We start from the raw sequence: 113,558 nt of genomic DNA, 5'->3' as shown, positions 1-113,558 counted from the left end.
CTTGTTCAGTGACTAAACACAGCCAACAGCTGTCAAATCAGCAGTGCTTTTTAAGATTAGTATGATTTGTAGAGGCTTCAATAGAGATCAGTCCCCAAAGGAAGGAGATTGCAATCTACATAGACAAAGGGAGGGGAAACAGGCACATAGAGGTGAAGTGATTTGCCACAGGTTACACTGTAGCAGAAACTGGATTAGAACTCATCTCTCCTAAATCCCAGGCTCACCCTATTTTATGGATTACACTCCCTCTCAAACACTTCCTAACGAAAAAATTATCAAACTTTTACGCTGTAAAGCCAAGTAGTCAAAGATCAGGGCAGACAGGGCAGTTTTTCTGATATTTTATTTTGAAATGAATATATTTGTGATTTGGAATTTAATGTAGATTTTAGGGGAGGGGAGACTCCTCACAAACTTTTCCGCTCACTTATGAGGCAAAAGTGTCAGCAAGAGGGTGAGTTTCAGGTCGAAACAATGATGGTTTTAGTGGCTCAGTAGATACCATACAGTGACTAAGCGCCAAGAGGAGTTGCTTTCCTGATCGCACCTATTGTACCCGGGTTTTGAACCGGTATTTCCTGTTCCACTCTCTCCAGCCAGAGCCAGGAGCGGGGGCGGCCAGAGGGAGAAGCTGCCAGTAAATGGCAGGAAGAGAAGGCACCGAGTCTGGGGTAAGTGAGCGGATCGGCTGAGGCTCTGTTTTGGTGTAGGATCAGCTGAGAGCCGAGCGCGTGCTGGAAAGTTTGTGAGAGTTTCCAGGCAGGATCCCTGCACTTCAGGGGCGATTTGCTCAGCCGGGGGAAGGCCAGGAGCTGGGCTAATCAAACGCAGGCGGAGCGTGAACGCCCAGTGCGGTGGCGTGCGCAGGACTGGGGCACAAACCTCCGGTGGGCAGCGCTTCCGTGCACGGGAGCTCCCAGCTCCACCTCCCTTCCCGCTCGCTGGGCGACAAGCGAGGGCCTGGCCGGGCGCGGGAGGTGAGACTCGAGCGGCAGGTGCCTGCTGGGCTTTCCCTGGATCGCTCCAAAGGGCTGGGCCCGCTCCCATCCCGGGCCCCGAGCGGCGCGCTCACCTGCCCTGCTGGAGACGGCGAACGCCGCGGCCCTGGATTAAACACCTCCCCCTGCCCTCCCTCCTTTTCCCTCTGCCTCCAACAGGAAATAGCCTGACTCAGAGACACACTGCAGCCGCACCGCCTTCCCCAGACGTGCCAGGCTGCAAGGGGGCCGGCGAGCGCTCAGCTCCATAAGGTGCGCGGGCTGCTGCAGGGTCTGTCTGCTGCGGGCGCCTTTCCAGCCGGCTCAGCGCCAGGTATGTCACTTACCTGGGCGAGCGGGAGAGGGGCTGAGCCTTTGGGCTCCCATTTGAAGCGGCTTCTTTGCTTAACTTTTGCTTCCAACACCCTCTCCCCCCCCCCCCCCCCAGTTTAGTCCTTAGGGGAAACAATGGGGGAGTGTGTGCGCGGGGCTATTGCGGGACAGGGAAGCGAAGGATGTAATTCCCACTCACCCACGTGTGCGCCAGGCGCTTCGCTTGTTTGTTAGCTGGGACTCTTCCAGCGTAGGTGACGCTGGCAGCAGGAGGGGGAAGGAATTGTTCCCGTTTGTTTGTTTCTGTTCCCGTCCAACCCCTGTTTAGAATAGCTCCTTGTGCAGAGGTGCGCAAAGCAACCTCCTGATTTTTGGGGAGGGTTGGAACTGAACATCCGGCTGCTGGCGCTGTGCAATGGGGCTGAACAAAACCTCTGTTCACCAGCCGGTGGCAAAGTTCTGCTCCGGAGCCCGGCTTCCCTAAACGTTGGGCATATCTCTGATCTGGATCGGGAATCTGCGTCTCACCCCCATCTCTGCTTTCCTGCCCTTTTGTGGGCGTGCGCCGTGGTTGAGAGAAGCCTTGATTGGGTGTGTGTGGCTGGCTGCACATTGCTCTCTGTTTAGCCTCATGTTAAATAGGCAGGCTGCCTGCCCCTGGCGACAGGAGGGAGGGGCTCGTCTTCCTGGCTCATACTACCAACCTCTCCTCTAGGGAGTGTGAATAGCGAGAATCTGATTTACAGATGATCTTTACTTTAACAGGATTATGGGCCTATATGTTTCTGTTTGCACATTAAGTACTTTCAGGGAGACTATGATACTAGGTGGGAAGAGCTGTCACTGAGGAGTCAGATAGGCTTTGTTAGTTTTCTTTCTTGGAGGGCGGAGGAGAAGCGCACACCAAAATAATAGGGATTTAGAATGTCTTTACAATACAAGTTTCAGAGTAGCAGCCATGTTAGTCTGTATTCGCAAAAAGAAAAGGAGTACTTGTGGCACCTTAGAGACTAAACAATTTATTTGAGCATAAGCTTTCGTGAGCTACAGCTCACTTCATTGGATGCATTCAGTGGAAAATACAGTGAGGAGATTTATATACACCCAGAACATGAAAAATGGGTGTTTATCATGCACACTGTAAGGAGAGTGATCACTTAATATGAGCTATTACCAGCAGGAGGGGGCGGAGAAAACCTTTTGTAGTGATAATTAAGGTGGGCCATTTCCAGCAGTTAACAAGAACGTAGGGGCGGGGAGGAGAGAGAATAAACAAGGGGAAATAGTTTTACTTTGTGTAGTGACTCAACCACTCCCAGTCTCTATTCAAGCCTAAGTTAATTGTATCCAATTTGCAAATTAATTCCAATTCAGCAGTCTCTCCTTGGAGTCTGTTTCTGAAGTTTTTTTTGGTTGAAGAATAGCCACTTTTAGGTCAGAAATCGAGTGACCAGAGAGATTGAAGTGTTCTCCGACTGCTTTATGAATGTTAAAATTCTTGACATCTGATTTGTGTCCATTTATTCTTTTACGTAGAGACTGTCTAGTTTGCCCAATGTACATGGCAGAGGGGCACTGCTGGCACATGATGGCATATATCACATTGGTAGATGTGCAGGTGAACAAGCCTCTGATAGTGTGGCTGATGTGATTAGGCCCTATGATGGTGTCCCCCGAATAGATATGTGGACACAGTTGGCAACCGGCTTTGTTGCAAGGATAGGTTCCTGGGTTAGTGGTTCTGTTGTGTGGTGTGTGGTTGCTGGTGAGTATTTGCTTCAGGTTGGGGGCTGTCTGTAGGCAAGGACTGGCCTGTCTCCCAAGATTTGTGAGAGCGATGGGTCATCCTTCAGGATAGGTTGTAGATCCTTGATGATGAGTTGGAGAGGTTTTAGTTGGGGGCTGAAGGTGACGGCTAGTGGCGTTCTGTTATTTTCTTTGTTGGGCCTGTCCTGTAGTAGGTGACTTCTGGGTACTCTTCTGGCTCTGTCAATCTGTTTCTTCACTTCAGCAGGTGGGTATTGTAGTTGTAAGAATGCTTGATAGAGATCTTGTAGGCGTTTGTCTCTGTCTGAGGGGTTGGAGTAAATGGCGGTTGTATCATAGAGCTTGGCTGTAGACAATGAATCATGTGGTGTGGTCTGGGTGAAAGCTGGAGGCATGTAGGTAGGAATAGCGGTCAGTAGGTTTCCGGTATAGGGTGGCGTTTGTGTGACCATCGCTTATTAGCATCGTAGTGTCCAGGATCTCTTGTGTGGACTGATCCAGGCTGAGGTTGATGGTGGGATGGAAATTGTTGAAATCATGGTGGAATTCCTCAAGGGCTTCTTTTCCATGGGTCCAGATGATGAAGATGTCATCAATATAGTGCAAGTAGAGTAGGGGCTTTAGGGAACAAGAGCTGAGGAAGCGTTCTAAATCAGCCATAAAAATGTTGGCATACTGTGGGGCCATGCAGGTACCCATTGCAGTGCCACTGATTTTAAGGTATACATTGTCCCCAAATGTAAAATAGTTATGGGTAAGGACAAAGTCACAAAGTTCAGCCACCAGGATAGCCATAACATTATTGGGGATAGTGTTCTTGACGGCTTGTAGTCCATCTTTGTGTGGAATGTTGGTGTAGAGGGCTTCTACATCCATAGTGGCCAGGATGGTGTTTTCAGGAAGATCACCGATGGATTGTAGTTTCCTCAGGAAGTCAGTGGTGTCTCGAAGGTAGCTGGGAGTGCTGGTAGCATAGGGCCTGAGGAGGAAGTCTACATAGCCAGACAATCCTGCTGTCAGGGTGCCAATGCCTGAGATGATGGGGCATCCAGGATTTCCAGGTTTATGGATCTTGGGTAGCAGATAGAATACCCCAGGTCGGGGCTCCAGGGGTGTGTCTGTGCAGATTTGTGTTTGTGCTTTTTCAGGGAGTTTCTTGAGCAAATGCTGTAGTTTCTTTTGGTAACCCTCAGTGGGATCAGAGGGTAATGGCTTGTAGAAACTGGTGTTGGAGAGCTGCCAAGCAGCCTCTTGTTCATATTCCGACCTATTCATGATGACAACAGCACCTCCTTTGTCAGCCTTTTTGATTATGATGTCAGAGTTGTTATTACACAGTACTAATATTGGTAACAACAGTAGTTGGAATTAAACAGATGAAGTTTCAGACAAGATTTAAAAACTGAGATTGTGACATAGGAAACAAGGGCTAAGGTAGTATTTGAAACCTCTAAACCCCAAGGTTGGGCCCCCATAGAGGCAACCACAAATCTACTTTGATTAAACTCTGGATGTGACTGAGCAGGGGTACAAGGAGCCCATTGAGATTAACTAGAATCACAGAATATCAGGGTTGGAAGGGACCTCAGGAAGTTATCTAGTCCAACCCCCTGCTCAAAGCAGGACCAATCCCCAACTAAATTATCCCAGCCAGGGCTTTGTCAAGCCTGACCTTAAAAACCTCAAAGGAAGGAGATTCCACCACTACCCTAGGTAACGCATTCCAATGCTTCACCACCCTCGTAATGAAAAAGTTTTTCCTAATATCCAACCTAAACCTCCCCTACTGCAAAGTGAGACCATTACTCCTCGTTCTATCATCTGCTACCACTGAGAACAGTCTAGATCCATCCTCTTTGGAACCCCCTTTCAGGTAGCTGAAAGCAGCTATCAAATCCCCCCTCACTCTTCTCTTCTGCAGACTTAAACAATCCCAGTTCCCTCAGCCTCTCCTCATAAGTTATGTGTTCCAGTCCCCTAATCATTTTTGTTGCCCTCTGCTGGACGCTTTCCAGTTTTTCCACATCCTCCTTGTAGTGTGGGGCCCAAAAGTGGACACGCTACTCCAGATGAGGCCTAAACAATGTCGAATAGAGGGGAAAGATCACGTCCCTCGACCTGCTGGCAATGCCCCTACTTATACAGCCTAAAATACCATTAGCCTTCTTGGCAACAAGGGCACACTGTTGACTCATATCCAGCTTTTCGTCCACTGTAACCCCTAGGTCCTTGTCTGTAGAACTGCTGACTAGCCATTCAGTCCCTAGTCTGTAGCAATGCATGGGATTCTTCCATCCTAAGTGCAGAACTCTGCACTTGTCCTTGTTGAACCTCATCAGATTTCCTTTGGCCCAATCCTCTAATTTGTCTAGGTCCCTTTGTATCCTATTCCTACCCTCCAGCATATCTACCACTCCTCCCAGTTTAGTGTCATCTGCAAACTTGCAGAGGGTGCAATCCACACCATCCTCCAGATCATTTATGAAGATACTGAACAAAACCAGCCCCAGGACCGACCCTTGGAGCACTCCGCTTGATACTGGCTGCCAACTAGATATGGAGCCATTGATCACTACCCGTTGAGCCCAATGATCTAGCCAGCTTTCTGTCTACCTTATAGTCCATTCATCCAGCCCATACTTCTTTAACTTGCTGGCAAGAATACTGTGGGAGACCGTATCAAAACCTTTGCTAAAGTCAAGGACTAAAATGTCCACTGCTTTCCCCTCATCCACAGAGCCAGTTATCTCATCATAGAAGGCAATTAGATTAGTCAGGCATGACTTGCCCTTGGTGAATCCATGCTGACTGTTCCTGATCACTTTCCTCTCCTCTACGTGCTTCAGAATTGATTCCTTGAGGACCTGCTCCGTGATTTTTCCAGGGACTGAGGTGAGGCTGACTGGCCTGTGGTTCCCCGGATTCTCCTTCTTCCCTTTTTGTAAAGATGGGCACTACATTAGCCTTTTTCCAGTCATCTGGGACCTCCCCCAATCACCATGAGTTTTCAAAGATAATGGCCAATGGCTCTGCAGTCACATTCGCCAACTCTTTTAGCACCCTCGGATGCAGTGCATCTGGTCCCATGGACTTGTGCTCGTCCAGCTTTTCTAAATAGTCCCGAACCACTTCTTTCTCCACAGAGAGCTGGTCACCTCCTCCCCATGCTGTGCTGCCCAGTGCAGTAGTCTGGGAGCTGACCTTGTTCGTGAAGACAGAGGCAAAAAAAGCATTCAGTACATTAGCTTTTCCCAAATCCTCTGTCACTCTCCCTCATTCAGTAAGGGGCCCACACTTTTCTTGACTTTCTTCTTGTTGCTAACATACCTGAAGAAACCCTTCTTGTTACTCTTAACATCTCTTGCTAGCTGCAACTCCAGGTGTGATTTGGCCTTCCTGATTCCACTCCTGCATGCCCAAGCAATATTTTTATACTCATCCCTGGTCATTTGTCCAATCTTCCACTTCTTGTAAGCTTCTTTTTTGTGTTTAAGATCAGCAAGGATTTCACTGTTAAGCCAAGCTGGTCACCTGCCATATTTACTATTCTTTCTACACATCGGGATGGTTTGTTCCTGTAACCTCAATAAGGATTCTTTAAAATACAGCCAGCTCTCCTGGACTCCTTTCGCCTTCATATTATTCTCCCAGGGGATCCTACCCATTAGTTCCCTGAGGGAGTCAGTCTGCTTTTCTGAAGTCCAGGGTCCATATTCTGCTGCTCTCCTTTCTTCCTTGTGTCAGGATCCTGAACTCGACCATCTCGTGGTCGCTGCATCCCAGGTTCCCATCCACTTTTGCTTCCCCTACTAATTCTTCCCGGTTTGTGAGCAGCAGGTCAAGAAGAGCTCTGCCCCTAGTTGGTTCCTCCAGCACTTGCACCAGGAAATTGTCCCCTACACTTTCCAAAAACTTCCTGGATTGTCTGTGCACCGCTGTATTGCTCTCCCAGCAGATATCAGGGTGATTGAAGTCTCCCAGGAGAACCAGGGCCTGCGATCTAGTAACTTCCGTTAGTTGCCGGAAGAAAGCCTCATCCCCCTGGTCTGGTGGTCTATAGCAGACTCCCACCACAGGATCACCCTTGTTGCTCACACTTCTAAACTTAATCCAGAGACTTTCAGGTTTTTCTGCAGTTTCATTCTGGAGCTCTGAGCAATCCTACTGCTCTCTTACATACAATGCAACTGCCCCACCTTTTCTGCCCTGCCTGTCCTTCCTGAACAGTTTATATCCATCCATGATAGTACTCCAGTCATGTGAGTTATCCCACCAAGTCTCTGTTATTCCAATGACCTCGTAATTCCTTGACTGTGCCAGGACTTCCAGTTCTCCCTGCTTGTTTCCCAGGCTTCGTGCATTTATGTATAGGCACTTAAGAATGTATTGGTGCAATGCCTTCTACAGTTGAATTTCATTTTAATGAGTCACTTACGGTTAGAGAGACGAGGTGAATGAGGTAATATCGTTTATTGAATCAGCTTCTGTTGGTGAGAGAGACAAGCTACACTACACAATTAAGTCAACCTAAATTATGTCGACTATGCCATGGCAGTAATTGAATCGTTTTTTACACATCCACACTATGCTCCTTGCATTGGCGGTGGGCATCTTCACCGGGAGTCCTTGCACCAATTTAATTGCCAGCGTGAGACATTGTGGGATTGTTTCTGAAAGGCAGCAACACAGTGTCTACACTGACGCTGCGTCGACCTAACTACATTGACTTCAGCGTTGTGCCTGTCACAGAGGTGGAGTATTTAAGGGCTTGTCTACACTACAAAATTAAGTCAACTTAAGTTAATTCAATGTACAGCCACCACAGTAATTGAAGTAGTGGTTCGTGTTCACGCTTGCTCCTTTTGGTGGTGGTGCATATCCTTACCAGGAGTGCTTCCGCCAACCAAAGTGGGGCATGGTAGGACACTGAAGCTGGAGCCCAGCAGCCCTGGGGCTGACTGCCTCAGCTGTAGGCAGGGGGCTCACACCTGCCCCCCAAGCTGTCAGGCAGGTGCTGGCTCACAGCTAGGGGCCCGACAGCCTAAGCTGCCAGCCTGATGTGAGGTTCACAGCTAGAGCCCCCCATCTCTGGGGTTGACAGCCAAGAGCCGGAGCCAAAATGTGAAATAATAGCAGCATTGAAAATGACAATGTTAATTTCACTGCAGGTAGGCTCCCTGCTGTGAAATTGAACCTTGCAGCAGGCTCACAGCTGGGGCTGTCAGCCCTGAAGCGGTGCTGGAGGGGACTCCCGCTGTTAGCCCTGCTGCCAGGACTTACAGCTGTGCCTCCTGGTGAGGGATTGGAGGGCGGGAAGAGAGCCCTAGCCCAGGCAGCAGGCGGGCTCTGTAGTGTAGATCAAGCCTTACTCAGTGTAGTGAGCAAGTTACGTTGGTGGGAGCTACATTTTAGTGTAGGCACTTACAGAGATAGGTCGCCTTAACTTTATAGTGTAGACCAGGTTACACAGAGCTCTTCTTCAGATCACTTATGGTTGTCATTTGCCTATGGATCAAAAATAACTATTCAAAAGCCATTTTTAATTGGTGCTTATAGTTATTTAGTGTTGGGCCTGACACACAAATAATAACCATGTCTAGCTCTTATGTAGTGCTTTTCATTAATACACTTTAGTTCCTTTTCTGAAGAGTTTACAGTCCAAAGCCCCAATCTGCAATAGCTTACAATATTGGGGTGACAAGAGACAAAGACAAAATACACTGTTGCAGAGGTGGGGATGATTTAATAGCCTTTCCTGTTTTGTTTAAGTTTAACAAATTTGCTCTAATGTGGCCTGCAGTCATAAGGATGAGAGGGGAAGTAATTATTTTCAAAAATGGGAAGGAATTTTATACCTTTTGGTATTTGTGATTGCAGATAAAGAATGCTACAGTCTGGTTGCTGGTCAGAGCTAATTATAAACCTGAGTCACCTGTCTCTACCTTAAAATGCTTGTTAAAATTGGTCACATCCTTGTAAGGAGATTTTTCTTCTATGTATGTATCTGATTTTAGTAAGCTCACTGCCTGAGTGACTTGGATATAATTATCTAAGGGGGGCCTTAACAAACTGCCTATTGTAACATGATGTCACTGTACAGGACACAATTCCGCCTGTTTGACAGCCTGGATAGCCCTACTAATCCAAGAACTGTTAAATCTAGAATTTGTGTTTAGTGCAGGTGCAAAATTAGAAGGCTGTGTTTGTAATATATTTTCAGAATCTAGTATGGGTGAAAACTGACCATAATATTGTGCACAAAATGCAATCTCTACACAGAGCTCCTTCACAGAGGCTTTAAAATAAGCCATCACAGTAATTGAGTGTCCCGTATCTTTGCTTAATCTCCCTCTTCTCTAGTTCAGTGTCTCATAAGGACAAGCAGGAGATATTTCTTTGTGATTTTAAAATGTCATATAGCTGCTGACACGGTTCCTAGAGTTGGACTGGGTTTTTTTGTTTGTTTGTTTTAAAGTGTACATGTTAAACAACATCAGAAAAAGAATTGGACAATATCCATCCTGAATGATGAGAAATTGAATAATATCCAAATCTTCATTTAGTTCTATTTTAAATTCAAAATTGGCAAAATGTTTGGCACCAGTAGCTTTCGTTAACAGCCCGACAGCTCTAAAAGCGCAAGACAGAAAAATTTCTATCCAAATATAGAAAGATTATTCTTTGGGGAAGGGGGAGTCACTTTTGAACCATTTATATAAAATAGAATAAATATTCTGTTACAAATGTGAATTTTTCCCATTTGTGTGGAGTTGTCTTGTGTTTTGTTCTGGAGTGAATAGAAGTGAGATGATCTCTAATATAGTATTTTTAAGTCTTTTTTTGATCACTTAAGCAGCAGAACTCAGCATTTCCATTCTATGCACCATAACCAATTCAATTTTTAGTAGCCTCTATCTACATCCAATTAATCCCTTTTTAACCATTTGTGAGTATTATCAGTCATTCCAATTTAAAAAAAGGTGCACAATTATGGAGAAACAGCTACAGTGTACTGGGCTTGGAATATATATTTTTTCCTGACACATTCATGTTATTTCAAACAGGCAGGAAAGTATCAAGTTTAGTTGAGGCAGAGTATCATAGAATATCAGGGTTGGAAGGGACCTCCTCTTATGTGCCTCAGGAGGTCATCTAGTCCAACCCCCTGCTCAAAGCAGGACCAATCCCCAATTTTTGCCCCAGATCCCTAAATGGCCCCCTCAAGGATTGAACTCACAACCCTGGGTTTAGCAGGCCAATGCTCAAACCATTCTGACACAGCTATCTTTCATATCAGGTAATTAATTGCATAAAGTCTGTGAGTCTTAATCCCAACATGCACTGGACTTCAGTGAGCCTTTGATGGCTTTTCCAAGACAGTCCAACCAAGCTGCCAGTAAAAACAAATGTACACAACAGCAGGCATACAAAGGCATGTTTCAGCGTGGGGTGGGGTGAATTTGGCCTTGTCTACAGTAACAGAACTAGCATCCATGCAACTACTGAATTGATCTCCCCCAGTATAACCGCTGCTTCACATGGCAACACCACAGCTACATTAGGGTTGCATTGGCGTAACTACATCAACGTAGGGACTTTCTGTGCATGTTTTTTTAATGTTGCCAGGTCGTTAGACTCACAACTAGCGATGGACAAATATTAACAAGTGTTTGAGAATCCACCAGGTTCAGAGTTTTATCCAAAAAATATTGGACCTGCCCTTCCCGAAACAGAACTGTCCAGCCCCAGGCCACTCCCTATCCCTCAACTAACCTAGCCTCTTCCTCAAACAGAACAACTCTAGGACCGATCCCTTGAGTCCAGCCAACTTTACAATATCCTTACTTGTTAACCCTGATGTCTTTAGAGCTTGTTACTGCCCTTTTAAGGCCAAATTTACTTTTTATATGCTCTTTATATTTGCAGACCACGTTTGCGGATCGGATGTGGATACAGATTTTGTATCTACACAGGGCTTTACTCATAATGGTGGTCTGCTTTGGAATGTACATGAGTCCTTAACAGTACCAATGTGCTGGGGCCTTGGACTCTGTGTTGTCTTCTTATTAAGGCCTGGAGAGCTTGCATCTTACACTTACATTATTTTTATTTAAACTGTACATAGCTAACACAACAGCAACCAGAGCTTAGTGTTGACTGCAGCTCAAGAACTGGCCTATCAAAATGGAGGATGAGTCTTGACCTTGGCCTCTGCAGCCCTCCCTAACATCTTTTACACATCAGTGACAGCTATCCCATACATCTTTCCCTATTTACTTAAAATAAATTTATTTGACACTCCTTTTTGGAAAGGCATCAGAGTGGGTAGTTCAGATACATTTGATAAGAATCCAAATCTTGTGGTTACTCCAAACCTTTCCAGATAGCTTTGGAGGGTTCTGTTCAAATCTGAATATGCCTTGTTCTGAAAACATTCTAAAATAGAACTGTATTATAATGGGGTAGGGGTCTGGGGAGCTCCTGACACGATTCCGGCTGTCACGTTGATGAGCACCCTTAGTGTGAGCTGAGATCTTGTAGAGTTCTTTCACAACTGTGCACATTATAGCTGCATGTTTTGCTTTTAGGAAGCATGAGAAATCGTAAGATGCTTAGATTTAGGTTAACTGTGGCAAGAAGGCACAGCCTTGTCTTGCGAGTCATAGGTCCTCATACTTCTTAATTGGAGTTATGCAGAAAAATGAACAAACCAGTATTTTTTAAACCAGATTTCTAACACAGTATAGTTTTCATTTAGCTACAGGGGAGTGCAGACTTTTCAGGGCTGGTTTGGAATTTTTCCCATACTAATTCACACATGCCTACTCATAGCTCTCCTAATATGAGTTACTCATCTATATTCTTCACCCACCACACTAAACAAACTAATTCCACAAAGTATTTAGGCCATGTTGTCTTAAAAACTAAGTCTGAACTCCAGTAATGTGAGCATTCCTCTAACAAAGGTTCCACATGCTTATGCTGCACGGCTTACATTTGCTCTGCCTGTTTCCTGTAGTCACGTTGAAAAGAAAAGTGCTTGCTACTCCTTGAGGTCTGACTGGAGAAACCACCCAAGAAATCTCCCTCCCATGTCGCCATTATCAGTGATTCTGTGCACAAACAGTGGCTGTTTTCTCTCTCTTCCTTCTAGCATCTGCTTCATCAGCTATCTCTGCTTAATAGCCAGCAGATTTGACTTGCTGTGCCATGGTGTGTCTAGCCTCCTTACTGCAACTATGTATAAGCTGATTCTGAGAATCTCTGGGACCATATGGGCTATTCAGGCTAGGGACATTCTCTAAGAGGTCAAAAGCATTTCCAATAAATGAAATAATTCAAAGAAGTTTTCTGGCCCTCATCTTCTGTTCCAGTGCCTTCCCCGATTCTCGATATGCCCTTTCCCCCCCCCATTTAAGACATTATTTCAATAGGTCTAGCTAAATATGATCAGCACAGGGCATATCTTTATGGGAGAGCACTCATGTTGATTTGCAAATCAAAAAACCAAAGAGTTAAAAAGATTCCCAAACTTTCTTTTTTAATCATTATTTGTCTAATACTGAAACAAGTGTGCAGGTGGGCTTGATGTCTTGTTTCTTTGTCACTTCCGTGATTAGTTTCTATAATCCGTACATGCTCAAAGTAAAAGCTGTTAATTTTGGGTATGTGAGGAAGTGAATCTTGTCTTGTATCCAAGACACTTTCTGTACTAGGGAAAATAACCTGTGGCTAATGTTATCAGTTAGTTATCTCCCTGCCATCCAGTTCAACTGATACTAAAATGATTAGGCTGTGACTATGGTTAATGAAGACAGAGTCAAATTGCTTTTGTCACCCTTTATGTTAAGTGTGTTTGACTCATAGTAGTGTGAGGGATCTAACACATTTTCTATAACAGGTGTTGAATATGGTTTATCCCTATCTATGGACTAGATCATGTCTAGCCTCTGCACATGAGCTGTTCCTTGCCATAATGCTGTATGGGCTACAAGGTGCTCCAAAGGCGATGGGGAGGAGAAAAGGCCATGGCCTCTGCAGCTGCATTCTTACCCAGGGGTCCACCAAGCAGGGCTGGTGTTAGACTTCCTGGGGCTCAGAGCTGAAGCTCTGGAGCCTCGCAGCAACTGGAGCCCAAAGCCCCACTACCCTGCTGTGGGAGCTGAAGCCTGAGTAACTGAGCTTTGTGGGGCCTATGGCAATTGCCTTGCTTGCTACCTCCTAACACCAGCTCTGGCATCTATATGCAAAAAGACAGTTGTGGTACAGGCAGGCTGTGGAGTTTTTATAGCATGTTGTGGGGGAGGGGCCAAAAGATTGAGAACCTCTACTCTACGGCACCTTTGAGGGGTGTAACCATGGTCATGCTTCTCTTATGTGCCTGGAGCTCTGGGAAGCACAATGCCTCCCTGTGCTCCTGCTGGGGTTGATACCTCTTTGCAGTTTCTCTAATCTGGACTATAGCTGAAAGTCACATGAGAGCTCTCTATTTGTCAAACTATTTTCAATCCGGGTTGAACCACAGATAGTTGTCCCAATGTAGACATTGCTCAGACAATCTTCTTTGGCCTTCTCCTTTCCTTCCATGTTGCATTTCTTCCTGCCTTGTTCTAGTTTCTCTCTCTGTTCCTCAACCCAAAGTTGGAGTGCAGCTACACTAGGAGATCTTTCCTGGAGCAGGGTCAGTTGACATGGTGCCCCAACACTAGTGCAATAGCCTTCATTAGAATTTACACCATTGGCTGTACCAGGACAGCACTGCTACTGCTGGCAAATGAGAGTGACATTTCTAGCACAGTCAAGGTCTTGGAGTTTCCTCTTTCGTAGAAATTATACATTGTATTGTTTGCAGGTGCCTGCAAACAGGTACTGAACTGGGAATCAACTTTTATTCTGAGGCATAAAATTCACGAGCCATGAGAGTGCTAAACCTGTAGTTTTCTGGGGTTGAGCAAACCCTTTGAGTACTCACTGGGAGGGGTTTATTAGACGCGTCCAGGTGAAAGACTGGAAAATCCATTCATTTTCTACCTTGGATCTGTTAAACAGAGGTGGACAAATACTGGATGAAATTTCTTTGCAGGTATGTTTGAATTTTGAAATGAATTTGCTTAAGTCATGTTCTGACCCTTCTCGTGTTTGCATAAATGTTTGCAAGCAGCAATCAAGTTTCACAAATGTGAATAATCCTGGAAGGTAGATTTTTAAGATTACGCCATCAGATACTCAGGAAAACAAATTAAACATTTTCCTGATTACGAGATCTCTTAGGGAACAGAAATGCTACTGTGTGATTTACTTGACCAAGCCCAACTACGCAGCACAGCACTGGCAAGTCACAGAATAAAGCAAATAAGGGGCGGGGTGGGGAAATGTCATCAAATAATTTAAAATAACAAATACATTTGGGGAAATTATTAACTGTGCATATGCTCCACAGAAAGAAAGAAGTGAAATTAACCTATAGCGGTGTCAGTTTGGTGGAAATGTACAGAGTGGATTTTTTTGTAAACTGACTTGTGATTAATTTTGGGCATCTCTGCTTAAGTTTTCTACAGGAGTATAAATATGTGGCTAAACCAGTAAAGATTTTTCTTTAACTACATTTGAAGGCTGTTTTTTTTTTTTTTTTTTCTCTCATTGTTTTAGATGATACAGTACAAGCTGTAATCATGTGTCATAATCATAATCAAACGGCCACAGAGCTTCTATCATAACAGTTTAATTCTTAGACCGTGCTTGTTCTTTTCAAGGGACTACAAAATACTTTTCCAGTTAGTAAAGCTAATCCCTTGATCTTTCTATTATACCTCCAATATTTTTATCCTAAAAAAAGCAACTCTGAGAGGGAAGGGCATAGTATTTTAATCAGGAAACACTGAATGTGGCTGTATCTCAAACTATGTTATAGAAGGGATTGTTTCTGCAGAGCAAATAAGGAATGTAATAGTTGTTTTAGATGCCTATGTCTTTTGCTGTTTTTGCCCATAGCTGAAGAATACTTAGTAACATCTGAGTTTGTCTTCTTTATCTGAAATGTTTCAGAGTAACAGCCGTGTTAGTCTGTATTCGCAAAAAGAAAAGGAGTACTTGTGGCACCTTAGAGACTAACCAATTTATTTGAGCATGAGCTTTCGTGAGCTACAGCTTTATCTGAAATGAGCGTTGCTTACTCATAGGACCTGATACTTAGCTATGAGTAAGAATTTAGACTTCAATATTTTTTTACACTTTGCTTAGGACTTTGGTTTTTGAAGATTGCTTCTTGGGAAATGTTTGTAATGAAACTTGTTATCCAGAGCATTCCTTAAGTAAAAGGACACTTTCCAGTTAAAGCTCCATGAATGAAGTCCAAGTCCCAATGTCAAAACTCCCATTCACTTCAAATGGGGCCAGGATTTCACCCCATATACTACTTGAAAATCAGTTCCCCCACTTGAGTACATTTTAATATTACTGTAGACTATACAAACGGAGAGGAGTTATACAGTTTTGTTTACTTTTCACCATTTATGCTGTTCACTACTTGTATTTCAGTCATTAGGTGTGGCAGTGAAAATAGACCAGTCAGTTTTGCTTTCTGGTTCAGTCCTAGTTCAATCCTGCCAAAGGCACTAGAACTGCCAAAGTTATTAGAAGTCTAGGATGCATGCAAACAGCATGGCATTAGCTGTTCTCACAGACTCTAGAAATAGTTCACTTTCCTAATCTTCTTCTTAATATTTTGTATACAGATGTTTAAAGTTGTAGTTAAGTGCTTTTTTGGCTATCAGGCATGGAATTCAATTGCCACAGAATCTGTTTGAGTCTAGACAAATATACCCATCTACAGACTTACATTTTTTGAGGCTTTTGATTTTTAAAATGAAACAGAGCAGCAGAAGGTCTTTATATAGAAAAAACATTGTTGCAATGTCAATTTCATTTCCACCTTGCCATTTTAATGTTACAAGAAACTTGATTAAAATATTAGGGATAGCTCAGTGGTTTGAGCTTTGGGCTGCTAAACCCAGGGTTGTGAGTTCAATCCCTGAGGAGGCAAAAACTGGGGATTGGTTCTGCTTTGAGCAGGGGGTTGGACTAGATGACCTCCTGAGGTCCCTTCCAACCCTGATATTCTATGATTACACATTTTCACACTACATATTCTCTACATGGGAATGCATTCAGATGCAATTATAGTGTGGTTAGCCATTTATATAGCTAGTTAAGGAAGAAATAATATTGCTTCCACCTGCCCATTATCTTTAGTAGCCTCTTGCTGAACCTGTGGATGTTGAATTTTGTCTTGTTTGTGGGAGACCGATCCAATGAATTGCTATCTAATAACGCACCTGGGACTGTGTGCTCCCTTAAAACTTGCCTTCAGTATTCAGTTTCTTTGTGTATCTTGTGGTGCTATGAATAAGGCTACCGGATAAAGTCAACATAGCATGACTTGTCTACACGGGGGTGTCATGCACATTATGGAGGTGTGATTTCTAAGCGCACAAATGGGTCCGTGTAGTCGCTACAAGTACGCACTAGAAGATCCCTAGTGCATATTAACACAGTGCACTACATGAATGCACGCTAAGGAACTTCTAATATACACCCGCAGGGTCTTCATGGACTAGTTGGTGCGATTTCTAAAGCGCACTCTTGTAGTGCATATAACCCTGCTCTGTAGACATGCCAATAATGCTGGAAATTACTATAATAAGTAGTAAAGTGACTATTCAAGGATTTATTATTTAAGATTGAAGGTAGGAGTGGCTGTACAATAAATAATATGATGTATAAATGTAAGAGAATGCTCTCCATCCTGAAATATCCTGAAGTGCCTTGCAGACCATATAAATCCAACACCATTGAAATAGAAGCATCTTAAGGACAGAGGGTATTAGACATGGCACACTGCATAACAGTGAAAGGAAGGAAGATTTTGGCCCAGGACTTCAGGTCAAACATTTCCCCTCCTCCTATCCCCTTTTTAAAATAAAGATCTAATCACTCTCATGCATACACTCACACTCAAACACTCTGTGTGTGCGTATGTATGTATGTATTTATGTATGTCTCCACACAGAGTGTTAGAGCCTTAATAAGTCTTTTTGGACTCAAACGTGATTCTTTGATCTCCCCTGAATAATTTTACCTCTAGGCTTGGGCACTACCCCGATCTAACATGAAACAGTGCCATCATGCCCATTCCACTCACTCTCTACCCTGATAACATACCTGAAGGTATTGGTATCTGCAGGAATTTGCCTGGGTTGGAATAATTTCAACAAATGGAAAATGGTTTCCATAGTTGTGTGAGGTGGCATTTGTACTATATAGGGTATAAAAGGAGGCATTATAATGGAGTCTCTAGCTTGCTTAATTCTGTATAAGTAACCACCACTTAAGTGAACATTTCTAACATTTCTCCCTTGCCTTCCAACTTTGTGCTGAATAGACCATACACAAGATGAATAGAGCCCTCATATATTGTGGGTTTTGTGTGTGTGTGTGAGAGAGAGAGAGAGTAGGTACTTCTATTCTGAAGTAACTGAAACAATATCAGGTTTCAGAGTGGCAGCCGTGTTAGTCTGTATTCGCAAAAAGAAAAGGAGTACTTGTGGCACCTTAGAGACTAACAAATTTATTTGAGCATAAGCTTTCGTGAGCTACAGCTCGCTTCATCGGATGCATCGATGACAATATCAACTTCTGTGAATACATCTTTACTAACCCTTGAGTTGATCTGAGAGAGAAATCACCAATACTCTGTTAGTACTTGGAAGATTATAAACCTCAGAGATTTAGCTCAGGATTAGCAAATTGGAGAGTGTACATTATAAGGCAAGGCTTAGAACCATGATTGTCTCTGAATCGTTTTCATTAGTGCTTTATTCAAAGATCGTTTGAATTATGTAACAATGACGTTTCAGGGGAATCTGTCAGGAGTTTATTTTAGTCTCATCTCCTCCCCCTCCCCCCCCCCACAAAAAAGTTATTTTTATTACTCAAGTTTATAATGTGCAGCAGGTTTAGAAAGGCAGAAGCTTGGATCTCTGAGGAGAGATGACTTCAGATGTTGCATCTGAACACTGATTGTAACTTAGCTTGGTGGTGTGTTGAAAGAGGCAGAATGAGGTACAAGAAATATATAACCATTCTAGAAGCTGCAATTGGCATTACCCCCCTTAATAAGAGAGAACTGCTTCCTGAGGGCAGACATGCAAACCTTTGGCAACATCCAGGGTAAGTGAATAGTAGGTCAATGAGTAATTGCAAAAGACAAACATTTACCTTAAAGCTGCACACGGACCTAGAAAGTTGTGTTATCTGCAGTGAGGAGGAATCCTTCATAAAACAAATAATCTTTTTTAAGAATACAGTGTTATGAAGTAAAAGATGCAGAATGTTGTTTCCCTAGGGAAATGTGTATGCTGTCCTTGACTGGCATGGCCATTTTCAGGTATTTTTGGAAGAGTCCTCAGTAGTGACGCTTAATACTCCTGTGAAAACTTCTGATTTAAGAACTGAATAGATAAGCTGGAGCATACTCCTCTCTACAATAGCAAACGAAATGGGTATTTTGCAGCCTGATCATTCCTTGATTACTTTTCTCCTTCTTAAATATTTAAAACACATTTCTTAAGATCTGCGTTGGAAATCTCACAGCTCCTGAAAATGAAAAAGAAAAGCATTAATTTCTTTAGGGAACTTCATTCAGTATTGCTTTGTCTGCTGAACATCAAAGTTCTCTTACATTTAAGGCAAATTGATTTCCAGGATTGAATTTATTTTTGTTAAATGAACAGTAAAGTAAAATCCTTTAAGTTGTAATGAAAAAATATGATTAAAAATGGTTGCCTATGTAAAGTCTTTGAGATCTTTGGACATCAAGGTACTGAACCCCCGGATATGTCGATTTGGCACTGACTGATTAAATGCTACATTTTTAAAAGATGTGTATTACTAATAACACTTGCTAAAGGGCTAAAGCTAAAAGCGTTTAAAAATCTAAGGTCTCCCTGTTCTTGGTATTTGTTTGATTTTTGCATTTTACTCCATTTCAAGGATGTAAATAGACCAGATAGTTTCAGTTTAGTTTTGTAGTCTGTTTCTAGTCAGTTATTTTCATGTTCTCCTACACCAGGATGCTGCAATGTTTTTGTTGGAAACACTGTCAGGGAATGTTAACTTGTTTTATACATTTTTTTTTTTTTTTTAAAAGAGAGAAAGAAAAAGCTTCTGTTAAAGACCAACTTATGGAAACATTCCTGTGGGTCTTAGATATTTTAAAATTTTGCTGATACAAAACCTAAACCTGAAACCAGATTTGACAAGGCAGTCCCTTTTGTCTGTGTCTACACTGAGCTGCTTTTTTTTTTTCCCCCTACAATTGCCACTCCACTGATGGTACCAGTGGTGGGAGCATTAGAACAGACAAGGCACCCTGTGCACTTTCCATCATGTCGTCTAACCCTACTCAGAGCATGTTTAGGCAACACAGTAATGCTAGCGGATTTCAGAACCTCATCTATGCTAGAGGCTCCCCCATTGGAGCTGCAGTTGTGGTATTGCAACAATGGGAAATTCTTATGCTGCAGTTAACTGTGGACAAGGCCTTAAAATGGAAACTTAAGATACAAGTTACCTATTGGAAGAGTTCCTGAGTGCAAATTTCACTCTATTTCAGAACAGTTCCACCTCATTATTCACATTGCACAAACTATAACTTTTCTGTAGTTTCATGGCTGCACCTATATGCTAATCTGTTTGCAGCCTCTCCTTACTTGCTGATAAACAGATTGTGTGGTTTCTTTGAATACCTTGTGGAGCTGTGTTGGAAAGCAATGACACATTCTTTCTGTATTTCTCTGTCCTCTGAATGTGTGTGTTGTCCAGTGGAACAAACTTGGTTTTACACAAACTTTGGTTGAAAGAAAATCAGGCAAATTTAAAAAAACACTTGTACAACTGATAATTTTAACGTCTTTGAAAATTTTTCTCTATCAACTTCAACTAGTATCAAACTACAGATGACAGTGTCCCATCAATCCACTTATTTGCTTTTCTTTCCAGCAGCATTGATCATACATCTTGGCTCTTCTGCCGAGATATTGAGGATGATGATGTATTATATTTTAAGGGGTTTAGAATTTAAAGTGCATGTTCAGATAACAGAAGTGAGTTTACAACATTGTCATTGGTCTTTTTAATAAAAAGCAAAGGACATCTTAATGAGGTTTTAATGTACCTTAGAGTAAAAGGTCAAAAATAACTTGTACTACAGTCAGGAGTATGATTAAGAGGCAGGTGGGTTCTGTTTCCAGCGGCATAGGTCTTCATGTGGTTAAGAACATAAGAATGGCCATACCATTTATGTTTGTCATTGTAGAACAATGATGAGATTTACATGGCGGTTGAGTATCTATAACTGTTGACCTCTCTATAAGGAGCCAAAATTATGGCCATGATGGTGTGTTAATTTTTAGCCCAATGTATAACTTTCCTGCTGCTTTCTGGAAAATCAATATTGTGTGTGCGGCCTGTAACAATAAAATTGACATTAATGTTCATAATGTATCTTTCACTGTTCAAAAAACACGCTGCAGTGTCCTTTTGTCCTGCAGCTGCAAAATCGTGCCATGACTAAAACAATCCTACCCCACGCCCTGGGACTCTTCTTGAGCTGGGAGAGACAGCAGGAGAAAAACCACACACCATCAATCAGTTTTCACACCTTGAACTTGGGTTTGGAAATTGCTTGTTTTAAGAAATAGAAACAAGTCCAAATAGATTGTTGTTATAGACTATTTAACTTCTTAAAAAATCTGCTATCTTGACATAGCTATGCTCAAACAGAGTGGGGTGAGAAACTAAAAAGATAAATAAAATATGGTTTAGAAATTCTTTAGGTAATAAATAATTCAAGAATTTCTTCTCTTGATTATTTCACCATCTGTTTCTTGCTGCTATCTTGTTAACCAGAGGTGGCTGTGGATTATTAAGCAGAAGGATGTACAAATGATGAGTCCGTGTACAGTTGGGTCCACCTCTGCCAAATGACTGTAGGACCATACCTTTCGACTGAGATTGAGCATATCCCTTGCATAAGCTGTTTTGGAAAGGAGGCTGGCCTTATTGTCAAGGCATAGGACAGGACTTGGAAAACCTGGCTTGCATTTTCAGTTCTGCTGCAGGCTTCCTATGTGACCGTGGCAAGTCACGTTGTCGGTATGTGCTGCGTCAGGATGGGGATGATAATGCTTCCTTTTTACCTGTCTATCTTGCTTGCTTAGGGTGTGTCTACACTACGGAATAAGGTCGAATTTATAGAAGTCGTTTTTTTTAGAAATCGGTTTTATATATTCGAGTGTGTGTGTCCCCACAGAAAATGCTCTAAGTGCATTAAGTGCATTAACTCGGCGGAGTGCTTCCACAGTACCGAGGCTAGAAGTCGACTTCCGGAGCGTTGCACTGTGGGTAGCTATCCCACAGTTCCCACAGTCTCTGCTGCCCATTGGAATTCTGGGTTGAGATCCCAATGCCTGATGGGGCTAAAACATTGTCACGGGTGGTTCTGGGTACATATCGTCAGGCCCCCGTTCCCTCCCTCCCTCCGTGAAAGCAAGGGCAGACAATCATTTCGCGCCTTTTTTCCTGAGTTACCTGTGCAGACGCCATACCATGGCAAGCATGGAGCCCGCTCAGGTAACCATCACCGTATGTTTCCTGGGTGCTGGCAGACGCGGTACGGCATTGCTACACAGTAGCAGCAACCCATTGCCTTCTGGCAGCAGACGGTGCAGTACGACTGGTAGTTGTCATCGTCATGTCCGAGGTACTCCTGGCCACGTCGGCCAGGAGCGCCTGGGCAGACATGGGCGCAGGGACTAAATTTGGAGTGACTTGACCAGGTCATTCTCTTTAGTCCTGCAGTCAGTCCTATTGAACCGTCTTATGGTGAGCAGGCAGGCGATACGGATTGCTACCAGTCCTATTGCATCATCTTCTGCCGGGCAGCCATGAGATGTGGATGGCATGCAGTCCTTCTGCACTGTCTACTGCTAGCCAAAGATGTAAAAGATAGATGGAGTGGATCAAAACAAGAAATAGACCAGATTTGTTTTGTACTCCATTTGCTTCCCCCCCCCCCCCCGCCCCCGTCTAGGGGACTCATTCCTCTAGGTCACACTGCAGTCACTCACAGAGAAGGTGCAGCGAGGTAAATCTAGCCATGTATCAATCAGAGGCCAGACTAACCTCCTTGTTCCAATAAGAACAATAACTTAGGTGCACCATTTCTTATTGGAACCCTCCGTGAAGTCCTGCCTGAAATACTCCTTGATGTAAAGCCACCCCCTTTATTGATTTTTAGCTCCCTGAAGCCAACCCTGTAAGCCATGTCGTCAGTCGCCCCTCCCTCTGTCAGAGCAACGGCAGACAATCGTTCCGCGCCTTTTTTCTGTGCGGACGCCATACCAAGGCAAGCATGGAGGCCGCTCAGCTCACTTTGGCAATTAGGAGCACATTAAAAACCACACGCATTATCCAGCAGTATATGCAGCACCAGAACCTGGCAGAGCGATATTGGGCGAGGAGGCGACGTCAGCGCAGTCAGGTGAGTGATCAGGACATGGACACAGATTTCTCGGAAAGCATGGGCCCTGCCAATGCATGCATCATGGTGCTAATGGGGCAGGTTCATGCTGTGGAATGCCCATTCTGGGCTCGGGAAACAAGCACAGACTGGTGGGACCGCATAGTGTTGCAGGTCTGGGACGATTCCCAGTGGCTGCGAAACTTTCGCATGCGTAAGGGCACTTTCATGGAACTTTGTGACTTGCTTTCCCCTGCCCTGAAGCGCATGAATACCAAGATGAGAGCAGCCCTCACAGTTGAGAAGTGAGTGGCGATAGCCCTGTGGAAGCTTGCAACGCCAGACAGCTACCGGTCAGTTGGGAATCAATTTGGAGTGGGCAAGTCTACTGTTGGGGCTGCTGTGATGCAAGTAGCCCATGCAATCAAAGATCTGCTGATATCAAGGGTAGTGACCCTGGGAAATGTGCAGGTCATAGTGGATGGCTTTGCTGCAATGGGATTCCCTAACTGTGGTGGGGCCATAGACAGAACCCATATCCCTATCTTGGCACCAGAGCAACAAGCTGGCGAGTACATAAACCGCAAGGGGTCCTTTTCAATAGTGCTGCAAGTCCTGGTGGATCACAAGGAATGTTTCACCAACATCAACGTGGGATGGCCGGGAAAGGTACATGACGCTCGCATCTTCAGGAACTCTGGTCTGTTTCAAAAGCTGCAGGAAGGGACTTTATTCCCAGATCAGAAAATAACTGTTGGGGACGTTGAAATGCCTATTTGTATCCGTGGGGACCCAGCCTACCCCTTAATGCCGTGGCTCATGAAGCCGTACACAGGCAGCCTGGACAGTAGTCAGGGGCTGTTCAACTACAGGCTGAGCAAGTGCAGAATGGTGGTAGAATGTGCATTTGACATTTAAAGGCGCGCTGGCGCAGTTTACTGACTCGCTTAGACCTCAGCGAAACCAATATTCCCACTGTTATTACTGCTTGCTGTGTGCTCCACAATATCTGTGAGAGTAAGGGGGAAACGTTTATGGCGGGGGTTTATGGAGGTTGAGGCAAATTGCCTGGCTTCTGGTTACGCGCAGCCAGACACCAGGGCGGTTAGAAGAGCACAGGAGGGCGCGGCACGCATCAGAGAAGCTTTGAAAACCAGTTTCATGACTGGTCAGGCTACGGTGTGAAAGTTCTCTTTGTTTCTCCTTGATGAAACCCCCCGCTCCTTGGTTCACTCTATTTCCCTGCAAGCTAACGATCCTCCCCTCCTCCCTTTAATCATTGCTTGCAAAGGCAATAAAGTCATTGTTGCTTCACATTCATGCATTCTTTATTCATTCATCACACAAATAGGGGGATGACTACCAAGATAGCCCAGGAGGGGTGATGGAGGAGGGAAGGAAAATGCCACACAGCACTTTAAAAGTTTACAACTTTAAAATTTATTGAATGCCAGCCTTCTTTTTTTTGGGCAATCCTCTGTGGTGGAGTGGCTGGTTGGCCGGTGGCCCCCCCCACCGCGTTCTTGGGCGTCTGGGTGTGGAGGCTATGGAACTTGGGGAGGAGGGCGGTTGGTTACACAGGGGCTGTAGTGGCAGTCTGTGCTCCAGCTGCCTTTGCTGCAGCTCAACCATACACTGGAGCATACTGGTTTGGTCCTCCAGCAGCCTCAGCATTGAATCCTGCCTCCTCTCATCACGCTGCCTCCACCTTTCAGCTTCAGCCCTGTCTTCAGCCCGCCACTTACTCTCTTCAGCCCACCACCTCTCCTCCCGGTCATTTTGTGCTTTCCTGCACTCTGACATTATTTGCCTCCACGCATTCATCTGTGCTCTGTCAGTGTGGGAGGACAGCATGAGCTCAGAGAACATTTCATCACGAGTGCGTTTTTTTTTTTTTCTTTCTAATCTTCACTAGCCTCTGGGAAGGAGACGATCCTGTGATCATTGAAACACGTGCAGCTGGTGGAGAAAAAAAAAGGGACAGCGGTATTTAAAAAGACACATTTTATAAAACAGTGGCTACAGTCTTTCAGGGTAAACCTTGCTGTTAACATTACATACATAGCACATGTGCTTTTGTTACAAGGTCGCATTTTGCCTCCCCCCACCGTGTGGCTACCCCCTCAACCCTCCCCTTTCCCCGTGGCTAACAGCGGGGAACATTTCTGTTTAGCCACAGGCAAACAGCTCAGCAGGAACGGGCTCCTCTGAATGTCCCCTGAAGAAAAGCACCCTATTTCAACCAGGTGACCATGAATGATATCTCACTCTCCTGAGGATAACACAGAGAGATAAAGAACGGATGTTGTTTGAACGCCAGCAAACATACACTGCAATGCTTTGTTGTACAATGATTCCCAAGTACGTGTTACTGGCCTGGAGTGGTAAAGTGTCCTACCATGAAGGACGCAATAAGGCTGCCCTCCCCAGAAACCTTTTGCAAAGGCTTTGGGAGTACATCCAGGAGAGCCGCGAATGCCAGGGCAAAGTAATCCTTTCACATGCTTGCTTTTAAACCATGTATAGTATTTTAAAAGGTACACTCACCGGAGGTCCCTTCTCTGCCTGCTGGGTCCAGGAGGCAGCCTTGGGTGGGGTCGGGGGGTACTGGCTCCAGGTCCAGAAACAGTTCCTGGCTGTCGGGAAAAGCGGTTTCTCCGCTTGCTTGCTGTGAGCTATCTACAACCTCATCATCATAATCTTCTTCTTCTTCTTCTTCGTCCCCAAAACCTGCTTCCGTGTTGCCTCTATCTCCATTGAAGGAGTCAAACAACACGGCTGGGGTAGTGGTGGCTGAACCCCCTAAAATGGCATGCAGCTCATCATAGAAGTGGCATGTTTTGGGCTCTGACCCGGAGCGGCCGTTCGCCCCTCTGGTTTTCTGGTAGGCTTGCCTCAGCTCCTTAAGTTTCACGCAGCACTGCTTCGGATCCCTGTTATGGCCTCTGTCCTTCATGCCCTGGGAGATTTTGACAAAGGTTTTGGCATTTCGAAAACTGGAATGGAGTTCTGATAGCACGGATTCCTCTCCCCATACAGCGATCAGATCCCGTACCTCCCGTTCAGTCCATGCTGGAGCTCTTTTGCGATTCTGGGACTCCATCATGGTCACCTCTGCTGATGAGCTCTGCATGGTCACCTGTAGCTTGCCATGCTGGCCAAACAGGAAATGAGATTCAAAAGTTCGCAGTTCTTTTCCTGTCTACCTGGCCAGTGCGTCTGAGTTGAGAGTGCTGTCCAGAGCGGTCATAATGGAGCACTCTGGGATAGCTCCCGGAGGCCAATACCGTTGAATTGTGTCCATAGTACCCCAAATTCGACCCGGCAAGGCCGATTTAAACACTAATCCACTTGTCAGGGGTGGAGTACGGAAATCAATTTTAAGACCCCTTTAAGTCGAACTAAAGGGCTTCATCGTGTGGATGGGTGCAGGTTTACATCGATTTAACGCTGCTAAATTCGACCTAAAGTCCTAGTGTAGACCAGGGCTTAGATTGTAAGCTGTTTAGGGCAGTTACGTCTCTCATTGTGTTTGTACAGCACTTAGCACAATGGGGCTGCGAACTTGGTTAGACACTACCATAGCAAATAATAGTAATGCTGAAGATTCCCCTTTGGCAGGCAACATTTCCACTTTACTGCCAGGGACAGTTCAAGCAGACAAGCTAGCTTAGAAGGAATTGCTTTAATTTCCTTTTCTTATGGATGTCCGTACTCCAGGCTTCATGATCACTCTTCTGTGGTGCTCACAGGCCAGGTGCCAGCTCATTCCAAGGTCCCCTTGTCTCCATTGAACACTGACAAATACACAGCTGGAACCAGTCTGGCTCACCTGTGTGTTTAGTAGTGTTAAAATAGGCATTAGAATTATAAGGGTGTGCTTAGTGTTTAGGCTTTATGGAATGCCTGTGAGTTGCTGCCTGCATTAATCTCAGTTATAATATCGGTATCCATATTGTAAGGTAACATTTGAGCGTTTCTTTTGTAAGCCTCTGTAATTGTGTAAATCACCAGACTAGTGTGAAACGCTGGTCTCCAACAGAGGTTTTATGTCTTGCCAATCAAGGAAGGCTTCCCTATACTTGATGGACTAGTGTGGAATGTTAAAGAGGACTAAAGACTTTGTTGTTTACTCTTCCCCCTCAACCCCTCCATTAAGATGAGTGATGCAAGAGATTTCCTCCCATCAGCTGAGTCTGCAGCTCAAAGCAGAGTGGGGAAAGGGAATAAAAACTCCTAATAAGGAACTATATCTTTATGTGGCTTGGACCCTGGGGGGCGTAAGCAAAAGATCTCAGTGCTTAGACAGGGTTAGCCCTAAAAGACCTATAGAGCTTGCTTATTATTGGAGCTTCTATTACTTTTTGAATCTTAAGATTGGAACTCACTTGAGGTTATATATAAATTGTAAATAATTGTCATTTGCTTTTCGTATATAATAAATCTTTAGATAGTTTATTATAGGATTGGCTACAAGTGTTGTCTTTGGTGTGAGATCTGAAGTGCCGTTGGCATGGGGTAAATTACTGTTCTTTGGGACTGAAGTAACCAGAATATTGCTGTGATACTTGGTGTAAGGGACCATCTGTCACAAAAGTAGGCTCACCTGGGTGGCAAGACGAGTTGGTGTACCCAAGGAGACTGTTTGTGATTTCATGTTAAGACAGTTATAGTGCCTAAGGAGTTTACACTTGATAATTGGTTGGTGAAATCTAAGTATTGAGCTCACAACCATTTGGGGTTTGTGCCCTGGTTCTTAACAATCTGCCCTGCCATTGGTGCTCATGCCTTGAGTCAGTGCAGGACAGCTTGACGCATTCATTGTGATTATACTTGACTTAAATGCAACTTTATTTTTCAGGAAACAGACTACTACCCTGCCATCCCCTTGTGAGAGGAACTGGGTGAACAGCTGTACCTCAAGCCCAAAACACTTGACCAGAAATAGACAGTGTGTGTCGAAAAGCAGCATTCCTCACCAGGTACTAGTTAACAGATCCATAAGGTCAGTTAGGAAAAAGTCGTCAGCCTGAAATCTGTAAAATGTTGTAGCTAATGCTTTATGATACGTGACAAATTATCATTATTTCCTTCAGCTGTGGTTTTTAATTGATTTATCAGGCTGTATTCTTCAGGTGGTCATGCAGTGATCCGATGTAATTCTATTGGAATTCCCTTATAACTTAGGAGCAATATATACATGCATACTCTAAAGTTTGGTAGTGCATAACATAGGTTCTTTGAAGTACAGACCTTGTCTGCAAAACATCAAATATGTTGGTGCCAAGTAAATAATGATACACTGGGTTGGATTAGTTCAGGGATCAGCAGCCTTTGGCAGGCGGCCCATCAGGGAAAGCCGCTGGTGGGCCAGGCTGGTTTGTTCACCTGCAGCGTTCACAGGTTCAGCCAATCGCAGCTCCCATTGGCTGCAGTTCGCCGTTCCAGGCCCACGCTGGCTGTGGTAAGAGGTGGCCCGGCCCGCACCGCTTCCTGCAGCACCCATTGGCCTGGAACGGTGAATCGGAGCCAGTGGGAACTGCGATCGGCTGAACCTGCGGACGCTGCAGGTAAACAAACTGTCCCGGCCCACCAGCGGCTTTCCCTGACGGGCCGCGTGCCAAAGGTTGCCAATCCCTGGATTAGTTCATCTGTTAGCTAATGTTTTGCTCCTAAAATATCATATAAGTACTTGTTTAATTTCATTTGTGTTAATGTCTTCAACCAACATAAATATTTGGTATGGGTGTGTGTCGAGAAAATCAATTACTTTAAACGAGGCACACAGGGCAAAATGATTGTGAGTTACTCAGTGACTGAGTCATGGATAGCACAGAATACCCAGAGAGAGCACAGTGTTATGCCACATATATTTTCTCATAGTACATCATTAAGGTAAATGTATCTTTTAGGCATCTTAGAAAATGTTGCATTTGAAACCCTGTCTCAGGTGCTTTTGATGAGAATGTCAAACAGATGCTCAGCTTGGTTTCATGTGGAATAAACAGAAGGTAACTTTTTAAAGGAGCATAGGGGTCATCGTATCCTACTACATGAGCATGATACAAGTTAATCTTGGCCTTGAGACACCTAAGATGTTGCTCAGGTTCTGTGGTGATGGGTGTCTGTTACTTGTGATAGGCTGCAAGAACTTGTTGGATAGTGTATCTGACACACTAGCAGCTTTGATTAATCTAATTTAATAATCTAGAAGCAAGAATAGATGGTGCTAAGTAAGAGTCTCTGCCTCAACACTACAAATAGGAAAATGGGGTTTGAGATCCCCATGGTTTTGGTAATTAAATATTCATGGTAAATAAGCCCAATGGCCTGTGATGGGATATTAGATGGGGTGGGATCTGAGTTACCCAGGAAAGAATTTTCTGTAGTATCTGGCTGGTGAGTCTTGCCCACATGCTCAGGGTTTAGCTGATCGCCATATTTGGGGTCGGGAAGGAATTTTCCTCCAGGGTAGATTGGAAGAGGCCCTGGAGGTTTTTCGCCTTCCTCTGTAGCATGGGGCATGGTCACTTGCTGGAGGATTCTCTGCTCCTTGAAATCTTTAAACCACGATTTGAGGACTTCAATAGCTCAGACATAGGAGAGAGGTTTTTCTCAGGAGTGGTGGGTGAAATTCTGTGGCCTGCATTGTGCAGGAGGTCAGACTAGATGATCACAATGGTCCCTTCTGACCTAAATATCTATGAATCCCTTTCTAGCAGGACTTTTCTTACAAAAAACATATTTGCTTTGCCTACGCTGGGGAAACTGACATAAGGATTACCATCAGTTCTAAAAATGGTTCAGCTGAACTGTTATTAGAACTGGTGGGACTTTTGTTTTGTCAATGTGCCCGGTATGGCCATGGCTATTGAGAACCTGGAAACTTGTGCTGCCTTCAAATCTTGAGTTTTACCTGAACAAGTAAAGGACTTTGATCCAGTTGTGTTGAGCTATCGCTGCCTCCTGCTCTATTTTTGTTGAAGAGGGTAGAGTTAGGAACAAAAACCTCTGATCTCTTAGCCATTTAGCCATATGAATTTAGAACCTAAGTTTTGTTAAGATGGCTTATGGAGTCCAAGGAAGAAGCACACTGATGGTGGAGAGGTAATCGGCAGGAAAGCCCTCCTTGCACTTTCCAACAGATGAGTGGAGAGCATAATCCTTAAAACACCTGTGGGAAGGAAAGGCATTGTACACTGGACATCAGGAACAAGACCCTGTTCTGTTTTAACCTGCACCCACACAGGCAGGCAAAAAGGCAGACTGCTTTCTGCTGTTAAGTTCTGTCTACAGTATGGAGTTTAACCTATTGAAAATCCCGTTCAGCTGAACTGGTGGGAGTCCACTGTAGAAATGGCTCCAGTGACCAGACCCATTTTGTGTGCTAGCACACTGGTGAAAATGCATCCAGCCACCGGAGCCTGATGTACGTTTGGGCTCCCAGAAGTTCAGATGAACTGGTGAACATAAGGGAAGGGTAGTTTATGTTTAATTCCCTAGTGAGGATGTAAACAAAGTCAGAGGTCTAGGGATGACAAGGCTGAAAAATACCCCCGCTGCTGCAGAGGAGACAGTTTTATGCTGGGAGAGTATTAACTCCAAGAGGAAGGCAGGCAATATTTCCTTGCCCCCCTGTTTTGGGGGTTCTTCAGGGATAGGTGCAGCTGTAACTTTCACACTGTTTTGGAGAGGATAGCAACGGGATGTGCTGAATTAGCAGGGGTGATGCGATGAGACACAGCAGATAAGGGGAGAAAGAGAGTTGTGAAGGTGGATTTATGCTGTCAAGGAACGACTTGGTTGAAGAGCTGCTAAAGCCTGTTGGAGCTTATTTTTTTCCTTAACTGATATTCTTTACAAGCAAAGTTTTTTATTTATTGTATGTCAGATGCTTTCTGTATTTCTCTCCACTTACCCTTGATAAATATGGTAATCTCCGTGAAAGCAGGATCTTTCTTTCCCTGTGGTGTGTCTGCTTGTTCTGCTCGTGACCTAAACGTTGATTATTGTGGAAAAGATTTTTAATACTAGTGGAACTTGCCTTCATCAACTCCCATTGCCATTTCTCTCACTTGAACTCACTATTGTCTCACAGATGTGATTAATAATCAAGACCTGTGGAAGAGAAGTGAAGAATACAGGAGATGGACAATGGAAACAAAATAATTTTTAAACAGAATGTTTTTGTCCTCTATTCTAAAATAGTCTAGGGGAGTTTTGCTGTGAAATGAGCGCTGAGTGGGTCCTCTTTTTAATGTGGTTCTGCAGAGAGAAGAGCATATATTAATTATGGCATTAAAATTGCTCCTCTTTTTGTTCCAAATTTTTAGTAGTACAGTGCATTTAATAATAATAATAATAACAACAATAATAATATAATAATACCGGGCTCTTAGCTTAATCACTAGATATCAAAGCATTATACAAAAGAGGTCAGTATCATTAACCCCATTTTAAGATGGGGGAAACTGAGGCACAGAATGGTGATCTAGAAGGCCAGTGGCAGGGTCAGGAATAGATCCCAGGTCTCAGTACCAGTTCAGTGCTCTATCCAGGAGACCAGGGGTCGTCAATTTTTTTTTTGTCAAGGTCTGGACTTCAGAGAAAATAATTAAAAAATAAGAACAATAATGATAATAAGTAAATAAAAAGATTTCGGGGGCTGTTCAAAAGCATCTGGTGGTCCGGACTTGGTCCATGTTCTGCCTATTGTACAATAGACTGTACTGCCTCTCCCATTTGCTATGGTTCAGGATGCTGTTGCGTGTATTTCAACATTATACAGTCGGTGAAAATCTATTCAGAGTAAACCATTGCTTGGTACTATGTGCTCATGATGTTTTGGATTGTATTTTAGCAAAAGAAAATTCTGGGCTCACTGCTAAAAATCTTATGTAAACAAAGTGGCCAAGGAGCTCTAAACTAGCACTATAAACAAATAGATAGGTTTGGTATCTTGGTCTTTAAAGTATAATGTTGTTCTTAACGTAGTGATCTCTCTGCAGTGGGTTTTTAATCTAGTCTGTCACAGTGGCTGAAAAAATTTTTCACTTTGTGAACTGTAATCAAGTGCCAGTCATAACAATTCATCTTAAAGTTTAGCACATTTTCTCACTCTACTCTTACATTAATATAAACTACTTTAAAATTTTCAGTTCCGTTTGTGTTGCATCTCTACACTGAAAAAGAGTAACCTGCTTTTCCGGGCAGAGTTGAAAATGTGTAGATATTTGGTGGTGGTTCTTTTGTAGTCATAGAAGCCAGACTAGGAGTAGCCACAAGTGCCCTATGCAGTTCTACGGTGGCTGTTATCCCATTGACACAACAGATTATGATGTGTGATGAACAAAATCAAACATTGTACACAGAGACCTGTAATCTCTACATGCTGCGTCTCTGCATTAAAGCTGAGTGCAGCGTCAGTATGCTGTGTCTTGTAGATTGTATCTTGCACTTCTTTGGGCATTCCTGCACTAGCTAGTCCCCTAAGCAGTGCTGAAGGCTCATTCTATTGTATGCCTTCTGCCCCCCAAGTCACTATAAAAGATATTAATAAATCCATCACTTTCAATCATTAAGGCTAGACAAACTGTTTTATGTGTAATTTGGAATGCTGTTTGCCATCAACCTGTAAAATCTATGATGTAGGGGAAGAGGGCTTAACAGCATGGCATTCTTACAAGATAATTGATAGCACCTTTCATCAGAGGATCTTAATTAATTTTACTGTGGTATGTGTTAGCCCCATTTTATGGATAGGGGAAACTGAGAGACACAGCTGACCTGCCCAAGATTATATAGGAATCTGAGGAAGAGCTGGGAATAGAACCCAGATCTTCTGGGCTAAGATTTTTAACACTAGATGCCTAAAATTAAGCTTCTAAGTCCTTATTTAGGTGCCCGAATAAGTGGTCTAATTCTCACAAGTATCCAACTGTAACAGAGTATACCCCTGTAGTCACACCCTACTCACTATTGTAATAATCTTTATCCAAAGTATGCCTTGTAAGGTATCATTTGAAAACTCATGAATTGCTGGTCAATATTGTCCTGGTAAAATGTGTATGACAACATAGTATATGAAGTTATAAGATCCCACTGTATGATGTTGTTAACACACGTTCCAAACCCCACAGCCCTACCCAAGCAGAAGTTGGCAAACAGGTCTGTCCTAAACAAAGGAATGTGTGCTCTGGTTCATTTGCATTTAAGCAGTAAACAGAGTCATCAAGCAGGAAGGGAATACAAAGGAAGTTAAAGCAGGTGAAAAAACAAGCAGGGAATATCCTTCCACATAGCCTCTTTGGCTCCTGGTTATCAGCTGGAAATGTTTTTCAGGAGAGAGACTGAAACTATAAAGAGGGGGGACAAACACCCCTCGGCATCCTTCTCACTCTCTGCCCATCGCATTTACTGCACCTAAGAGACAAATGGGGAGAAGTAATTGGACTCTGGTGGAGGAATCCTGACCTAGAGAGTTTGGTCAGTAATCTGCTGGAGCATATGATGAGAAAGTTTGCATTGCAACTAAGAAAGTTTCTTAAGTAGATACTAGTAAGAGTTTTATCTTTTTCTTGTAACCATTTCTGACTTTTATGCATCATTACTTAAAATCTCTCTTTGTAGTTAATAAACTTGTTTTGTTGTTTTATCTAATCCAGTGTGTTCAAATTGAAGTGTCTGGATAACCTCATTTGGAGTAATGTGTGCATATTATTCCCTTTAAAGGAATAATGGACTCAAATATAATGTATTTGTACTCTCCAAGAGAGGGTTGGGCAGTATGGGACATATATGTTTCTGGGGAAAATCTGAGACAGGGAGTGTTTTGGGGTCACCCTGTGGTGATTTTTAAGGATGGTAAGAGCTAAAGTGTAGCTGACTGGCTGCACCACACACAGAGACATAGCTGGGAGCAACTTACACGCTGAAGGCTGTTTGTGAGCAGCAAGGCATTGTAAAGGGCACCTCAGGTTAGAGGGTAGGGGTGACACAGCTACTCATTAGTCTAGGTTGTACCCTGGTATGTCACACTGGCATCTCTCACTGAAGTGTTCCTAGTCCCCTGATTTTACCACTATATATATCATTGCCTGGTAATCATGACATTGACATAAATATTACATGTAAAAATACATAAATATGTTTGTTGGAAAATCCAGGAAAAAGGCACAGTTCAGAAATGATAAAATACAGCATAATTCATAACGTAAAAAATAACCACCTGGTTTTGATTAGTACAACCAGTTGCCGGTCAATGGGGAATATTGTTTGGCAGGAGTGTGTGTGCTGATTACTACAAGATACAAATTAAAAATAATGTTAAAATGTTACAGTCTGGAGTGTTCTTGCTGAAGCTGGTGGCTGCACAATTCCTTCATTCACAGTAATATTTGATAATTTGCAGAAGTAATAACGGGTTTCTCATGACCATGTGCTCCAGCAAGTCATCTCTCTAAATTGCTGCTGCACAGAAGGTAGATTGTTTGCCTGTGGTCAAATTCAATGTCTGCTTTGTGTATTTAAACTAAAGAGCACAATGGGAGGTGAGGTTATGGAGAGAGGAGTTTGCACACTTGTCGTATAGTTCAGTGATGTTTAATTCTCCTAGGAATGGGATTGATTTTAAAATATCACTCCTTGCAATGCCCCTGTGCACATGGAGTTGCAGCGGTGGCCTCTTCATCTTGTTTGGCATGTAAAATAATGACTGGATTGTGTAAGCTGTGATTCACAGATATCCCTTCGGTCCCCTCTAGAACAGACAACAAGAATGCTATACTATTATTTTGAAATGGTAGTTCTGCTCTTGCATAACCATTCCCACTGCAGTATGCCATGTAAGGGGGGGACAGGTGAGTGTTCCCACTTAATGATTTTCAGAGAGTTAGGTAACATTCCAGCAGGGCATGCTGCACTCCCTCAGAATATTCTCTCTCGCAGGTCCCCAGGGCACTGAGACCTGTGAGAGGGAGAATTAACTGTGGTGTTAGGAAGTGAGCAGAAGAAGCTCTAGGTGTGAAGCTGACAGTGGCTTATGTTTTGACTTAGTGGTGGGTCGGTGGGTGTGTTAGTTGTATGATACAGAATGGATCCCATTGTGGCCGGAGAGACACTTATGGTCCTCCAGGCACTAAACTGGGGCCTTTAAGGGCAACTTGTGAGTGATATACACGTTTTCTTCCTATGTGATAAAAATATGCTCCCTGAGACATGCCCTCAGACCCTGTGGCTTTGCTTCGGCTTTGATTTATCACTATGCGGAGATTGGGAGCAGTGTTTGCTCCACTGCTTTCCCTGCTGCACCCAGAGTAGCTTTGGTGTGAGCCAGGAGTGATCTGAGCAGTTGCTGTCCCTTCCCTGCCATTTCAGGTCAGCACATCCCCGGCACTGCAGAAGAGGGAAGAGAATGGTAGCTGTGGCTACTCCATTGCCTGCTTACCAGCCAGGCTGAGGGAGCTCCTGGGAGAGCAAGATAGGAGCTTGACTAGCTCTGCCTGAACTTAGGAGGGGACCTAGCAAGGGATGTCTCGCCTCCCACCCACTACCCTCCTCCACCCACGGTAGTCCAGGAGTGGGGAAAAGGAAGAGAAGCTGAGAGCAGCATGGGGTCTTCTCTAACTTGTGCCAGCTGGCTATGGTCCCCAAGGGACCACCTGCTGGCTGGGGATAGCTGGAGAATGCTGCATTCCTGCCCTTAACAAGCCTCATGCTCTATGCTTGCTGGGGATTGCTTACCCTCCCCTTACCACATAAATTCCTGGCAGGGGACTTGCAGATGATTTCTCTTCCTTTTACAGTACAGAAAATGAGAGAGAGGGGACGATGGGCTTCCTGAAATAAGTTTGTCCCTCAGGATGAAAAGATTGGACATTGTTTCTATAAAATATTTGGCTGCAATTTTGCTTTGTTGTTCTGCAATGGAATGAACTGAAGACAAGTGTGTGTTCTGAATTTAAGTCCTCATTACAAATTTTGCCCTTTCAGGGTGCTGCTGCATAGCAGTACTCTTTGTGAGGGATAGTTTAGAAAGAAGGATTTGGAGACTGAACTAGAGAAGAATTGGGTTACACGGCTTGGTGTACAGCAGCAGTTCTCAACCAGGGATCCTTGGCTTATTGGGGGTCCGTGAGCCTTTTCAGGGGGCTGCCAAGCAGGGCCACCCTGAGCCTGGGTACCTGGCAGCTGAAGCTTGGAGTTGTGAGCCCTGCTCTCTCCTAAAGCCATGAGCCTCAGCACATCCTGCCCCCTGGGCAGAAGGCCTGAGTCCCGGCTCCCCGTGGGGCAGAATCCCAGAGCTCCAGCAGAAGCTGCCCCATGGGGCTAAAGCCCCAAGCCACCCCCCCACCCCATGGGGCAGAAGCCCCAAGTCCTCAAGACCCCCCCCTCAGCCCTGTGGGGCAGAAGCTCCCACCTGAAGCTGAAACCCAGAGCCCTTCCTCCACCACCACCACCTGCAGCTGAAGCCTGGAGCCACCCCTGCCCCTCCCATGGCCGTGGTGTTTTTACAGTATGTTGCGGTCGGGGAGGAAAGAAAAAGGTTGAGAATCCCTGGTGTACAGGAAATCCTCCATTGTTTTCTCTGTAAGCATGTGGACACATCAAACAAAGTAATACATTGTTTGCACTTTTCTGAAGTGTTATTACATCTGTATGCTCCCTGTATTACTCAACTGCTGCCTTCTCTTCCCTTATCTGTGTATCTTATATGCACAGGAGGCCTCTCTGTCTGGGGTAGGTGTGGGGTGGAAGCAATTTTTTTTAAGCTTTAGTTCTTTGCAACCAACTCCTGCCCCATCCTCCTGGAGTTGCGTTGCTCTGGTGGTTGAATGATAGAGCTGGAGAGAGAAAATTACAGTCCCTTTTTCTGAATCAAGCCGTGTGATTTCTGCCGGAGTCCTCCCTTTCAAAGCTTCTGTACATTCCTTTCTAGTTTCAGCAAGTTTCTGAATATACTATAGAGAAAATATGCTCTTTCACTGCATACCATACCAGCTTTAGCTTTGTGTTCTATAAACACTGCTGGATCTACATCCTTCTCATAGATTCCAAGGCCAGAAGGGACCATTGTGATCATCTAGTCCAATGGTTCTCAATGTTTTTGGGCTCAAAATGTTGATGGCCTGTTGCGATCCAGTAAATAGTCTTGGGGTGGAGGCCCTGATGTGGTTTCTGAGGGGTCTTGCCCCAGCACTCATCCCACAGCGGCAGCTTCTGCAGCTCCTGTGCTTTGGGGTTGGCTGGGCTTGGCTCTCTGCTCCTCCAGGGTTGCAGAGCTGTTCAGGGTTGGCCCTGCCCCCCTTCCCCCTCCAGACTTGACCAAATTTGTGTGAGTGGAGATGTGACCTGGCTTACGGGGTTGCAGTGCCACTCACTCAAATTTGGCCTACTCAGACTGCTTTTGTCATGACGACTGGGCCAAACCTGGGTGGTGCTGGGGCCCCAGAAGTTGCAGTGCCTGGAGGCGAGCCCAGGCAGCCCCATGGGATAGGAGCTGCCACACAGTGCTATAACTAGGCATGGTATGGTTTTGCCACCCTTACTTCTGCGCTGCTCCTGGCAACGGCACTGCCTTTAGAGCTGGGTGGCCAGAGAGCAGCGGCTGCTGGCCAGGCACCCAGCTCTGAAAGCAGCGCTGCAGCCAGAAGCCAGGCAGAAGTAAGGGTGGCAATACTATGCTTGCTGCAGGGCTTGTCTCTCTCTCCCCCCGCCCCCCCAGCTTTGCACCCTGGATGTCACCTTGCCCTAGTTACTGCCCTGCTGCCACATGACCCTTTGAAATATTCTGGCAACCCAATTTTGGGTCCCAACACATGGGTTGAGAAACCTGTGACTTCCTGTGTAACATAGGAATAATTACGGGGAAGTTCTATGGCCTAACGCTAACCTTTTAGAAAAAATACAATCTTGATTTAAAAATCGTTGGTAATGGAGAATCCACCAGAGAATTATTTGGTAAATACACCTCTATCCCGATATAACGCTGTCCTCGGGAGCCAAAAAATCTTACCACGTTATAGGTGAAACTGCATTATATCGAACTTGCTTTGATCCATCGGAGCACACAGCCCCGCCCCGCTCCCCCCCAGAGCGCTGCTTTACCGCATTATATCCGAATTCGTGTTATATCGGGTCGCGTTATATTGGGGTAGAGGTATAGTTCCAATGGTTAATTTACATTCACTGTTAAAAGTTTATACCTTATTTCCAGTCTAGATTTGTCTAGCTTCAACTTCCAGCCATTGGATCATGTTATAACTTTATCTGCTCCATTGAAGAGTCCATTATTAAATATTTGTTCCCCATGTAGATATTTATAGACTGTAATCAAGTCACCCCTTAACCTTCTTTTTGTTAAGCTAAATAGATGGAACTCCTTGAGTTTATCACTATAAGGCATGTTTTTTAATCCTTTAATCATTCTTCTGGCTCTTCTCTGAACCCTCTCCAATTTATTAACATCTTTCTGGAATTGTGGACACCAGAACTGGACACATTATTTGAGCAATGGTTGCACCAGCGGCAAATATAGAGGCAGTGCTGGTGCTAGCCAGCTGGGGGCCCGAAGCAGGAATATCTTGCCCCCACCCCACGTACTAATAATTAATAGGTGGCCCCTTTGAATGGCTCAATGTCCTAAGCAGTTGTTTAGTCTGCTTATGCCTAGCGCCAGCTCTATAACAGAGGTAAAATAATCTTTCTACTCCTACTCTACATTCCCTTGTCTGTGCATCTAAGGATTGCATTAGTTCTTTTGGCCACAGCATCACACTAGGAGCTTGTATTCAGATGATTATCCATCACAACCCCCAAGTCTTTTTCAGAGTCACTACTTTCCAAGATAGAGTCCTCCCATCCTGTAAGTATGGCCTACATTCTTTGTTCCTAGATGTATACATTTACAGTTAGCTGTATTAAAACCCATGTTTGCTTGTGCCCAGTTTACCTAGTGATCTAGATTGCTCTGTATCTGTGACTTGTCCTATTCATTATTTACCACTCTCCCAATTTTTGTATCATCTGAAAACTTTATCAGTGATAATTTTATGTTTCCTTTCAGGTTATTGATTAAAAATGTTAAATAGCATAAGGGGCCAAGAACAGATCCTTGTGGGACCTCACTGGAAATACACCTGCTTATTAATGATTCCCCATTTACCATTACAGTTTGAAACCTATCAGCTGGCCAGTTTTTAATCATTTCATGTGTGCCATGTTAATTTTATGTTGACTGAGGTTTTTAGACAAAATATCATGTGATACCAAGTCAAATGGCTTAAAGACTTCTAAGTATATTATGTCAACACTATTACCTTTATCCACCAAAATTGTAATCTCACAAAAAAAAAAACAAGTTAGTTTGACAGGATTTATTTTCCATAAACCCAGGTTGATTTGCATTAATTACATTACCCTCTTTTAATTCTTCATTAATTGAGTCCTGTTATCAGCCACTCCATTATCTTGCCCAGGATCAATGTCTGGCTGACAGGCCTATCATTACCTAGGTCATCTCTTTTGCCCTTTAAAAAAAAAAAAAAAAAGGACTTCAAGACTTATTGAAAATCCACATTAACGGTTCAGTGAGATCATCAGCCAGCTCTTTTAAAACTCTTGGATGCAAGTTATCTGGACCTGATGATTTAAAAATGTCTAACTTTAGTAGCTTCTGTTTAACATCCTATAGAGGTACTAGTGGAATTGAAAGGGTATTACCATCAGCATGTGATGAGACAATATTATCTGTTTCCCACACCCAATGCAGAACAGAGAAGTGTTCAATAAATATTTGGGGTTTTTTTTCTGCATTATTATTGAGAGTTCTACCATTCGCATCTACTAATGGACCAATACCATTCTTGGGATTCTTAAAACTCCTAATTTGTCCTGTGACAGAGTGCAGGGGGTGAACTGGTGAGCCTGCACTCTAATCATTCACATGCTAATTTAGTTCCCCTTGAGAAAGCTGATGGGGGTAATCAGACAGTTGGGCTGGCCAGCTGAATGAGAGGAGGAGCCAATTTGCCCCATCAGACCAAGGCTGATAAAGAGGCAGGAAGGACATGTCAAAGAGGAGAGAGAGGGGACTAGAGCTAGTTGAGCTCAGCAACATGGAGGCCTCAAGGGTGGGAGACCTCTGTTCCCCTCAGGTCCTGGGGAGAAGGCCCAAAAGCAGAGTTGGTGCTGTAAATAGATTGTTCACAGGGGTTGTTTTAGAAATAGTGGAGGGAAATAAATAAAATAAATGAAATAAAAGGGTACAGTGAATACACAACCACTGCAGTCCATACAGTTTCTGCAGGGGAGAAGGCGGGAGTGGAGCCATGCCCTGTGACAGTCCTCAACTCTGCTGGCCATAGATTTCTCCTTGCTTGCTTTTCTTATCCTTGTACTAGCCCATTCAATTTCTGAATTAATGTAAAAGTTTACATATAAAACAGCTGTCCATGAGTAAAGCATTTTGTTTTGTTTTATTTGTGTTTGTTCTGGATGGGGAGAAAAGTAACATTTTAGATGACAAACTTTATTAGGAAGTTTTCAGAGTAGCAGCCATGTTAGTCTGTATCCGCAAAAAGAAAAGGAGTACTTGTGGCACCTTAGAGACTAACAAATTTATTTGAGCATAAGCTTTCGTGAGCTACAGTGAGCTGTAGCTCACGAAAGCTTATGCTCAAATAAATTTGTTAGTCTCTAAGGTGCCACAAGTACTCTTTTTATTAGGAAGAAATATCAAACTTTCTACATTTAGGCAGGCATAACATATCTGTGTTTGGCACGAAAACTATAATGTTGAGATCTCTGCTGTTGCAAGATATTACTTTGTGGAAAGTGGGGCAACAGTGAATTATTCAGAAAATATTTAAAACATATATAATAAAAGATTAGACACTGTTCCAGTAACGCTATTGCCCATCTAAAAGTCTCAGTCTTCCAATGTAGATCTTGAATACATAATATTCCTTTCTAGTAAAAGATTAATTCTTTTTATTAAGAGGAAAAAAGCGATCACAGATGCTAGTCACTGTGAATATGAATGGGTTGCTCAAAAATGAAGTTTTACCAGATTTATTATAGTCATTCAGGAGGGGCTTTGAAAATCTAGGGAGGTATAATGATCCAAATCAGGAAAAAGAAATCCCCAGATGTGGCAGGGAAAAGGAATACATTTAATTACAGTCAGTGGATGCTATTGATGACTACACAAAGTGAGCTTTGGGCAATGGGAAGGAAGTCCTGGAAACGATGAATTTTCAGGGAGGCAGAGAAGGGGAAATGTTTTTATAGACTAGAAATGTGCCAAAACTTTTGAGTGACTGAGTCATTTAAAAAAAAAAAAACAAAAACCCAAACCCATAAGCTATAAATAACCAGTCAAATTTAGATTAGGCTTAATATGATGAGTGTAAATATTCTGCTAATAAAAGGGCCACAAACTTCCTATTTGACCTTTGGCAAGTCCTTTTACCTCTCTGCACCTGTTTCCCCATCTGTAAACTAGGCAATACTTCCCTAGCCAGTGGGAATGTAAATACTTCCTTACCTCCCAGCATCGTTGCACAGCTTAATTGGTTAATGTTTGTGAAATGCTCTCAGGTCATCTTTTGGGATGGCTCTAATAGTACAAAGTCCTATTATTGGCCTGGGATTTCATGAGTAGCTTCTCTGTCTCTGACTCAGCTATTCTTCCTACTTCAGTATAACCGGGGCCAGGGCTTGATGGACAGTATGTCTCTGTGCGCAGCAGTCTAATTACTTTGCAAACTTCCTTAGAAATGGGGTCACCTGATCTGAAAGGGGGCAGCATTTCTGGAGCTGGTGCATTGAATGGCTAATTCGATTCCCTCCTCCCATCGTGTGAGGCGTAAAGCGAACAATTAATTCCCCGCAGGCGGCTCTCTCTGAACTTCTAAGGGGGAAGAAGAAATGTTACAATGGGAGCTGCACAGGGTTCCACCAGGAGCAAACCAATTGGACCTGCAGGGGGGAGGGAACAGGTCTGTAACAAATATCCTCACCCATCCCTACTTCCCTTCCAGCCTGATTTCCATTCAGCTCAGGGAGGCTTCTTTTGTCCACTTCCCCGTAGGGTAAAGCTGTTGTAAAACAGGGAGATGTATGTAGTGAAGCGACACCCCGTGCGCAGAAAATGGTAGTGACGTACAGTATAGTGTGGTGCCCCAGGGTGGTCGCACTTGGCGATGGAAGGGCTTTTAGTTACAATTGCATCGTGGCTCTGGGATTAACAGCACCGGCGGAGGGTGCAGGGGGTTCTGGGGGTGGGATCTCAGGGAAATTATAGCCTAAAGAGCCTGAGTTTGTTTAGCCTAGTAAAATGCAGCTAAGAGACAAGCCACCCCAAAAGGGTGGTTGGGGTGGGGTGTGTCTGCCTCTCCCCCCCAACTGTGATACCTCCGAGATGCTGGCCAGAGGAGATCACTTGCTGGACCCTGGGCGGGAGCTCTCAGTATGGCTCGGAGTAAGTTTGCGTCTCTTTTGGGATAATTTCTCTCTCTCTCTCCCTTGCCCCCCCCTCTCTTTTAAGGGGGTTCTGTGAACCTGTAAGGAGTTCAGGGGACTATAGCAGAGATGCTGATCTGCTCAGCCCTGCTGTAGCTGGAACTTTCTCAGTTGGCAGGCACAGTTACATCTATAGCAATAATTCTTTCAATGAATAAAAAGCTGACTATGAAGTTACTTGACTGTTGACAATGGTAATTTTTGTAACAACAATATCCTCCCTTTGTTGACATAAATGCTGCCCTGGCCCTGTTTTCCTCCCCCATTGGTGGTGAAACTCCCTTGGGGATGCATTTGCTTTGTTAATTTTGTGGCGCTATAGGTTTGCATGGTGCTTTAAACTATACAAACAGAGGAATTGTGGATATGAGAAAAAAAGTTTCCAGTTATTATGGGCCTGAGTTAGGCTGATTTGTTCTGCTCCACCAATTGTAGATCTATATTTTCTAACTCTTTAGCAGCAGCATGGGTTAATGTTGAAGGATTATGACATTCCTGGATTTTCAGTTTAAATCAAACCCTAATGGGCTTTGTTGTAGTTAACATCCTTCCTGGAATGCTCTAAAATATGTTTTGGTTTGGTTTTTTGGTCTGAGACTCAACTTCAATTGCTTGACTTCATGCATTCTGTATTTTTAAACATATTTGTGCTCTGGACAAAAGTAGGTCTTTACTGGGAGTAGAGAACTACTGTACATGTAAGCCATTAACTTTAATTTTTGTTAAAAAGAAAGAAAATAACTTTTACATTTCATGTAAAAGTATTTGCTTTTTTTGCACTCTCCCAAACTAAAATAACTAACTTAAGTGTCATACAATTAACTTTCTTTTTTGTTTTTAGTATAAATGGACTGTGGGACTTGGGGGCTCAGGTGATTATCAGTGTGAAATACAGTTTATCTCTAGTTCCCCAGTTAAAATATGACCAAGGGCCACAGTAAATAAAAGTAACTTCCATATGTTGGCTTGTTTAGTGATTTCTGAAATCAGCTGGTAGTCTAAGACCATTTCCTGTATGTTTTGTGGTAGGATTTATTTTGTTTTGTTTTTAATAAGTATACAATATGTCAGTATAGTAGTGAGGACACATCAGCTGTCACCTGAACTATCATTTTATTTTTCTTTCCTGTTTAAAATAAAATAAAAACCACCCTTGAAACATTCAAATTATATACATAAGTAATCTGTGTAATGCTGTGCCCCCATTGCTGTTACCCTATTCTCCCCATCCTACTCTCTTTGTTGTCTGCTGCACCCATTTGTTTCATCTTTCTAAATGAAGTTTGTAGTTTTGGGAGAAGAGATGATCTTTCATAATATGTCTGTACACAATCCTGATGTGGAGTCTTTGGAGGCCCACTGTAACACAAATAACTACAGTGGTTGGTACCTGTGCTGCTAGACTGAGCACAGACACACAAACCCTTGTGAGAACCGACTGATTATCTTATCCCTAGGAGTGGTCCCTCTAGGCGCGATTAGAGCTACACTGATCAAGGCGAGTGTTGAAGCTTGACCTTGCACAGCCACAGTGTCTGTTCTGGTAGCACTGGGATCTGAAATCTAGAGATTGGCATTCTATACAACAATTGCTTTCACACTTTGAAAAATATGCACAATGGTTTTATTTATTTCATGTCAAAAATGAAATTATTCCTGGAATAAGACATTCTATGGTGAGTTTCAGCTCAATAGCTCACCCTTAAATCTCAGAAAAAAGTTCTGTGATGGAAAACTTTGATTAACTGCTGTAGAGCAGTTATGAAAGCACAGCTCGATTCAGCCTGTGAGAATTCAGATTTTTTTTTTTATCATGTAAGGAAACCATTTTGCTATGTGAATTATTTTACCTAATAATACCACATGTTCAAGGAATTAAGGGGGCCTGTGGAGTTTTGTATTTTAGGGAATTTTTGCAATTTAGGGAATCATGGAACAGTTTCTGTCTTTTCCAGCCACTTCAAACTATTTAGATGGCAAAATGTGACCCTAACTGGCCAACCAAGAATTTCTCCAGTGCAGATTGCAGAAGAGTTCTCAGCTGGCATAAACCCCAAATAACCAACTACTACACCAACTTCCCCCTGGTGTAGGAAACAAGTTGGGGGGCGGGGGGGTCAGAGCATATCTGTGCTACACCATTTCATAACTGGCATGGCCCCTTAGAGATCATCACCAACTAGGGTAAGTTAGAGCAGCCCCAAAACTGTTCTAATTTACATGGATGGGCTGTGGCTGGAGCAAATGCATCATGAGAATCAAGGATGTGAAACTTGCTCCCTTATGCCCATCCCACACTCAACATGAGAAGATGTCAGTACAAGGAGGAAACTGTGCCTATATTTGTTGCAAGACTACATGTACATTGCTGACACTTAGTTAACTTCTGGTGAAATTCCTCAACACTGATTAGCTGTAACTGACCAGAGTTCAGGGAGGACCAAATCTACTTCTGTTGTCCTCATATTTTCAGAGCTCAGCATGTATGAAGCTAGATTAGTGATTTTAAGTGTAATTGTGAGATTTACTGTCAAATTAGGGTTTGATGGGAGAGAAAGATTAAAAGAGTTTAATAAAATGGATAAAAATTTGAGTACTGCTTTCACTGGTGGGAGTAGAATTCTGGAGCTGTTGAAGTCCGTAGCAAAAACTTCCACTGACTTCAGTGGCACCAGGATTTCACCCTTTGTCTTTATTTGCACTGTGCCACAAACTTTCTTTGCCTTCAGTATCTGATGTGATTCTTCATCTTCCAAAAACATAACCACTATCAATATTTGCTTCCTCAGCGGCCCTCCACAATATATGTGCCTTGCAGATATCCTGTTGATATACAGTCAACAGCAGCAACAAAAAAATTAATGGCAAGGAATATCTTTTTATAGATTCTGTAGTCTTTTGCCACTAATATTGCTTTAGTTTTTCACAACTCTTGTTGGGATGGCTGACCCTTTTTTAGATTCAGTAGCTTTTTAAAAAGATAGTCTTGATCTAATGGTTTCTTGATATAGCTGCGAGAAGTGAGATGCTTATATATTATTCCATTATACTGTAGTTTAAATAATGTACATATGCAGTATATGATGTTAGTCTTCCCTTTACTCTCTCTTCTCCAGTCTGTGTTGACAAGGCATTTCAAAGGCTCTCATCTGGTAAAATGTCACTTACGAAGCTCGAGAAATGTTGTGAGTCTCTCATGTGCTTGTCAGGGGGAACACAGGTCATCCAGTTATGCTGTCATACCAGGCTTCACAAAGAGATCTGTGAGAAATAAATTGTTGGCTTTTTTTTTTTTTTTTTTTTTGAGCTGTGCTGCTTGCTTCCAGGCTCTGCAGTTGGCTCAAATTACACCTTGTTCTCTGTTCCAAAGCTGACACTGCAAAATCTGTTGACTATTGTGAAATTATTTGTTGTCATCTAATGGCCAGGGTTCTTCTGCATAATTCAGAATATTTATTTGAGATGGACCTATCTCAGGAGATGTGAAATATTTTGGTTCCACAATTAGATGGTTTTATGGATAACCTCAATTTCATATGCATTAATCTAGTTGAGTTACTCTAGAGGTAAAAATAGGGACGCTTTTAGATGGTCTGCAATATCAATTTATTTTTAAACAATTATTTACATTATTACCATGACGATAGGTCAGCAAATCAATAGTGTATGTAACAAGTATGGTTTTGCATTCAAATGTCACTGAAACCTTACATTTCTATAACTAGTTTAACACGAGCATGTGAACTATGTTTATTGTTCAGTTTATCCTAATGTTGTGATAGTGATGCTACAGTCATAGCTGAGAAGACATTTTCATTCTAATCTTCTGTTTTCAAACACTTCTAACTTTCCAAGCATGGAATTATGTATGTTCTTGGCCCAGTGTTTAATTTGTTTGGCTGCACTTCTGTTAGACCAGTTACTGAGTGATCAGATTTCTGTGTGCACATTAGCTCAAACAGGATATATTTTTATTTTTATAATCAGCCTGCCTTGTCAAGGACTGTTGTATCAGAGATATTTCCTCACTGATGATATTCTGCTTCATAGTTCCAGGGCTGGGGTTCAGGCCAGAGGATTTCATTTTTGAAAATTGTGTATAAATGCTGTACTTTTTTGGTTTGTCAAATGAAAGGCACTGTGATTTCCACTTTTCCCCAGTCATGTCATTTTATTATGCTTTTTTCACTGTTTTGCGTTTTTCACTGATTTTTGGAACCCTAACTCATGGTGAGCAGTAGTTATTCGTGCCAGTAGTCCCATACTACTGGTGTGAATAGGTACTACCTGTTGTAAGTAAGGCTTAGCTAACAGTGATCGAAATGACAGCCCAGAGAAGATGATTAAACAGAAAATTAATGTAACATTCCAGTCTGAAGAGGGGCAAGAATTTTATCCTGCCTATTGGTAGGGAACTTTACCCTCACTTGCCCGTCTCTCCAATCCCTTGAGAAGAGGGATGGAAAATTCTTGGATTTTCCATTCTGTTACGTTACTCTTTATATATATCTTGCTCTCTTGCTCTCGCTCTCATCCAAAAGCACTAAGGAGGCTGTTAGCAGAGTGAGCATGTTGGTGAGTTGCCCTCACAGCCTCTCATGGAATATTGCCGTAAGCTCACTCAAATGGAGGCAACCCTTGAAGTGATTTATTTGTTTAGAATCCTAAGTTTAAATGTGGATAAGTTTAAGGATCAACATAATTTTAAATTGATAAACAGGATGCTCCTATGATGCTGTCTCAGAAGATTTATTTCTACATTGAGCCTTTAGGCTAGGTAAGGATAGAAATGCAAGTTCACTGCTCCAGGAGGGACCCTGGGGAGGAAATTTAGTCATGGTTCCTTTTTTGCTCATGGGGGAGAAAGTTAATTTACTGCAGGCTTTTATAGGGTGTGGTTCACTTAATCCCCCTGCTTCATGGTAGCTGGCATGTTGAATAGGAGGTTGGGCAAAATCAAAGCTCCATGCCTTTCATCCTTTCTCTGCCCATCTGCTTGGGAGGAGTGCGAGTAGCCAGTATGCAGATCCTGCATTCCCAAGCCCCCACACCTATAGCCTTGATGAGGGACAATGTGATCATGTATGGGGTGGGCTTGGTCCCAATCTAGCTTTTAGTCGGTGCAATCTGAACCTAGTTAGTTGGTGGGTATGTGTAAACCAGGCTCAACTTTCACCACTTTGGGAATTCTTTCTTTGTAAACATGGACCAGTTCGTCAGAAGCCAGGTGGATGTTTTAGTTGATAAATGACTGAGTCAAATTCATTGCTGACTCCCCACGTGCAATCCCAGTGAAGCCAACGGGGTGACAAGTCGGTGCTGAATGTGACCCTATAATTCTATATGTGCAGAGCAAGCCCCTGAAACACCTTTGGAGGAAAAGTAGAGCTAAGTGAGAGTTTTTTGGGGGGTGGGATGGGGTCTGAACTACTGACCTGATGGGCCACAGATCACAAAATCCATGTGAGATGAGGCCAAGGAAGAGATGAAAATTCAGGAAGCAGTTAAAGGGCGGCAGAGCTGATTATAGTTGCAGAATGCGCTGACCAATGGAAACTAACAGTTTGGTAAAGAGTTTGCTAATGTATCAAACTCACACACTGACACATTCACAATTTTATCTTCTTCCTTTGCCTAGACCCCGCCTGCTGTTGCCAAGATCTAACAATTGCAGCACAGTTTACAGTGGTTGATAGGATAGACAAAGAGGTCAGTGTCTGAATTCTCAAAAATAGCAGAAGTTTTTTGTGTGGCTATTGCTCTAATTCACCTCTCTGTGAGGTGACTTAGCATACTTCCATGGGTTCATAATTATTTTAATTGGCCATGTCGAAGTACATATAAATACATTAACAAATTCGTTTGATAGCATCAGTCAAAATGCCAAAATTATTTTTTTCCAAAGGTCTGAATTATTTGAGCAAAAGAGAGAACCTTCAAGGTTGACAAAGTTGAGACTAAAATTTTGTCTTTACCTATGCTATGTGATTGGGGTACTGCCTCGCATGTGGTATGTATCTTTTGGAGAGAACTGTGTTGTGACCCCAAGTTCTGGGGTGAGTATGTAGTATTGGGGGGAAAGAGGGGTGGCGGCAGACGTTGGTCTTTGAACACTGTAAAATAAAGACTGTCCAAACTGTGTAGAATTTGAGATTGTTCGGTATGCTTTTATCAGTCAAGAAAAGAGAGCTAAACTGACTGCTTATAATCTCAGGTTTCAGAGTAACAGCCGTGTTAGTCTGTATTCGCAAAAAGAAAAGGAGTTGTGGTATTGTTTCATATTCTCTGTGTATATATAAAGTCTGCTGCAGTTTCCACGGTATGCATCTGATGAAGTGAGCTGTAGCTCACGAAAGCTCATGCTCAAATAAATTGGTTAGTCTCTAAGGTGCCACAAGGACTCCTTTTCTTTTTGCTTATAATCTGTTTCTTATTGCTACAGGGGAACACTTTTATAACAATAGTAATGCCTGGAAGGGTATGGCCTATCATTCTTCTGTTAATAGAGCTAGAACAAAGGATAAGAGAAATGTTAATGGGAAAAGAAAATCTAATTTGGCTGAGACCAAGCTCAAAAACTGACAATTGTTTTGAATTGTCTTACATTATGACTGGATGATTAGGTATAAATGCTGACCGGCCTGGTTTTATCCTAGCAATGAATTGTGCTTAAAAAAATCAAGTTACTTATAGTACTACACCAGTACCCAACTTGTTCTTTTAGATCTAGTGGTTTTACTTCTTGGATAATAATTTAGGTAATGCAGGGTCATAGGAACTGCATAGATGCAACTTCTGGCCAGAAGCTGATCTTGCTAGTGCTCGCTATAGTTTTAGTGCTTAAAGTATTGGATATTGATTTGTTTGGGGAGAGGGAACGTGCATTATTTTGTTTATTATTTAAGGCATAATATAATGGTACTCTCATTGTGCAAGAAAATCTAGTTCTGGAGTCGACATCATACCAATTGAGTAAGAAGAATCTAAACTACTATTGTGGGTCATGGACACCCATGAGCTATTATATTAACTGAGGCATGTTTGTTTTTATTTATATGCAAGGATAGCATCTGTTTAAAAACCATGCTCCTGTTTGAACATGGTTACTTGGTACAAGGGCAGGTAAACGTCTAAGATGTCTATGAATGAAATAGTTGTGGGGTAGAAAAGTCCTTATTTCTATCTTAGTTTTTTACTTTTGTGCACTTGTCAGTACTCTCTGCAGCCGGTTTTGCTGTTTTCCCTGATCAGTTAGGCCCTGGTCCTGCAAACACATACTTAGCTTTGCATCCTGACTTAAATGGGACTACATTCCTGCTTGAAGTTAAGCTTGTGTGAAAGTGTTTGCAGGACTGGGGCCTTAAGTTGTCTTCCCATGTTTTTGTGTGGGGGTCTCTTATGCAGCAACAGGGAGAGTAAAACAATGTTAAAAATTAGAAAATACACTTGCGAAACCACAAGAATTGACAGGGAGACACAGGCAGTAACTGAAACTGCTTTTACCATTTGTTTTAACTAACTAGACTTCAAGTTTATGGTGTCCTTTTCAATCATGCAACCTTGTTGCAGTACGTTTAAAATGAGATTTATACTATACTGTTCTGTATAAGTGGTGCAAGATGAGATAAAGGTAAGGATGAATATCAAGAAAAAGGAAACAGAAATTAACAAAGAAAAAATCCTAGATCTTCTCCCTTTTTTACTTAAGGGGCTTAATTTATTTTGCAACACACATCAGAGTGTATTTAATTTCCAGGAAATCTTTCCAGGTATCTTGAAACTTTGTGAACTCATCATTATATTCCAGAAGTGTGTTTAAAAAAAAAAAAGGGGGGGGGGGGAACCAAGCTATTAATTTTGTCAGATCTTTAGCCGTTTGAATATTGTATTACCTGGCATGCCCAAACTCAAGAAGCAGGCTCTTTATTTTCTGTGCAACTGCAACAGCATGATGGGGACATAAATAAACATGCCCAGGATTGTAAAAATACTACTTCCTTCACAGGAGTGATCCAGTACCTCTCAGGACACTTCAGACAATCAGTTCCTGTGATGATAAGCTACCATACACAAAGGAATAAAATTTTGAAAAGGGAATGTATTAGTTCCCAGAGGCTTATTTCTCAAGAGGAAGAAATGAGCCTCTATAAAAGATAACTAATGTAAAATATTTTGGCTCTATTTTTTAAAACAGGATATAACTTTTTATTGGCTGAAACTCTGCTGCTTTTTTTAGTTGAAGTTGTTCCACGTCTAGGTTTTAAACAATTGGTTATTTCCTGTTGGGGGAAATAGAGGAACAATTCCAGCATAATTCTATAATGGTTCTTGGTTAGAGTTTTGAAGAAATACAACGCATGAGATATTAGGGGTTGACCTGCCACTGCAACAAACTAAGCCACATTTTTGTCATGACTTTTAAAAGTTTCCGGTAGGTGTGATCTGTGTCCATCACAGCTATATTTGGATACAACCTGCTCCATTTTTCCAGTTTAAAATAGTCTTTTATTTATATTGACATGGGGTGTTTGTTGTGCTGGTATGTGATGCACATATACACACAGTAGAATTCGGCTGTTTCGGAGGTAATCTCCATTTTCCAATTCTTTTAGAAATAAAAATCGGACTCAGTCTTTTTTCCCCCTTCTCCTCCAAATTGGGTGCAAGAGTGTACATGGATTTCTTAACTTGAAGAACCATTGCCCAGGTATTGGCTCAGATTTTAAATGCCCAGAGTTCTGTTTTCATTGTACCTGGGGTTGCAGGCAGAAAAAAGTACCAAACTCACATTTTCATGGTAAGAATGAAGACCAAGGCCCCAACCCTGTAAGCACTTGAATTCAATGGGACTACTCCCATAGGTAAAGTTATTCCCTGTGTGTAAGTGTTGGTAGGAATAGGGTCTCTTTCAAAAGTTGCTTTACAAGCTTACAGTTAGAAGTAGGAACGCTTTCAGGTCATGGTTTTGCGGTGGGGTGAGTTTTTTGTGTTTTTCTTTGTTTAAAGTATTGAATTCGAGTATTTAATTTAAATGTAATCCAGAGCTCAGGCTGCAGCCTGAGGCCCCCCTCCATGAGTCAGCTGACGCAGGCCAGCTGCATGTTTCTTTATTCCTGTGCAGACATACCCTCAGAGCCCAGGTCAACTGACTCAGTCTCGCACTATGGGGCTAAAAATACAGTGTAGATATTCGGGCTTGTGCTAGAGCCTGGGCTCTGAAACCCAGTAAGGGGAGGTTGGGTCTTGGAGTAGGGTTGCCAGGCATCCAGTTTTCGACCAGAACACCCAGTCAAAAAAGGACCCTCATGGATCTGGTCAACACAGCTGAATGGGCCGTTAAAAGTCCGGTTGGCGGTGCAGTGGGGCTAAGGCAGGCTCCCTGCCTGCCCTGGCTCTGCACGGCTCCCGGAAGCAGCAGGCATGTCTGGCTCCTAGGCACAGGGGTGGCCACAGGGGCTCTGTGCGCTGCCCTGCTCCAAGCACCAGCTCTGCAGCTCCCATTGGCCCGGAACTGCAGCCAATTGGAGCTGCAGGGGCGGTGTCTGCAGGCAGGGGCAGCGCACAGAGCCCCTGGGGTCACCCCTGTGCATAGGAGCCGGACATGCCTGCCGCTTCTGGGAGCCATGCGGAGCCAGGGCAGGCAGGGAGCCTGCCTTAACCACACTGGGATACCAACTGGGAGCTGACTGTGGTAAACCCCAAAGCCTGCACTCTGAACTCCCTGCCCCAGCCCTGAGCCCCCTCCTGCACTCCAAACCCTCAGACCAGAGCCCCCTCGTACACTCCAAACCACTCATCCCTGGCCCCATCCCAGAGCCCTCACCCCTTCCCGTACCCTTGCCCCAGCCTGGAGCCCCATCCCGCACCCTGAACCCCTCATGTTGGAGCCCACACCTCCAGCCAGAGCCCTCCCCCTCCCCCTGCATCCCTACCCCCTGTCCCTGCCTGGTGAAAGTAAGTAAGGGTTGGGGAGAGCGAGCGATGGAGGGAAGGGGGGATGGAGTGAATGGGGGCAGGGCCTTTGAGAACGGATGGGGCAAGGGCATTTGGTTTTGTGTGATTAGAAAGTTGGCACCCCTATCTTGTAGCCCAGGCTCCAGCCCAAGCCCAAACATCTACGCTGCTATTTTTAGCCCCATAGCTCAAGGCCGAGTCAGTTGACCCAGACTCTGAGGGTATGTCTGCACAGGGATAAAAAAACAAGCAGGAGGCCTGGGTCAGCTGACTCAGGGAGGGGAGCCTGAGACTTCCTGCCATGGGTCTTTTTTGCAGTGTAGATGTACCCTGTATGACTTACATATGTATGGCTTAGAGCCTGGGCTCCAGCCATACACAGTATGACAGACGAGAGATAAATATGGGACTTGAGAGCTTGCTGGATGAAAAGCCACTTCAAAAATGTAGGGTGGGATTTGTCTTCCAGTGGGACTAGTGCTCCTAAATCCTTAGAAGCTAGTGAAAACCTCACCCTAAAATTATAGCCACTGTATTTTTGACCCAAAAATGTGGCAAAATCTGCAGATTAGTCCAAAAAAGATGACTTTCTATTTATTTATCAATTCAGGTTAAATGTAGTCACTCTAGAATGGATAGTAAAATACTAAGTGCTCCTTTATCAATCTGGAGGAATATTAGGTAGAGAAATAAGAAGAAAAGTTCATAGATTGGCCTCTTTTTCTGACATATAGCTTGAATAATTTTATAATACGCTATTCACTCAGCTACATTTCGAGTCCACTCTGTTGCAGAGATAAGTAAGGAAAGTTATCATTGCACTAGCACCATATTGAGGTATACTAGCCATAAATAATATGCAGAAAAATCCAAACAAAGTGTGCATTATTCTGCTCCAAATCTGCTTTGTCATTCTCTTCAGCGTGTTAACCCCACCCCTGCACATACACACACTTCTAGTTTCCAACATAACTCTTCATATGAGAGAGTCAGAGTGTCCTAACTTGTATAGCTGTATCATTGCACCATCTAGTGGAATATGGAGTCTATAATGTACATGCTTTGGATTGGGACATGAAGCTGTGCTGATTTATACCTGCTGAGGATCATGCCCACAGTATACAGAAGTGATGTCTAGATATCTAATGGACCATTGGAGGGATTTGGGGTTGTTTATTCGATTTTTAGGGTTTCAGCATTTAACTCTATATGTAAGGTGTCTGTTGCCGCCTTACTAACATTCAGTGGGGGTGTTTTGGTTGGCTAGCTCCAGTACTAAAAGGGGAAGGGTCTATGGGAAACCAGGACCCTGAGACTGATAGCCCCAGCAACAATGGGGAGAAGCCAATGCTTCAGGTCAGCCTGAATGATAGGGCGGGCAGGCAGGCTAATCAGGGAGTCAGGAGGCCAGGGAGGTCCCGTCCTCTGGGTGAGCTGGATTTACTTGGGTCAGACAGAGTGGGGCCGAGCTAAGGAGAAATCAGGGGCCCACGCTAAGCTGGGGAGCAGGGCTGTGCGAGATCCAGAGGGACCAGAAAAGCAGCCCAGAGAGAGCAGACCCTGTGCTGGGAGCAGAGCTGCAGCCCCAAGGCTAGAGCCACAGCCCAGAAAGAGCAGACTTACCCTGGCAGCGGAGCTGCAGCAACCAGAGCCAGAGGGGCCAGAAAAGCAGCCCATGAAGCAGGTCAGTGCTGGGAGCAGAGTCACAGAAGCAGCCTGCAGAGCAGACCTGTCCTGGGAGCAGAGCTGTAGCAACCAGAGGCAGAGGGGCCAAAGAAGCCACCTAGGGAGCTGGAGGCAGAGCAGAAGCAGCAGCAGTGCTGAGACAGAGTGGAGCTGGGGCTGGAGCAGTCCAGAGCTGGGTGTGGTGAGCAGCTGGGGAGAGCGAGGGGGACCCTGGGCAGCGGGCCCAGCACAGGGAGATGCCTCAGCCAAGAGGCTCTGCAGGCCAGGCTTGGATTGTAACCCCGACAGGGCAGGGGTGACACTGGGAAGAAGGGTCCTACCACTTAGCGCCTGAGAGCATGTGGCCACCACCAGAGCAAGTGTCCAACCCACAGCATCCCTACAGCACAGCCAGGGCCTGAGAAGAAGGCCTGGGACTTACAAGGAACAGACTGTGAACTGCCCTGATATTCCAGAGACACTCTGTGCACCAGGTGTAGGTGGGTAGGGCTTGTCAGGGTAAAGGTTCGATGGGCCTGCTTAACAGGGGAACCCCAGCTGCTGCTGAGGGGTTGCCGCATGCTGGGTTCCTGCTTCCCCCCGCGATTCACCTATTCCCTTTTTCTCCATCTCATCCCCCTCCCCTCACTTCCACATTCCCCTCCCTCATTTCCCCCAGCCCCACCATCGGCACTCACTGTTGCACAGAATAGAAAACAGGAAGGCTCCCAGCACACAGAAGGGGAGCACAACTGGCACTAGGAGCCAGGAGGCGGTGTTCAGCTGCAGAGTAAGAGGAGCCTAGATGCAGCCTCCTTCAGCTGGGATAATGAGCCCTGCTCTGAGCAGGATTAGATGATGTTTTTTTAAACCATAAAATAGTTTTAGCAACTCTAGGAAACTTTTGCAAAATTTCCTTAGTGCTTTAAAGGCCTAAACCTGATTTATAATGGAATAGGAAATGCTTTTCCCTTTGATCCTTGTTTACACTAGGAAAGTTGGGCTTCTTAATTCTCCACCAATGTTTGCAACAGTGGAGCTGTAGTGGAAACAAGACTTGGACGTTTTTACTTCAGTATCATCTAACCCCGCTCTCAGTAGCGTGATGACCGTACCCATATCCACGAGAGCCATTGCCCTATGTATTCCGTAGCAGTCTGGTCCTAAATTCTGCCTCGCAGTCCCTGGATTCTGTGGTATAATTCTGCAGCAAGGGGTAGAAACAACAGCAAATTTTGTGGCTCTAACTACAGTTTCCATCATGAGTCCATGTTTCTTCCTAACTTTCCTATTGTAGATACAGCCTTTCTTTGCAAAACGTGACTGTTTGCTGCTAGAAGGGAGGGAAGAAAGCTGGGCGGCAGCATGGTCCAGTAGCTAGAGCATTGGATTGGAAATAAAGAGGCCTGCGTTCTGTTCCTGGTTCTGCCTATGAAATAGGGTGTCTCTTCACTAACCAAAAACGTGTGTCCTTAGCTCTTTGTTCGCTTACTCGAGTTAACTAACACAAGGTAAAATCCTAGTGAAGCCAATGCAATTTTTAGTCTTCATCCATGTTAGCAAGTTGAGTTAGACTGTGGGGGAGCCTAGGATTTAACCTGACCTGCTAACTTGTGTGAAAACTACAGATTTCCTTGGAGGCACTAAGATTTTTAACTTGTGTTAGTTAACTTGAGCAAGCTAATTCAAAGAGTTAAGGACACACCTTATTTGTCTCCCTGTAAAGACAAGTCCATCATGGCTAAATCACTCCACCTCCCTATGCCTCAGTGCCTCCATTGGTAAAATAGGATTTATAATACTTTTCTTTATAAAGTGCTTTTCCATGGTGCTATATGGGACAAGTCTTTAGAAAGATTGTGCACTTGAACAAAACTCTGTGCACCAAATTACTTTCCATGTGAAAAGGATGTCTTGTTTCTCAAGGACTGGCATTCCGTTGCTAAATGAGTGCCATATAGTGGGTGTCTATTAATACTTGTATGATAAGTAATATTTATTATTTGATTTGGGGTGATATGACATTGACTTTACACTGCAAGTTTGTGTACCCTTGTAATACATCTGTCTGGAGAGAAAGGTAGTTCCTTGTTTTGCTTGTGTGGCAGGTAGCAGCACTAATCATGTTGCATATAGCACTGTGCCATCATTACTTGAAGTACTGCCTTGTCTTCTCCCCAGTCTTCTCTGCTTCACTGGGAATAGGTTGCACGCTACTCCTCGTGCTGCTTCTCCTCAACATCTGTGAAGTTAATCAGAATGGACTAGCAAGAGAAGAAAGGCAAGCAGTGTTCCCATTGTGATCATCCTTCGCAAGCTACTTTTATGGGTCCAGTTTGTCTCGGTTGTCCAGGAACCTCTGAGCCATTCAGCGATCCGGGACTCTGCTTCTTAATGCCTGTCAGCTGCTCTTTTGAAGGAGTTATTTCAGCAGCACAGAAGTCTGCATGGGAGGTAGGAAATTCTCCTCCTATTCCTCCCTCTGCTTCAAGATTATCTGTGGAAGATGTGACCTTGCCTCCCACTTTTTTGCCAGACCATGCCTCTCTTATCACTAAGGCATTTGTGAAGACTCCTTCTGCTTCCCAAGCACTCCCTGTCAAGATTAGCAGACCAGTGACTTTACAAAGAGCTTTCACAGCTCCACCTTACACAAAAGCAGTTCCTTTTACTTTAGCTCCTACAGCTCCAAAGGAAGCGAAGATGAATGGCAGAGAGTATAGAGGATTATCAGCTATAGGGAATTCAGTGCAAGCAATGTCCCTGATTCCTTTCATAAATGACTCCTTTGAGGAAGAGGAAGTGATGTCCTCTGAGCCTGAGGAAGGGCCATATGAACCACATTCATCCAGCAAATCCCTGATGGAAGTAAAGGGGAGATCCTCTACCAAGGTTACCCGAGTCTCCTCTGACTTCATTGAGGAAGGGAAACTGGTATCCTCCGAGCCTGAGGAAACACCTGGTGAAACAGACTCATCTCGAAGATTCCTGATTGAGGATCTACCCTATCTGTGCAAATATCTTATGAAGCAACTCAGGCTAAAATGTTATACCTCACAAAGTGGCTCAAGGAAATTGCCCCATCTTGTGGAGGAGAAGCCAGATGATACCATTCCCCTTCACCCATCCATCAGTGCCTTAATTAAAAACATCTGGCAGGCTCCAGATGCTCAGTTTATATTACCTACACATCTGGCTAAGCTTTACAAACTTCCAGCTGAGAAAGGTAAGCTGTGGGCCTCTGCACCAAGAGTTGATTCTGTAATAGCATCTCTCTTCACTAAATCTTCATGTCCTGTTGAGGGAGAAACTGTTCTCACGAACCCTTTAGAACGTAAGGTAGATGAGGCTCTTAAGAGTGCCTATGAATTTGCTACCATCCAGCTTTCAGTCTCCATTTACTCCCTGTATGCAGCTAGGTCACTGGTGGAATGGCTAAGGAAATTATTGCCCCACTCTAAGAGGCCTGTTTCTAGGTCATCTCGCAAGGTGTGCACCCTTTGTGACCTGGCATCCTGCTATCTTCATGATGCAGCCCAGGATTCCCTCCACCTGGCTGCCCATAACATAGCAACTCTCACGGTGGCTAGGAGAGCCCTCTGGCTCTGTCCCTTAACAGGTGGAGAACTTTCAGCCAGACTCAAACTTGTTGGCCTTCCTTATGATGGCGGTCATCTCTTTGGGGAAACCTTAGACCAGGCCTTAAAGGATCTTTCGAAGAGTACAGTTATACCAGGAGATCGCAAAAAACCTCAGGCCTCTAACTCCTCCCGTGCCGCCAACAGGCCTAACAAGGGTGTCAGGTATCCTCTTTCCTCATATAGACCTGGCAGGTATAGATACAGGTATCCGGTAAACCAGTCTGTTCACTTCCCTGGCTACAGGGGAAGAGGTCGGACCAACAAATACCAGCCTCACCATGAATTCTGACTATCTTTCCCCTCAGAGGGTGGCAACAAGGAGGAAGCTTCTGGTTTGTCTCAATCAGTGGAAAGAAACTGCCTCCAACAGCAGGCTTCTCTCCTTTATTTTCTGAGACCCTCTGGGTCAAGAACTTCCACCTCTCCCTTGTATTTTCCTCTCCTCGCTGCCCCAAGTCCTGGGGAAAAGAGACATAGTCCTGCTCATTGTGCATCATCTGCAAAACATTCACATCCTCATTCCATTCCACCCAGAGAAGAGGTTCACAAGCATCTAATTTGTTTATTTAGAAGTCCGCAAGGAATCAGGGAAAAAAGAAAAGGAGTACTTGTGGCACCTTAGAGACTAACCAATTTATTTGAGCATGAGCTTTCGTGAGCTACAGCTCACTTCATCAGATGCATACCGTGGAAACTGCAGCAGACTTTATATATACACAGAGAATATGAAACAATACTTCCTCCCACCCCACTGTCCTGCTGGTAATAGCTTATCTAAAGTAATCTTCAGGTTAGGCCATTTCCAGCACAAATCCAGGTTTTCTCACCCTCCACCCCCCCACACAAATTCACTCTCCTGCTGGTGATAGCCCATCCAAAGTGACAACTCTTTACACAATGTGCATGATAATGAAGTTAGGCCATTTCCTGCACAAATCCAGGTTCTCTCACTCCCTCACCCCCCTCCAAAAACCCACCCCCATACACACACAAACTCACTCTCCTGCTGGTAATAGCTCATCCAAACTGACCACTCTCCAAGTTTAAATCCAAGTTAAACCAGAACATCTGGGGGGGGGGGGGGTAGGAAAAAACAAGAGGAAATAGGCTACCTTGCATAATGACTTAGCCACTCCCAGTCTCTATTTAAGCCTAAATTAATAGTATCCAATTTGCAAATGAATTCCAATTCAGCAGTTTCTCGCTGGAGTCTGGATTTGAGAACACTTCAATCTCTCTGGTCACGCAATCACAGACATGAAGGTCGCTATCTTAAAACAAAAAAACTTCAAATCCAGACTCCAGCGAGAAACTGCTGAATTGGAATTCATTTGCAAATTGGATACTATTAATTTAGGCTTAAATAGAGACTGGGAGTGGCTAAGTCATTATGCAAGGTAGCCTATTTCCTCTTGTTTTTTCCTACACCCCCCCCCCCCGATGTTCTGGTTTAACTTGGATTTAAACTTGGAGAGTGGTCAGTTTGGATGAGCTATTACCAGCAGGAGAGTGAGTTTGTGTGTGTATGGAGGTGGGTTTTTGGAGGGGGGTGAGGGAGTGAGAGAACCTGGATTTGTGCAGGAAATGGCCTAACTTCATTATCATGCACATTGTGTAAAGAGTTGTCACTTTGGATGGGCTATCACCAGCAGGAGAGTGAATTTGTGTGGGGGGGTGGAGGGTGAGAAAACCTGGATTTGTGCTGGAAATGGCCTAACCTGAAGATTACTTTAGATAAGCTATTACCAGCAGGACAGTGGGGTGGGAGGAGGTATTGTTTCATATTCTCTGTGTATATATAAAGTCTGCTGCAGTTTCCACGGTATGCATCTGATGAAGTGAGCTGTAGCTCACGAAAGCTCATGCTCAAATAAATTGGTTAGTCTCTAAGGTGCCACAAGTACTCCTTTTCTTTTTGCGAATACAGACTAACACGGCTGTTACTCTAAAAGGAATCAGGGAGCAACCTTCACATCCTGAAATGAGTACCTCAGTTTGTCTCCAAAAAGAGGTCCGAACTAGAATCCACATGAACTGTGGATCACCAAGATTCTTATCTCCACATGCCATCCACTTCCTAACAGTGGCAATTGTGCCTGGGGAATTATTGCCTGCAGTAACGGACTCCTTCTTTCACCATTGCCTTGGTCCCAGGTCTCTCTGGCAAGATGAAGACTGTCTTTGCAGCCCAGCTGAGAACAGGTGGTGTGGAGCTGTTGGTATATCACTTGGAGAGTTGTTTGTTTCAGGGAGCCTTCTTACCAGTGGCTTGGGGAGTTCCAATTGTGAAGATATTAAAATATCTCATTCTGGAGGTGAACAAGTCCAAAAGTCTGCTGTCTCCTACTCAGCATATGTCTTTGGGTGCCTATTTCCTGATATATGTGGGAAGAGCATCCCACTGTTTTGCAGCAGAAGCATGAAAAGTCAGGTATTTTGTATAGATGCTTTTTTGCTCTGGCGGAATCGGTCTTTCATCTCTCTTTCCCTCAGTTACTATGCTGTACAAAAGGTTTGGCAAGACCCAAGCAAACAAGGCCCCCTGTATTGTAATCACTCCCCCTGGTCCAAGCAGGTGTGTCTTGTAGGTCTGGTTCTACTATTGTTGGATAGATCCTGGTTCCTCCTGCAAGTTTTTAACTTTTCATGGCTAGGCACTGTCAACCTATTTAATTTTTTATTACATTTTTCCTATTTAGTATTTACTTTGTGTTTGGAATGCTGTGGACACTCAATCTGGGGACAAGAGGAGAGCCAAGACAGGGCTACCAGTGAGTGCCAAAATCTGTGCTTCCATTTAATGGTTCCTGCTGCCTGTTGCTTGAATAAAATAAGCAACAAGACATCAGAGATACAGAAACAATATATACAGGTAAAAAATGTTCTTCTGGATGAATTTTTATTTATTTGTTTTAAATTCTGTTCCTCCAAGCTCTGCCAGATCATTTGTACTTGCCCATTTTACCTTTATTTAACTCATTCTTCTACTTAAATGGGTCTATCCATGCTTTGAATTTGGGTCTCTGATCGTTCTGTATTAGTGATGTCACAGTGTTTTTACCCATCCCAGACCTGTGCCCTCTCTTTGGATTTCTTGCAAATGACCATTTTGGTTGGTTGTTGTTATTATTATTATTTATTATTATTATTATTATTATTTAAATATAATGTATGGGGGTGCAGCAGAATATGTGTATTTTACTTGCTTTTGGCCTGTTTTGTTTGTTTTGGTTTGTTTGTTTGTTTTTTCCAGACTTGCTGAGCATGTAACTCTTTGGTTTCAATCCTACAAGCTACTGAGCATTCTGGCCCTGATCTAGCAAAGCACGTGGTTGCAATGGGCCTCCTTGCATGCTTAATGTTAAGAGGTTTGCCAAGTCAGGCCAGAGAGCACAGCACCTGCAGGGTGGAGCCCCCATTTTGCTGCACGTTATGGATGAACAGCATTTCTTAAAAATCAGGCCAGCTTTATATTTGCTATGCCACTAGTTGTTTTGGTGGAGGAAGAACTATGAAATTTCAAAATTATTTTGTGAACTAACATTTGTTTAAAGTACGAAGTTATTTTTGAGTAACTCCACACTCCTTTGGGATGCAAAGCCAAGCTTGTTAGTCCTAGGTTCATACAAAACAACTTTCTCCTTGTTGGTGCTGAAGAAACGGTCCTTGATGTAGTAGAATGCGTTGTTGGCAGTTGTCTTGGAAGCTCAATGTTGTTTCCATTCTAGCCCTCCTGGTGAGTCCAGAGGAAATATAGGAGATTACATGGGCAAGCTTGCAAAGCAGGGCTTTGCATTAAACCTGTCCTGTGGAAAAATGACCTGATGTTTTCCAATGTTGCATGAATCTTCAGCAGTTTACAAATGTGTTCCAACACCGAAAGATGAAATATACATGCTATTTTTTGTGTGTGTGTGTGTGTGTGTGTGTGTGTGTGTGTGTGTGTGTGTGTGTGAAAATGTTAAACTTGCCACAAATGCCTGTTTCTCTGTGTTTGACATTTAAGTTAACTTTCTGTGAAGCTTTCTTATATAAAGCTTAGGAGGAAAGATTGTAGGTATAAATCTGCAAAAGTTTACAGCATTCACTGATAAAGGACTGATAGTTTATTTTACAGTAAAGTGATCTCTTTAGGGTGTATGGCTAACTTTTTGTCCTGTTTTTATTGATTTAGTATTTAGGAAAAAACAAAACAGTATTTGCAAGTCACTGAGAGACTGGCATGAGGTTCCTCTTTAATATTTTGCTCACTTTTTGTTTGCTGGAGCTAAATAAGGCCCTAATCCTGCAAGCATTTATGCATATGAATAATTTTACAGACATGAGTAATCCCGTGGGATTACTCACTTGTGTAAAGTTAGTCAGGTCCATAAGATTTTGAAGGATTGGGGCCTAAGAGTTCAGCTTTAAGATTTATTCTGGTCACAGGTTATTACTATAAAATACTACTAGCATAGTCTGACTTTTTAAATAACCACAAATGCAAATCTTGTCTTAAAGTTTCTGATATATTTATAGGAAAAATATCATAAGGATTAACAATTTAGAATTAAAAAAACCTCATGCATATTAATCTGTGTTGAGACATTTAAAGTTAATTGTCTTAATTGTTTTTTGTGTCTCATAAGTGGAGCTTGCTTAGGTATTAGATTTTTCTTCTTTGTGTTTTGATGTGTTACTGTGTGAAATGACAGCGGGATTTGTTGAGTATGTAGGCCACTATTGTATTAGAATTACATAACATTGTTGAGTGGTGGAAACTGATGAAAAGACTGGGATGCACAGATTATATACCCTGCAACAATGAAGACCGCTCAAGCTCTACAGAGAATGTGGGCACATGCAGTGAAAAAGCTGAGGATTTTAAAAGGGCACGTGAGTTGGTTTTTACATTATATCTTGTTCTAAGCCCTCCCTACACTTTCACACCCAGGTATTGTTTGTTTTGTTTTTTTTTAAGTGTGTGTTTGGTAACTCAGTAATAAGAAATTGTATAAATATGTGATAATTATCAGCAAGGGTTGTGTGTTCTATACACAGTGTAATTTTTATTCTAGCAAATTGTCATTCAAAATTTCCACCCTTGAATAGTTTCGTAATCAAGGGGCTACTGATCCTTCTATTCTAGCTATTAATAAGGCATCTGTCACCTTGGTATCTGAGCACCATGAATATTTAAACAAATCCTGATACTGATATTTTAGTTAGAAGTATTGTACTGGCTGAAGTCACTACTGAACTCATATTGGCTAATTACAGTAAGTTTCATTTATATAGAAAACACCACAGTTCTAGTTGAAGGAAAAACCTGAGTAAACTCGCCAAATAGTTACTTTCAGTAATCTGACAAATAAATAGGGTTCTTTTCTTTTGCTTGTGCCTCTTGTCAGCAGTTCTTTCTCTGTGTGTGGGTAATGCAGTAACCATTGTGTTCCTGTGAGACTTTTTAAAAGAAACAAAAACCATAGTCTCCCTTTGCATTTCTTTACAGCTAGCCAATGACATGAAAAAGTCTCAGGAATAAAAGGTGCTTTTTTTCTTGGTGCATTTAGAGTAGAGACCCATCTTCTGCTTTAGGATACTGATTTCTAACAAAGCAGGAATTTTGCTCTTTGATAGAGGGTTAAATCATAGTTCTGATACAGTCAGAGCTCCTCAGATGGTGATTTGTAACATTTGTAGTCTTTCCCTCCTTCTCATTCTCCTTCTTTCCATTAATCTGTCAGTATTGGTTAGCATCTCAGCACTGGCAAGCAGCAGTACATTTTATAATGTTCAAGAGATTATTAGTTGGAGATTTAGGGCAGTGCAGATGTTTTCAGGGCCTGATAGACTACCAAGGTGACCATTCAGTACTGTACATTATATAGCCTGTGTAATTTTATCAGTATGTCAAGAACTAGTTGTCCTGTCTTGGTAATAGATTTTTCCTTCCTTGATTTCTTTTCATGACCAGCTAACATATTTCTAAGCATGACTGTCCTTTTCCACTGACACTGATCTGCTCAGTCTCCACTGCTGGCACTCTACCAGATAGCTGTGAAAAAACTTCGCTGCTGGATGTTCAGCCTCCAGAGTCCGAACAAAGGCCAGGCACTGTCCCAGTCTTAAGGTCCCTAGGCACAGTCTCAAGGTGCAGATCCTGTCTAGCACCCTGTCCTGACAGTTGTGACCAGGCAGTCCCCAGCCCAGACCCTGGAACCAGTGCTAGCCCCTCCGAATACTGCTGTATCTTTACACACCTTCTCCCAGAACTCCACCCAAAGTTTACGTTTTGAAGGGGCCCCATGGTGGGTATAGCATATAACACACAGACACTTTCCACAGAAATCTAACACAGAATTGCTCTTTATTTAATCACAAGAAATGTACAGATCTGTAATAAATAAATAAATTAAATTAAATAAACCCTACATCATTTCCCTACCTCCGTTTCCTCATCACTCTAGACTCTAGAGCATTCTTTGGGCTAGGCTCAGGATTCGTTCAGCGTCCTTGTGTTGTAACGCATGGCTTGTGTTCTGAAACATGGAGCCTTTTCCCTAGGTCAGCTTGCTTCCTCTGACCTTGGCCAGTCTATTCCTTTCCTCTCCATCACTGGACACCGTAATATGCCCAGGGCCGGCCTCAGAATCTTGAGGGGAGGGACAGTAAGACTATTTGAAATATACACCAAATTTAACTGACTGACTCATTTTACACTAAAAATGTTTTGGCTGTTGGTGGGAGGAGTCCTTTCAGATTTTACCACGACTAGCCCATAGCCTGTTGTTGCAGAAATTGAGCCCAGCTGCTTGTCCTTCCAATTTTAGAGATCATTTGATATCTGCTCACATTTTTAAGGCTCTCTTCAAGGGAAACTGCAGGATGGAAATGACAGCTGAGATCCCCCTGCTCCCAAGCCAGTGCTGCATATAGTTTTAAAAACCAAACAAACAAATGAGAAAAGCAGAACTGAAAACACATCAGTTCCCAAGGATTTTTTTCTGTGCAGGGTTCTCCCACATGTTGGAAGAAGGTAGAGAGAGACAACAAAGTGGCAACTAGCAGCAGAAATTTAACTGTCTAGTTCTACTGGCCAGCTGGTGACATGGGATAGCTGGAAGCACCATTATTTGACAGATGATGATTTCACTGACCATGTGTTTCAGCAAGTAGGTTAATCTACTCAACCCAGGGCAAGAATGCTTTAATAGTAATGATTTTAACTCCATAACTCTTTCTCTGTCTCTGTCTCACTAGGCTAGATGAGAAGACAGATGTTTTAAAATATTTATTTCTATAGGTTTTAACACTACCTCCTCCCTCCATAAAACCTCTGCTTTGACTTTTATAGTGTATTTTTGTTAGTTGTAGTTCTAGATCTTGATTTGTAGGATCTACTAACTTCAGAAATAGAAAATTGAGATTATCTATCCATTTTTAGAGAGACAGTATTGGTGCATTATTAATATAAAGATGTTTGTATTCATGTATGCTAAGATGTATTTCTGTATTATAAACTGTTTGATAAGAGTAAGGAATATTTTGGGTGTTCCTTAAATAATGTTTGGAGCAGGGACTACAAGCTTTTTTTCATCCAGTGACCTCCGCAGTGAAACACGACCACCTAATCCAGGTGTACCCAGAATCCGCTGTGTGGATTCTTTCCCTGTGACGCTTCATGGGGTCTTTGATCATCCAAGAGAACAGAAACAACTGTGTGCTTAATGGTCTGCTGCTGCAATAAAACAATGGTACTGGAAACGTTGAGTACACTTCAAAATAGCTAATTAAGATGGGGATAGCCTAATAGAGGTGGACTTATTGTAGTGTTAACTATACTTCTAAAAACACTACACTTATACACTTCCTTCCTTCACGTCTACTCCTTTCTTGATTAGTGTTAAAGCTGGTCAAAGTTCTATTTAAACTACTCTTCTATGGAAAACTGGGGTTTTGTGTAACAGATTTTTTTGCAAAAAGTGTCTGCTTTCCATGAAACATGTCTACTTTCAGTAGACAAACTGAAGTGAACATCATTTTTGTTCATAAATAGAAAATTTCCATTCAGAAATGCTACTTTGGTGCCCCATGGGATTGTTATTTCTTTTTTCTCTGTGGGCCAGACACACTGCAAGATTACATGTGATTCCTGTGATGCACCACAGCATCTCAGCAAGAAGGGAGACTGTGGTGCGTCATGGGAGATGTAATCCAGCCAAGTCTGTTACCCTGGCTCCCTAACATCAGTGCTGAGTTTTTCTTATTTACTTAGGTTTGGATGTTTTTCTTCTTCTTCCTAAAACTTATTGCTGCTAAGTTAGCATCTTTGGGAGGGGTTTCCACTTGTAAATACTCTTTAGCACTGGAATCTTATTATCTATGATGTAGAATTCAAGGTCAGATTTACAGTCATTGATTAGGAATGGATTCTAAATTGCCCTTGGTCTTGAATTTGCAATATTTTGTCCATTTTCAGAATCCAGACAGTTAATGGCAATACGTTGTGATTTATTTTGTATTGGCCTTGGGAATATTCCCTGCACAGTGTGTTACCAGAGTGTATGTACGGGTGCACACACAAAGGTGTGTGTGTGTGTATATGTATGTATGTGTGCGTGTGTATATGTATATATATATATATATATATATATGTGTATATATATATATATATATATATATATATATATATATATATATATATATAACCTGCCAAATTCAAAATATACATTCCCTCTCCAATTTTTTTCATTTTAGTCTCATTGTCATTTGACATAAAAACAAATGTGTTCTATAGCTGACACCATCGAATACTTAAATTAGTTGTTTCAACAGTTTCTGAAATGGAACCTTCCAGATTTTATTCTGGGGTAGTTATTTGTTTATGTTGCTTGTTGGTTAATTGCTTTTTGGTTTTGGTTTTTGTGTTACAGGCCCCAGGCATGGAAGAACTGATATGGGAACAGTACACTGTGACCTTACAAAAGGTGAGAGCGTGTGTTTATATTTTTAGTTTTCAGATGCGCTATTGCTCCTTTTATTTTAAACATGTGCTACTACAGTTTTTATTAACATATTTGGAGCTGAAACTTGGTTATTTTTGTTGACCAAAATGGATATTGCTCATCTTGAGGTTTTTTCAGTGCTGGGCAATCACAAAATTCTCATGATTTTTTAAATCTATTTTTAAAAGACTCCATTAAAATGCCATCTTTATTACTGTTTGGTTTTGAGCAATGACGGTCTAAATGCAATATGTACCACCCAAATAGATAAATATGTAATTGACTAAAAAACAGGATAACCCTGTTAGCAGATACAGTTACCAGGGATACTTCATAATCTCAGATGTGGAGCTGCATTGCAAATACATTGAGAAATCAATGGAAATGTATACCATTATACTGAAGAGTAGAATCTGATATAAAAATTATTGTAATCATGATTAAGGCTGCGATTCTGTCACGGCAGTCGTGGAAGTCATGGATTCCGTGACTTTCCACGACCTCCATGACTTCTGCAGCTGCAGTGGCTGGTGCAGCTGACCCTGGGAAGCGCTCAAGCACCAGCAGTCCTGGGGGCAGCCCAAGCAGCGGCCCCAAGGATCGCCCGAGCATCCATCCCAGGGGCGGCCCTGGGGATTGCCCAAGCAGCAACAGCCACGGGGTGGCTGGGGCGGCGACCCCAGAGGCCATCGGGAGAGCCGTCCCCAGGGGCCTCAGAGCCATGGGCCACCAGAGGCAGTCAGCCCCCACTGCTGGTGGGGGCCCAGGAGCAGAGATTTAGTAATAGATATTTATAGTAAAAGTCATGGACAGGTCAGGGGCTGTGAATTTTTGTTTATTGCCTGTGACCTGTCTATGACCTTTACTAAAAATACCCATGACTAAATCTTAGCCTTAATCATAATTATCAAATGCACGTGCTGCTATTACATGAGAGAATAGTACAACACGTACAACTCTCAATTTTCCTCTATTAAAGGCAATGTCAGATATTTCTGTGTTTTGAAAACAAATTTTATTTCTGTACATTTTGGGGACTGCAAGAATAGTTCTACACACTTTTGCATTGCCTGGACATGCCAGGCCCCGGAGCAAAATAGAGCAGCTCTGATGTTCTCTCTCTGTCCTGCCTGACTCTGGCCCCCATAGGCCATTTGGATGGCCAGGGGATCAGCTAAAGGTTGCAGCTTCCTTATCCTACAATTTATTGCCTGCTCTGCTCAAATGAGGCAGAGGTCCTATAGACAACAGCCTCCTTCACAACACAACCCTGATTCGTTCACAGAGCATCATCTCTCCTGTGCACTGAATAAGGCAGGAGTCTACAAAAATAGCATGTTATCTTATAATTGAAGATTGTATCATAATACATGCATGCAAGGGGGCAAATTAAGGTTGCACAGGCAGCCTTAATTCTGGTTTCCTAAATTTTGAGTGGTTGCCTTTGCAACCTTAATATTCTTTTAATGTAATTTTTTTGGGAAATAATGTATCTTATATGCAGTGACCTGCTAGTTTTCATTATCTGCTACAGAAGACTGAGCACACATCTGTATGGCCCCACAACGGGAGTGCGTGTAGCTTTTCGTTTCTTGGAGATGTAAAGGCAGATTTAAAATCCAGAGGACATTCCCAATCAGATCAGCAGTGGTTTCAGTTCTGAAGAGGGGGCGGGGAGTGTAATGCATGTAGATAGATTGGCAATGATTTTATCCTCATTCATGAAGAGGCAGAATAAATTACTCATACTAAATTATTATTTTCCATGAATATAAATGTAATAATAATATTGTGCTAATTATTATAAATGCAAAACCACTTCAAAAACCCACTCTTAAATACAATGGTTAAATTCAGTCAAGAAATGCAAAAGCTGGGGATTGGACAGTAATGTTTACTTAAAAAGAAAAGGAGTACTTGTGGCACCTTAGAGACTAACCAATTTATTTGAGCATAAGCTTTCGTGAGCTACAGCTCACTTCATCGGATGCATACTGTGGAAAGTGTAGAAGATCTTTTTATACACACAAAGCATGGAAAAAATGGGTGTTTACCACTACAAAAGGTATGCATCCGATGAAGTGAGCTGTAGCTCACAAAAGCTTATGCTCAAATAAATTGGTTAGTCTCTGAGGTGCCACAGGTACTCCTTTTCTTTTTGCGAATACAGACTAACACGGCTGTTACTCTGAAACCTAATGTTTACTTGGCTGCACTGCACATCCTATGTGCCTTTGATGGTACATAGTACATTTAAACTTTGTTATCTCAACACTAAAGAACACATTTGACTGGGAAAACAGGAATAGAAAATATTGTAACACGCAACATGGTTTAGTTAACATTGTTTCCTTGCATTCCCTGATTTGCTGATTAAGTTACTATGTAATAAATTTGCATTTATAAAAAAAAAATGCAAAGGGCCTGATTCTCAGCTTGTGTAAATCAACACAGCTCCATTGGGCCAAGTTGTGTCAGTTTGTACCATCTAAGGCTGCTACCCAAATGGTCTCAAGCTTGTTGAGATAACAAGCTCCATTAATTCTCTCAGTGGATCAAGTCTTAATTCTGTGCTGTTTTTAGCTTGAGGCCTCCTGAACCTGGCCAGTGTCAACCAAGGCTCAGTGCGTCAAATCAACTTCATAAAACTATTTATTTGCCTTCCCCTGCTCCTACTGAGAGAACTGAGTTTTGCCACTGCTGTCAGTGGGAGTATGGCTAGCACAGGAAGGGCTGTGAAATACATAAATTAAACTGAAAATATGAAAAGAAAATTTTTTTTTCTTCTCTAATGTTTCAGTTATAGTGAACTTTGTAACAAGTAACTTTAGGTATTTTTTAAAAAAGACAGAAATGTGACTAAGTATAGCAGATGATACTGGCTCCAGCTGTACTAAATGATCAGTCAGAATGTACACACACACACACACACTCATGAGTGTAGAGTGTGTGTGCGCGCGTGTGTGTATGTGTGTGTCTGTTTATATACAAATTATATATATATATATATATATATAATATACACTGTGTTGTACTTCTCTGCATTCAGGATTTATTGGTGTTCTGGTTTAGATACAAGTCTTGCTTCCTCTTTCATTGCCCCACTATATGCTTTTCTGGTTCACATTCAAGCATCCCAAAAGCCCCAAGTTACGACAGCCTACCCTTTCTTCAGAGGCAGGTTTGGCATAGGTACCTCATGATCTATTAATGCACTGCTTGGGGGTGGTGGATGGTGACACCAGACACTTATGAACTTAGTACACATTTGTAGCTTTTTTTTATCAGCAACAATTTTGCATAGTCCATTTCATGAAGTAGTCATTAGAATTTAGATAGCATTGCATGTTCAGTTGTTAATTGCTAGAAAAACTGCTCCAGGGTCTTGAGCATTCACTAATCAACTGCAGCTTTCTACTTGGCAGTTAATTCAGTGTGAATTGTTAGCATTGGTGGGGAAAAAACAAGAGATCACACAGGAAACGGCTAGTCCTCTCATCGTTTTTATTGGTCACAGGATGACGTGCCTGCTTGGGTTTTGACTTTCACAATGGAAACCTCAAATTGGTTACTTTGTGGATTGTTTTTTCATTCTAGTTTGTGCAACGGTACATATGAACTGCATTTTTCTATCTGAAGTGAGTGTCGCTTTGATTACAGTCTGTTGGCTTAATCATAATCTCTGTCTCCATGTTGAAATGTAATAGTGTTCAGTTTTATGTATGTGTGTGGGGTATTTTTTTAGGATTCAAAAAGAGGGTTTGGGATTGCAGTTTCCGGTGGCAGAGACAACCCTCATTTTGAAAATGGTGAAACGTCCATCGTTATCTCCGACGTACTCCCAGGTGGCCCAGCTGATGGATTACTTCAGTAAGTGTGCTTCCTTATATCCTCCATGACTGGAATGTTTTGCAGATAAAGGGAATGAATAAAGCCTTCATAAAGGTGCAGATTTGATTTGAGAGCCACACCCAGCGACTTGATCCAGGGTGTTTCTTTCTGTAGACTTCTGTATCAACAGACCATATTTTAAATGAAATCATACCTCTTTTTCCTTTATCTCATAAACAAGTTAATCTACTTTGATGGTGGTATATTGTATTGTTCTATACATAAGCATGTCTTATTTGTGTGTTTTTTAAGAAAAAAAAAACTTTAGCAGGACATTACTTCTCATGGCAGCCTTCTTCACATGCACAGTGTCCTTGTTATCAGCTTTCAAATCCTGGCTATAATGTTGGCCCTTAGCACAACAATATCCGAACCCATTTGCCTCCACATTTAATATGTTTGCATGATGTCTTAATTTAGGCATTGTCTGCACTAGATCTGTTTTCCTGACATTTTCCATTATTTATGCTGCTTGTGTAGCTTTGCCAGCCATAGGAATGTGGGGATGCTAATGTAGTCCAGCCAGCAGTGACTGCCTGTTTTAGCGACTGTATCATCTAGAACTGCTGTGACCAGGGTCAGACAACACAGAAGTAAAAATGCCAATGGCTTTATCTATGCTAGGGTGACCTACTTATGGAGCTGTAGTGGTGGGAAATTTTACAGACAAAAGGTTTGTTGTTCACATCCCCTTAGAGATTAATCTTTTTTCCTCTGTAAAATTTAGCTAGTTGCTCATATTCACCTAGATTAGCTAGGGGTTAATGCCCAGAGTGTGACTTTTGGCTAGCACGGTTGGTTTACAACAGAAAAATCTTCTTCCAGAGTGGGCAGGAGAACTGTACAATAACCTTGCCAAGAACTGTAAGCAAACAGTGCTTGACAACATTTGTGGAATGTTGTTGTGGCTATAACAGTTCAAGCCATAGCATCAGGTGGAATAAAGGCTGTAGTTCTAATGTGGCTGTGGAAACCTCTGCTGGAGGTAAAATTCTTAAAATGTGTGTCAAGGTTTTAAAAGAATGCACCCATTGACCCTTAGCAGATTTTGTAAGTTATTGTATACAGTGTTGTAGCCATGTATTCATGGACTGAATAGACACACTGGATTTATGGCTTTTACAATGATCTATAATCCACTAACACACCCACCCACCCACCCACCCAGCTGTCTTTTCCCCTTCCCCCTTTTTTTCCCCCCTATAACTGGAGGGGTGTAAATGGGCCATTTGACCTTGAATGGTACCTTGGAATGTATGCTTATGCTAAACCATCTGTTCCACCTTATATTTAGCTGTGACAGTCTGAATATCTATCCCAGACCTGAAAAAGAGCTCTCTGTAGCTCAAAAGCTTGTCTCTCTCACCAACAGAAGTTGGTCCAATAGGAGATATTACCTCACCCACCTTGTCTTGTAAGTTTTATTGTCGATCCTACAATCAGCACATCCATCAATCACGCACAGAGGCATTTAAAACAAGAACCACAAACAATCAATGAATTGCTAAAACTGGAAGAAGTCTTCAGCATGTGGCCTTATTTAAGCTCTCTCAGTTTATATAAACTAATATGTATGTTTAAGAATAGCTTGTGTTCTGTTTTTGTTAGTGAATGCACAGGACATTCAGAACAAAAGTGGAATTCAATTTGAAAATTAAAGGATGTACCTTCTAATTGATCATGTGCTTTTTTTGTAGAGAAAACGACCGGGTAGTCATGGTTAATGGGACCCTGATGGAAAATGTTCCCCATTCTTTTGCAGTGCAGCAGTTAAGAAAAAGTGGGAAAGTGGCTGTCATTGTGAGTTAACAATTACAAATTCTTTGCATTATAGTTGTACCTATAACCCCAACCAAGATCAGTACCTACTGTGCTAGGTGTAAAACCATCCCTGCCTTAAAGAGCTTGCAATTTAAATAAAAAAGCCAAACTCTGTGTGGGGAGAGGAGAATATTATCCCTGTTTTACAGATGGAGAACTGAAGCAAGCGGGGAGGGATCAGGTGACATGCCCAGTGTAACACAAGGAGCCTGTCTGTGGCAGAGCAGGAAATGAGCTCAGATCTCCTGAATCTTAGTGCAGTGTCTTAACCATATAATCAACCACAGTTAATGTTTCTGTTGTTGCCTTATTATTAAGATGGAGACAACATGCTGTGCCCTGTACAAGACACACAACGTACACTCCCTTTCCAAAGAGCTTACGTCTAAACAGGCTTTGCACATTTTACCTCCCTTAACTAGAGAGTACTGTTTGCTTGGGCACAGCAGTTTTTAGAAGCTTTTTAAGAAAAATTACTTTATCAACTTATGCAGTTAAAGCAATTAAAAAAAACAACAACCCACTCTTGCTCTGTTTACATGGATGAAATTAAGGGGATGTTTCTAACAACTGACATAGAATTTTAACCATATCACGTCACAGTGTTTTGAATACAAAGCTTCTTGAACAATAAGCTGCTTAGAGGCTCTTGCTTTTATGACCTAGCATTTGAAATTTTCAGCATTTGGAATATGATTTAAAATGGATGTTGAGAAAGGTGCTGGTTCTCTTCTTTGTTTTTGTTTTGTTTTTAATACAAACAGGTAGTGAAAAGACCACGGAAAGTGCAGCTCACCGCTCTAAGGAGGAGCCCCTCTCTTGACCATGATGATAGAGCTTTCGATGTACTGGATGACCAAGTAGAGTTTGATGGCAGGAGTGCTCGAAGTGGCTATAGTGATCGGAGCTGGCATAGCGGCCATGGAGGGCGCAGCCAAAGCTGGGGAAACAGCCCTGATAGGAGCTACCGAAGAGATCAAGATAGAGGGCGCAATTACAGCAGAGACCACAGCAGGGAACGCAGCTACAGCCGGGATGGACGTCGTGGCAGGAGCATCGACAGGGAGAGAAGCTTGGACCGAGAACGCAGAAGAGACCGGAGCAGGGGCAGGAGCATCGATAGGGATGATAGCTATGAACGTGGCACCGGTGACTACAGCCCAGCCAGGGATTACAGTCACAGACATCAGCCTGACCCTAGATATGACAAGGAAGCAAGGAGTCATAGTCGAGACAGACTGAATTCCCACAGCCCCTTGCCTGAACCACGACACCAACACGAGTACCCGGGACAACAATACCAGGATAGACCTATTGGTGTTCTCCTAACAAAAAGCAAACCCAATGAAGGTAGCTGTGGCAGGAGGGGGAAAATGCTTCTGGTGAAAGGATAGATTTTAAGGGGAAAATGCTGTTCTCTCCATTGGCTATTGGGTGGGTGGCTTTAATACTCTACATACAACCGCTTACCTACATTCCTCTTCCACTCACTTACCATTGTGTATAGGTGCCATCCAGTGGTGAGCTGGAGCCAGTTCACACCGGTTCTCTGGTACCTGCGAGGGACAACTGGTTCTAAAAGGGCTTCTAAATTTAACAACCGGCCAAAAGTGTCGCCTTAAGTGCCAACTCTGTCGGTGCTCTGGGGCTGGAGCACTCACGGGGAAAATTTGGTGGGTGCAGCTCCCTGCCCCTCCCCAGCTCACCTCCGCTCCGCCTCCGCCCCTGAGTTACTCTCTGCCCCGCTCTGCTTCTCTCCCCGACCCGGCTTCCCGTGAATCAGCTGTTTACGCGGGAAGCCTGGGAGGGCTGAGAAGCAAGCGGTGGCTTCGCGCTCAGGCCCAAGGAGGCGGAGCGGAGGTGAGCTGGGGGGGAGGGGTGCACACAGGGGAACTGCTCCCCACCCCAGCTCACCTCTGCCTCCCTGGGCCTGAACGCGAAGCTGCCGCTTGCTTCTCAGCCCTCCAGGCTTCCCGCGCGAGCAGCTGATTTGTGGGAAGCCGGGAGGTGTGGGGGAGAGAAGCGGAGCAGGGCAGAGCGTAACTCGGGCAGAGGCGGAGCGGAGGTGAGCTGGGGCGGGGAGGGGAGCTGCACCCAGCAAATTTTCCCCATGGAGTCAGTGCCTAAGGCGCCACTTTTGATGTGATCAGTAGAGGGAGCAGGTGCTACCCTGCCCCTCGGAGCCAGAGGGACCTGCCGGATGCTTCCTGGGAGCCACCCCAGGTAAGCACTGCTGGGACTCCCCACCTCGCCCCCCGGCAGGTCCCTCTGGCTCTTAGGGGTGGGGTGGGGTGGGCACCCACTATGGTGGCCCACGAGACCCTCCTGCCCGGATCCTGGGGCAAACAGGGGAGGGGGTGGATGGGGCAGGTTCCGGGGGGTGGGCCACGATCCCCTCATGGGGTGAGGAGGGAACTGGTTGTTAAGATTTTGGCAGCTCATCACTGGTGCCATCTACTCTTTGTCCTTGGACATGGGACTTCCTCTTTGCCTGTACCATCCACTGCTCTAGTCTCTCCGGGTCACTGTGCACTCTTGTACTTTCCTACGATGAGCTCACTACCCTTGTGATGGAATCCACAACTTTGATCAGGTTAAATTTACACCAAAGTTAAATTTATGCCTGGCTTTTATAGATTAAAGAGAACCTGCTGGATCCTGTCTTTTAGTGGTTGGTTTAGTTTAGGTTATTTGCTTTAGTGGAAGGCAGGCGAGGTTTCCAAAAGTGTAGTTTGGGTGAAATGCATTGATACATGGACCTCTAATGGCTCAGGTTCTGGTTCAGACTAGAACTGGTTCATTCATCACTAGAATAATTAAAAAGTAAACTTTTAACAAAACGTTGGAGGCTGCATGGTAGGGGGTGTGTGTGCACGTGATCTTAATAGTGTCGCAAAAATACATGTTGTGCAACAAAACTATACTTTAGATTGAGTTGTGTCAGCATTTTACTTTATAAATCCTGTCTTCCTGGGATTTATAGAAATCCACTGCTTGGGGGCACTTGACATATTGCAAATCGTCTCTCCACAGGAACAAACCTGTTCTTCTAATCTGGAACACACCACTGCATCTATCTTAATAGCACTGGTGGAGGGGGGAGGCTTATGTTTTGTTTTGTTTTTATATAAATTAATTTTGTACATAACAGGATCACTTTCATTATGAGTTTACAAAAAAAAAAAAAAAGATGCTCCCATATATAAAGATAATGCACATGGAGATATGTACCGTGTATGTAGAGAACATCTGTTTAGCGACTTTGCTGAAGAAGTTTGTACATAGATAAGAGGTGGTACAAAAACACCATGACCATTCAGAGCTGTAGAAGCCTGTTTGGTGATGGGACTATACTGGCATAAAGCCAGAGGAGCCAACTCCCTCCCTATCCCCCAACATAGGGGGTGTATCTGAGGAGGGGAGGGGCCATGGCTCCACTCCTCAAATACTGTAGTCTCTTGGGGCTATGGAAAGTTATCCTGAGATGGTGCAGCTAACATTGTGGCCATGACGAGCCACTGCCATTTGAGAGTGGGGGAACCATAAATGCCACCCTGAGATGCCCCCACTGCCTTCCCCAGCCTCCTGCACTAGCAGAATACGGCACAGGAGAGAATATGACCTATGAGGTACAAAAACCTGTAATTAAAAAAGTGAAATGTGAGACTGTAGGCAGTGTAGAACTGATGTCCCATCTTTGAGTCTCACCATGTTACCTCTGCTTCTTAAGATGCCTGATTCCCTTTTACTATAAAGTGCTGTGTTGCATGTGATTGTGGATGATGTGTACTCAGAGTAGTTATTAGATGTAAACACTTACTCGTTCTGCCAACCTACAGGCTGTGGATTTTTTTCCTTCCTTTTCCAGAGTATGGTCTCCGACTTGGAAGTCAGATTTTCATAAAAGAAATGACCGGTACTGGCCTGGCAACTAAAGATGGTAATCTGTATGAAGGAGACATAATACTCAAGGTGTGTTGTGGACAAAGGCAGGGCCAGCTCTAGAATTTTTGCCGCCTCAAGCAAAAAAAATTTTGGCAGCCCCGCTTTTTTCTCGTGCCCCCCGGCCCGGCCCCACCTCCTCCCCCAGGCGTGCCGCATTTTCCCCCCTCCCCCTTATTGCTTCCTGCGGCTCCCCCCACCCCAATCCTCCGCCCTAGCTCACCTCCGCTCTGCCTGCTCCCCTGAACACGCCGCCGCTCCGCTTCTCCCCCCTCCCTCTCAGGTGAGGGAGGGGCAGCATGTTTAGGGGAGCAGGCGGAGCGGAGGTGAGTGAGGGTGGGGGGGAGCGCAGGAAGTAACGGGCTGGGGGGTAGAGGAACCGCTCCCTGCTCCAGCTCACCTCCGCTCCACCACCGCTGCCTCCCCCGACCGCACCGCTGCTCAACTTCTCTGTCCCGGCAAGCCTGGGAAGGAGGGGGGACAAGCGGAGCAGTGGCGAGCTGGGGCGGCGGGGGCACATTTCTAGGAGACGGCAGGGCCGGCGCCGGAATGCCGTCCCTAGAAATGTGCCGCCCCAAGCACCTGCTTGTTTTGCTGGTGCTAGGGCCGGCCCTGGACAAAGGCATGCTGAAGCTGTGTACATTTATTAGGATGTTTCTTTCTGTGCTGAGGTGTGTGTTTCTTTGTTAGTTTGTTTTTTGTTTTTAATTTGAAAACCTAATTAGAAAATCTGCTCACTGGAAAGGGGATGAGCAGGTTTGAGCTTTGAGATGACTTCTTATTGCCATTTGTGTTCTTAATTTTTTGCTTTTAATAGTACTTCTGCCTTATATGTATAGATTAATGGTACAGTAACAGAGAATATGTCGCTAGCTGATGCCCGAAAATTGATTGAGAAATCACGAGGAAAACTCCAGTTGGTAGTCCTGAGGGACAGAAAACAGACACTGCTCAACATCCCTTCGTTGCATGACAGTGACTCAGAAATAGAAGGTGAGGTGTCTTAGGGCCAAAAGGTAATGTCAGTTCTACTCCCTGTATAGACAGAAAGTGAAGCTGTTTATATAAAGTGTTTCTCATAGGATGGTGGTAATGCAAATACTATATTTGATTGATACCTGTATTGCAGCTATTCTTTAGAAAGACAAAGAAGCAGCAAACCCTTTTCCTTTGGTGTAGGAAGAACCTTCAGTCACTCAGCAGGCCTTGTGTCATTCAGTGACCTTTCTAGCTGATTCATGAGTAATGTTGACTAAACAAAGCAAAGTCCAACTCCCCGTGGCTAGAAGGAAAGTCATTTTAATGCAAGGCCCAAATCATGACAATGGTGGGATGAGCTCAGACTCATTTCACTCTAAGGACATTTCCGCTCTTTCCAATATTCCAGGGAAGGAGACAGAATTATGCAATCAGCGGTTAGTTTAGCCTTCTCCTACCAACTTCTTCAATCGTTTTCATATGAATAGTCCCTTTCAGCATAACCTGCTGGTGCCTCACTGGAAACATGATGCTGTTAATTGATTCAGGAAGTGTGTTTCTGGTGTGAGAATATTCAGTGCAACTTCTTGGAGCTTTTCCTGCTGAGAATGGGTCATGGCTTGAATTTGTGGACTACATGGAAAATTGTTTGCTTCTTTCTGAAGGACATTTAATAGCTCAGCTTCATGTTGTTTAACAGTGAACCCTCTGGACTTTCAAAGGAAAAATTGGGGAGGGCAATGACAGACAAGCCATTTTCTTTTTATTTAATCTTTTACTATGCAAGATTCAGTTGCAGTTCTTGGCAACCACCTTCTCTTCTTCATTTTACAGTTCTCTCATTTTTATATCAATAAAAATAGGCCTCTGTGTGGTGTGTTTTTCTGGCGAGAGCTCAAACCTGTGGGATGTTAATACTAGTTGGGAAAAGTTTACACTTGCTTTTGATGCTCCTTGGAATGTCTTTCTGGATGTTACAAAACCTTCCTGAAATATTTTGTGGGAGACACAGGCTCTGAGAGGGGCAGGTCACTTTTCTTAGCCCCAGGCAAATCTTTTTTCCAGAGTGGGGATAGTTTATAAATATTTCGTATTTTGTATCTTGAGATTATTGCAAGTAAGTAGATGTGGATAAATGTGCAATGAAATGGAAGACAAATCTCTTAAACAGACTTACCGTAACTGTTCTCTCAATAGATATTTCTGAAATTGAGTCAAACCGATCAAGCTCCCCTCAAGATGACCAAAAATTACATCACTCTGATTTCGACTCTCATTCCTCCAATGAAAAACTAAAGGAAAAGCCAAAGTAGGAAGTGTTACTCTTCTTTTTCTTACTAAAGAAGACATTTTTAATATGTACCAAATTTTGTTTTAATGTTCTCAATTTGTTATTCTTTCTGTTAAGTACAAAAGAGGATCCACCCAACAGGTTGTCCAGGATGGGAGCAATGCCCACGCCTTTTAAATCAACCAGTGATATAGCTGCTGCTGCTGCTGTCATGATCACCAACACAAACAAAGAACCAAAGTACAAAGATGACCCGCCAGGTCAGAGCTACAAATATCCCATTTGAGATGTTTTTTCCCTCCAAACAAAACCCATTAGCTGCGAGAGGAAAGAATTCCAAGGGGTATAAACCCTCATGCTTCAGAATTAAGCCAAACACTAACTGGAGGGAGTTAGGAAGAAACTTTTTCTATGGCTCCCCAGATTATTCCATAATTGTCTACTACAGGGTTTCTTGCACCTTCCTCATCTGGTACTAGCCACTGTCAGAGATGGGATGCTAGACTAGATGGACCACTGGTCTGATCTGGTATGGCAGTTCCTGTGCAGAGCAGCCTGCAGTTCTAATAAAGAACTAAATAACCAAGTCCTTATTCCATTGAAAAGAGAGGACAGGAGAGAGCTAAAGATAAAGCAGAAAGGTTAAATGTATGTTGAGTGCTCTTATCCGCAAAAGTGAATCTATACAATTGTACTGACAAAATCCTGGCTTTGTTATCTCCCAGGAAGGTAGGGTCTGAAGGCATCTCTTATCCACATCTTCCCCAGCTGATTGACAATTGGCACAAATTGGCTCGAAGGGAATTCACATCCAGCCTTCTTGGCTGGAATAGACTGACTGGCCTTTGGGCAGACCTTAAAAGAGGACAATTGGAGCAAGAGATTGAATATCAGATTCCTGACAAAAAGAAAATTGGAGAGGAAAAAACCATTTGACAAGGATTACATAATTGGGAGATGAGCCTGAAATCATAAGTTAATTTACTGCCTTGACATTTGTTCTTTAGTTACTTTTTAGTTTTGGATACTGCAGTCAGAGTGCCTTGTGCTTTAGGCTGCAGATCTGTACTCTTTGCTGGCATACATGATATTGTTGTAACTGCTGCCTGTAACTGAAAACCTTTCATTCTTTTATGTCTTGTTTGTCCAGTTAGATAACTTTATGGTTTTTACACACAGTATCTCAACCAAAAGTAACCCCAAGAACCTTTCTTCGGCCTAGTCCTGAAGATGAAGCAATATACGGGTATGCTTTCAACACCTGGTTTTTCTCACCATCTATCCATATTGCTTTTTTTGTTTTCTTGGGCTGGTTTCTTCATCAGTGGTTTTCCCCTATACAGTCCTATGCCAAGAAAAGATAACTTGGGTTCTGTATTAAATAGCTGACTGACAACATTTAGGATGAACTTAGTTTTTAAAAAGGAGGCCTAATGTATATGCACAAGACTGCAGGCCCCCTACATTTGTATGTACAGTCTCTGATTTCATAGTCAGACTGGTTCTAAATGCAGATTGCTAGTTAAATACCTACCTTTGCAATTTGCAGGCACAAACACAATAATTGCACTTGCAAATGTAGGTATGTATCTTTATGCATGGTTCTTGGCTCTCCTCTATTTTAATCTATGGTCTCTACATTTCTCTTTGCATCTTAGATTTTTGGATATTAATCTATATAAAGGGCATTGATAGCTTTGAAAAGGATAAAACGTTAGAGGCTGAATTATCATAAAGTAAGGCCTAAGGTCTGGGTGTGGGGTTTTGTGTGTGTGCCTGCCTGCTTTTGCGCACACCCATTCCACAGTTGTATATACACAAGCTAGAGATTTTTGCAGCTAAATGTCTATTTTCTCAATCCCTACTTTGTGTACTGAGTGCAGCTGTGGAACCTGCACACTGAAAAGCAGGAACAAAATGTCTGTGGACCTAGGACCTAGTTTTTTAAATGTGATAATGTTGACCTCTAGAGCTTTGACTGTCTAGAGTCTGATATTTGAAATCACTAAGGTGTTTTATAAGAATACAACTTGGATGCTTTTTTTATATAAATTATTAAATGGGGAAATGGGCTGGTGTTGGGGAAACAGTAATAAATCAGTTGGAGATCTGGATTGAAGGGGTGAACCCTAAAGAAGGGGAACTGAAGATCTGTTTGTTCCAAACTTTCAGTAGAGAGTCAGGTTTAAAGATCTGAGAACTGATTAACTTCTGAAAGGCTGTCTCGGGGTCAAGTCCTGTGTATTGTAGATATGGATAATGGGTACAAATTGATATGTCAGTGTTTAGTTCTGGTTCAGTTAAAGAGAATTTATGGGACAGGCTCTAACTGGTATGTTGAGCGAATGATAACAGAAAGGCAGTGCCCTCCAAGTATGTGAAGGTCATCCAGGCATACAGCATTTCTGGCAGAGAAAAAGCTGAACTTACTCCAGTACTTGCTGTCTCCTTGGAACAAGAGAGGTTTGATTCAACTTACCAACTGGGCATTCTTGACACTCTGCCCACAGAAGAAAGTCTGAAGACTTCCATGTTATCCGACTCTCCTATTAATTACCTGATAGATTATTACACTGCATTCTGCATAATGTAGAGAGGGGGAAAAATCTGAGTGTGATTACTCATAATTCATTTAAACTGGTATATTTTAAAAACAGCTCTTCATGTGAGGCAGATGGCTCAGTGGTTAGGGTTCTAGCTAACGACTGGGGAGACCTGGGTTCAATTCCCAGTTATGTCACAGACTTTCTCTGTGGCCTTGGGCAAGTCACTTAGCCTCTCTTTACCTCAGTTCCCCATCTGTTCAAGGGGGATAATAGCATTACCCTACCTCACAGGGGTATTGTGAGGAGACATACATGAAAGACTAAGAGATTCTCACATAGTACCGTGATGGGCCATATAAGTACCATAGAGAGATTGACAGCAAGCGTACTTAAGTTTACTTCCTACAAATGATTCATGTCATATGTATAATCTTTGGCCTGACTTTTTCTCTTTCTGCATGTGAATACTCTAGTCCTAATACGAAGATGGTAAAATTCAAGAAAGGAGACAGTGTGGGTCTACGGCTGGCAGGTGGGAATGATGTAGGGATATTTGTTGCTGGAATTCAAGAAGGCACTTCAGCTGACCAGGAGGGGCTACAGGAAGGAGATCAGATTCTTAAGGTATCCATGTAAATGTTCAGCCCTGCAACTAAAACTGCTTGTTCCTTGATACCATGTGAAAGAAATTGCTTTCTTTACTTTCATCAATATGAAAAAACCATAAATCCATATGACTTTATTCCTAGGGACAAAGTCACTGTTCCTAGAGCATGATTTTTTTTTATGTGAATTCTTAAATTTTGACATCTGCTGTTGAAATTTATTAAGATTCAATAGGAGAAGTAGTTGGTTGAAATGTTACATGACACAAATGCCCCAAGATGGAAGTGGATACACTCACTAGTGACTCCTCCAGCTGAGAAAACAGACCATAGAGCATGAGACCAGAGTATCTTCCCCTCTCTCCCACCCATCATTTAGCTTTTGTCCCTCTATGACCTGATTATTTTCTCCCTTCCTTTACTCACATTTTAGTGAATAAAAGGTGATAGATGTTATTTTATCAAAACTCCTTAGGTTTCCCTCCTTGTTGTTGTTGTTGTTTTTGTTGTTTTTCTACCCAAAAAATCTCTTCTGAGACTGTGGCTCTCCTCTTTCTGTCTATCATGTCCTCCTCCTGAGTTTTCTCTCCTGTCTAAATCAGTTGGGCCTGATCCCAAAGCACTCTGAAGTCAATAAAGATTCTAACTGATTTCCATGGGGTCCGTCTCAGTCCCATAGTTCCCTGCTTCTCATGTTTTCATTTCTCCAACTGCTTGCTGGCCTGAACAGGTTTTGAAATAATTCCTTTTCTGAAGCACTGATTCTCCTTCCCTGTCTCATTTTTCTCTCTCAGCTTTCCTTCTGCAAATAGACTTGACTGGCCCAAAGACCCTGCACTGGGAGCCACTGCACTCCAGTACAGCTCTTCCCTTAGCGCCTCAGAGTTGGTCCAAGGGAGTGAACATCACTTCTATGTCCAGATAAACAGCCGAGACACACATGGAAAAGGGGGTAGGGTGAGTGCAGTTGAGAGGCAACCACAGAAAGATGTGCTCACAACGCTAGGTGACCAGGATGCTGGATGATATTGAAACTAGGGTACAATCCTGTGATGAATTATAACCATCTGGAGCATACCAGTGCATCAGATTACTTGAAGTTCCTTGATTACTTAGTAAAACAGTATACTTAGAATATGTGGGATTTTAACTACAGAACAGCATAATATGTGGAAACAGATATATCCTTACCTGGAAATGGACCTTTTCTTATGTGCCCTGGCCATCTGTGCCCATGTTCAGGCATTTTGTAGCCCTTCACAGAGTGCCCTCAACATCAGGGTACTTTCAGAATGTCACTCGTAGTTATAGGTAATCCATCTTCTACATACCTATAATGTCCATTGGCATAAACCAATGAACCTCTGTATTGATGATATATTTTTTTTTAAACCATAATAAAACAGCCTTTTCCTTTCCTCTTTTAGGGCTTTATTACACTAATAAAATATTTCTTTTGCATCAGGTAAACATGCAGGATTTTAGAGGCATTGTGCGGGAGGATGCTGTTCTCTACCTGTTAGAAATTCCCAAAGGAGAAACTGTGACCATTTTGGCTCAGAGCAAATATGAAGGTAGGCACCTGGTACCAAAAGTGTGACAATGTTTGTTATGACTCAGTGTGACAGGCACTGAAAAGAACAGTAGGCCTTTCAACTCAGCTGTGTTTTGCTGGGGACATCACAAATGCTCTTTCTCATACTCACTTTTCAAAACACTTTTTAATTGCCCTCATTTTAAGTATTGTAGAAAGTTATTGCTTTTGTGTCCAGCTGACTCCCACCCTGGACATGTGGAGGAGGAGAGGTGGGCTGGCTGCTTCACCATTCAGCTGGTCAAAGAAGAGCCCTGCTCCTCTACTCATCCACCCAGCCTGTAATAAGCACCTCTTGCTAGCTCTGAACCTCTGCCATTTAGTTCTTGTCCCCCATACCCAGTCGCTTCTACCTTCAGCAGCCAAGATGCTGCTCCTTGCTGCCTTCCCCTTCAGTCATGGGATCTGTAGGGGGATTGTCGTCAGATGTCAGCAATACAGGGCTTTTATCCATGAGGCAATAAGGAGCAAATACAAATGTTTGCTTGTTTGGTTTTAGATATAACCGCGCGCGTGTGCGTGTGTGTGTACTAGAACACTTAGTAATGTACACAATATTTTAAAATTGGAAATATAGGGAGAGCTGAGAAAGCTGACAGGGCTGCATGAGGAATCTGAGTTCAAATATCCAGTTCTCTGTGCTGGCAGTGGTTGGGAATGCTATGGATGCAAACCCCGAGGCAGGAAAAACAGTTTTGTGTTGCTCTGCAGTGCAGCGCACCTCTCGCTTCCATTGGCTGACTGAACCAATGATGTTGACAAGTTCCAGAGTGAATCAGATGGAATGAAGAGCAGAGGTGGAGGACCTTTTAGGGAATAAAAGGGCGGGCAGGCATAAGGAACATGCCAGTTCACCTTTTCTTTCCCACGCTGGGGGCGAAGGGAAGAAATTTCAAAGTTTTGTGACTAGAATAACAGCTTAATCTCTCCTTCACTAACCTTACACTATTTAAGGTAGTAGGCTTGAAGAGCAGGTGAGTAAAACACCACCCACAGCAACTATGTCAGAGCAAGGTATGGGACATCTATTTAGCAAAGTTAAACTAAATGATGTCTTCTCTTCCAGTGTATAGAGACATAATGGCCTGTGGCAGAGGAGATTCATTTTTTATAAGGAGTCACTTTGAATGTGAGAAGGAATCTCCACAGAGTTTAGCATTCACCAGAGGGGAGATCTTCCGAGTAGTTGATACACTGTACGACGGCAAACTGGGTAACTGGCTGGCTGTGAGAATTGGAAATGAACTGGAAAAGGGCATCATTCCAAATAAAAGCAGGTACATTGATTTCCCACCTGCCCACCCAATGTTTAAAATAAGAGATTCTCACCCTGTTCACCATTCACATAACCCATTTGGGAGAGGAAGGAGGGGAAAAGAACATGGACACCGTCCATCCTTCAAGCGATCACATTCATAACAATAGTGTATGTGTAAAATAACTTTTAAAACTGTGGAATTAGTCGGTAACAGCTGAGCAAAGATGGCCTTGTAGCGAAGATACTGCACTCAGACCTGTGAGATCTGGGTTCTAATCCCAGTTCTGCTGTAGACTTCCTGTGAGATCTTGGACTAGGCGTGTACTCTTTCAATGCCTTAGTTCTCCATCTGAAAAATAGGAATAATACTTTCCTACCTCAAATGAGAGAGGAGAGGGTAAGATAAATGACTTAGCATATGTGAGGCACTCGGGAATTACAGTGATGAGTTGTCATAAATATAAAGGGAACCTTCCTGTATACAGTACTATAAAATCCCTCCTGGCCAGAGGCACAAAATCCTTTTACCTGTAAAGGGTTAAGAAGCTCAGGTAACCTGGCTGGTACCTGACCAAAAGGACCAATAAGGGGACAAGATACTTTCAAATCTCGGGGCGGGGGGTGGTTCATCTGTCTGTTCTGTGTATGCTTGCCGGACACAGATCAAGGAAGCAAGCAATCCAACTCCATTAGAATTAGTAAGTACTAGCAAGGGAATGTGTTAGTTTATTTTTGTTTTGGCTTGTGATTTTCTCTGTGCTGAGAGGAAGGTGTATTCCTGGTTTTCTTTTTGTAACTTTAAAGTTTGGCCCAGAGGGAAATCCTCTGTGTTTTTGAATCTGATTGCCCCGTAAGATTATCTTCCATTCTAATTTTACAGAGGTGCTTCTTTTACTTTTTTCTTTCTAATAAAGTTCTGTTTCTTTTAGAATCTGTTTTTTGTTTGTTTGTTTGTTTGTTTGTTTGTTTGTTTTGGTGTCCTAAAAAAACCCCAAGGTTGGTGTGTGCTCCTCTTGTTTATTCTCAAGCCTCCCCAGGAAAGGGGGTGTCGGGGCTTGGGGGGATATTGTGGGGGAGTAGGAACCCCAAGTGATCCTTTCCCTGAGTTTGTCTAAATCACTTAGTGGTGGCAGCGTTATCTAATCCAAGGTACAAGGGAGAATTTGTGCCTTGGGGAGTTTTTCACCTAAGCTGCTAGAAATAAGCTTAGGGGGTCTTTCATGCAGGTCTGTACCCTAGAGTTCAGAGTGGGGAGGGAACCCTGACATGAGTGCTCTGGAAAAAGCCTCTGATACTTTTCTGTATAGCTACATGTTCTTAGGGAAAGTGTGTTTTCATGTCTTGACAATTTTAATTGTATTCTTGGAAGTACTGAGGGTGACTGAACTGTTGTGGGAAGTTTTTGGCTAAATTTGCTTTTACAAACTCCAGTTAATTCAGACAGATTTTTTTAAATGTGCTTGGTTATCTGGTGTGCTTTTAATGAAGAATTGCAGAGTGCAGCAAAGTCATATCTAAGTGATATTTCTTTCAATATAGTCGCAGTTTTATTTTAAGAAAAAATCTTCAATTCTCCTATACAAAAGTTCCTAAAGTTATATGACTTTACAGTGTACTTCCATGATGTCCTGCTTGGTTTTCCTTTCCTATGTGGTGCACCTTAGTCTATTCTTTTTTATACTGAACTGACTAAGGGGGCTTTACCTTTTGGACTCAATTTAAGATATCTGAGGAAGAGATGATGGAGAGCGGGAGGTGGTCTTTAAGCAATTTGCCCATCATTTCATGATGGGTTGCTTCCTCTCTTTCCATCTCCACATACACCACCTTTTCCTTGAGCAGCTACTTGGCATACATTATGTTTGTCATTTGCCTTAGCAGCCAGAGGATTGATTCATGCACAATAAACCTTGCAGTTGAGGCAAGTCAGAGCATCTCTCTGATATTAATTTTGTCTGCTTCAAGGCAAGAATCCCTGGATACCCTTCCACAGATTGCCTACCTGCCGAGTTATCCATTGTAGTTACAAATTCATATCCTGGATTCTGCTGAGGTTCTTCCTTTAGTGTGGCATGTTTTCCCTTTGATTGCATTTTTCAAATGGATTCCATGCTGTTCCTTTCAGAGCTGAGCAGATGGCCAGTGTTCAGAATGCCCAAAGAGATGGCTCGAGTGACAGGGCAGATTTCTGGAGAATGCGTGGCCAACGATCTGGAATGAAAAAGAATCTGAGAAAGAGTCGTGAAGATCTGACAGCGATTGCATCTGTTAGCACAAAGTTCCCGGCCTATGAGCGAGTTCTGCTGCGAGAGGGTGAGTGGAACTTTACAGAACTGAGCACCTATTCACATCTTGCTGTTATTGCCCAAGTGTTACTGTCATTTATATGGCAACTTAATAAGTGTCGCCACCCGTCTTGGGTTCTAGGCTAAATGAAAAGTATAACAGAAAACGGTAACATGCTAATCTCCTGGTCAAGATTCTAACTTCTGAGCACTGTTTTCTCTAAGCTGTGTGCATGTGTGTGCACAGATCCTAAACCCCACGCACACGGCAAAAATTTGCACAGAAGCACAACAATTTGCACAGAAGAAATTTTTTGCACACACAGCCTGTCAAAAATTTGAGGGAACATTGCTTCTCAATGCAGCTGTTCTCTGCTCTAAAAAGTGTCACTGCAAACACTGCTTCTTGGAAGTCCATGCTTGTCTCTTCTTCACTTCTACATCAAATTTGTTCACCTCACAAGTAAAGAGATGTTTTGGTATTTTTTGGCCAGCCTTGCAAACATAACCTAGGATATGAAAATCTAGCTGTGTTCTTTCTGGCTCATTCATAGACACCTGTAATAATGATTCTTTAGGGCAAATGCAACCCTCAGTTACACTGATGTAATCCCATTGCCTTTATTAATAGAGTTGCCTGGATGTAACAGAGGGAAGAATTTTTGTCCCTGTAATAATTCTACTGATGTTACATGAGTCAGGATAGTTTCCATTCTCCTGTGTTATGTTGGTTCTACTGGGCTAAGAGGAATAAAAAATAGTAAAAACACTTTCAGGGGACACCGAGCACAATATGGCCCTCTCCCACTGGCTTACAAGGACCATTATGTTACTTGCATTGGCCTCAGAATAAGAACATTCTCTCCACTCTTTGCCACTGTAAAGTGCTCTGACCCTGCAAATGCTTAAGCATGTTTGTAACTTTAATCATCAGAGTAGTCTCACTGCATTTAGTGTGGCTTCGAGAGCTTGTCGTTTACTGCAGGGCAGACTAGGGAAATTGTACTATACATCCTCAAATGGCAGAGTCCGCTCAGCTGTTCTTGATTCTGAATAATGAGAAAGACTATCTACGTGTTTCTTATTTCCATTCTTCTCCCTTCCAACTTTTTATAAGTGTGGGTGGGGGAAACAACCCTCTCATTTTTCCCCATTGGTAAGTCATACATGAATTCCCTTCACATTAGGAAAGGTCCTGCATGAATCACTGGGAACCAAAAGATGGGAGGGGAGGGGTGAGTGGGTGTGTGTGTGTGGGGGGGGTGTAAAATGTATAATATGGAGCTTACAGATACTTCCAGGATATTAGTCTTAAAGATTAAATTGAGCTTTTTCTGCATGTTTGTTTCAATATGTATTGCCATGGTTATTTTATATGTAAAGACCTTCTGTCTAAATATTTTTTTCTTCAGCTGGTTTTAAGAGACCTGTGGTGATATTTGGCCCCATTGCAGATCTAGCGATGGAAAAGCTGTCAAATGACTTCCCTGATCTGTATCAAACTGCCAGTAAGTCATTCATTACTTTTTCTTCAGCAGTTTGGCTCTTCAGCATTGAATTTTGGGGGAAGGGTAATTTGAACACCCATTTCACAACTGGAAAAACCATCTGTTGTCCTTGCAGAGACAGAACCCAAAGATGCAGGTTCAGAGAAGTTAACTGGTGTGGTGCGTTTGAACACTGTGAGGCAAATTATTGAGCAGGTAAAGTATTTCTGTTTGAAAAACATTTGCTATCGGAAGTAGACTTTGTTTGTTTATTTATTTTGTTCCTAAAAACTTGGAGAAAGAATTCTAACATATTAATATGCAAGAAAATAAATGTGTTAATGTGCATTTGAAATAAAGGCAGAACTGTGGGGAAACTGGATCACCATTCTTACTTGATCCTTGTTTTTCTCATTTCAGTAATTTCCTGTGAATGTGTACTTCAGAGACAACATTAGAGAGGAGCCCACTTATGTTAGCCATGAATTTGGCCCTGTATTAATCCAATTAAAATGTTCAGATTTTTAAAAAAGCTATTTGTGGACTTGCCTAAGTTTAAACCACACCAGGATCCAGTGCTTGAACAGAGCTGGAATGTTCCAGAATGTCATCCTGGCTCTACTGTATGTATAGGGTACATCTACACTGCAAGTGAAGTGTAATTGTAGAGCAGGTAGGCATTTTCACACTAGCTTTAACCTAGCTAGAATGGGTAACAAGAGTAGTGAAGATGTGACGGCCCCAGTACAAACCTGCTGAGGACTCTGGTTATGTACATGAGTTGATAGTCCAGGCTGAAGTCTGTGCTGCCACATGTTCGCAACTGTTGTTAGCCATGCCAACTGGATTAAAGCTAAAGGTGGGTATACAATACACTTCGTTTGTGGTGGAGACATACCGTATAACTGCCAGGGCCACCTTTACCTTCATCCTAAGCTCCAACTGCAGTCGTGTCCATTAAAAAGTCAGTATTTGACAATAGTTACTACCTATGTATTTGAAATAGGAAATAGCTATGGTAACCGTGTGAAATGTCAGCAAATGCTGACTTTTTAAAGATTACCACTGGAACTCCAAAGTCCAAGGATGGCAACCAGGAAGCCTGAGGGAGAGAGAACCTGTGTAGGCAAAAGAAATATGTGCCGAGGTGAAAACATGACCCCATTGAAGTCTATGGCAAAACTCCCATTGACTTAAGTGGGGCCAGAATTTCACCCGAGAAGCCTTTCCCAGAGTGTAGTTTGCATGGGATGAGGCCTGCGGAGGATATTTGCTTTAAGTTTTGGCAGTATAGTAGGAGGCTGTAACCAGTGGGAAGTGTGAGCTGTGTCCTGGCTATTCACGCCACATGAATAGCAGCCCAAAGACTGGGAAAATAATTGTGGTGAGGGAAGGTGATGAGTGGGCAGGGGCACAGTAAAGAGATAGGCAGGGTGGGAAAAGAAAAGAAAATCTCTATGCAAATAAAAGGAAGATAATGAAAACAAGAGTGAAGGGAATAAAGAAATGGGAAACAGAGTAAGAAAGGTGCACACAATGTCAGAGTTAGGATATTTGTATCTGAGTTATAGATTCCAAGGCCAGAAGGGACCACTGTGATAATCTAGACAGACTTCCTGTCTTATGTAGGCCATAGAACTTGCACAAAATATCAGATCTTTTGGATGTTTCTAATCTTGATTTAAAAATGGTCGGTGATGGAAAATCCACCATGACCCTTGGTAAATTATTCCAATGGTTAATTACTCTCATTGTTCAGACTGTATATAAGATATACATTTTTAATTTATTTAGCTTCAACTTTCAGCCATTGGATCGTGTTATACCTTTCTCTGCTACATTTAATTGCCCAATATTAAATACCATGTTCATATACTGTTTTATTTGAATGTCCAAAAAATGTCGGTGAAAGGAGAGGGGAGGTGCCCATTGTAGTCCCAGCATGTGGTGGGATTTTGGGGAGAGATTTGGGCCCCTTATGGCCCTGGTTGGGAGGGCCATAACTGGCCTTTTTTGTTTTCTCAACTCTTTCGTTTTCCAACTACAGCATTGACTTGGGCCTTGCTGCTAATAAAGGCTCTTTACCAGACAACATTCTGGTTGTACATTCAAATCTGTAGGCTCTACAGCTTTAGTCATTCTAATAATGTCAGACCATCTGCACCATCTCTCCAGCAGGAGCTTTTCCATTATCTTCATATCTTCTTCTTGTTAACAGAATAAACATGCTTTGTTGGATGTGACTCCTAAAGCGGTGGATCTGTTGAACTATACCCAGTGGTTCCCAATTGTAGTATTCTTCAACCCAGACAGTAAACAGGGTGTGAAAACTATGAGACAAAGGCTAAGTCCCACATCTAACAAGAGTTCCCGGAAACTTTATGATCAAGCAAATAAGCTGAAGAAGACTTGCTCCTATCTTTTTACAGGTAAGCAAGAATCTATTTCTCTTCCGAAAGAGTGGTGGATGTAGGAGGAAGAATGTGTGTGTTTGAGAAACTAAATTAATACTATTCAGAGTAAGAGATCATCTTGTACAGTAATTTGTGGTCTTGTGAAAACCCTTCCTAGACAATTAGGAGTTCACTGTCTTGATTGAAATGTGTGTCTTGAAACGTGTGTCTTGAAAGAAATGTTCATATTGAACCTTACTACTGTAATAAAACTATTGCTGAAAAAAAGTGGATTATTAAAGGGCTGGCATTTATTCAGCCCTTTTTTTCCCCACAAGCCAACAAAAGTGCAAACATTGTCCTTTAGAAAGTGGTCTAGTAAAAATGACCATATAATTTTCTTGCATTGCCCAAAAGATTGGATAAAGTAGGTGCACTGAGATTTTAGAATGAATAGAAAAAATATATGAAAACACTAATGCATATTTTTTTTTAAAATGTCTACAGCTACCATCAATTTGAATTCAGCCAATGATAGCTGGTACGGAAGCCTCAAAGATGCAATTCAGCAACAGCAAGTTGAAGCAGTATGGGTATCGGAAGGAAAGGTATGTGGTCAAACAGCTCATACTGTACGTGCTAAATTGTTTTTCTGTTCTGGGAATAATTCCCCTTCAGAGTGGTCAGATGGCAACTCATCATCCTAAATACTAAACACATTTGTGTATTGAAAAGTTATACTAATCTGAAATCTTTGCAGTGGGTAACTAAGACAGAAAAATAGTACAGGATAAAAGTTTCTTTCTTTCTTTTTTTTTTTTTAATAACTTATCACGTTGCTCCTGTTATTAAAACCAAGGCATATAACTGCAGCTAGGGCATACATATTAATTTTTTATTGGAGCTATTTTCATGTTCCTGGAAGATCTAGAATTCTTGCAGTTTCATGTTGTTCTGTTTCTTAGGTGTTGTATACAATAAACGTTACTGCAAACTAAAATGGGGCATGAAGTCAAATCTAATCCTTCCACTTTTATAGATGGAAGGAATGGATGATGACATGGAAGATCGCATGTCATACCTAACAGCTATGGGTGCTGACTACCTGAGCTGTGACAGCCGCTTGATCAGTGACTTGGAAGACACAGATGGAGAAGGAGGTGCATACACGGACAATGAGCTTGATGAGCCATCAGATGAACCAAGTGTTTCCTCTATTAGCCGGTCTTCTGAGCCTGTGCAGCATGAGGAGGTAAAATATTTGGACTGTTGGCAAGACAGTTGACTTCCTGAAATTCATGTGTGTTGTAAAGTGGTAATAGAAAATGTCCCTTGTAACTGGTGCCTGAGAAAAGTATATGATTCCAGCTGCAGCATTATGCTAACTCTAGTACAGAATTATAAAGTCATATTAGTTCTAGCATAAAAATTAAGCTGCTTGCCTAACACTCGAGTTTCATTGATAGTGTCATCTGGAGTGCAGATGTTAACTTTTACAGTGATAGTGGTCATGCCATTGCCAGTAATGTGACTACTGGTAATTGGCCCACAAGGCTAGGGTTAAAACAAGTCAAGAATTATTTGAATATTCTTGTGATTAACTTCTTATATTTTTGTAGAGTATAAGAAAACCCAGCCCAGAACCAAAAGGTCAAATGAGAAGGGCTGGTAGCAGAGAGATACTTAGAGATCCTAGCCCACCTCCAGCATTCAAGCCCGAGCCACCTAAGGTAATTTGTGGAAATCAATTTGAAGATAGAGTTCATCTTTCTAAAGAACCCACTTGGTGCTGTACATCATGGGCTATGTTTCTTCTATTAAGGTAACCCGCTGTTGGAAGCTAAAATGCAATTTGGGAGGAGGAAGGAAGGGGAATTGACAAAGAGAACTGTGAGCTGTCGGAAGAGCTTTGCAGCTAGTTGGGAAGGGAATTCTTGAGATTTAGAAGTGGTACCATGTGTTTTGTTAGAGAGTTCGGTGACTAGCTGGAAAACTACCCATTTCTCTCCTGATCTCTTCCCAGGAGAATTCCGGCATTCTTGCTCCCTTACCAAGCCCAAAACAAAGATCTTCCTGAATGTCTCACCTGGGGAGAAGTTCAGACACACCTTAAATCATCCCTCCTTTGTAATTTTAATAAGCTCTCTGCTGTGAGCTGGTTCAAAATGGCAGCGGAATGGCAGGAAATCCTCTTGGCTTTTTTATTTTTACCTTTTAAGTAGTAGTGCCAAACTGTGCTCCAGTGTCACTTCAAGAAAGGTGTTGCAGCTATTAATGAAATCCTGTGTTCAACCCTCTGACTTTCTTCATGGACACCAGCATTGGTTTGCGTTGTGCAAAATACACCGACTAGACAGTTAAATGACCATCCTTTCAAATATGCCTTGGCAATAGAGGTTGGGCTGGGTAGCAGTACATGTAAATGAAATGATGATTGCAGGGAGAATAGGCATGTGTCCTGTGTAATAGTTTCAGCTTGGAAGAATATTCTCCTCCGTATAATCCAGGAAAACCTCTTGCTGTTTCTTCCTGTTCTTTCTCTTTTTTCCTTCCAGAAATCTTTAAAGAATTAAATAAACAGTCAGATTTTACTGCTCATTATAACAATGCATACAATGTAAGACTTAATGTGACTAATTGTGTCCCTATTCAAGTCAGTGACCAATATACCTATATACTTAAATACTCAGTGCTCTGATCCCTTATGAACAAAGATGGGCAATACAAAAATGCACAAGCAATATAACCAACTTCAGCATCTTTAGATTAATATTTTCATTTGAAGTTGCTACTCAGTGCTCTGATCCCTTATGAACAAAGATGGGCAATACAAAAATGCACAAGCAATATATCCAACTTCAGCATCTTTAGATTAATATTTTCATTTGAAGTTGCTGCTATGTGTAAACTTCAGTGTGTTCTTAATACCTACAGGGTAAACTACAAAACAAAGAGGATGTTTATGACTTTCCCAAGAACTATGAATCCAAATCAAATAGCTCTAGCATTGTCAGCAATGAGACTTCCGCCGTATTATCCAAGGCAGCAGCACCTCCTGTTTCTGTGAAACCTGTGTTTGGGCGTCCTATACTGAAGACATCTCAGCCAGCAGTTCCAGCTGCAGAGGAGGAGGAAAAGGCAGAGGAAGATGTAAATGGACAAGAGGGTGCTCCGAAATCGGTACTGGGGAAAGTTAAAATATTTGAGAAGATGGATCACAAGGCAAGGTTGCAAAGAATACAGGAGCTACAAGAGGCACAGAATGCCAGGGTAGGTAGTAACCTACTTTTTCAGTCTGTCCTATATATTTGTTTAGATATAATAATACAAACACACATTCTGTGCTAAAAGCACCCTCCATGTTGAATTTAAAAAAATCATTGAAAAGAAAAACAGTAGCACATTTCTCCCTTTCCTTCCAATCTACCATTATACCAACCAGCAGTCAGCATACACATTAGGAATCAAAATTGCCCTCAACATCACATTATTCCTATAAATATATATATAGTTTTATTTTGGGAAGGAGTAGGTATGGGGGATACAGATATAGAATATGTTCTACTAAGAGGTTTCCTATAGTAGCTACTATAGGTTAATGGCTTTGTTCTTTTTTTATTTCTGTTATTTTGGCAGTACAGTATTTTACTTTTAAATTAAAAACTATCTCATTGTGGGAGTAAGAAATAAGACCAGTCATCCATTTGTATTTTAGTTCCTTTACAGAGGAACTGAGCTACATTGCTCAGTCTAAGATCTCCTGACTGTATAAACTGAAAGGCATTTTTTTTTTCCTTCTGCTCTTTTTAAAGCTGGAAATGGCCCAGAAACACCCAGATATCTATGCTGTCCCAATCAAAACACAGAAGCCAGACCAGAACTGGCCCCAGCCCATGAGGTAAGACAGATCCATTTGAAAATACTCTTCTGGTCTATATTTACTACACTAGCAAGAGCAACCTGATTATGCAGCTCTTACTCATGCAAGTAGTTCCATCAAGCCCTGACACTGCCAAATTTACACGGTGTCAAAGATGAGAGGCTGTAGGGCTGACCTGCCTTGACAGTAGTCGCTTCTGTAAGACTTCCTTTCAGAATCTTTCCTTTATATCTCTTTTTTAGACTGGTCCATACTGCTGCGCTTGAATTACTCAGAGAGAATCACACAGATGTCACATATTACTAAGAGATTCATCAGTTCATTTTGTGTCTCATAATTAGATGTACGCACAGGATCACTTGTACTTCAACCCTTCAAAGTTGTCCCTTATGTGTCAGAGAATGGATTGTTGTTGTGCTATACTACTCAATATTTGAAAGTGGTTTCACAACTTTCATGGCTTAGAGTGGGACTTCTTGGGGTATAAGGTAGTACTCAACGTCAGTAAGGGTGGTAAAGTCTGATTTTACATAGTCCATTATTATATGCATTTTATGGGTGAGGAAAATGGGGTTAAGTTACTTGCCCAATGGGAGACAGTGAGTCAGTACAGAGTCAGGAGAAGAACTATGGGGCTGATCTGAAGTTAATGGGAGTGTTTCCATTGAGTCATGGGTTAGTTCCCAGATACCCAGTCTTGGTGCCTTAAACACTTTACTGTGCTTATTCACTAGTATGACTTGGATAGTCGCCCAAGCAAAATTTTGCAACAAACAATTTGAAGGATCTGTTTTGATTTGGAAATCTTCTAGTTCTCTTGCCCTTCTCATTTGTATCTCTTTTGGAGATGGGGAAGGCCTAATGAGTTGTGAGGTTTTTTCTTTTCTTTTCCTTTTTTTTTTTTTTTTTTTTTTACAGTCAGCTCCTTTGGTGGATTAAAGTATAACCAAATTGGGAAGGCCCCAAAACAGTCACTGCAGCATTTTCTTGATGAATTTATTAGTGCAAAGCTATAGGAATTGTAAGCTTATGGCATCTTCGGGTGTGTTTTTAGGGAGGAGTAAAATATTTAGTTTAGCCAAATACGAAGATAAAAGAAACAAGCAACTGATCATTTAAAATGAGTATTCATAGGAAGTGTAATTAAATTGGGTAAATCAACACTATTAAACAGCATCGCTGCTTTATTCTAAGTCATTCAGGATCTTAAAATGCTTCCTCTTGCTAGTGCTCAGTATGGAGTCTAGAATGATACTGCTGAAAATCAGTGAAATCCCCCTCCTTTCCTATGTAGAAAATTATTAACATGTGCTGTGTAGTGCTGTTTATATTCTATATAAATAATTAGCTTTATAATCTATATAACTTTTTTCAAACCACTTAAAAACATAGCATATAATTGGCATGTCCTCATATCTTCGTGAACAGTTTGCAGTTGATTACAGGTTTGTGTTCTTCCACTTTTCAGAACAGAAATTGCTGATATCTTTACTCTCTTGTTTTTTGCTGTGCTAGTTCCAGACCTCCAGAGCCTCAGAAACCCCCTGCCAGGACTTACCTAGAAAATCGAGGAAGTTATGGCAGTGATGCAGAGGAGGAAGACTACCGTCGGCAGGTATCAGACCATTCCAAGCGTGGCTATTACGGACAGCCATCCAGATATAGGGACACAGAATTATAGACTCACTAGCACATACATCTGTAATGCTGTTTTCAGACTCTTTTCCTTCAACAGCCAAAATAGAGCTCTGGTCAGTTATAAAGTTATATTTTTGTTGGAGGTCATAGGGTGCTCTACATGAATTTGGACATATCCACACACTGGAACTGGAGGACTTACTTTTTGAGACTATTTGTTTTGAGTATCTAAGAAAAGAAATCACTTTTGCCTGAATGTTGTTGCCTGTTTTATAAGGACCAATACCCATTCAAAAGCTTGTATTAATTCTTGGTATTTTCATAGTTTAATGTTTGTTAAAAATTTTAAACTTTTTTCCTCTCACTTAAAACTGCCTTTTTAGACTGTTCCACTGTTATGAAAATGTGATCAAAGACATAACTTTTTAATACAAGAGAACTAAATTCAAAGAAGAACTATAAGTGCCTTTAACAAGAAGTGTCTTAGATTGTTCATATTGATACCTGATACTTGTGCAAAGCCATAATTTACTAAAGGGTGTTTTACTCTGTTGCTTAACTTTTGTATCCATTTCATGGCTATAATTTTCCCGGCATGTTATTTTTCTAAGCTAATAGATCAGTGTACTGCTTTTCATAAATATTGACTGCACAGGGGATAGGTGTGTACCTTTGTAGACTAGCTGGTATGAGGCCAGGAAGGGTTGAAATTGAGAAAATGATGTAGAAATTCAATTAATTATGTCTTTAAATTGATACGGACCACAAAATAATAAATGGATATATTCTAGACAGAAATCTCACCTATCTTTTTTATTTCAAGAAGTAAATATTTTGGTAACGCCTTTTATTTTTATTAACTATTGCATTTAAGGTGCTTGTTTGTTTTACGGCCTAGTCTTGCACTATTGAATTTAGGGGAGGTTTGCTGTTAATGTCATTGGAAGCAGATTTAGCCCCCATTAGGAGCTTCAGAACACTAAACAAAACCAATCTTCAACATGCTGAATCTGGAAAGAAGATACAGTGCTACAGTGAGACTTTAAATATGTAGCGCTTGAAACTTAGGGCATTTTATTTCTCTCTCTGCTCCACTGGAAAAAAAATGCTTAGAGGGATAATAGAGAAGTTTCTTGTTCTATAAAATTTTCACTTACCCATAGAAAATGGTCTAATTTAAAACACACCAAAATATAACTTCCATATGCCAATGGTGAGTTAGTAAACTCTTCTGCATAATTAAATGCTTCCATTTAAAGATTTGAGCTGGTCTAGGCTTTTATAACAGTCATTGTTCTTGAACACCTTGCATAACTATCAGTTCATTGGTTATAGTCCCTCATGTGATCTAATTTAGTTTAGTCCCCTTTTCATAGGCGGAGAAATCCCATAAATATTAGTGAAGTCATTCTGAGTCTGAAGTCAAAAGGCCTTGGTCCTTTGTTTTTATACAGGCTGGGAGACCCCAAAAGTATGTGGCACCATATACATCCCCACACAATAACAGCCCAGCCCTGTTAGTACAGTGTTCTTTAAATTATTTATATATAATTTACAAAAAAATTACATTAAAAGAATGTTAAGGCTGCAAAGTCAAGCACTCAAAAGTTAGCGTATGTCATATTTGTGGTTGCCTGTGTAACTTAATTCGCCTCCCCCTTGTGTGTATGTATTATGAGACCACCTTTAATTACATGATGGCATACTATTTTTTCCACAGGACTCCTGCCTTAGTCAGTGCACATGGTGTATAGTGCACACTGAATGAGTAGTTATTCAATATTTATTTTTATCCTAATCATTCAGTGTGTTGCTCCAGGCCTTGTATGACCCTGCCATTTATTTACTTTAATATTGGATTCAATTTAGTTTTCATTGCCTCAGATTCAGTGTGCTGTGAATCTTGTATGGGTGACCAGTAACTGAGATGTAGAAGCTAACTGAGGAGCACAGAAGGCCTTCATAGCTGAGTAAGGGTCCATTAAGTCTTTTGGTGCCTAGAAAGATGAGGTAATTTGGTGTTTTGGTACCCAGAAGACATTTGAGGGTCATGTACCAAGCGGGGAATACATTTCCGCTTTCTCTCCCTCCTTTCTTTTCAGCTTGGAAAAAGATGACTGGGGGTGGGGGGATATGATAGAGGTCTATACAATCATGACTGGTATGGAGAAAGTAAATAAGGAAGTGTTGTTTACTCCTCATACCACAAGAACTAGGGGTCACCCAATGAAATTAATAGGCAGCAGATTTAAAACAAACAAAAGGAAGTACTACTTCACACAACGCACAGTCAACCTGTGGAACTCTTTGTTGCGAAGGCCAAAACTATAACAGTTCAACAAAAAAAAAAAAAAACTATAACAGTTCAAAAAAAAAACAAAAACACTAGATAAGTTCATGGAGGATAGGTCCATCAATGGCTATTAGCCAGGAGGGCCAGGGATGGTGTCCCTAGCCTCCGTTTGCCAGAAACTGGGAGTAGATGACAGGAGATGGATCACTCAGTTGCCTGTTCTGTTGATTCCCTCTGAAGCACCTGGCATTGGCCACTGTCAGAAGACAAGATACTGGGCTAGATGCACCATGGGTCTAACTGAATGTGGCTGTTCTTATGGAAGGGACAGAGATGGCAGAAAATTTGAGGTGTGGAGGATTATGGGATTTGCATTCGTTATTCTCCACCCCAGCAATTGGCTGCCCCACTGTACACCCCACCTAAGGATCTGCCATTATATCCAGAAACAATGGGTAATCAGATGAGCTTAACGTTTCGGCTAAAATGATAGCGGTAAAACATTTACTGTTGACTTTAAATTGTTGTCAGACTTTGGTCTTAACAATCCACTGAGATGAATGGAGCAGATCAGATCTCTCGGAGCATTGTTTCAGATGCTCTGCAGATTCAGTTTCTACTTTGATCCATCAGTTTCTGGTTGGTTGATGTTCTGAACATTTTTTTCTGTAACAATGAGGGATATAGACTTAATTTTTTTAATTACAGTTTCAGTTCAGGAGCAGAGTTATTCAGTAGGTTAAGCAGCATTGAATTTGGTCCACTAGTTTCAACGGAGGTGGAGTTGGTGTAACTGAGGTCAGAATTTGACTCTGTTTTTAGTTAAAAGCTATTTAGTTCCAGGGTGTGAGATTCAGTGACATACCTCAGTGAGAGAATGTTAATGTAAGAGCTCAACTGTTTGTTGGCACAATGGGGCTCAACTATTGTATAGATGGAGAGCTTTTGCAAGAATTATGATAGATTTTGTGAGCCTCAGTATATTGGATCATCTTTTGTTAAATACATAATTGCTATGTAATGTGCTTTTCTTTTACTCTAGCCAACATTTAAACTGGAAAATATTAGCTGTTGCAAACTATGCACCACTTATCTCTATTGTTTTCAGGGTCCTGCTTATCTCAGCAGCTGCTTTAGACTCTTAGAAGGTTAGCGAAATTAAGGGGGAGAGAAGTGTCAAATGATGACCTTGAAAAATCCTACAATGCCTTCAAAAAAACTATTAGAAATTTTTTCCCCCACATTCCATTTGACTCTTTTTTCACCTCCCTCTCCAGTTAGGCTATTGGATTGCTAGATTAGTAAACATTATTTAAATATTTTCTGATTCCACCTGTTCTGTACAAAGGCTTTTAACTGATTTTAATTTTTTTAATTGTTTACCTGAAACTTCTAATAAACACATTTTGGCCTGAAAAGGTGAAGATTATGTGCTAAATTTGTGGGAATAATTAACAGAGAATGCATTAAGAGGAGTCTGAAGCAGAAACAGGAAGAATACATGGAAACAGGTATTCCTTTCTTCAAACAAGAATTGCTATTGTTATGGCTCATATAGTTGCCCTGAATGCATAACTGGACTTTTTTGTATGCCATGCAACAGCAAAATGATTGAGGCATCTTAACTATGCCTTGATATTTTTGTGATATGGAGAAAAAACAGTGTCAATTTTACTTTAGCATAAGAAGTATGTTCTCGTATTGGCTGCAGGACACTACTCCAGCCAGATTATTCTTATCACAAACTGAGATATCTTTGGCAGTATGCAGGTAGATTAAGTAGTAATTCTCTTACTATTAACATGGAATGACTATAGTTCAGTTTGAAGATGGTGCTTTAATTCTAAACCCCAAATTTTAATTTATTTCTGAGTTACTCAGAAATTACCCTTAAGAGGTAGTTTCACATGCCTGATAAACATCCATTTTTAAAAAAGGGGAGGAGAGGAACATTTAACAATTTAACACAGTTTTTATAATGAGGCAACTGTACTCCAAGGAGCGCTCCAGTGGATTATGGCTGCTTCTAATAGGCAGCCAAGCAAGTCTGCTTCCTGCCTCGGCCCCCAGCTTCATGAGCTGGAGCCATGGGGTCCCTCTTAAGTCAGGATGTCCCAGGTTTCCTTGTAAAACTTACCTAGGTGAAACCCAGACTGGTTCAATTGCCAACTTTTAGCTGGGCGCTCAAACTTTGCAATCGTCCTTTTGATTCCCTGGTTGTCTCTGCTGCATCCACATTTTTTGGCCAGCAGCTATGTGCCACCTTCTGTTTGGCCAATCAGGCAGCTAATCCTTGTACTTAGCTCTCCCCCCACCAGCGGTGAGATCTCTCATAGAGGGGGTCAGGGAGGACTCCAGGGCAGGGAGCACTGATAACTAAGCCAGGAGCGGAAGGAGAGAAGGGAGTAGGGTGAGACAGTCACTTTATCACTTATACCACAACTTCTGAGCAGGGAGCACAGCCCAGTCTGTGAGAGAGGTTATTGGGAAGGCAGGAGGAGAACTGGGGGACTGGAAGCATGGATCAATGGGGGAGGGTATAGAGGAAGAAATGAAGGGCTGAGGTAGGGGAAATAGAGACTTAGGGGGAATTTGGGAAATTAAGGGCTGGTATACACTACGGGGGCAGGGGGTCAATCTAAGTTACACAACTTCAGCTATGTGAATAACATAACTGAAGTCGACGTACTTAGATCTACTTACTGCAGTGTCTTCACTGCGGTTTGTCAACGGGAGCCGCTCTCCCATCAATTTTCCCCTTGCACTTCTCATTGAGGTGGAGTACCCGAGTCGACGCTAGAGCCATCGGCGGCTGATTTATCACGTCTATACTAGACCCAATAAATCGATCCCCCAACTGAATTGATCGCTGCTAGTCGATCCGGCCGGTAGCGTACACAAGCCCTACCACACTGGGGAAGGAAAGAATTGATGAGAAAGGAAACACTGATTTGGAGAGGAGGGAGGGGATAGGGGAGAAATGACAGAATGGCAGGGAGAGTTATAAATTTGTCTGGGGGTAATTAATGGATTTGGTTAGTGGGATGCCCAGTTTGGCCCTTGAAAATTTGCATTAAAATCATACATAAATGTATGCATTTTTCCAGGCTTTTAGTTGCACCATTGTAGGCAGATCTAATGACTTTGCAGACTTCCATAAAATGATTAATGGCTCAGGGTTTAAGGGTAAGCTATTTCAAGGGATGTCCTTGCTGATCATTTTGTCCAAGAGATAATCAATATCATCCTGTTTAGGTAGAGAAGCACACTTAGCTCACTGCTTCGTTCAGGAGCAGTGGTAACAGAAAGAATTGAAGAAGAGTATAAAATGGCTGGAAACTGGAGCCTTCTGATTTCCTCACCAGGCCTTACATATGCGCCTACGACATCACTGCATGTTATGACAGACAATACATTTGTATGTTTTGTGCACAAGATTGATTATCTGTTTGACTTGCAAAATATTTATGTGCAAACTTGGACACCAGTGTTCCAAATTTAGCCCACATAGTACAGATATAATTGAATGTTGTTTGCTCCATTTGCTAAAACAGCAGGGTTAAAGGACAAGTTAAGCACTCCTTGTTCAAGTGATATTCCCATTGTAGTCAATTATGAGTCTTATGAACTGAATAGGGCTGTAATCATAAAGTTGAATCCTGCAGATCAAGTAAAGGCTGAAGAAGGCCCTGAATGTAACAGAAGAGGTGCAGTCTATTACTAGATCCAGGGCCTTGCACAGCAACGGTCTTTGGGGAAGAATGTATTCAAAATCTGCTAATTCACTAGGGAGAGGATTGTCTCCCAGACCACTTGGATTACTGTATATTTTGCTCAGTATAACAATGGACTCTGGAGGCCTCTGCTGTCTCAAAAGTATTAAAACATCTCAAAAAAATAGAGACGACTCTACTTTTCAGAATAGTAGAAAGTACATTTAAAAAGTTAGGTTTTGTTTTAATAATTAACCACACTTTCTGCAGATAGAACAAAGGTGTCCCACTTCTCTCCCTCCACCCCCCCGCCTCACTTTTTTTTTTTTTTTTGGACTGCATATATCAATCCAAGTATGGAAAGTGAATTAATTAGCCTGGAAAACATTACTTGTACCGATGAAGACAAAAGTAAGCAGCTGAGACAGTGAAATTTATCAGATTAATAGTGGAAAAACTAAAACTAGATGCCCCAAAACAGCTGCATAATACTAGTGAGCCTTATTTAATTATATCCACATCCACACAATATATATTAGGGGTAGGCAACCTATGGCACATGTGCCAAAGGCGGCACGCGAGCTGATTTTCAGTGGCACTCATTCATAATTGCTGTGAATACAGCAATTCTGTATTCACAACCTGCACACTGTTGTAATACTTTGTGCAAAATATGCCTTGTGAGGTATCACTGGAAAACTAATAACTCACTAATAATTAATTTTCTTCCATGATGTATGTATGTGGTGGGTATTAAGAGTTATGAATATGCTGGAATTATGACTAGTGTGTGTGTAAAGCGGGTATGTCCAGGTAATTGTTAAACAGGTCTGCCCTACACAAAGGAATCTGTGTTTACCTCAATTTACAAATTAGCAATAAACAGGACCATCAAGACAGCAAGGAGAGGAGATGGCAGGAAACTTAAAAGTTTGCATTTCAGCAAACACAAGGAGAAAGAGCATGGAGCTTCCTTCACCACCAGACTCCATGCCACCTTCCTGACAGCTTGAATAAACTTTACTTTGAGGGGTACCTTCAGAAGAATCCATTTCAAAGGTCTGCTGGTCTACTGCTCTGAACCTCAAGAGATAAGCAATGAATCAACTTATTGTATACAATATTACTATATTATAAGAGTGCATAGAGTTAGGACTTTTCTGAAAGCTTATGACCCACTGGTGATTGGTCTAATTGTGAAATGTATGTATAAACATTATATGAGGTAATATGGATACTTAATTATATTGTGTTTTAAAGTCTGTAGCCAAACAGAGAGGAACAGCTTTCCTCCCAGACAGAGGGAAGCTAGCTATTGACCTGTCTGTGGAAATTAAGCGTGGTGCAACCAAAACAATGGAAGCCCTATTTAAATACAAAGGGATGGGAAGACCAGCATGAGGCCATCCTGCCTCTTCAAACAAAGTCAATGAACTTTGCAAGATATAAGCAAAGACAGAAGCCATCTTTGGCACCCATCACTAGACAAGACACAAGGGAACAGAGCTCTTGTAAGCTGAGAAAGATGGGTCCTTCAACCAAGGACGTGTCAAAGTCTCTGGAAACTGAAGGCAGGTGAGAAACCATTTTAAACAATGCCTGTACCGTGCTAGATTAAGTTTTAAATGCATGTTTTCACTTTAATTTGCTTGTAACCATTTCTAACTTTATTCCCTTTTCTTGGCATCACTTAGCCTATGTCCTATTGGTAGTAAATGTGTTTTATTTTTACTATAAGCCAACTCAGAGCTGTGCTTAAATGAAAGGGTGTATTTACCCATTAAGTCAATAAGCTGTGATGTGCTTTTGTGTCTTTAGAGGAACAAACAGATTCTATCATTTCTCCGAACTGCCCACGAGGGGGCAGGACATTACAAAGCACATGGTTTCGGGGAAATTCAGGACTGGGAGTGTATTGGGGTCACCTTGCTCGTTATAGCCAAAGCTAGTAGAAGCCTGAATGGGGGTGTAGACAGGCAGCTGGGGTCAGAACTGCTGTACCAGGGCTGTCTAGCACACAGATACTGTGTGACTTTTATGCTTGTTGACTGACTCTGAGCATCCCAGGCTGTGAGCTACAGCAGCAAAGCATTGCTAGGCAGCCAGGCTTGCAGGGTAAGTGGTAACGTAATGCCTCACTGGTCTGGATTGTACTCCACACTGTCACAGCAGTGATGCAGCATTTTTCATCTTCAAAGGACTTTACAATCACTTAAAATGATCATCCTGAAGAGTCATACCTAGTATGAAAATTAATTCTTTTCTCTTCAGGACATGCCCCCGAGCTCACAAGATCTCCCAGCATTTTTTCTTTTACTTCCCTTTAAAGCTATTGAATTGCAATAATTATGGAAGTCTGGCTGTCACTCCCTCTAGAGTAGTGGTTCTCAACCTATTTACCATTGTGGGCCGCGTATGCAGCTCTCTCTGTGTTATGTGGGCCACATCCACACAATATATATTAGGGGTAGGCAACCTATGGCACATGTGCCAAAGGCGGCACACGAGCTGATTTTCAGTGGCACTCACACTGCCCAGGTCCTGGACACCAGTCTGGGGGGCTCTGCATTTTAATTTAATTTTAAATGAAGCTTTTTAAACATTTTAAAAAACTTATTTACTTTACATACAACAATAGTTTAGTTATATATTATAGACTTATAGAAAGAGACCTAAAAATGTTAAAATGTATTACTGGCACGCAAAACCTTAAATTAGAGTGAACAAATGAAGACTCGGCACACTACTTCTGAAAGGTTGCCGACCCCTGATAAATATATATATCAGGGGTCGGCAACCTATAATATAGAAACACACACACACACACACACACCCCCCTGTGTAGCTCTTAGGATGTCACAGGGGTTGCAGCTGTTTGCTGTGGGCCACGGGTTGAGAACTACTGCTCTAGAGCCTGTACATGGTGCTCTGCAAATTGCCCAGGGAATCGCTCTGGATGCTTATAAAACTTCTTGAACGTAAAGTTGAATTCAGTGCAGTAAAACTATCTGTTTCAGTCTTATGCCCTAATCCTGAAACTGTCTTCATGCAAGTATACCTCTGTGCCCATGCAGGATCATGACCGAACTACACACGGAAACACTTTATTAAACCAAAGTTCTGATTCCAAGAATGAAGGCCAAGATTAAGAACATAAGAATGGCCATCCTGGGTCAGACCAAAGGTCCATCTAGCCCAGTATCCTGTCTTCTGACAATGGCCAATGATCCAGCCTGTCACCCATTCCCAGCTTCTGGCAAATGGAGGCTAGGGACACCATCCCTGCCCATCCTGACTACTAGCTATTGATGGACCTATCCTCCATAAATTTATCTAGTTCTTTTTATGAACCCTGTTATGGTCTTGGCCTTCACAGCATCCTCTGGCAAGGAGTTCCATAGGTTGACTGTGCGTTGTGTGAAAAAAAAACTTTGTTTTTAAACCTGCTGCCTATTAATTTCATTTGGTGACCCCTAGTTCTTGTGTTATGAGAAGGAGTAAATAACACTTCCTTATTTACTTTCTCCACACCACTCATAATTTTATAGACTTCTATCATATCCCCCCTTAGTAGTCTCTTTTCCAAGCTGAAAAGTCCCTGTCTTATTAATCCTCCTCATAGGGAAGTCGTTCCATACCCCTAATAATTTTTGTTGCCCTTTTCTGAACCTTTTCCAATTCCAATATCTCTTTTTTGAGATGGGTGACCACATCTGCACACCATATTCAAGATGTGGGCATGCCATGGATTTATAAAAGCAGTATGATATTTTCTGTCTTATTATCTATCCCTTTCTTAATGATTCCCAACCTTCGGTTTGCTTTTTTGACTGTCGCTGCACATTGAGTGGATGTTTCAAGAGAACTGACCACAATGACTCCAAGATCTTTTTCTTGAGTGGTAACAGCTAATTTAGACCCCATCATTTTATATGTATAGTTGGGATTATGTTTTCCAATGTGCATTACTTTGCATTTATCAACACTGAATTTCATCTGCCATTTTGTTGCCCAGTCATCCAGTTTTGTGAGATCCTTTTGTAGCTCTGTGCAGTCTGCTTGGGACTTAGTCCTGGTCTACCTGTGGGGGGGGGGGGGGGGAAGGAGGGGTTTTGACCTAAGATACGCCGATTTCAGCTTCGCAAATAGTGTAGCTGAAGCCAGCATATCTTAGGTTGACTTAACTGTCCATAAGGACGGCAGTGAGTTGACTGCTGCCGCTCCCCCGTCGACTCTGCTTCCGCCTCCCAAGAACTGGAGTTCCGGAGTTGACGGAGACCGTGTTTGGGGATTGATTTATAGCATCTAGACGAGATGCGATAAATCGATCCAGTGGGTAGTGAAGACCTGCCCTAGCTATCTTGAGTAGTTTTGTATCAGCTGCAAATTGACACCTCACTGTTTACCCATTTTTGCAGATCATTTAAGAATATGTTGAATAGGACTAGTCCCAGTACAGACTCCTGGGGGACACCACTACTTACCCCTCTCCATTCTGAAAACTGACCCTTTATTCCTACCCTTTGTTTCCTATCTTTTAACCAGTTACCAATCCATGAGAGGACCTTCCCTCTTATTCCATGACAGCTTACTTTGTTTCGAAGCCTTTTGTGAGGGACCTTGTCAAAGGCTTTCTGAAAATCTACGTAAAATCTTAAGATTTTCAAAAGTGACTAGTGATTTGGGGTACCTCACTTTTGGAGTTCCCAACTAGACACCTTAAAGAGCCCTGAATTTCAGTAGGTGCTGAGCACCCACCCTCTGAAAATTAGGCCCCTTTAATGTCTCTCTCAGTGGGCACCCAAAAATGAAAGCACTCACATATGCTGTATCTTATTTAGTTCTGAGATGCAACATTTGAGATATGCCATCCCCGGGGCCTCCTGAGATCAGTCTTCCCTGCTATGGTATCTGACCTGAGTTTCCTTTGTGGACTCCATTTCTGGACTAAAGGAGAACGGAGATGCTCCAAAGGTGCACTGATTTCAGAAGGGCCTCATGTAGGCATAGGGTTTTGCCCATCCAGAAAAACTTGCAAGATTAGGGTCTAAGATGATAGATGATTTGTCCAAACTCTCACAGCAGATCAGGGAGGGAAGTGAGATGTTTTGATTTCAAATCCTTTTTTTCAAGTCCCTAGATGCCACGTTTTTCCTATATATTACGTCAGTTGTCATTTAGTTTTCAATTTTTTTAAAAAAGGGAGGGAAAGTGTGCTTTTAGAAAAGCTTCAGATCAGGGCAGGGTCTCTCTGAAACTGTTCCATGCTTATATTTGATTTACATCAGGGATTGTAATGAAACAATGTTATAATTGTTAATGAAGTTTTGTATCTTAATTTTTTTATACAGACCCAAAGTTGTTCTTGCTTTAGAAATGTTTGATGTGTATGTTCTAATGTGGTGGTATGAAGGAATATATTTAATGGTTTACTTATGAGCATGATGCTTTATGTAAAATGTTATGCATTCTTTAATTGTATAGTAAGGGTGCCAGAATGTGGTCATGGTGAAATAAATGTGTTCTTGAAAGAGAGATTATATCAGCATGTAACTCTTAGTGTAGGCGTACCTTTTGTCTCAAGAAAACATAACCAGTATCATGGCAGATTGACCTAACACGGTTTTTTTAAAAAGTAGTAAGATATACTGGTTTAAGTTGATCAAACTCTGTTTGTTCCAGGACTTACATTTGGCCATAATATTGGGTCTTCTCAACAAATCCTCCCCTAATTTCTCTGGAAAACAGGTTTTAAACTCACATTGAAGTTGGGGAAAAGTCTAGGAAAAAGTTGAGATTAAACAATGATTACTTCTATAAACTAAGAGTTAAGAAGAAATATTTTTAAGCAGAGTATTAAAAATGAGGAAATATTTGTAAAACGTATTAGTGTTTACTGTCAACTAATGCCTTTATTTAGAGATGAAAACTTCTTGTTCTTATCCTTAATAATTAGCACAAACTTGTGCAGTTTTTTCTTTGCTTTGTAAATTGCATATTTTCTTAACTGCAAATATTTCACTTCTCACTGTAAACATTCTTCACTTAGTTGGTGTTATTTCAGCAACTACATTGGCTAGAAACCTAGAACCAAAGATGTTATAACTCAAGTATCAAATGAAGAAAATAATAAACTGTTTGAATATGTTGTATATAACTTTAAGTAGGGAATTTGGGAGAGGGGGCATACTTATACATCTTACTCCACAAGACTTAGAAAGAGGCAAGATGTATCCTGAAGAATAGTTTAAAAGAAAAGCCTACCCTTTTTGAAAGACTAGATCAGTAAAATAAGCTTCTAAAGTACTATACTGTATCTAAAGATCCAAAGGATAGTGTGCTTAGACCATCTATTTATGGCACTTGCATAGCCCCATTACTGTAGTATCTGAGTACCTCCCAATCTTTTATTTATCCTCTCAACATTCTCTGTGGTAGGGAAATACGGTTTTCCCCATCTGTAAAATGGGGATCTGATGCACAGAAAGACTCCAAGGATGTGTACACTGCAAAGAAAAATCCATGGCACCTAGTCTCAGAGTCCAGGTCAATTGGCTTGGACTCAGGCTGTGGTGCTAAAAATAGCAGTGTAGACATTCCTGCTTGGTTTAGAACCCAGTCTCTGAAAACTGGTAAAGGGGGAGGGTCTTGGATCATGGGCAGGAATGTCTGTACTGCTATTTTTAGCCCTGCAGCCCGAGCCCTGCAAGCCCCAGTCAATTCACCTGGGCTCTGAGACTTGGTACCATAGGTTTTTCTTTGATGTACAGACATACCCTAAGGAACCTGCCCAAGGATACAGGAAGTCTGTGGTGGAGCTGGAAATTTAATCCAGGCTAGAACTCTAACCATTGGGCTAGAACTCTATCCAGGCTAGAACTTGGTGGTTGTTTGTTTGTTTTTTGGTGGTGGTGGTGGGGGGGTATATTTATTCAAAATTGCTCATTGCTTGTGCAAATGAGTGTAGAATTGAAATTATATTTTTAAAAAATGAACTAAATAAGAGCTTTAAAGGTAAATGCTTAGTAGTTGCAAGAGCCATTTCTGGCTAGGACAGAAGGTCATACATTTCCTTTGTCAATAAATGTATTAATCCTTTTGCATAAGCAAAATCCTTTTTCTCCAATTCAGCAAAACATTTAAACATGTGCTTTGCTAGGGCTAGCTTCACTAACTGAAGAAATAGTGAAACCAGACCATAAGACTTGCCAATGAGAAAGTGTAAGTTTGCATGGGCCCTTCCTCAGAGTCCTGTCAGTAGAGGCTGCTGAGGGGTGCACTACATCAGCACATCCTACCCACTTTTGCCTCCTCACCAGTACTGTTTGTTTTGGAAGCAATGCTAATATGGTCTGTGTTAAAGGAGGAAGTTATAGATATTTATACCCCTAAACTCCTTTCTCAGGAAGACCTTCTGCCCATCAGAGCATTTCTGCCAAGCAGAAACTGGTGCAGACCTGTGTGAATTTAGCCTGCCAGTTGTGCAGAAGCTCATTTGGAATAATATACATACCTTGCTGATTATGGCAGCTGTAAGTAATGCAACTGTCCCATCATCTGATAATAAATTGAGTGTGGTAGTGGTTGGTGGGGGTGTTTTCTAAATTACACAAGTATGTCAAGCTAGGGACCTATCTTTATAGTTCTGTAATGTGACACTCACTTGTAATGCTGTATATATAAATAGCTAATGGTGCCATAAGGTTTGATAATCAACCCTGTGTCAGCAAGGCAACTTAACCTCCTGACTCATGTAGTCATTCCAGTTGTACACATTTTTTGCTTAGTTAACACTCACACAATAGCCTCACAACAAGGCAAGGCAGCATATAAATGTCTTCCTTCATTACCCATCAACACATTACACTGGAATGTGGTAATAGTGAGGTTTCCACTGTAAAGAAACCACTACCATCTCTTCTATTTTCCACTGCAAAAATGTATACAGTCATATTCATCATTGTCTAGACATAGCCTCCATCATAAACAAAGTAATTTTTCTTTTGATAATAATGTATTGTGGTCATCTGAAGAACACAGCAGTAAAATGCTTGTTTTCTGGAGGTAATTACTTGATAAATATTAGAACACAGGTTATACAGTGCAATATCTATCCCACCTGCAACTGAATCTCTTGGTTATCTTCCAAGTAGGGAGACAACACACTGGCATTTCTAGGGTTTAGTGTTTGGGGTAGCAGAGAATTTGCTTCCATGATAAAAAAAAACAACCTAGCAATCATTTCCTCATTTAGTGTAGGAGTTTTTAAATGTAAAGTACTAATGATGTGCAATTTAGTGCAGCGCAATCAAAGCTTTGCACAAACTCCTCCCCACACCCACAATTATGATGTATAAAAATGGGATAAAAACTAATCCTGAATATATTATGCCATTATATGTCTGGCTGCATTTAGATCATCATCTTCAGTTCTGGTCCCGTTTCAGAAAACATGTAGCAGAAATAAAACTGAACTAGAAATAGGTGACAAAAATGATTAAAGGGATAGAATGTCTTTCATACCATAAGAGACTGAAAACAGTGGGTGTGCTTAGAGCGTTTGGACTGGAAATTGCTTGTTGGGGACCCTGCAGAATACTGCTCTCCTAGGCACTGAAAGCCCCACATTGGGTGGTGGGACTGGAGGAGCTGTGGTGGCTGGCACCCTGCTATTCTATTCACTCCCCCAAGACTTGAGCAGCGCTGGGAGTGTGATCACCCTGCAACCTCTCCCCAAAAATATGAACACGCATGTTACCACATCACTACCACTATCCTGAGCAACAGAAGACAGGGACAGAGAAGACTTCAAAAGCCATAAAGGGGGAATAAGACAGAAAGATCCTCATTCCAAGCTGACTAAAGCTCCTGCCTAACTCTCCCATGGGGCCAAAGATACCAAGTTGCCAATAATTACTCCAAAATGGCCGGGAGGAGAGGGGGAATAATCAAACTTTGTACCTTCTGTAGGCCAAGCTCACTGCACACACATCAAGGGCTCCTTGTGTGCCACCCTCCCTGTTCACTTCTATTTCAGGGATTCCCTGCAATATACCACCCCCATCCCCATGAAGGGGTCTGTTGCAAAATCTAGTGTTGGCATGTTTCAGAAATCAGGGCTCCTTTACCCAGAATTACTGGTCCTCTGCCCTCTGTCTGGAGTAGCATCCAGCCCAGCTAGGCCAGGAGGACAGTGGCTATGTATTTACTGTTACTTCTTCCCTATCCCACCTCACAACAAAGGCACTTTGATACCACAGTGATGAAAACTGGATGGATGGATGGCAGTGGTTTAATATGCAACTAAAATCTTGCCTGTGTTAGACATATCTAAAGTTTTTAAACTAGGAATTCAAACACTGGTCTTGAACAAATGAAATCACCAGAGAAACCACAGAGTGGGCAGGTAAAGCCATTTTAAATCCAGTACATTATGATCTTTACATGCTGCTGTTAATTGACTTTGCTGGAACATTTACATGTTTATTTTGCCTACCTACTTTCAGATTAACCCAGTTTCAACTGCAGTCATTCTACCTCTTGAAATGAATCTCAGTTAAATAGTCACCTGACCTCTCTAGGGCTCCTAGGTGCTGGATACCTTTAGAAATGGAGATAAAACCAAAACGGCCAAGCAGAACCACTCTTTTGACCTTGGGAATGGAGTCCATATCACTTAAAAGGTTTGCATCAGTTTATAATTGCTGGTTTTTGCTTTTACTCTTTGCTCTATATCTGGTTTTCCCGCTCTGTCCCTCGATAAAATGCCCAGTAGAAACAAAATATTTTTGCAATGCTGCCAACAACTTCTGTTCCCTGCTATATTCCTGTGCAAGCATTCCGTCTTTTTCTTTAATTAAAAACAAAAAACCACAGGGGTGAGGAGGGAAAAGAGATTCAGCTATTCAAACTTTAGCGAGATTTCTTGAGACATTTTCTCCTTTCACTTGCACTGATGAAAATCTGGAGTAACTCAATTGACTTCAGGGGAGTTTCTCCAGATTTACATTGATCAGAGAACAGAATTTGGCCCAGGCTTGTAGGTCAAAAGCAGGAGCTGATAGTTGATGATGGCAATAACATTTCAAGAGAAGAAAAAAAAGACTGGTGGCTGGGTCTGAATGTCATACCATAACTACTTGAGCAGCACAGAGGCCTACAACTGTATATGGAGGGCACGGATGGGGCAGCAGCAGGGAATGTGACTTACCCTTCTAAACAGCTCTTTAAAAATAGTTTAAGAGGGTTGATTTTAACACCCTGCCTGCCCTACAAAACAACAGTTATGGCAAAGTGTGTTATAGCATAGCTTACTTATTGACACCAGGGTTTAAACATGGTTACAAACTGTTGAGGCGGGGGGGAGGGGGCGGGGCGGTGTTATAACCCGTGTAGACAGAACTACTTTATAAAATTGTTTGACCACAAACATGTTACACAACTTTGTTCAAACATATTTTTGTAATATTGATGGGGCCTTAAAAGGCACCAAGTTAAAAGAAAAGGAACAGGGGCAGGACACTTGAATTTTAAAAGACCAGTTAGAATTACCTAATCAGAAAGCAGAGGATGGGGAAGCAATTCCTACCGAAGGTGATGTGGGGAAGACATAGGTGACTCCATCCTGAAAGGAAAGTTTCAGGGTCTTCCACAATTCTTAAGGTTTTCTCCTCCATAGCTTTTGTTTAATTTTATTCATAAGTTTTGGAGAATACTGAATATTTATGACTCAAAATTTCAGTAGATCAGTAAAAATAGTGGGGAAAAAAATCAACCAGTGATTCTGCCACTAACTCACCATTGACAGCAGAGAAGCTAATCCAGAATTCTACTGCATGGGAGGGCTGGTGTAGCTTCTAGCCTGCCAGCATCACAGCAATAATTATGATTGCAGTGAATTAGTAGCAGTGAGTTTCTCTAGCTCCTTCCATTAGGTCAGTGTTCAGTCCTTCCAAAATTGACACGTGAAGTGGAAAGAAGCAGAACGAAAAAGATATTAAATAAACACACTTCTGTCATGAGTCAGCAGAAGTCTATTGTGAGAGAGCCTCCAACAATGCAGCAGTTAATCAATGAATGTTACAGCAGAAAAGTTCAGTGTGAACCTAAGCCATGTGGAATAAAAACAGAGATGAAAGAAATGGTGCTGCTTTTGCAAACTTAAAAAATTCCATCTGTTCACTGACAGCAATTATTTTATGGGCAACTATGTATTTTTCACCCTGGGTACAATCTTTAAGTTATTTTACTTGCCATTTTCCTTAGATTGTCCACCAATGTAAAAATTTTTTCCCACTTAGCATTCCCCCGTCCTTTTACCCTCCACAGCCATAAGTACTCTCACACACATACCTTCTGCACTTGGTTTTTAAATTGTTGCTCAGATCTACTTGGTAATTAAGGATTTGTTATTAGATGAAGAGTCTGTATTGTACATTAGCACTTATGCAGTAGATAACACTTTCAAAGTATTGTACAAACACTGGGCTAGATCCCCAATGGGTGTGAATCAGCAC

General features: G+C 42.3%; 1 protein-coding gene across 6 annotated transcripts; it reads left to right on the top strand.

Moving 5' to 3' along the window:
* The first annotated feature begins 604 nt into the window (after positions 1-604).
* On the top strand, positions 605-96,826 carry TJP2 (tight junction protein 2). 6 transcript variants are annotated; one of them, XM_077817606.1, is made up of 24 exons: positions 605-674; positions 27,521-27,641; positions 66,356-66,409; positions 70,173-70,297; positions 72,016-72,118; positions 72,904-73,489; positions 76,008-76,111; positions 76,921-77,074; positions 78,257-78,368; positions 78,468-78,610; positions 79,530-79,596; positions 81,370-81,520; positions 82,967-83,075; positions 84,162-84,372; positions 86,479-86,666; positions 88,051-88,146; positions 88,262-88,341; positions 90,344-90,554; positions 91,026-91,126; positions 91,558-91,770; positions 92,138-92,248; positions 93,453-93,788; positions 94,331-94,416; positions 95,914-96,826. In XM_077817606.1, exons 3-24 carry the CDS (start codon positions 66,365-66,367, stop codon positions 96,077-96,079), a joined length of 3,498 nt encoding a protein of 1,165 aa, XP_077673732.1. In that variant the 5' UTR covers positions 605-674; positions 27,521-27,641; positions 66,356-66,364; the 3' UTR covers positions 96,080-96,826. The 6 variants fall into 6 exon arrangements, with proteins under 6 accessions (XP_077673732.1, XP_077673733.1, XP_077673728.1 ...); XM_077817602.1 differs by lacking the exon at positions 605-674 and adding an exon at positions 1,230-1,314; XM_077817607.1 differs by lacking the exons at positions 605-674; positions 27,521-27,641 and adding an exon at positions 1,222-1,314.
* The last annotated feature ends 16,732 nt before the right edge of the window (positions 96,827-113,558 follow it).

The sequence above is a fragment of the Eretmochelys imbricata genome, chromosome 5, assembly GCF_965152235.1.
Source record: "Eretmochelys imbricata isolate rEreImb1 chromosome 5, rEreImb1.hap1, whole genome shotgun sequence".
Classification (NCBI taxonomy): Eukaryota; Metazoa; Chordata; order Testudines; family Cheloniidae; genus Eretmochelys; species Eretmochelys imbricata.
The sequence above is the reverse complement of the archived record's forward strand: the minus strand, read 5'-3'. Positions and strand labels throughout refer to the sequence as shown.

Excerpts from the sequence above, each read along its gene's own strand:
- TJP2 (XM_077817601.1), top strand. The coding sequence starts at position 65,150 with ATGGTCTGCTGCTGCAATAAAACAATG. Across the intron at positions 66,410-70,172 it reads ACACTGTGACCTTACAAAAG|GATTCAAAAAGAGGGTTTGG; the intron begins GTGAGAGCGTGT and ends GTATTTTTTTAG. Across the intron at positions 90,555-91,025 it reads TTGCTCCTATCTTTTTACAG|CTACCATCAATTTGAATTCA; the intron begins GTAAGCAAGAAT and ends AAATGTCTACAG.